This window comes from Serinus canaria, chromosome 2 (assembly GCF_022539315.1).
Source record: "Serinus canaria isolate serCan28SL12 chromosome 2, serCan2020, whole genome shotgun sequence".
Lineage (NCBI taxonomy): Eukaryota > Metazoa > Chordata > Aves > Passeriformes > Fringillidae > Serinus > Serinus canaria.
The window spans coordinates 15,628,859-15,773,037 of NC_066315.1; the positions used below are offsets into that span (position 1 = coordinate 15,628,859).

General features: G+C 43.8%; 2 long non-coding RNA genes across 6 annotated transcripts; both read right to left on the reverse strand.

Moving 5' to 3' along the window:
- Positions 1 to 11,323: 11,323 nt before the first annotated feature.
- Positions 11,324 to 103,292, reverse strand: LOC108961462 (uncharacterized). 5 transcript variants are annotated; one of them, XR_007776732.1, is made up of 6 exons: positions 102,920 to 103,292; positions 80,250 to 80,341; positions 79,620 to 79,717; positions 38,491 to 38,662; positions 15,811 to 15,951; positions 11,324 to 12,450 (listed from the first exon to the last, which is right to left on the reverse strand). It is a non-coding gene; the product is annotated as an uncharacterized LOC108961462 (long non-coding RNA). The 5 variants fall into 5 exon arrangements; XR_007776733.1 differs by lacking the exons at positions 11,324 to 12,450; positions 15,811 to 15,951 and adding exons at positions 26,333 to 27,333; positions 34,038 to 34,274; XR_007776734.1 differs by lacking the exons at positions 11,324 to 12,450; positions 15,811 to 15,951 and adding an exon at positions 16,535 to 16,684.
- On the reverse strand, positions 60,423 to 74,186 carry LOC127059177 (uncharacterized). The gene is made up of 2 exons (XR_007776735.1): positions 66,714 to 74,186; positions 60,423 to 62,413 (listed from the first exon to the last, which is right to left on the reverse strand). It is a non-coding gene; the product is annotated as an uncharacterized LOC127059177 (long non-coding RNA).
- Positions 103,293 to 144,179: the final 40,887 nt, after the last annotated feature.

The window sequence follows — 144,179 nt, forward strand, 5'->3', positions numbered from 1 at the left end:
TATTTCTGCTGCCTGGGGACAGCACTGGAAAGAACACTGACAGAACCACATTTTATCAGCAAATGGAAAGTAATTGGGGAAGTAGGGCAGGGAGACTTGGGAGAATTTGCAAATTTTGTGTTGAGACATACCTGGAATTTCTAGTGAGATCACTCAGGGTGCAGTGCAAGGGACAAAGCCACAAAAGCTGACATAAAAATAAATAAACTGAAGGAAGTGGCCTTTGAAAATAAGGATAGCTACAGAGAGCTAAAGAATTGTAGACAAAGTTCATTCCCAGTGATGGGTTTAATTTATTTATGCTTTAATCTTAGCTGAAACTATAAAAAAAGGACTTTGGGATTATTCTCATCCTGTATCATCACATCAAGATAGTACTTAGGAAATGTGTTCATGGCCAGAAAAAAGCCCAATAGGTGCAGAGGTTTTCCTGTGCATTCCAAGCCAGCAGTGCAGGAAAAATATAAAAAGGCAGCTTCAACCCCCAACCCCAACCCATTTATCACTGAAATGTCTCAAAACACAAATGTTGATTATTGCTGTTTTGGCCCAACGGGATCAAAACCTTGAATGTGGTGTGTTCATTCTGAAAGACACAGGAGAAAACCTACACATTGTATATTATACAGGATCCTTCCTTCAACACTTGGCAAATAACCTCAAGAAATGAGAAAATACCTTTCCCTTGTCAATTCCAGCTCTTTCTGAAGACTTTGTAATCAGAAAAAATAATTTTTCAAGTATTTCTTGAGTATTGATCCAATTCTTGTTGGTAAGACCACTGGGCTGCCCCTGGCTCTTGTCACATGGCAATGAAAAATTATTTAATTATTCCTTCTGCTTGAAGAAAGCCTGAGCTGTCCTGGCATCTCACAGGGTGGCAGCACTTTCTTGTGCTGTGATGTAATGGGTTTTTAGAGCATATGCCCTAGGAGAGGACTGAAAGGATAAAAATCAGCATAAGTTATTCTGACCTCTCTCGCTTGTGGCCCACACAGTCCCTGACCTACACCTGCCCTGTAGCAGGTCCTTGACATTCACTGTGGGCCACCCACTCCACCTGTGGGGGCTGGGAGGGAGGGCAGCACCCAGGGGCACTTTCTGGAGGCCCATCTCAAAACCTTGCTGCAGCCAAGGAGCCCTTCCCAGGTAAAGAGAAAGAGAAAAAATGCTGCATCATTTAGGACTTCTAAGCTTTCAAAGATTTCTCTAGCATTCATTGAGGACAGGATTTTAAAAAGAGCACTTGTTCTCAAGCTCAAAAGTGTGTTAAGAAGGAAAAGTACTGTACTGGGTTTTGAGCAAAGATGAAGACATTCCACTCTTACAGGTTGAATTTGCTGAATGAATTGGTTACCTATAACAAAAGCATGCCAGTAAGGATAAATTAAGTCAACACCTGTGCTTATGTTCATATGGAAAGATGATATTTCCAGAAGGAATCAGAACTTACCCAGGTGCCGTTATCACTATCCAGCCATATAAACACCACCTTGCTTGCACAGCCAGATACAGCCTGCACGACACTGTTAACCTGTTGACATATTAAAGAGGAACTATGGATTTTCCAGAAGTTCATATCACTTCCTTGACAACAATGCAAGGACTTGAACACATGTGCAACATATCCTGCTGCCTCCCTCCTTCCTCTGCAGACAGGACCAGGAAGGCTGAGCAGAGCTGTTTTCTGCAAACAGCTTTGCTTTGTTCTTGGCAAAGGATGCCTGTTCCAGGTGAAGAGAAATCATGCAGCAAGAAGATCAGCTGCCTTCTCTCAAAATTTTTATTAGTTTATAAAAAACTGGCCAGTGAGTTCCTCCCTGCCTGACTATGATACAGTGTCTTTCAGCCTGCAAATTTAAAATTGCCCTTTGGCTGCTCTGCTCTCTGTACACTCCAGTCCTTTTTAAATAACTTTTGACTGCAAAAGGACCTGGAAAATCAAACAGATTTACAACTAGTTGATACAGATCGAGGAAACTACATAAAGATAAATGCTTTCATGTTTCAATAGCAACAAGAAGATATATAAAAATTATCACCAATGTACGATGTCATTTCCTTGAGGTATAAGCCACTGGTCCTGTCTTCTACAAGCCTGGACCATGTATCTTGATGAAACTTGTGCACAAACCACTTATCACTGCCATCTCAGCAAAGCTTCAGCTTGCAGTGGTTTCCACCAAAAAGAGTCCTCAGGCACTTGCAGGTTTCTGATATTTTTTTTTTACCACTATCAATATTTTTTTGTAACTATGTTTTTGCAACTTGGTTTAGGGGTCTCTAAGTCTGTCATTAGCAGCTGATTTTAGAAGCAGTTCTTTAATCCATTAAAGTTTTCACAAACTTCACCTTGATGAATCTTTTTCACTGTATTTCCTGTGATCTGGGGGAAGGTGGTCAGGTTTTATCCATTGTTTGAGCACAAATTGTTATTTCTATTGAAGAGTAAGTGAAAATAATACATTTTTCATTAAGATTTTTGCTTGGGATTAAAGTGGGGAAGAGCTGGCATTGTGGGGGTTTTCATGCTGGATCTTGTGGGAATACCTATTGACATTTTCTGCATAGGCAAGCTCACCAGCCAGGGAATCTGGGTTTGGGAACAGGTTTTGCAAGGATGTTTGTGTGTCTCTTCTATATACAAGATTAAACAGTGATAATGCTTTCATTAAAAAAAATAAAATCTTAAAAAGCTGACAAATCTCTAACATGAAATAATTTATTTGGGGGCTAAAAGAAACCTTAGTATCTGATAATCTAATACATACCTGCAAAATAAAATTTCTGTCTGCTGTGACTCTAAAGTGAAAATCCTCAGACAGGGAAATTAGTTATTGTATTTAAAGACATTTAAACCATCCTCTAAAATATTTTATATAACCTTCCTTCCTCCTTGAATAACAGCACTTCTCTATTTATGTTCTTGCAACACTAAAGCTTGCAAATTATCCCAAATTCTGCAATAGCTTGGGTTTTTACACTTCGTGACTGCTGGAGTCAACAAATACTTATGAAAATTTTGCCTTTATTTAAAAATAGTCTCATCCAGATGGCCGTGAGATGAGACCACCACTGTTCAGTTTGTGTGCCTTAAGGTGTCAAAGGCTGGAAAGCTGCCCCGTGGTGCCCTGCCTGCACTAAGAAAGGTGGTGCTCTCTGGGCTGTGCTGGCACTGCAGGGAGGCTGGCCTGGCTCCTGCTCTGGCAGCACCTCAGCCCTGGCCCGTCCCATTTCTGCATGTCCAGCTCTGCTCTTCCTCTGTGTTTTGTGAGTGCCACCGTGCTGTGCCCACATCCATCAGGGATCATCTCCCCCTTCCCATTCTGCTTGGGGATTTCTGAGCATCTCTGTGTCTCTGTTCTGCCCCAGCACTGCCTCCCTCCCTCTGCCCGGCACTTTGAGGGCTGGGGAGCCTTTCTCTGCTGGCTCCCAGGCAGGACAGACACCAGACAGAAGGGTGCTTAATGTGCTGTCTGAAGCAGACTGAGAGGGGTAAAAGGCTCAAATTCAAATCATATCTGATTGAATGGATGGAGAAAAAGCCCCACAGGGCACCACCCCCGAGTTTTTTAGCTGTGTTTCAGTGTCAGGAGACAGGCAGCACTGGCAAAAATACACACCTGGGGCCCAGGGGATTCTCCTTGATTTCATTTGTGACCTTGGAGGAGATATTTAAACTTTCTGTGCTGGGTCCTTTGTGCACATGAGACTTTTCTGTGGTAACCTCCCATCCCCGAAAGACTGCAGACAATGGGATCACAGAATCATAAAATCACTAATGTTGGAAAAGATCTCCAATATCCTTGAGTCCAACCTTGGATCACCACCTTGCCAAACAGACCACGGCATTGAGTGCCACATCTGGTTGTTTTCGGAACACCTCCAGGGACAGAGGAGCTGGGAGCCCCAGAAGTGATCTCAGCACTTGGGCATCTCACCAGTGCCAAGCACAGAGGGAAAATCACTTCCCCAGTCCTGCTGGCCATGCTGCATTTCTGACACAAGCCAGGATGCCATTTGGCCACCTGGACACACTGGCAGCTCATGTTCAGCCATCTGTCAACCAGCACCCCCGGGTCTTTTTCCACTGGGCCAATTCTCAGCTGCTCTTCCCCCAGCCTGTAGCACTGCAGGGGCTGCTGTGATCCCAATCCCCAAGTGTAGGATCCAGCACTTGGCCTTGTAGAACCTCATACCACTGGCCTCACCCCATAGATCCAGCCTGTCCAGAGCCCTCTGCAGAGCTTTCCTGCCCTCCAGCAGATCAGCACTCCCAGCCAACCGAGGATCGTTCACAAGCTGACTGAGGGTGCCCTTGACCTCCTTGTCCAGATCATTGATTAACAGGACTGGCCCAACACCAAGCCCTGGGGAACACCACTGGGACCAGCTGCCAGCTGGATGTGGCACTATTCACCAACACTCCCAGGGCCTTGCCAGCCTGACAGTTTTTAATCCAGCACAGAGGGCACTGCCCAAGCCATGGGCTGCCAGTTTCTCTAGGAGAATGCTGTAGGAGACAATATCAACTGAAGTCCAGGTAGATGCATCCATGGCCTTTTCCCTGCCCACTAGCCCTTTTTATTACCAGGTCTCTTGGTCATAAAAGGAGATCAGGACAGTCAAGCAGGATCTGCCTTTCCTAAACCCTGGTTGTCCTGTATGTGCCATATGATGGCACTAAAGATGACCTGTTCCATAACCTTGCCTGGCACTGAGGTCAGGGTGACAGTAGTTCTCCAGATCCTCCTTCCAACCCTCCTCGTACATGTTCATCATGCTGGCTGACCTCCAGTTGTTTGGAACCTTCACAGTTAACCAGGACTGATGATAAATGATGGAGAGTGTCTAGACAAGCTCTTCTGCTCTTTGACCAACCCCTTCAGCACCTTTAAGGGAATCCACCCAGCTTCATAGACTTGTGAGGGCCCAAGCAGCTCAGCAGGTCACTGACTGTTTCCTCCTGGGTTGCAGGGGATCTATTCTGCTCCCTGTCTCTGTCCACCAGCTCAGGGGGCTTGTTGCCCTGAGAATAAACAGTCTTTCTGTTAAAGACGAGAGAAAGGCAGCATTAAGTGCCTCAGCTTTTTCCTCCGCCTTGGTAACAGTGTTCCCCAGCACTCCAATAAAGGATGGAGATTTTCCTTGGCCCTCCTTTTGGTGTTAATGTAAACATAAAACCACTTCCATTATCTTTCACAGCAGTAGCCAGTTCTAGCTGAGCTTTTGCCTGTGTTGAGTTGGGATTCCTTGAGGCTATTTTCCACAGGATCTCACTGGGATGGATCCCACAAAGTCAGCTTGACCAGTTCTGCATCACTTGGAGGCAGGCTTCTTCACTTCTTACTTCTCCTGCACTCCTTCCAAGAAAATGGCCATGGAGACAACAGGAAAGTGTTTCCATGCCAAATAAATAGTCGTTTATGGGAAGTACAGGAAGTCCAACAACACACAGTTATGGAATACTTTGAGTCACGTAAGAATTTATTATTTAAAAAAAAAAAAAGGATTTCCCCCTCATTCTAATGATCTGTGCCTTAATATGGAACTTGTTTATCCATATCTAAGCCCTCTTGGAAAGCTGATATATACTGGGCTTCAATGCAATAATAAGGTGTTAAATGCCAGAAATAAGGTGTTACAACACCCCTTTTGTTCATTTCAATAAAATTCTTAAATGTGTAACTTTTCTGTTTTCTTGAGTTACCCAGTTCCAGTGTTGCCCATTGCTCTTTTTTTCTACCTCTGTCATCATTTTCATTTCCGATCTTTCAGCTCTCACTATCTCTGTATCACTTCTTGTGAAAGACTGATGGAGCTGTGCAAATTTTCTTGTCAGGGTAGACTTAAGCCTCGGAACATTTTCAAACACTTTCCTGTAGACTTTGAGTGAACCATGACTATTTGTAGTAGATGATGTTTCTATCTGTGATATCATGACATTTTCATCCATCTTGGGGCAAAATCCCAAACCCCTTGAAGTCAAAGAACATTCTGTCATGCTCTAACTCTTAAAGGACCACAAACCCTGTAAGCATGTCATGATACTGGAGTCACTATCATGCTGTGAAATGAGTACAGCCAGAAACACAGCAAGGGCAGCTTGACAGACATCAAGGGAAGCAAATATGTGACTTCATCCCTCCTTGCCACATACAGTGGAAGTTCAAGCCCTGCTGTCATCGTGCTCAGTGAAGAGTGTTGACACCTGCCTTTAAAGGGCTGGCACGACTTGCAGACACATGGTGACCGCTGCAGATGGTGGCTGGAAGGCTCAGCTATGCATGGGTATGCAGGAGCAGCATCAATCAGCACTGGAAAATTGGCTCAGAAGGTTTGTCTGACCTGGGGGGATCCAGCTCAGCAGTGTACTTGGTCTGGACATGTGCAGGTGTCTAGACTTAGTGCTGTGCCTTTAGGAGTTCTGCTGGATGTAAGAATAATCTGGCATGCTTTTAAGAGGAGAAAATGACCAAGGCAAAGCTGTTCCTTCAGCTGAAGGATATGAGAGGAGACACTTTTATAACCATCAGAGTAATCCTAAACAAATCCTGAAACTTCAATGGGAGTCATATTAGCATATTTCCTGTAGTTTGTAATATTTATTTTGATATATGTTCAGAAAGTTTATGTAATATTTTTCATGCATGAACTACTTTTGGCAAAATATAGAAATCTTCATATGCATAAAATTTCCTATTATGATTGGCCAAGATTTAATAAATGATCTGTAATAGCAAATATTGGCTGTGTGTTTGGAACAGAGCTGTGTCAGGGCCCAGTGCTCCAGCAGGGAAATATCTGCTTTTTACAGATGACCTGACCTCAGCTGGCCTCTGTGTGATTGGTACAGAAATTTATCTGACCTGTGGTGGTGTTTTCTCCTCAGAAACCTTTTCCAGGCTACACAAGATTGCAGCTTTAGGAGCTGGATTCCTCACTCATAGCTTATCTTGTCTGTCATTTTCCTGTGACTGTCAAAAAAACAAACAGGGACAAAAGTTGATCTTACTGTCAATTATATAGTGTCAGGGAAGCTCTCTTTCATTAGAAAAAGTAATTCTGGATTATAGGCTAGATCTGAATCCAGCATGTTATGTCCACTAGCAAGAGTGATAATTTCTGCAAACAATTGAAAACAGTCCAAGGGAAAAAAAAGTTTAAAAAGAAAGCTGGAATTAAGAAAGTAACATTTAGAAATGGGAGCTCTTGAGGTATCTCCTTGTGTACCCATGAGAAAGCAGTGCCCTGGGTTTTAACTACAGGTAAATGAGAATTGTTAAGTGCCTGCCTTCACAATGATCAAACTTTTCAAGTGAAAATGAAACTGAAGTGTTTTTATTAAAATAGGAGAGAGAGCATTGCAGTGCTTGATGTCCTCAACCTGCAGGGTGCCTTCCCCCACGGGTCCTGCTGACATCCGCAGCTTTCTAGCACCATCTCGTGGGCAGCCAAGCCCCAGGCCAGCTCAGCAGAATGCTCTCCCCTCGTTGCAGGTTTAAACAAACAGCGATCAAAGTCTGCATTCGATCTCTGCTCTTTTTTTCCCCATTCATTCCTTACCGGCACCGTTTCGCGAAGTGATGGGCAGATACACGAACCTCCTTGGAGACGCAGTGCTGCTGAATCACCAGAAGATCTCAGCCCTTCACGGGAACTTGACAGACTGAAGGAAAGTGAATATGTTGTAAGGAAAGAAAAAGTTTGACAAAGCTGCTACTGATTTAATTTTGCTGCCTGAAAAATGTGGGAAAGCCAGCTCTAAATAGATAGGAAAAACAAACAACCCCCCCTCCCTCCCCAAACCACCCCACAATCTTCCAAACCCCCAAACACAAACTAAAACAATTAAAAAAACCCCCACATTAATTTTCTATTATTTATAACATGGCTGTCACACTCCAAAAATGCGTCAGAATTTTCTTGGTGGTTGTTTCCCCCTTTGTTTTAAATTGTTTTATATCATAAACAGAGAACAGATGACAGGAACATATGAAAAGATGCTGTGAGCAGCATCTGGGGCTCCAAGTGCTTCTGTAGCTGGAACTGGGTTTATAGGTTGCATTGAAGACAAGTGAACTTTCAACTAAGCTATAACATCATTTTTGCTCAGTATATATGGAAGAACCAGGCCAAACAGCACCTTTCAGCAAAATCTCAGCCCTGATCCTGCTCACACTGCTCCAAGTACTGGCAAAGAACAAACCTGGTTTTTTATCTTCCAAGGGAGGGATTCAAATTCAGACTCTGTCTGAAGGCATACATAGAAAGGCATGTGTAGGAGAAAACTGTCCTTGTCTGCTTAGCAGCACTCCTCATGGCACAGGGCTCTAACCAAAGGTTAGGTTAGGTCACAGGGCCAGGTATTGGAGGACTTGAAGCTGAAGTTGCTTTAGCAGATGTATTAGTTCTGGAGCAGAATTTGACTTGGAGATTGTTGGAGGCATTTCCAGAGAAACAGAAATGGTGGGAGTCTGTGGCAAGTGACTCCTGCTCCAGAGAAGCTCTCTGGGTGCTGTTGGAACCAGCACAGCAAGGGCTTTCCTTACTGAGCTGTTGGCCACTTTAGGCTTGCCTAAACCTGTGCTTGGAAATCCCAGAGGCTCTTGTTATTGTACCTGTCTCAAGCTTCATCAGGCACAGAAGATCCAGTCTCCCAGCCTCAGTTGTGTGGGTTGGTTTGGGGACTTTTTTGTGAGCAGAACAGCACCCAATTTCCACAGCACTGATGCAAACATCAGCCTCAAATTATTAGTGCATATGGCCAGTTAATCATCTTGCTGGCTCCAGGTGGAAACATGCCAAGATATTTCTGTAATAGTGAGTCCATTGCATTTACACTTTATTTGATGTTCAAATATTTCTGTATCCTAGTCACACTTTCCCCCACCAGTTCTTACAAATGTTATACATGTTTTAGATAGAGCTGAGCAGAAAATATTTTTAGTTAATATGTAAATTCACAGCAGTTTTAGAGTAATTGAATCAATTCATGTCAAACTTGATAAGCTTTTTTGATGAAAAGTGGTGGGAATGCCTGGAAAGCATATTGATTTTTTTTTGTTTTGAAAGCAATTTATATTTAAAAATTAAAAAAAAAATAAAACAACTAAAACCGCCCCACATTCTTCTTTCTTGTTAGCAGTTAGAAAAAAAGCTACTTTTCACCCAGTTATGCCAGAGTTTGTCAGAGTTTGGTGACCTAATAAACATGTCTTATTTCTTTTAATATTTCTTAATAAAAAAATATTTTTGTATTATTTGTGTTTGGCCCATTGATGGGCTGCAGCAATATCAAGGGCTGTCACAAAGGGTTTTTCAAACAGGGGTCTTGTAATATGTAAGGTACCGCTGAAGAAATTGTTATGACAATTGTCATATGTTGTTGTCATGTTATGCAGGTGACCATGCCTGCCAGATTACCTTTGAGGGCTGATAAATCACAGCGTCAGGAGGAGAATATCCTCCTGTAAGATGAGAGGCAGAATTCCTTATAGATAACATCTCTGACAGTCTCTGCCCAGGAAATTTCAGTGGCAGTGGTCATAAAATGACTCTGTCTCAGCTCTCACCTGATACCATTCTGGCATCATCAGTACCACAAGGAACACTGTGAAGAAGTTTGTCAGGGTTTGCCCATTTTCACACCATGTGCCTTGCTGATGCATACCCACCAAGTTTCCAACCTGAGCACTGATCATGCTCATAACTTGCTTGTAGCACATGGGAAAGATGAACAAGAAAGTAAAATGTTGACACAGGGGTGTTGCACTCTAGCAGCCATGGACAGTCATTTCCTGCACTTCCATCAGCCTTGCTCATGACCATCTGATAGATGATACACTGCTGTCAGTGCTCTGGCTTGTGCATGCTTGCACAAGAGTGTGAGATGTGTAAATTCCCCCCAATATGCATATGTATTTTTTATATATATAATGCATTATAAATATTTAAATGTGGGAAAAAAACCCTGACTAGTTTAATCTGCCCTCTAGTCATGTCCTTACTTTTTGTTCCTTATTTGTAAGCATTTGCTGAATTACACAGGCAAAATGAGTTTTCTGGGAATCATTCGCTTCAGCTATTCACTATTCATCTTTTGTGCTAGCAGACTGGCTACTTAAGCACACAGTGGTCTTCCCCTAATTCCTAACTGGGTATTTATAAACAGTGAAATAAAGGCAGGCAAACTGTGAATGCTTTTCTTTGATGGTGAAGATGCTTGTTTGCCTGCCTACGTGGGCATGTGTCCCAAGAGCAGCCCTGCCCGGAACTGGGTACATCTGTACAAACACACAGAAACCTGGGCTTGGGGGAAAGCTCTGGGAATGTGATGGAGCACAGCATGGGGAAGATGTGTTTCAGGGCATAGAACCTGCCATATAAATTCTGGATGGGATCTAGCAGCTGTCATGTTTACAGTGCCAAATAACATTGCTTGTTCTAAAATTCAAGGCTTTGTTCTACCTGCTTTCTTTTTGCACACACAGGGATGTCTGTTTGGGTGGATCTTTCCTAGCACCTACATCCCTGGGTAAAGCTGAGATGCCAACATTAAAAGTCATTGAAAAAAGGGAGAGGTAGAGAGATATTTACCACTGGAGTTCATCTGAAACAAGGATAGCAGTCCTGCTCCCCACTGAGCTGAAAGAGGAGGAGGCTGCCTTCCAGGATGCTTGTATTTTGTCAGGCAGGTCAGCATCCATGTTTGGATGGCTGCTGCTCTTGGCCAGGGGCTGAGAATCAGGGAGAGGAGAGAGCTGGGTCAAGAAACCTTGCCACTCAATGTGGACTGGAGCTCTGGTGTGGTCACCCAGGGGCAATTCTGCGAACAAAGGTGTTCATGTACAAACTGTACAGGTAAGAGCTGTTTATGGAGCAGAGACTACCTAGAGTAACATTGCTTTGCAACACCTCTGGGATCAGATCCTGGGGACCTTTTGGCTGCCAATATCGATGGTTTAGGATAGACTCTGGGTATCTGGAGAACTTTAAAGCAAAAATATCCTTATGTATCCACACTGCAAGTGGCTGGGGATTTTGCAGATTGCATTTATGAATGCATTTGAATTCTGCTTATGTGCTGGTTCTCAAGGCCATACCTTTTATCTTCTTGGAGCCTAGATGGTATTCTGGGGCAGAGGATGATGGACTTGCTGCCAGTTAAGACACTCATTTTCTGTAATTTATTTTGACTCGGCTGTATCTTTGTATCTATTTCAAGGCTTATTGCAGAGGCCATCATCGTCATAAATAACTAGATGGAGAAAGCGGAATTGCCATGGTGATGTGCAAAGCAAGTAGTTTTTGATCTAATCAGTTTTTATTTTGAGTTCTTCAGGGTCTGTAATTTAATAATAAAACCATGAGTTAGACAGTTGATCTTGTTGAATATGCATTTTTACTGTCCCAGAGGGAAACCAGCCCCCACCTTGGAACATAAACTCACTTCAGATAGCTCCTTGCTCCTCCCAGAACTGCAGGAAAGTTGACAGTGGTTCTTCCTCCCTTACCTACGATCTTTTTCGTGGGCAGACATCAATATGTTTTATGAAAGTGATAATTCAAAGACAGTGACATGGAGACACAGCGAGGCAAGCTACTCATAAAGCACTCATTGTGCTTCCTTATGCAAAGCCCTGCATCACAAGGCACTGGGGACCAAGAGGGTTTCTTCCTGTGCTTTGGGAGAAGACACTTGAGTGTGACAGTGAGTCAGAGCCAGGATTATAAGGTTACAGCAGAACAAGGTGATGGAGATGTGCTTACACTTCTTTTGTCAAAGTGGCATCAGCACACTGGGGCCATAGAGGAGGAGGGGAAAGGCTGCTGTAGACAAGGAAAGAAACATGAATTAAAATGCAGTGAGTTTTACAAAACATAAGGCTGAGCATGAAACCACTAGGAAGCATCCCTGAACTTGATGAAGAAAGAGAAACATTTACTTTCCAGGCCAAGGACTAAATGAAAAGGGTCTCAAAGTGTGGGGGTGGATCAGCACTGGGGGTGTCACACAAGGTGTCCTTCTCTATCTCTGTGACTCTTGAGTTATTCTGCTTTCAAGTGGTGAAGGGCCAGACCTGTCCCCTGAAGTGGAGATTTTGTGCATACAGAAATCTGTCTCTGCCTCTACCAAGAGAAGCTGGGACACTGAAAAATCCAAGCATTTCTTTAGCCTGTCTGGGATGAATGCCAGGGTTTGGACAAGGTAGGCTGATGGACTGGGCTGCCCAAGAGCTGTAAGAACTGAAGGTGGACTTTTCTGCAGTCTCCATGAGGTGGGTCCAACACCCTGTAATGCTGTGAATGAAGCCTTTGGCAGAGAATGCTCACTGCTCTGCAGATGCATCCATGGGCGAGTGTGCCAGGGAGCTGCGCTGCATCCACTGCCCGCGTGATGAGGTACAAGTTTCCATTTTCCACATCAGATGTCTGTAAACCCATGACCTTGCAAGAGAAGTAAAAAAAAGAAAAAAAGAAAAAGAAAAAAAAGTAAAACAAGGCCTCATTTTGTGTCTCTGTGAGATTCCTTCAATAGTCAGTTTTCAACCACAGTCAACAAAGTACCTTATGTTTATCAAGGCACATTTTCCATTATGTATACAGACCTTTTTGTTTTTCCAAATTTGAAAGGTCATTTTAAGAGCCCACAATACCTCTCTGTTACGTAAGCCCAACAGAATTTCTGGAAATATTTAATTTGTGTACTGTGTTGAAAGCTCTCAAACAAAGTGCACATCATTTAATCTGTTTATAGAACCCCTTGCTTCTCCTAAATATACTGGCATTCTTTCTTTTAGCTAAGAGAATCTTACTTTCTTTTATCATCAGTTTTTAATATTTTATCATGAGCATAAAGGGATAGTCAAAGTTATTCATTCCAAAGAAAAATGTCTGAGGTATTCTGTCTTCTCCCTTTAATTTAATTTTTTAAATGTTACTCTAAAAGACTTTTCTGAGGGCTTGGAATGACACATGGTTTAATAATAAAAAAAAAAAAAAAAAAAAAAGAATGAAAGAATAGATACTCTGAAGTAAAACATACATCCCTTAACATACATCATTTTAGTCTACTTAGGTAGGCTACAAAGAGTGAGGTCCAACTACAGTTTCAGTAGTACCTGAGCAGGCTGCTCAAAAACGCAGATTTTTTTAGGCACCTCTGAGGGCAGCACTGCTTTGTTCTCAGCCATGGACTCCACTCTGCTGTGGTGAGGTCAGGCCATAAAGAGGGGTAAGGAAAGGTGCAGAACTGGGCTCTGGGCTGGGAGTAAGTACTTCCAGAGTTTAATTTGGTCATGGAAATATTCCCAGCACAGCAGTATTCCCCCTTGTTAAAGGAGGGAATATTGCTGTAGCCCATAACCTCTGTAGGGGAGGAATTAACTTTAAACTGAGCACTGCACTTGGATAGGAAATGAGCTTAGTGGGGTCTGCATGCTAAGGGACCTGTGTGCTTTGATGCAAATGCTCTTTTAACTTTCAGTCTATGCACAAAGCAACACTGGTCAAACACAGACCAGGAATTAATTACTGTGAAGTGGTTCCCAGCTAAAGAATATCCTTATTAGTTTATCATTCCTTCTCTGGATGCTTTCTAGTGCAATGTAATTGTGTTGAGTACTAAAAGAATTACTGAGATGAACTGCAGAGCTTATTTTTCCAGATGGAGTAGGAGAGAGGGCCTTTCTAGCTGCTCTGCCTGGCTTGTGAGCAGGTTCATCCCTGCAAAGATGAACTTCAGCCCTGCTGGTCTGCAGGAACCTCCCAGTGTGGGGAATCCTGATCACAGCTGCAGCAAAGGTCTGTGGTCTCCCTGTGCAGGACTGTAGGATTTGGGAAGCCTGGGGAGGACATATATCCAGAAATCTTCAAGGTTTTATTTCATTCTGCCTTTCCTTTGGTTTTATTTTCTTGCTTTGGTAGGAAAATAAAATAAAAACTTAGGATTAATTTGTACTTACGGGTTGGATTTAATCCTAATAGAAGTATAAATAAGAACTTGATATTTTACTCTCTTTTTGATCATTCATTTGTGTGTGGTAATTTTGCAGAATGTATGCTAATGCTCAAATGTCAAACAAATATGCTTCTCCTGAAATTTATTTGAGAAAACTGAAGTAACATTTTCTGATATTTGCTCTGTAATATTGAACCTCTGTGGTGAAGGGATAAATCTGAGTCCTGAAAATATTCTTTCAGCACTCACATAGCTTACTGGAAATGGAAGTACAATTTCTGCCAGTTAATACAGCTGAAGCATAACATTAGGACAGTCTCAGTTGTTTAATATGTTTTGTTTCTAACTGAAATGTGGCTCATCTGCTAAATGAACCAAGACTTAGTTTAATCTTTTCTGGAGTGCTTCTAAGTCCAGATCACTCTTCTTTTTTTTGTGAGATTTCATGAGTCTTTAGAAGTTCCAGATCATCTTCAGATGCTTCATAGCAAAATGTGAGCAGCTTTGATTTGACACATGTATAAAAGATTATTATTTTCAATTTATGACTGAGGCATTTCCAATGACATACTTGGTTTGATTAGAAGAAATCTTTCCTTTTTACTGAAGAATGCAGTCTGGATATATATGTAAAACAGAATGTGCATCACCCTTTTTTTCAGCTGTTTTTGCCTGATTTTTCTTCATTCTCAGGGAGGATTCAGGAAAAAGGAGAAAATATATTTGAAGTTTCAAGGTGATGTCCCTAATCAAGCTCTGTACTTACTCAGTTTCTTTTTACTGTTGAACTTTATTGCCATTTTAGCAGCTTCAGGGTAAATTCAATGCCTTCAAAAGCACCCTTCCTTCAGCTGAAAGACCAAGATTTTTGGTCCATATTCTGATAGAAATCAGAGTACTCCACTGTAGATTCCAGCTCCCTAGATGAGTGTAGAATTCTAATAGAATGAGTGTATTTTCCTTAAATTTAATTGTCATTTTATAGCTAGAACCAGTCTCAGGTTGTTTGGGTTATTTCATCCTTTACAGAAATGCTGTAGCCATTGTGCCAGAGGTTTTTCTTCTGGCACCATCACTGCTGAGGCTGCAGTTTATTGGCAGAGCAATTGCAGACTCCTGGTTTCAGCAGACTTTGGCAGCCCAGAGCCTTGATGTTGACCAAGTCACCTTCTTGGTTACTTTTCCCAAATACTGAATTTTCAGTTTTCCCTCTCATTTGGCTTCTCTGCTTTTGGTGATTCCTGCAGTCATTAGCTTTGCTGTTGTTGATGTATTTACTCCATTTTTTATTGGATGATTCCAAGCATACCAACAACTTAAATAATTATTGATTTTAAACAGAAATAATGAGGTCATCCATCTCACTCCTCCATTATCACAGTCCCAGAGCAGCTTATCTTGTAAGAATATTGTGAATGCTCAGTATGGAAAAATATTGTGTCCTACAATACAATGCAATGAAATTAGACTTCTCCTCATCTCTGTACTGATGTCATTCTGCATGATGGTTGCTGAAGTGGCAACCACTTTCTGGTTCGGTGTAATTTTCACCTCTGGCTTTCCAGAATGGTGTCAAGAATTTTGCAGCATTTTGAACCCTACACTTGGTTTAAATAATTTTCCTCTTTCAGATATGAAACCTGGGCAAACATCCCATAAGGTAGTGTCATAGTCCGTTACAGTAACTGACTTATTTTTGAACATGAATGCAGAATGGTTTGCTTTATTAAAATTCTGCACTGAGGCTTCAGTAATGTTATGCATTTGTTACTGTATTTCATATTTATTGTCCTTATCCTGGATTTTCTTCATATTGAAGAAAATACCTCTGAGGGTTATTTCCTTACCTGTACCTCACAGTCTGACAGATGCTCCTTCTGCTTCTCTTGGTTAACAAGGAGATGCCATTTTTATGTTGTTTTTTGAAAACTCTCTCATGAAAGTCTCCTGATTTTTCTCCTCCACCAAGGTCCAGTTGTTTAAATGTACTGCAGAGAAAATGTAATTTCAGAAAGAGACCAGTCATATGATCCTGGTGAGTGTTCCCAGAAATTAATTAAGATCTTGGGATGGTTTTGCAAAGTCATGGAATCATAGGATCACAGAATCACAGAATGGTCTGGGTTGGAAGAAACCTTGAAGATCACCTTGTTCTAACCCTCCTGCCATGAGCAGGGGCACACCAAGTGTGGAAAACCAATGGAAGGAGCAGTTTAGGGAGGGCTGATCATGGTCTTTACTAATCTGTGTGAGCTGTTGAGGTGGCACAGAGGACCCATTCTCAGCTGCTCTGTACCTGCATGGCTGAGGATGAGGGCACTGCCATGAGCGAAGGTCAGACACTCTGCAGAGCAAGTCCAGGCACTCCTCAGCAAGTTACACACAGTGCTGCACTCAGAGCCTGCTCCTCCATCCCCACCCTGCTATTTCTAATCAGAAGCAGTTTATTAAAAGTGTCTTTATTTTATCTGGACATTTATCTCTGTTCTGATCAGGACAGTAAACAGGACACAATTACAATCAGATTCCACTCCAGTGCTGATAAAAGCAACAGAAACAATCCTCCCATTCCTGTTTTGTCCCTCTTTAATCCTACTTAATTGCTTCTAGTTGCCTCAGGGCTTGGAGTAGTATCTTCCATGTCCTACCTAGTGCTGCTCCAAAGTCAGGCCAGGGTTGCTGGAAGGTGGCTGAGTGGCTGGATCAATCTGATGTGCTTCCCTGCAGGACAGGCAAAGTGCAACAATGAACTGCTGTGGTCACTGACAGGTTGCAGGCATTTGAGAGTCCTGGTCCTCATCCTTGCAGAGACTGCTCATCCAAGCCAAGTTGCTCAGGAAAAGAACATGTGAGTAATGCTCTGAGTGCACTGGTGGCCCAGGACGCAGGGAGCACTGAAGAGCAGCACACAGGAAACATCTCCATCACACTGCCTGTGCAGAGCATGTTGTATTGCCAGAAAGAGAAAGCCCTATTTCTTTCTTCAAAACCATTTTTTACAAATTAATTTCTTGTAGTTAAAAAAGTGATCATTCCTCACCTCACTGAACAGCTACTGTATTCTCACACTCTGACTGGTTGGCAAAGGCAAACTAAATGAAAACCTTGCAGACACAAGTTTGTCTGCAGGAAGATTTATTTGTGCTCCTGTCCACATGATTCATACTTGCTCCAGGGGAAAAGTTGTAGTTGAGAAGGGGTGCTAAGCTACCATGATTTTCCATGCCCTCATAAAAAAGAAAATATCACTTCTAGCCTTTTATTTTTTTTTTCTGTCCCATTCAGTGGTGATGTGGAGTGTAGCTAGAACAATAGTTGGTCTAATTCAGACAGTCATTTCATTGTAAATCACCAGGGTGCAGATTTACAGTCCAGGTATTATTGTTTTGGTTCTGTTTCTTCACTTTTCAGGTTAAAACTGGTTAACACAAGCTTTCAGAAAACTAATAAAAAAATTAAATGGCTCAGAATTGGGACACAGTTTGCCAAATTTCAGCCTGGGGAGATGTTCTGTAACATTGCAGGAAGCTCCTATGTATGTAATCACAAAGGAAAAGCTGAGAGACCTTTAGCAATAACTTTGCAGTAATAAATTATTATTATTAACAGATCTTTTCATCCATGGATCTCAAAGCACTTTAGGAATATTCTTTTACAGGAACATGTGCATGTGTAAGGGATACAATTTAATCTTCTTTATGCAGTATTGCACAAACAGCCTGGTCTGGACACTCTCCTTAGCATGTGCTGTGTGAGGGACTCAGATTTAGGGACATTGCAATGGCAGAAGGGCTGGGAAGAAGCATGAGGACAAAGGACCAGATGAGACATGTATGTGATGGCAAGTTTCTCTAAAGAGGCACCTCAATATTGAACTTTTCACAGACCCTGACAATGTGTCCTAATCAACATCAGGGATTCAAAGTATTCAAGTATTTTCCCTTCTTTTCACAACATGGTCTATGCATTCTTATCTCTTTTATGGCATCAGGCTGCAATGCTGCTCTGTAGTTTGTGAGAATGCTCTTTGCTGTGGAGGCATTCAACCCCATGAAACTGGGGTGGCAGAGCTCCTCATCCACTGGCTTCCTCTCTACAGACACAGTGAAGGTAAGGTGACAGCAGAGGTTTAAAAAAATTAATCTCGTCCTTGCCTGCAAAATGCTGGGCCTTTGTTTTCATCTTCTTTGCCAAAACTTAAAAAAATGAAATGTTTTTATTTACTGACTTAATCCCTGGCCAGCCTCCAAGGAACTGGGGCTGCAAAGTCACAGGGGCAGTCTGTGCTCAGACTGTTTGGGTGAGTTTAAGAGACTGGGCTCTTGGAGCAGGACCTAGGCTAGCACAGGGTGTGCTGGAGTGGCAAAAGCCTCTCTCCCACACCCCCTTCCCTTCCCTTCCCTTCCCTTCCCTTCCCTTCCCTTCCCTTCCCTTCCCTTCCCTTCCCTTCCCTTCCCTTCCCTTCCCTTCCCTTCCCTTCCCTTCCCTTCCCTTCCCTTCCCTTCCCTTCCCTTCCCTTCCCTTCCCTTCCCTTCCCTTCCCTTCCCTTCCCTTCCCTTCCCTTCCCTTCCCTTCCCTTCCCTTCCCTCCCTTCCCTTCCCTTCCCTTCCCTTCCCTTCCCTTCCCTTCCCTTCCCTTCCCTTCCCTTCCCTTCCCTTCCCTTCCCTTCCCTTCCCTTCCCTTCCCTTCCCTTCCCTTCCCCTTCCCTCCCCTCCCCTCCCCTCCCCTCCCCTCCCCCCTCCCCTCCCCTTCCCTTCCCCACAAACTCAGCTCTCACAGCTGCATGTGCTGCTCAAACAGCAGCGGGCAGCCAGCCCCAGGGATGTTTCAGGAAACATTTCCCTTCTCCTCTTTGCTCACCCCTTCACTCAGCAGGTGTATTTATTAGATGACAGACACACTATGCAGCATTTCACCATTTAGTCTAGGGAAGGTTTTATTAATTTCTGACTCGCTCCTGTCTGGATCAGCAGCTATTTGTTTAATGGGTACTTGAAAGGCTGTACCCACAGCTTGCTGGACAATTAAGTTAGTCTTAAGGGATCTGTTTGAAAAATATGGTACATCTGCTAATGACTTTAAGAACACTTTTGTGACACTAAAATAAGCCTTGCAGGGAATACATAAAGCTGACGGATCACCATGAGAAAAGGCATAACAGGGAGTACCCCTGGCACAGCTACCTGGGCCTAGAGGTCCCAGCCACGGTGTGATCCCAGTGCTTCCCCTGGACAAGGCAGGCATGGCTGTGCATGAGCTTTAAGTCTTCCACTTGCATGTCTTAGCTCCCTGAGCTCCTCTACTGTGACAAAATTGTCACCCTGTGTGTGAGCACACACAAACCAAGCCCAGTGCTAATTGGCTCCCATGGGCTGCTTGCCAAGGTGGCTGGCAGACACTGCACTCCTCCCGTGTACCTCAGTGAGCTGGTCACAGCCACACGGGCAATCCTGGTACTTGGCCTGCTGGAGGACTAAAATTGATCAAGACTTCCTTAATCTAAGAATGTAAAACTGATGGCAGGGTCAGGAATCCATATCACACTTCGGAGAAAACCACTTTCTCTGTACAGCACAGATGAGCTGAGAGATCAGGTCATGTCCAGATCATCAGCTCACCTCTGTGAAACCATTCAAAAGTGGGTTTAGACTAGGTCTGAGTACCAACTAAATATCTGTCCCAACAGCAAAGTTCACTGTCCCCAAACTCAGTGTTCCCCTCCCCACAAATGAATCTTATTGTGGGGAAAATGTGCGAGCAAATAATTAATCTTGGAGTCTGTGGGTGGCCCTGAGGTGAAGTGGAGCTCCGAGTTTTACATAAGCACACCCCCACACAAACTCTGTCTTTGCTTCAGATCAGCAGCAGCGAGCCCACGCATATCTCTCCCGAGGCCTTTGTGCAAGACCTTTATCCTTCTACCAATGGGGAAGCCAAAGCCCTGGGGTGAAAGACAAGTTGAAAGCTAAGATCTGAATGATTTGGCAGAAATTGGAGCTATTGCAAGATTTTCCAAGATGAGCCCACTGGGAGACTGGAGAGCTCATGATGATTTAATGGCTTAAAAGAGAATGGGGCTTAATCTAGACCATGTGCTGAGAAGAGCTCTGAGCATGGAGGTAGAGTAAGGCAAACCCACCCTGACTACAGTGACTTCACTCTCCCCATCTGGGTGGCTGAGAAATGGCATCTGTCTTCCTGTGTTCCTTGTTCTTTAAATATTGAAGCACTGATCCAAGCTTTCTTTTTGTGGTCAGACACTCCTACATGCACAGAGTTTTGTACCCCAGGACTTCCCAAGGAGTCCTCTCTGGGGCTGCAGCATTTATGGTACAAGGTGGGGAAAGGCAAACCCTGCACTTCCCCTGAGCCAGGCGGGGCATGCAGGGTCATCCAGCTTCTGTGGATGGTGCTCAGGAAAAGCAACTTGATGCATTGCTGAAATTAATCCTGCCAGACAGGGCTGAAAGCAGGACTTTGGCCCTTGCAGCTGCAGCAAAAGGAGCCTGTGTGGTGGGCTTGTTGAAGGCACACAGTTCCATGGCTCTGAAGGGAAGGGACAAATGTCTGGCTGTTAACTGCAAAGGCTGTGAGAACCCAGGAAGCAGAAAAGAGGAGGAAAAAAGGGAAGAACAGTCACAAGCAGAAAAGTGGGAACAGGCCAGTAGAAGAGGACTTCTAAGGGATGTGGGGCCTGGGCTTCTGCTGCTTCCTGCTCTTGCTGCTATAGCTCCCTGCTCTCCCCATCCCTGCTGCTGCTATGCCCAGCCACAGGAGAAGCAGAAAGATAGCATGGCTCTGACCCAGAAATATTTTTTAACTACCTGAGATGGAACAAGGCTCTTCTGCTTTTTCAGCATAAGCATTGTGAATTTAATCAGTGATGCTTGGCCTGAAAGAACTGCTTGCTCAGCCTTGCTGTGTTTCAAAGTCCTCTTCTGAACCAGAACAAGTGCAAGATGTTAGAGAGAAAACAGATCTCAGAAAGGTCCCAAGCCTAGCCCAGAGGGATTGCTTGCAGGGTAAAACACAGCCTCAGAGAGTCACAATTCCTTTGTTCATGCAGCTGAGAAATAAGACATTCATTCAAGTTAGTCTGGTCAGCACTCAGCCCTGGCTATCACTACTCTCAGTACTGCTGAGGCATGGATTTTGATGGTGGTTTACTGTGCAAGCTGGAAGATCTCACAGCTCATAAACCATCTTCAGCATCCTCCTTAGGACATGACATTCACTTCTAGATAACAACAGGCTCTGGTTTGGTTTAGGTTTTGCAAGCCTCTGTAACAAGAAGCAGATCCATCTCACTGGCCTCAGGGCTAGTCAACAGCTGGGGGAGGGGAGTGAGACAACCCCGTGTCAGCCCCATTCACCACCAGCATGTGAGACAGACACTCACACACAGCCCCTTCCATCAGAGGTGTCTAAACGAGGTGGGTGGACAATCTCTGAAGCAATCTGCTCATCTTCTCTGTAGCAGGACCCATGGCAGCTGCACCTCTGCACCCAGGGCAGGCTGGGATGGTGCCCAAGCCTGCTTGCCTGGCACAGCCTGGTTCCTTTCCATCCACAGCAAGTGCTGCAGTTGGACCAGGGTCACTGCTTACAAATGGTGCCTGCCACAACACACAGCCATATGTGCAAAATACCAAAACATCACTCTGGGGGCCAGGGTAAACCCCGTGGTGAGGATGCTACTTGCCCTGCAGCATCTTCAGGGGGAGCATTAAGAAGGGCAGGGGGTGCAAAACCAAGAGGATAATATTTGCAAGAATCCAAACTTGGAGAGGCAGCACGGCAAGGTGCCAAAAAAAGTCACAGAGCCACTCTCATTGCTGTGAGGGGTGCCTGGGACTGCCGTGTCAGAGTTACTCCTGAGGACAGAGACCATCAGAATGGTGTCTTTTGCTGCCTGGACACATTTAACTTCTGACCTCTATCAGCTGTCAGATTAGAAGGGGTTTAGTCACATCAGCCTGAGTAGGAATTAAAGCCAAGCTCCAGGGGTGAAAGGGCAGAGCCTTAAAGGGATCACCTTAATTGACAGGGCCTCTTAATCCCCCTGTTCTTGTACATTAATCCAAATATCTCCAGTTCTTCTTTTTAACCTGTTTTCATAAAGTAAAGAGAATTATACTTAATGTAACAAAGCTGGGAGTAGGAGTAAAGCATGACCTTAGCCCTCCTGCAGAAGGGGTTTGAGGCTGTTGTGAATGCTGCTCTTTATCCTGGTCACTCCCCAGCCCTTCCCCAGCAGTCTGAGAGCTGGAAATGATCAGGCAGCTCCTCCTTGTCCCAGCCGTGGCAGTGACGCTGTGCAGGACAGGGCTGTTGTTTGATGTTCCATTTGCAGTTTACATTTATAATGGCAGAGCCCTGATAACCTGGGTACTTGAAACAGCCCAAGCAGAGAGGAGCTTGGAGCACACCACATCCATCACCTGACAAGCCTGCTTGGTGGGGCTGTGCTCCTCAGAACATCCCTCTCTACTTCAGAAGCCAGCAGGCAGGACCTGGAGGGCACCCCCACCTTCAGGGGGACATGAAGGGGTGAACACAGTTAGAGGTGTCCTTTGGATTTGGAGAAGTGCTGGAATTGTTTTCTTAATCCGTGATGCACAGAGGATTTCAGGCTCTTTGACTATCACCCCAGGAACTTCTCAGGCTATCAGCTAAAAAACATTGTCTTTCCAAAGTTTGAATGCTCACAAGGAATTATGGGCAGCAGCCATTAGCATGAAATAATTTTTGGAAGAAAAGCTGATGTGCAAAATTACTCTTTTTACAATTTTTTTTTTACAGTGAACTCTTTTGAAGGCTGGTCTTCATCTCAAAAAGTGTAACTGAGGCCTCAAACAATAAATGCACTCTGTGGGCAGTAGGAAAAGTAACTGGTAGCACGGCAAAGTTAATTTTCAGCTGTTAAACTAAGACATAAACAGCTAAACTAAGTTGTTAAACTATCAAGGACATGGGTTGTGCCTTCGTGTGCCTTGGTAGTGCAGCTGTGCACAGTCACCAGGGGGTCTCAGTTCCACTGAGAGATAAACAGGCAGAAAATAAGAGATTCAGCTCCTGAATCATGGGGAAGAGGCAGAAATCCCATGCTTGGTTTACATGAGTGTCACAGTTCTGACACTGACAGAATTTTAGGTGTTGGGGACTGTTCCAGTCGTGCCAGCCTTTGGGACCATTCTGGCTCTGGGTGGTTTCAGTGATCATCACTTCTCACTGCCATGCAAAGCCAGCCTGATGGGAAAAAAATATCCCTGACACTGCCTCCTGCCATCCATGGGCATTGTGCTTTGTAGTTACCCTTTCTGGCAGTGGGAAGCTCACCCTGCAAACCAAGCTCCTTTCAAAATACATGTAAGGCATCTAGTTTTTGCTGGCATGGTGGCGAAAGCCACAGAAAATTGTGTAAAGAATGAAGTTTCCAGAGGCAAATTTGTTTTGTCTAAGGCTCCTGAAACATCTTAGTCGAACTCAAAGCAGACTGAGAATGAGTGCTATCAAAGGGAAGCAGTCTAAGAAACAATTGTGGATAAAAGAAATATGAAAGCTATTCAAAAATAAGGAGGAAAAAAAGCCTTTGAGTGGGCTGAAGGAAAACAGAAATCCCAAGAGGAGGAGGAGAGAAGAAAAACTCCAATGAAACAAAAAAGTAGCTGATGAAAACCTGGTCTTACAGAGGGCAATAATATTTTGCTGCTAACTTCACTGGGCCAGGATTTCATCCACATTTTCTAATCATGGTGATGGGCTTTTCGTTCCAAAGTTTTCTTCCATCTCGTGATTCATCACATCTCCTGTCTGGACATGCAGTAGCACAGAACTCCCATTCAGTTCGGAAAATACTCTTTTAATAGAACTAATCACTCTTGGAAATAAAAACTAGTTTCAAATGACAGGAAAAGGAGAGGAAAGGTTCATGACCTCAATCGAGTTTTTGAACCCCATGAATGCACAAAAATAATTTGAGAAGTTCATAAAACCTCAATTTTCAGCAGATTTGCCCATCCAAGTTCAGTCTTGTCAGGCCAGAAGCCCAGATTCCTCCTCAGATCCAACCCTGTGAACACAGTGACACTGATGCATTTTATGAAAAGCCTGGCCAAAATCAGAGCCCTGGAAGAGGAGCTATTTGGGCAGCTTAAGCAGGAGAAGGGAGAGCCAGTCCCTTTGAAGTTATCAGCCAGGGGAGGCGTTGGATAAGCCCAGGCCATTTGTAATCAGATGTCATGAGAGGACTGTCAGAGAAATCTCCCCACACTTGCCTTGTCACTGATGGTATCTCAGAGCAGATAAAATAAGAGCAGCAGTAAAAGGGAAGCCTGAGCCATTATCTGCCCACACCTGGGCTGCCAGGGTGCCGCCCAGAGACAGCGCCCGCCCCGCGTGTCTGAGGCACGGCACGGGGAGCGAGGGAGGGAGGGAGGGAGGGAGGGAGGGAAGGAGGGAGGATGCTGCTCTGCTGAGCTGCAGGGGACATTGTCCTGCAGCCCCAGGGAGCACAGCCCTGCCATCGGCTCCTCAACACGCACTGCAGTGGGAGCTATGGTGAAAAATTTGTATTGGCAGCCTCAACTTTCATCTCCCTGTGAAAAGTGGGCTGAGAAGGTGTTTTCATCCCAGATTATTGGGGAAACTTCATTACAGCTCTCTTTAGGATAATTTGCAGGCTTTCATAAGGCTGCTCACTACTGCTCTCCCTGGCCTCCGGTGTTCTTTCATGGGAAGTAGCTTCATAAGCCACTGACCCAACCAAAGTCTGGTCTCAGTTTTGGTGTCCTTTCCTTGTGCATTTCCTGGAGCTGAATTGGTTGAGGCTATGTAGCAGCTTTTATTTTGTGGAGGTATTTCTAAGCTCTCTGTATCCCATGCATTTAAATCAGCTGGCAGGAATATGATGCCTTGAAGTGTCTTCTACTGCCAAAACCTAATAGGAACTGGCCATCAGGCTTCAAGAGACAGATGGATCAACAAACACACCAACAAACAGTGCTATGGCACTTACTGTTTTTCTTGGAAAGCAGGGGTAGAAAGCCCAGCAACCTATTCAGAGACCTGGGGTAATACCATGTGTTACATCAGCAACCCTCTTGGCCCTAGTCTGTGAGTTGTGCACGGGCATTGTAGGAGCTCAGAACACTGCAGCAGGCTCAGATGTGCCCAGAGTCACTGCAACAGATGCATGCTTCCAAATTTTGGCTGTATCTCCATGGCTCTTTTGAGACAATGGCATGAAGGGTCCAGTGAGTCTCCAACCAAGGAGTGTCTGCATTATGATATGGTAAATTCTAGTCCTTGAATGTTTTGGTGTGGCTTTTGGTTTCTTCCTCTCAGCAGTGGGGAGGCCCTAATGCTGCTGTCTTGGAAGTCCTCTGCCGACAGAGGAAGGTCTGCTTGAAGCTGGGATTTAAGATCGAGCCAATGCTGTAAAATATAACTTTTAGAGATTTTTTTTCTGTTTGGCCTTTGGGCCTTAGTGATGCTTTTGTGCTGAAGTCCTACCTACAGAGAAACTCTGTGAGCAGATCGCTCTGTGGGAACTTTGCTGATTTTTATTATATCCTAAAATTCTTTGCTTCAAGAAATCCAGCATCATCCAAATTCTAGCCAACACACACAGACCAAGGGGGTCCATAGGATTGCAGTGGTGTGAAAAGAGATCTTGACCCCCTCACTATATTTAACATAAATCAAATGTCACAGTGGGGCTGAAACTCCATATGTATTAACCATCTTCCCATACTTATTAAACTACAGTAACTATCTCCCTGCCCTTCCGCCTCTTTTTAATAGCAGTATAAATAGTCCAAAATCTCTTGTCAACACAGCTCCCAGACTTCTAGCTCTTTGAGGGGCAAATGTACTTTGTTTTATTACTTGTATGGCATTCCTCAAAGAAGGGGACTTTGACCTTCTTAAATTCTTCCTGGAGTTTAAATACCAAAACCAGCAGTCCACAAGGGAATTAATAGACAGCTTCAATACACACAGCAGGACCTTTGGAGGGGGTCAAGTTATTAACACACTGGGAAATGTAGATAGTATCTTCTAATACAGGATATATCTTGCATTCTAAATCAGATAATGACAATGGGACACAGAGAGCTGCATTTCTGAGATGAGTTCTGCAGCTCTCAGCAGATCTTCCAATTCTGGGTATTTTACCAGGGACACAAACTTTGATGACTTTGGAAATTTTCATGTAAAAAGGAATGCATAGCAAACTTCTCTTATTTTAAAAAATTATGCCTTATGGGCCCATGTGGCTTTATTTTGCATTAGACAAGGAATCTTACCTGGGGGCTTAATACTTATTCAACCTCCTACTGCCTCAAAACAGACAACCCTACAAAAATATTTGTTTAATATTTACATATTTAAGGAAATTAATGTCAGGCATTGAAAACCCTTTAAAGGTATTTTTGGAGCAGTTTTAAACAGTTGAAGCTCACAGAAGCAAAATTTAAGCCTGATGAGAGCTGAGTGGTAATGGAAAACTCCTTTCAGCTTTCTTGCCATGCATATTTGCACTGGAAACATGATTGAAAATGTTCACTTAAGGTAGATGAGCCAAGAAATAAGGATAAGTGATAGAATCAATAAAAGGTTTTAGATAAAATCACCATTTCTGTAAAACTTTGATGCTTGAAAATGTGACAGTTCAACAGCCCCCCCTTGTTTTTGAACTGCTGTGAACCAGTCTGAGATTTTTACCTTTGAAATATCAAGAAAGGGATAGCATCTTACAAAATCACCTTGTTTTTTTCCTCACTTCCTTTTGCTTTATGTATTTGAATACTGCTGAACAACACAAGCTTTTGAAACAAAAACCTGAAGTAAGTGAAAATCATGAAAAGAACAAATAGGCTGAAATATACTACTTGTTATGAAATATTCCTTTGGCATGAATTGTAATAAACAAACCAACATCCATTCCAAAACAGCAGTAAACAAATCTTTACTACTCCCTGCTTGCCAAAAAATCTCACACTACTCAAGCTGACGTGGAAAAAAGCATTAATGTTATTGAGGGGTGAATTTCAGGAAGGCTGGGTTTGGTCTGGATAAGCATATCTGACATGTGCAAGCCTTCTGGGAGCCTATAAAAACAAGCTTTCCTGGGATATTTCCTGCACTTCTGGGTAGGTTGGAAATGTCATGACAGCCAGCTTTGCCACAGTCCTTGGGCACTCCAGGTTGTGTTTCTGGCCAGAAATCAGTGAAACAAAGGTGCTTGGAAAAAGAAGAAACCACAGAACAATGCTTGGAGCTTCTAAAACAATTCCAGCCCATGTGCTCAGTGTGCTTTTACATGCACTTGGACGTGGCAGCTGTGTGGAAGATCAGCTCTTCTCCCTCTGTAAAGATAAAATAAAGGAATTAATGCTTGCAAAATGGTTTCTATCTCTTTTCTAGCTGCATTCAGGATGTTCAAAGATGCAGGCCAGAGCTTACTACTCCAGCCTCTGGGCATATGAAAAGTGCAAAGGCAAATGCTGTCACAAATCCCTTGTACGTGCCCCCCATTGCTGCATAACTTAACACCTCTTCTACCTTCTGCTCTCTCCCCATAAATTTGATCTATAAAATCTCAATAACAGTTTTAAAAATGAAATTGTGTCATATGGAAGCCAAATTTTAAATGCAAGTGATGTTAGGTGTTTGAATCCTAACCTTAGTGGACCTTCTAGGAAAGTAAAAATAGACTTTGGCTTTGTCCTGGTGATAGTGTTATGTTATCATGTTATCATTTGTGCATCTCATGCAAACCATGAAGTGCAGTGAAACTGTGAAACCCCTTGCCAAAAGGACTTCTGGGTGCTAAAAATTACATAGGTTCCAAAATGCAAATTAAGAGAACAAAAATGTAGCCATGGCAGTAAAAAAATATGTGTCATGGTCAGAAGCAGCTTTGCTATGGACTGCTGGACGTCAGGGGAGTGTTCAGAGGCTCTGTCCATCCATCCTTGCTGGCTCTGTGCTCACCCTGATCCCTGGACATTCTGTGAGCACCAGGTTCTTCAGGAGAGCAGGGAAGAGATCTCACCACAGGAAATGGGCTGCTGCAAAAGAAATGCCCCTTCTCTGCCCTTTCCCCATGAACATCAGATCTGCTCTTCTTGTTGTGTTTTTATTGATTTTAAGAGAATAAGCAGTGCTGTTAGGCAGAAATCGTTCTCCAATAAAACTTCTAGATATGCTCCAGATAGCTTATTGCTTCTGGATGAGCATCTCGAGCTCGAAACGTGCTTTTTCCTAAACATAATCCAAGTAAGGCCCCTCAGCTGAAGCTTCCCTGGGCTGTAAACCTCACAGGGCAGTGTGCCAGCCATGGATCATCAGCTGGGCTGTCAAAACATCTCCTGGAAATACCTTCTTGGTAGTCTTGAAGAGGACTCACCATCCCTTCAAGTGACTGGAAATGGAGCCAGATTGGCTGCCTTCTGCTGTTTTCACAGACAATCCAGAGAAAAAAAAAAGATTATTTTTCCAAGGTAAACATTCATAGAAGTACAGCTTCCCTAGAATATACAGGGATGATGAAATGCAGTGGGGAAAGGATACTTTTGTATTTCTTAACAGTTCCTCAAGCCAGGATTTGGCCCTGCCCTTCCCACTGGAAGTCTTCTCTGTCATTTTATCCCCCTTTGGATTTCTTTGGCTGAAGGACTGATGGATTTATGCTGTGCCTGCTTTGCAAAGTTATTCTTTGAGCAGGACTTTTGGTGTTGAGCTTCCTCACAACTTTTGTGTCAGGACAACTCGGGTGTACTTGTCCCCTTTCAAGTGACAGGAGGGGTTAACCTGCCATGAGTCTCAGAGGGGACAAGACACACCTTTCTCTCTCTCTGTGACTTGTAGCTGTACCTGTAAAACACAATGAAGCGTTAAAATACATGCCTGGCCTTTGATCCTGGTGCCAAATGTACCTCTGGTGTAACCTCAGTGTCTTTCCTAATGAAAGAAACTTTCATTTCCTCCAGGAGGCCGCTGCAGGATTTGCACACAGAGTGGGCAGTGCCTTTGGCTTCCAGCCGAATTCCTTAATATCCCCTGCTCCCCCATACATATCCTGGGAAAGAAAGGTGCCACCAACCTGGGAGCACAGGGGCAGGAGGGAGGTGGTGAAGCAAGTCTGTCTGCACAAGGCTCAAATGCTGTTGTCCTTCTCATAAAGAGCCAGTTTAGGTTTATGAACAGAAAAGCCTTTGATGTTGTTTCTCAGCAAATGGTGCCTTAAAGATGATGGATGGCTTCATGGGCTGGGTCCTGGGCTGGGGGCTCAGCGCCGAGCGAGCCCTGCTCCTGGCAGAGATCTCCTCAGTGTGTATCAGCTCTCCTGAGGGCAGCCATGAGAGCGCTCCAACCTCTCCCAGCCATCCAGAAAGGGAGAGAGAGCTGCCTCCTCCCAGGGTCTTGCAGAGCTGTGCTGAGCTTTGCGTGGTTCTTTAAGGATAACTTATTTACCAGCTAACATTTGCTAACTTGTTCCATCCCTGAGGGTGGAATTACGTGTGGGCAGCGCAGGCAGCTCCAGCCTGATGTCAAACCTGTGCCAGGAGGAGCTGCCTTCCCCTCGGCCCCTCGGCTCTGCTGCTCCGAGGCTCTCCTCTGGCAGCCACCAGGCTCCGGCCGTCCGTGGGACTCGGCTGTGACCTGATTCCAGCAAGCAGCTCTGACTCTGCCCCTGGCTGCCCGCCAGTGCCCAGCCGCGAACACCGGCTGTGTGTGAGACCTGCTGGGGGCTGCAGCCAGCTCCTTTCGGGGGCACAAAACCTTCCCCGGGGCTCTGCACTCCCGCTGTCCTTCTGCAGCTCACCTCCTTCTGGCAGGGGGGGAATCTCTGACACACACCCCGCCTCCACCCTCCCTGACCGATGTCCAGGGATTTGTGTCCTCTCTTGTTCCCTTCTGGCCCCCAGGAGCCACTGGCTAAGAAAGATAATAATTTTGGAGCTGTGCTTGGTACAGCCAGTGAAGAAATGGCCAATCCCGTGAGGGAGACCAAGGCTTTCTATCAAGGAGAAGGCATAAATCCCTGGCTTTAGGGAGCTTTAATCCTCTTCCTGAGGTGTCACTTCACGCTGCGGCATCTCCAGCGCTCCTGCCCTGTGCAGTGGCTGGGACATTTCCCTCGGGAGGGAAGGGGGGAGCGTGTGAGTGTGTGTGCGTGGCTCGGTGTGTGTGTGGGTGTGTGTGTGTGCTCCGAACCGTGTAACAGGAGATGCGTTCAAAGCGCCTCCTCGGGACATTGTCGCTGCAGACGGACACTTTGTTCATCCGTGCCGTGGAGCCATCGGGCCCTCCAATTCCCGCTCAGCATCCCAACGCGAATCGAGTCCCGTTTCAGTGGCGTTCCCTCTCCCCACCCGGCACATAATGTTTCTATTGTGCCGATGCTGTTTTTCTGGGGAAGCGGCAAGGATTTAAATATCATAAAGGCAGAAGCTGGGCTTTGATATACTGTCACCAAAAGCTGAATACTGTAATTTTCAGCAATTTTCTCCAAACCCCCTTCAACCCCCCCTTTCCCCCGGCTCCCGGCCCCCTCCTCTCCCCGGGCCCCCTCGCGATTCCTTTTTTCCTGACAAGCCGCTCCGCTGCTTCTCCCGCACGATCCTCACTTGGCAAATTAATGTGCTGCTGCTGATGAGAGACAGTGGGTTACTGTGAGCGCAGGCTCTCTCGTCTCCTCTCGCTATTACACCCTGGCAACATCAAAGGTCCAGTCATCCTGTTCCCATCTTCCCGTGGGTCTATTCAAAAGTGACCCAATCGCTCGGTTCAAAAGTGCAGGCTGGCTGGGACAGGGACAGGGACAGGGACAGCCCCCGTCCCACGGCTGCCATCGATGGACAGCTCAGTACAACTTCTTCCCCTTCTTCTCCTGGCATTAATAGCTGAATTGGGAGGGTAATCCACCTTCTCTCACTTCACTCCTTTTAATTTCCATCTGAGGCAAATTTTTGTAGAAAGAGTCTTTTTCCTTCTTTTTTTTTTTTTTTTTCTCCCCACAGATAACTATTTAATTTGTCATGATCTACTCTCCTGGGAGCTGTCAGTTCCCCTGTTTATTTTAGCCAGTAACAAGATACTGCTCTGAAAAGTAATTCTGATGACTCTGTGAATTTAGACCTGAATTCATATATGGTCTTTCTGTGGCAGAGAGAGAGATCTCTGTGATTTCTCCCTCCATAACAATAAATCTTGCCTATGTGTGAAGGAAAGGTAAAGGGGGAAAGAGCTGAAGATCTGCCTGTTATTTGCCTGTCTCCTGTTCTCAAAAATGTGTTGTACTGGTGAGAAATATCTCTTTATTTTAGCCATTTCTGGGCTTTTGTAGTTCTGTGATTAGTGTGTGGTGAGATGAGGGAAGCAGCTGTCACAGCTGTGGCAGTACTACCCCAGCTACAGAGCTCTCTTATGGGACAAGGCTTGGTGGCCTGGGACACACATCCCCATATCCCTACCCAGACTCTGACTCCTCTGTAAGCAAAGTGCCCAGAACTTCTGTCCATGCAAGACTGCAAGGGAAAGGCAGCTCCTTCCAAATCAGAGTGCCTTGTGGCTGCAAGTCACTCCATAAACAGCACTCACCCCCATCCACAGGTCCCCTGCCCAAACAGGAGTCGGGGACAAGCACAGAGGGCCTGTACATTTTCCATGTCATCCCCTGCCTGAATCCTTTGTGACAAGGAGCAGTAAATATTTCTCTTCTGCCCAGCTGCAAGGGAGCCAGGAGGCTGTTGGATGTGGTGGCAAGTCCTTGCTGTCCACACAGGGGCTGGCCACCCTTCAGGACCAGCCACACACACCCGGAGATGCTTCCCTGAGAAAAAGCAGAAGTCCATCCCTGGAGCTGTGAAGACCCCTGCTACCATGGAGGCAGCATCCCAAGCTGTTCCCACCAAAGGGATTATATTGCAGCAAATCTGTTCCTGTTCCCTTGGTGCTGTGTTTTATTGTGCTTAGGCAGTGGCTCCGTTTTTCTCTCTCTCTCTGCTGGAACAACTTGAGAGTGCTGGCCTCAGTCCCGAGGACTACAGTAGCTCTTCCTCCCGGGAGAAAGTGGGACAGGCTAAGGATGCAGAGTAGCTTAGAGCAGGAGAGGATTGTGTTAAACCCCATGGGATATTAACTGGTTTGGGGATTTTATTCACCTGAGCTGCCCCAGCAGCTCCCTTGAGAGACCCAGACACCACATCTTCTGCCTCACATAAAGCCTCTAGAGAACACAGATAAAATCGAAGAAGGAGGACAAATGTTCCAGCAGCCAGGGTGGTTTGCTGAGCGGAACTGGGCTCATCCTTGCACTGTCACTGAGAATGCAGACAGCCTTGGTTCCATCTCACATCCTCGCTCTCCAGTTCTTTCCCCCCAGTGGAGTGGAAGCCAGCACACACTAGGTGAGGTTATACAGTGTCTAAGTGTGCTCAGATTTCTTCCTAGTTGTCCAGGTTTGCAGAATTTACAGTATTGTAGCTTTATCGGGGAAGAACTTCAGCGTGTGCCAAAGTGTGTGTGTGATTCCAAATAAGAACAAACCATTCTATTAACTACCTGTCTGAATATAGTTTCATCTAAGGCAGGCCCTACAAAGTTTAGCAGTCTCCTATGGGGTTTTGGAGCATGTTACTGGAGGATCTGTTAAAATGTAAAAGTTTGCCAAGGCTACAATTGGATTAAAACAGCTCTGAAGTTCCCAACCACGCCCCTCCCATTACCTCAACAGGGTTCAAGCACATTAAAGAAACAAGGAGAATGACAAGCCCATACAGCATAGTACTGTCAGAGTTGCTGGTATTAAGGCACTGAATTTCATCCTAAATGTTTCACTTTGAGTCTGTAGTTGAGACCTTGGGTCCCAGTGACTAAAAATCTTGCTTCAGGCATTCCTGTTGTGCTTTTTTCCCACATAATGACATCATTGCATGTAATGAGATGTTAGCAGCTCATTCACTGCTTTACATCCTCCATCTGTTGTGGAGGAGAAAATTGCAATTTCTTGACTTATGCACTTATTAGCGTAAATGTAAGTTAGTCATGGCAAATTTTGAGAAGTCCAAGCTTCAGAAATTATGGTAAGAATGATGAAGACTCAAAGGTATGTTTGAAGGGAACTACCTACTTTTGGAGAACTTGGCCTCAGACTCAATTAATTTCATGCCAGATGTGCATCTCTCACAACCCTGTGTGGTTGTTTTGTAGGACATGGCATGCTGAACAGGGAACTGATTAAGCCAGTCAGAGCACCATGAGGTTCAAACCCTTACTAAACCCCTCTTCTCTATATCTTGAAGGAAAACACACAGCAGAATCAGAGGTCATTTGGGGGACAAAAATACTAAGCAATACCCAGGAGCAGCTCTTTGCCTGGGGGTAAGGACACTCACTCTTGAATTTGCAATTCTTCTTGCAAATTTGTGCTACTGACAGTATTTTTCCTGTTAGAGTGACTCTAGAATTCAGTGTAGGATTTAGCCACCCACATGGAGGCAGCTAAATGTAGATGTCTGAACATCAGATATTTGAACTCTTATTACAAGCAATGGAGAATCAGCCACTGTGGCCAAGAGAGTTTGGGTTAGTTGCCTAAATGTGACCAGCTAGTGCCATCAGAGATGATGGAAGGTATTGAGGTATCTGACTGCCTGGGTGGCACCATGCAGGAATTTTGGAGACCATGCAAACAGACCTGCAGCTGGACACCACGCTGGGAAGCCACATCAGGAAACTTCCTGGTCTCCACTGTCTCTTGGTGCCTGTGTTTATGCACTAAATTAACTACAAGGAGCTCTGTGCATCCTACAGCTGACAGACAAGAGGTTCCTACTTAAGGCGAGCTGAACCCCACTCTGAATGTTTAGCTCTGCCTAAAAGTACACTGTAATTAACACGAAAAAGTGTAAGACTGACACTGATGACCCAACTGTTTGCCTCCTGCTCCCTGAGCTACCTCTCTTGAGAGGCAGGCACTGTGCCCCTCTACAGCATCTGAGATCTTAGGGCCAAAAAGGTGGTTCTGTGAGCACTTTGAGTTTGGGAGGGATATAACACAAACCATTTCATTTCCTTCTTCTCAAGAAGAAGATTTCTCAGCATGTTGAACCTGTAATGGGATGTTTGCCTTGAGCCTGCTTGATGCTGGGGTGGATGAAGCCACTTCCTGAAGATCTCTTCCCATGCTCGTGCAGCCCCTCCAAGGGGGAGCTCTCTGGGGGCATGTCATGGCTCACATGCTGATGTGCACCCTGGTGAGGAGTCTGGCCCTCAGATGAGAGAAGAGGACATGAGGAACCTGAAGGGTAGATCCAAACAGCAACAGCAACACTACAAGGGGACGAACCAAACACAGGCTTTTGTTTCGACAATATTGCAATAATTTGCATTGGCAATGTCAGAAATATGTACTTGACACAGATATTTACCAGAACTTTCTATTTCTTGAGAAGCTTTGGCTATCCAAACTTCATGCTCTGAAGGAAAGCACACAGTCAATGATTGTTTCTCAGGGTCAGTCTGAGCTACTGCTGCCTGCTGAGCAGCAGCCCGAGCAGTATCTACAAGCAAGGGAACAAGGGAAAGCTTTTGCTCTCATGTTTTTCTCTCTCTTATGTTACACCACTCCTTGTCAGCCCTGCATTGGTGAGTACAAAGTACCTCCTGGCCATGACATCATGCCACAGAAAACAGACTAATGAGGCAAAGGAAGCAAGGTTCACTTTTCTGCAGGCAGGCTGGCTCCAATCACCTGGTTGTAGTTAAAACGGATCACACTGAGCTGTTCTGCTTTGTAAGAGCTGAATTTCATTCTCTCTTACTGGATGTTTATCTGATATCTTGTAAAAACTGTTGTCCATTTCTCCTGCCTTTAGATCTTTTGCTTTTATGAAATGCTAAATCTCCAACTCTGACCCTTCAGCAAAACCAGTTCACTTCATCAAATGAATCCTGTGACTTTGATTATGTAGGAGCTTTCATTAAAAGGGTCCAAAGTAAAGCAGACAAGGAAATGTCTTAGTGATTTGCAGCAATGCATTGAGAATCAAAAGGAAATGGATGGCAGAGATAAGGAAAATAAAATAGCCACCATTTTTTAATAAGGGGAATGGATTTCCCCCGAGGGTCTGGGTTATACTGTTCTTCAGTAAAACACAAGCAAAACTCATAGTAGTGGAACTTAAATACAAAATATTGCCAACATGGAGCAGCACAATGAATTTTCTAATAGTCAGGAAACACTAATATGAAAGCATTACCAGACCATTTTAAGCTCTATACAATAGTGTTTCCAACAAACAATTGGCTGTTATGGATTCAACCATAAAACTGAGAGTGCCACGTCCACTGCTGCTAGGACATGTGCTGCAACAGCACGTGTCCCCTTTGCTTTGTTATTTTAATTGTGGACTTCAATTATGGCACAAACATCCTGATTTTTTCTTCTTTGTCCACATTATATTTTGCTGTTTTAAAGAACAAAATTGTCTGTGAATTGTGTGAATAAGGCTAATTTTGTCTTCCAAGATCAGTATGTTTAAAAAGGGATCTGGTTAGCACGTGGTACCAGCATAGACTGTACAGATGAGAGCAAAAAAAAATCATCCAGGTTTTCTGACAAGCTCAAATTCTTGTCTTTACTCTTGTTCACGTGGGTTTTCTTGTAACCCAACATTAAGTGATTCAGAGAATGAGGTTGATGCTCAGAATTTTGAATATTTTTTTTGTGGTTTGGACATTCTTGTAGCAGTGTGTTTGATTATTATTTCATTTCCAAACTCCTTCATGCAAATGATCCAAACAGCCATCACAGAGCTGCTGTCTGTGTGAAATCCAGTAAAACTATACAGCAATGCTGCTTATGAGTTGAATTTCTTTGTCTTAGAGCAGATTTCTTTTCTTAGGTTAGAGCAGATCCCAGGGCATGGTAGATCTTGTGGTTATTTTTTTAAAATTCCTTCAACTAAGCACAGTACAACTCCCCCACCCCCCACACCCCCCCCAAAAACTGTGTTACTGCTAATTTTTCAACATCATCTATTTTCCTGTGGCATTGCGAAAAGAACTGATTATATTTTAACAATTATAAAAGTCTATTTTACCACTCTCCCATTTGAAGTATGCTGAGGGAATTTTGTTCAAAATTTCCACGGAGATTACTCCTCTAGCTGAGACCAGCATAGATGACATCAGCCCAGAACAGTTTAAAAAAGAGCAGCATGTGGAAAGAAGGAGTTCAGGATAAAAAGTGTCCCCTGGCCTTGAGGGAGAAATGAATTTGGCACAAACCTGAAGTAATTTTATGATATGGTTTGCCGCCACCCCAGTTGCCCTAGCCCAGGGGGGTCTCAGCTGGAGGCAGCCAGGACATGGTCCAGCCAGCAGGAATCAGCCTCTGGGGCAGGAGAGAGGGATGGGCTGCAAGACAGGGGTGAAGATCCCTGCAGGAACCACAGCCCCTGCCCCACTGCTGCTGCAGGAGCTCATGAGCAAACACAGAGTGTCCTGGGAAACTGTGAAAGGATTCATAGACATCAGGCCAAGCAGAGTCCATTAGATCATCTTTTCCTCACTGAAGGCCAAATGTGGCTTTCAAATACCTTTTAAGATCCACATGGTGGCACACCCCTTACAATTAGAAAGTCTTCATTTTCAGCAAGGCCCTGACACCCAGGCAGAGAAGGCCAGGTCCAATGCAGTAAATCCACACCACCCACCATCTAATAACCTTGGAAATCCAATTACAATGCCTGGGATCTAAAACATGAAGGATACTTCCCACTGCCATGCAAGTTAGATAAAAAGCTGAACCATGGGGCTCTTGAGACTTTCCTCATCCCAGCTGTTAGGTGTCCAGGATGGCCTTCCCTTCTGTCTCCCACCCTTGCCTTCCTCTTAGGAGCCCATGGAACCCTGTCAGCATCAGCAGAGCTGACCAGGTCTCCCTTTCCCTGATGGAGAGTGCACACAGGGATCACAGAGTGCAGGGAGAGGCACAGTGACAGGTCTGTGCCCGTGGAGTGGCACCCAGCCCTGCTTCACAGAGACAGCACATGCAGCAGCTACTGGGGGTGGGACAATGAGCTGGAGACCAGAGCTGGTGATGGCAAGCTGTCTCCTCCAGAATGGCATGGTGAATGTTGTAATCCAGGGCAGGGTAAAATCTGATCCTGGTCCAGCTTGAGGGGGAGCAATCTGCCATTGATGATTCCTGACTGCAGGGTTTCACCCATGTCCACTTTGGCAGAGCCTCAGGAGTTGGCTTCCACCACTGCAGACCCAGAAAAGCATCTGGACACTGTTGAAAGATGTCAGGAGCTGGAGAAGCCACCATTTCTTCTGCTTTTTTATTCTGGTTGCTAATCTCCTGACACTGATTAGAAGCTTGTAAAAAATTTCTCATTGAATTTGCCTGGATTTAAGCCTCAGCTTTTGTTTCTTGTTGATGCTTTTCTCCCCTGCAATAAAGAGCTCTGCTGTGCTTAGGATTTCTGCACATGATGATATTTATGTTTTATAATCACACCATTTCTTGATTTTTTTGATCAGACCACCAGGCTGAACTCCCAGTCCCAGAGAGATACCTCAGTCTCACAGATAGCAGAGCTGAGCAGAAATGCTAATTTTGTGCTAGACTGGCTCTACACACAGCTGAGTGCATGGGACCAGGTTTAACATCGCTGTTACAGGAGCACAAGTCATGAATATGGGTGATGGTTGGGAGATCAAACTCTTGGAAAGGAATAAACAGATTCCCCAGCCTCTGTAACAATACTTTTTTTTCAGTGAAGATGGTGAAACTGTGAAACTTTGTTCTCTTTCAGTATTTCTACTCCTTGTGAATCACACAGGTGTTTCTTGCCTCAGCATCTTCTGCTTTATTCACCCTTTTTCATCCTTATGAAAACACACCAATATTTACTGTCTTATCCTGGTTTAGATTAAATTACAATGAAGCTGCCAGTCCCTCCCTTGGGATCTGTGTATAAACAATTGTGTTTCTTTATGTAAGCTCCAGGATCAGTAGCTGTAGCAGCAGGACTCCAGCCTGGAGAGGAGCTGCTCCACAGCTGATGGCAAGTACCTGACCCTGGCCTGCACCCACAGGGGAGCAGTGATGGTGGGTGTGTGTCTGGGTGTGTAAAGGAGGGGTGCAGGGAGCTCAGGAGCAGATGCAGAGAAGAGACAAGCTGGCAGCTGGCATGCCAGACCACACAGAGTGACTTTGACACAAGGAACAATTTGGGAGGGCACCATAAGAAATTTCATTTTGAATTGGGAGCAAATAATAATTGTCCCTGGTAGCATGAGGCATCCTGTGCCCAGTGCACACTCTGTAAGTCTGTAAAGAAAGGGGATTGCACTGAGGAAATAACTATATTAATTTTCAGTTTCTTCTTCTAATAAATATAACCTGCAGATTCCAAAAATCTGGCAACATACTCTGGTTGGAACAAAGTAAAGGCATTTTGCAAGTAGCAAAATAAACTGAGAAACTGAGTTTGCAGTGGTACCTTTGGCAAGGAGGTATTGGTGCTCTGGAGTATCTCCTGCTTTCACTGTGCAGATGGATCTGGCATCCCAGCTTTGTTCACTGGAGTTGGGAGTGTGGGTCTGGAAATCATGGAGCAGAGGACCAGCTCTCCTCTCTCACCTCGTGGGTGTCATGCCAACGCTTTTAAATCCCTGTAGCAGATACACAGATAATTTGGTCTCAAACAGCTTTTCAGAAAATTACAGCTACACTGTAGGGATGCCTGGCTGGACACACAGCTGAGTTTTGGGGTGGTACATAACATGATTCCAGCAGCTCCAGCTACTTTTCTCCCAGCCCTGGCATCAGCTGACAGCTCTGGGCACAAACAGCCCCTGCTCCCAAGCTCTCATGAACCACAAGCCACCCATCAGCCAAGTGACCATTCCTGTTCTAGCAGGAGTTTCCTCACATTGGCTGAAACCCTGGTGTCACTTACCCTCCTTGCAGCTAAAAATAGTAATTGCAGCATTAACTAATTAAATTATTTCAGTGGGGTTTTTACCTGTGAGAATGAATGAATGAATTTTTTAAGGTGGGGTAGTGCGAAGATGATCAATGCTGTTGCATAGCAGCACTAACTTAAAAACATTCCAGAAGAAGCCTTTCTTTCTCTCTCTCTTTTCTTTGTGACTGGAAAAAATGTTAAAAACAAATCTCCTAATTTACATGTAGCTTGAGATTTCTGCCAAGTGTATGTTTATGTCCAGTTTGAAAGATTGGGCGTATAATGGAAGTGTTGAAATTTTCTCAAGAAGTCCAGAGCTGTTTGATGACATACACTACAAGGTCAGTCCTGTTTGCTGTTAAAATCAGTGGTAACACTTCCTTCAAATTCATGGGGAAGCAGGATCAGGCCCTCTATTTAATTTGTATCTATCTTGGTACGAGGTTTCTTGTTCCTCTAAAATGTGCCCATAGATGATCTCATGATCCCTGCTGCCCCTGAGTGCTGGCAAGGTCCTGGAGCACTTACAGCACTCAGACGTGACAATGTGACAGATCACCTGCAGTGTCCTGTAACCAGAGGGGCTGCTAGCTGGGATAGAGTGCTTTTTCATAAGGATTATCACATTTCCTATGCAACACTGCCATAGAAATAAATGGAAAAACTGCTTTCATCAAGAACACAAAGGAAACATACTTTATGCCTTCCTTGGGATTTCAGATGGATGCAGTTGGAAGGAAGTTCCTCACTCTGTTTCCAAATAAAAGTTCAACTGGACACCTAGGTTTTTGCCCTAAGTGAAAGGGAAGAGACAGGCTCTCTGTCACACCTTACACAAGGCAGCTGCGCTCTGCTGTGAGTCAGCTGCACGTTTTGCTGAAGAAGTTACCAGAGCTTTTAGGGGACATGGCTAATCACACCTAGAAGTGAACACATTTTCCCTGTGTTTCCATACCTGCTGCAGGACTCCAGCTACCATTCAACTGTTTGAGATATCCACCATCTCCATAATGCACACAAAATCTGCAATTAAGTTCCAGATCAAAATTTTGGACTTAATTCCAGGTATTGTACAGAAATTGCCCCAGACTTTCATTGGAACAGGAACAAATAAAATCTCCCAAAGATTAAAGTATATTTTCTGTTAGGGACTGGCATTTTAATCTGAATGAAATGGTTTTGGTGAAGATTTAAAATGTCTGTCCTTGGCATACATCTCTGCACCCAGTCTTGGATTTCAAAAGTCGGCGGTGTTAGAAGGTAAGATTTTGATTCAGCCCCCATCTACTGGCAACACATATGTTACTCTGATATTTTTTTCTTTTTTCTCCTTTTAAACTTAAGAACAGCCACCACAGCATAATCAAAAAATACTCCTTTGTAATTTTGTACTTTCCCAAGCATTCAAAGAAAACAACAGACTGAGCTAATGTTCATCTGTGGTGACAGCCACTTCCACCACCCTTTCTCTCTTTAACCCCCTCTGTCCCTGCCTTGAATCCTCCCAGCTGAGAGTTGCAGACATTTACACACCAGACATCTTCCTGTGGCATTTCCATGGAGGAGAAAAATTTTGTGTTTGTGCAGCACCTTAAACTCCCACAGGGACAGCTTACACCACTGAGCAGATATAAATTTTACCTGGCAAGATTCTGGGTTGTGTTTTGTTGTGTTTTTATTATTACAAATACATAAATATGAGCTATTGGAAAACTTGCAGATTTTAATCAGTTTTTGAGGTCTTCCCTTTTTCAGTGTCGTTGAAAATTCCAGATAAATTGTTTGTGTCCAAGGGCATTGCTATCTACCCAGCTCCTGACCCTCACCCACAAGCCCCATTCCAACACACACAAAAGAGACCCTGGGGAAAATCTGTTGAAGCTGAACCCTAAATCACATGTGAAAATGAAAAATCAAGTTCATTAAAAAAACCCAAACTATATTGTTAAAGTTATTTCAGACCTTGTGGAATGCTCTGGGTTTACAAACACGGACTGAGGAGTGCAGTGCAGGGAGGGGGAAGCTCTCCCCCTGCAGCAGAGGCAGCTCCTGGCAGCACAGCAGAGCCAGGACTTTCTCACAGGTCCATCCTTCCCCTGCTCAGACAGGTCTCCCTTGCAGTGCACTGTCCAGCCTTTCCTGAGGACAGGAGAAGCAAAGAGACACTGTTCAGGTATTAGATTGATGTCATTCATACCCATTATGAGCAGGCTGTTTCTATAGGGGCCCACTCCCAGTGAGGGACCTCCTGTCACTAGTCCTGGAGAAGGACTTGCAGACCTCCAACACTTCCTGAACATCAGTGACAGCACTCATGTCCCTTGTCACCCCCTGGGCTGCCTCTAAGCTCTGGCCAGGAGCAATGAATTGAAATGTGAGGTCCTGGCACTGCAGGGGTGCCTGCTCTGCTGGGACAGCAGCACTGAACAGGGTGCTGAGTGTGCAGAGTCTGTGCAGTGCTCACCATGGGGCCCTGAGCCCGCTGGCCATGTGTGCTGACAAATTTCTTACCTCAGCTGGGCACAGCAGCAAGGCTGCTCTTACAGCCAGCTAGGCTCCAGCTGTCCTGCCACAGGACACAAACCTGGTTGTGAGTCCAACTGCAGTGGTGGGGAGGGGGAATCTGAAGGCAGAATCTTGTCCCTCAGCTTGGAACATGTTCAGGTTCCAGTGGATAATGCCACTGTTCTTGCACAAAATGCCTCGGGACTCCAGACAACCACATATTTATATGATCATTGGAATTGTCTTCTCACCCCATTTCCATTTTCTCAGCTTGTTGGTTACTGTGCCTTCACTGTCTTCCTAGGTTACAGCAGCCCAGAGTCCCAGGCATGCTTCAGGTCTGAAACAAACCCGTTCTGTTATGCAGATTCATCAGGGTATTTCATTGGTTAATGGTGTCAGAAGTTCTGGGAAGAATTGCTTCCAAGCAACTTGCTTCTAGCTAAGATAAGAGACTGCAAAAAGTTTGGAAAGGAGCTCTTTGAAAGACTTTGAAAGCCTAAGGCAGACAGAAATCTTCAAGGGCAAGCCTACTAGCTGATGTGCTGTTTGCTGGACATTTCTTTTTCACCTGAGATATCTTTCTGTTAGTTTCTCTCTCTCCCTTCCTCCCTAGTCTCTCCTGTGAGTTGCTTTGCAAAGGCTGAAGCAGTGAAAATCGGTCTGCTCATTCCCCCATGGTTGCAGAGCCCTGCAGTTGTGGCTCCTCCTCTCCAGAGTGCCTGTGCTGCCTTTGTGGGACCGTCCAGCAAAGAGTGGCCGTGTCCTCTCAGGAGCACAGGTGGGCCCTGCCAAAGGAGCCATTCCTGAAGCCTCTCACCAGGCATTGAGTCCTTGTGGGTTTCTCACAACTCTTTTGACACAGGTAGTGTCTTAGCTGTGTTACTCAGCAGCAGATGTGCATGGGGAGATGCACAGCCCACGAGCACAACACCAGCCTAGAGCAGAATTCACTCGAGCAGCCCCAGGATTATTGTGGGGCTGGATACTGCTCTTTCTCCCCACTGCAAGGCTGTCTTCAGCTTCATGGACTTGAATGCTACTAGGCAGGCACCCTCACCTGCTTCTGCATAGCCAACAACAACCATAGATGAATGTTTTCATGTAAATGCTGGTGCCCTTGCCTCTGTAATCACACATGAGAGAGATAGAAGGAGGGTAGAAAATGGGAGACAGACACACTTCTGCTTTTGATATTTTGATCCCTTCCTGCATGTTCTGCTGTGGGGAAAAAAATAAAAAAGAAAGAAAAAAACCAGAAAGGTATAAATAAAAATATTTTCTGTCAATCCAGAAAAGTAGAGTTTGGAACACTAATGGGGGGTCCATTGCCAGCACCCCCCAGACATTCAGTTTTCTCTTATAACAGGATGTCTACTGGTCAGACACAACAAAGCCCTTCCCAAGCCTTCCTGGGAGCTCCACACTGGTGGCAGACCCCAAGCCAAGAGTTGGATGTGCCTGGCAGTGGTACAGCCTTGAGTGATCACTTTCCCAACTACTAATCCCACAACCAGCAGGATGCATTTATCTCATCCAGCCCCATATCACAACTCACCCATATCAGGAGTGCTTATCTTCCATCCACATTCAAAACCCTCAGAAAGCCCTGGTTTCACTAGTGCCCCAGGAGAGGAAAGGACGGATATGGGGCTGGCCTAGAGGTTCAAGGTGAAACTCCAGAGAACCTTTGTGGGCAGTGATGGTGCCACAGGGAAGGAGAAGTTGTCTCTGGCAATGGCCATGATGCCTCACTCCCCAGCCTCAGGACTCAGTGGGGTTACCCTGACCGTGCAGGGACTGAAAGAGGAAGTGGACCCAGCCATACATCAGCCCCACCTTTTTGTGGACACACACACTGAGCTGCCCAGGTTGAACCCTGAATGCCCCCCACAGCCAGGAGGTTAAGTTAGGTAGAGCAGGAGGGTTTGGGTTGCTGCTGGGGCTGGCTCTGGAGGAGCAGGGCTGTGGTACCCCTGGAAGGGGAGGCCAGGTGCTGTGGTAGCCCTGAAGCCATCCTGCAGCAGTTACCTGAAGGGCTGTTCTCATACAGCCACTACAGCACAAGTGGCTGCTGAGCTGGAAGATGCCATACTCGGCACTGCCACAACGCTCTGAGCTCTCTTCCTGACAGTGCTCTCTTAAAAGGCTGGATGGGAGCAGAAGGCACTCAGGCTGTGCCATCCATGGGGACAGCTTTGGCCCATAAGGAGAGGGTGTGGGCAGGCAGGCCCCTGTACCTTCCAGCCTCTCTTCCTGGAGCACCTCAGCAGGCTCACACTGACCGAACTTCCAGCAGCAGCAGGGGACATTCTATTCCTGCAGGGCTCCTGGCCCCCACACTCTGGGATTCCAGGGCAGAAGGTAAAACAAGGCGTAAGAAGGCAGTAAAGCAGAGTCAGACATCCAGGGCCAGCTCCCCAGCAGGGAGTGACAGGGCTGGCTCAGGTGCCCCCGGGATGCTCCTGCTGTCTGTCGGGGCGTGCACAGAGGCACACAGGGGCTGTGCTGGACAGCCCAGACCACAAACAGGTTTGATCAGTGCAGACAGGGAAAGCACAGAGCCTCAGGCACTGCCATTTGGCAGCTTTCTGGTGTCAGCAGTGAGAGGTCAGGGGTTGCATGGGAACAGGAAAGCTGACAAATGTGACCCACTAAGGGAAGGGCTACATGCTTTAGCTGCTCAGACATCTCGGCCTCTTCCCCTGGTGCCAGTCAGCCTTTGAGCAGAAGCTGAGACGTGCACTGATCCCACTGCTGTTGGGAAGCCACACCTACACTCACTAACCTTAGCCCTGGTGTGCAGGCACCCTTTGCCTTTTACACAATCACCTGCACACGCAGTGAGTCACACCCTACATGTCCAGGAGGTTTGTCTGAGAGAGGGCTTCAAATCAGCACCTTAACAAACAGCTAAAATAGGGGTATATTTTATATTTTATGGTCATATTATAGCATATTTACAGAGGCAAGTATTCCTTTCTCACTTAGAATAATATCAGAACAGTTTCCAGTGCCTCCCATGATCAAAACTCAAGTAAATTTGTGTTCAAAATATTTTAATTTCTACAGGGAGTTGCCTGTGAATAAGTGCCAAACCAAGAGCTGTCACACAGACAAGCAGATGAGCAGAGGCAAGAGATTAATTACACATTGGTACTGGGTTAGATGTTGCAAAGACAATTAGCAAGAAGGTCAAGGGGATAAAAAGAAGTAAGAACATGCCCATTTTTCTCAGGTTTGTGGTGAGACTCCAAAGAGGTTTCCTGTACATCCCAGAGTGGTCAGGACTTGCTCCTGATGTGTTACATCTCCAGCTGAGCCAATGAAAGCCACACTTCCCCCAAGGGCTGGTACCACCACACAGCCAAATTAGGGCCTGTCCACACAGCATGGTGGAAGTTAATTTACTCTTGTTTTACCATTCCACTATGCCTTTATTTTCAGCCATGAATGCCAACAAACTTAATGAGAATTAGAAAATCATTTAGAAGAGGAGCAGCTAAAGGAACTCCCCCTTTATGGAACCATTTGCTTTAATGTAAACTATCTTAAGATAATAACATGGCTCCATGATGATATTATTTGCTCATCTTCTTGTTCTCAAAGTACTTTTTAGCAAGTAAAATGAGGTTTCAAACATATTGGTAATATCTCCTGGGGATTAAAAATTAATCATTATATTGAAGTAATAAATACAGAAACCCTGCCTAGTTATTCAGACAGGCAAATCCCTAATTGTGTGGGAAGCTGCTCAGATGGGCTTTAGTTTCAGCAGGAGATAAAATGACACAGAGCCAGTACAGTATCTGTGTCACTACAAGATTTACAGCCTGATTCCCTGCCTGGAAACAAAGGAACAAATAGCTGCATGTCACGCACTGAACTGAAACATTATGGATTATATTATTACTTGAGTTTCTACAGGACTTCTCAGTGGGGGAAAAAAAATTCTATTAACTCTCTTTTATGACTACCAGCAGGGCAACATGAAGGAATAATCTCCTCCATTTATAAGGTCTGGGGGCCTTAAAACCTGAATAGCAGGCCAGCAGCTTTGTCACAAGGTCTGTCTCTTTCCTTTTCTTCATAAAATTCCTACCTCCATTAATCTGTGTTTATTTTCCTTCTGCTTTTTAATTTGCTTAATGGACTTCAGTTGAAGTCACTCCTAGAAGCCAGAGGAAAGTAAACTCTGATAAATCCTTTGGGACTTAATATTCACAGTTAAGCACTTCTTTGGATTATTTTGTCTGACTTTCATCTTTGCTGCTGCAGAAATGTCGGCTGCTTAGTACCGCAGCCCTAACCCCACGACTTAAGAGCCTGGGAACAAACTGACAAAAGATATCCCTCTTCTTTCCTTTCTTTCTTTCTTTCTTTCTTTCTTTCTTTCTTTCTGTTAGTTCTTTCTTTCGTTCTTTCTTTCTTCTATTCTTTCTTCTTTCTTCTTTCTTTCTTTAGTTGGCTTTCGTTCTGTCTTCTTTCGTTCTTTCTTTCTTTCTTTCTTATCTTTCTTCTTTCTTTCTTTCTTGCTTTCTTTCTTTCTTTCTTCGTTCTTTCTTTCTCTTCTTTCTTCTCTTTCTCTCTTCTCTCTTCTCTCTTCTCTCTTTCTCTCTTTCTCTCTTTCTCTCTTTCTCTCTTTCTCTCTTCTCTCTTTCTTTCTCTCTCTCTTTCTCTCTTTCTTTCTCTCTTTCTTTCTCTCTTTCTTTCTCTCTTTCTCTCTTTCTCTCTTTTCTCTCTTTTCCAGGCATGGGAATACTACAAGACTAGATTTAAACTTGTGAAAGGCCACTAGTGTGTCCTCCATGGATTTTCCCCATGCAGAAAGTATGTCAGAGGCTCAATGCTGTCTAAGATTCCAGTGTCTGCCAGTTTCTCCCACTCCCAGACTTTGGTTTCCAGGAGAGGAAGAAGGAGGTTTCAGATGGGCAGGAACTGCTGTGCACTGTACTGGACCCAGGGTGAGCGCTGGGAAGAACAGCCAGGTCTGGGCAGCTCCAACCTCAGCTCCCTGAAGCCAGGTACTGTACTGGAGGTACCAGCTGCTCGTCCTTTCCGCAGCCTGGCACTGTCTCACCTCAGCTCCCCACACAGATGGGGTAAGGAGGGCATTTCAGACCCCAACCTCATGTGGAATCTGAACTCTGGCAGCTCATAATGGGCACCAGAGCCCTCCTGCAGGAGACAAGACCTGTGACATTTCCCTGTTCCCAGTCCTACTGGCATCATCTGCTCAGTAATGTTTCATGTTATTAATCTATTATTTTCTTTTCAATGAGTAGGCTTTGAATGACAGCCAACATTGGTATTAGTCTCTAAATACCTTTTTTGTTAGAAGTCCAGATCCTTTATGTTCTAACTCATATATTACTTTCTCTGCAGCAGATTTATTTTTGCACAGCATTTATTCCTGCAGGATTCGCTTACTCAGAAATCGCTCTGTATAACTGGGTCCCAGCTGCCTCTTTCTAATACTGAACAAAGGTTTGCTTTATTTTTCATTTCAGCAATTTACTTTTTCATTTAAATTCACCCATATATGATAGACATAAGTAATTAGGTCCTATTCCACCATCCTTTCTATTTCATTTGTCTAATGATCAGGCTTTAAAAAAAATACTTCCATGTTTTTGCATGTTCTGGAGCAATTTACACATTTCCATCCATAGTGAAACTGAGGCATGAAGCAAAGACTTAAAACTTAGAGATGAGTTGTCTGACTGACAAAATGGGCAACTAATGGGCCCACTGACTTCTAATTCAGATTTTACCTCTATTTTGGCCCAATCTGACTCTAGATAGAGGGCAATTTGTTTCTAAAGAAAATTTATAAACTCCTGGTTTTGTTTGACCCACTTGGTAAAGTTGTTGCCTGTGAGTGCATTGGCTTGTCTCTCAGACGCATCAGGGAGGCAGCCGTGGAGAAGGTAATTCTGGACATTTTTGTGAAAACACACCATCACATGCTAGAGGGTAAGCATTGGCAGGCCCCATATCACAGTGTTTCCAGCCTTGACTACTTGGCCTTGGATCTGTTTTTCTTTCCTTGGTTTAGAAGGGTTCAGTCCCCTGAACATGCTAACCATAAATCCCAGCAATTCCTTCATTACAGCATGTATTATCTCAGTGTGTTTTCTTCTGGTACTTGGTGGTCATCCGCAGCCTCAGCTTGCTCCTTTGTAGCCCCATCTGTCAGCAATAATGAGAGATTAAGGGCTGGAAGCCAGCATGGTGAGGGCAGGTGGAAGGTACAGCTCTGGGGTCTGAAGGCCTTATTTGAAACAGGGATCCAGACCTTAAGGATAGCAGCAAAGGGACTGTGGTAGCATTACAAGGAAATGTGCTCTTTGGAATGACTGAAGGCTTGGTCCAGCTGTGGTGGCTGCTACCATCACTACACCGAGCAGATAAACACAGGCCAGGGCACAGGAGAACACAAAGCTCAGCTGGATGCTAAACCCTCCCAAGAATCCAGGTGAATATGCCCGTGGTCTGCTCTGAGTGTTTTTTTCTCTGGTTTACTTTGGGTGGTCCTGCTGGTGTTCCTGCTGCTGCTGTCCCAGCTGGCCACGGGCCAGCACAGGGTGTCTGCACTCCTCCACATGCACAGCAGGAATTAGGGGGGCTGAGCAGCCAGTTACACAAGCTGATGGATCTCTTGGTATCAGGAGCCCTGCTTTGGAACTCTAAGAGCTGAAACAAAGGGGAAGGTCCTGTATCTGCTTCTGTGAAACTCACACCAAGCAAGGAAAAGCTGCACAGCTTGGCCCATGATGACAAAGCACCGACTGGACCCTGCTCAGATGAGATGCTTTCCATGGGTGGACAGGAGCCCCTGTAGCTTATTAGTCTGGCTCACTGTTCCATGCTCTGATGTCTGGGATCCTGCTAACAAAATTATCACATCTAGTCAGAGTCAAAGCTCCTTTGTGGGAACCATGAGTTTCCTGTCTTCTTTGCATTTGTGAAGAAAGACTTTGTCATGTTCCCAGGGTAGAAGTCACAATTTGCATTAGGAAAATATAAACAAAATGAAAAGATCGGCCCCATGACAGAGCCAGCACAACAACAGATTCAGGAAAGTACTAACTAAATGCTTCACAGTAGGCAGATTTTGATTTGTATTTATAAGCCTTTTTGGTTTCAAAATACAGTGTTCTCTCTCTTTCATCTCCAAAACCCACTCAATACAGAACAGAAACATAGCTTTTGGCAGTCTTCATTTTTCAGCTAAACTTGTTTGTATTCCCTCTTAGCGCTTGAAGCAGAGCAGTAGCAAATTACATTACTGCTTCTCAGTTTGTAACACAGCTGACCATGTTTTTTCAATAAAAATGACACCACTTAACTTTTCTGGGTCAGTAATGAAGCAGCAAGAAAGATTTCATTTGGCAAGAAAAAGTAGCTGAGAATCCAGAGCTTCTTACAATTAAGGCAAAATAAAGGATTTAGGTTAATTGGACTATTTACGAACTCTAAGCTCTTCCTTTAATTTCTGGTTTACGATGAAATGTATCACTGTGGCCACTTCAGCAGTCTTCCACACGCTATGGGAATATTTTTCCCACTAGGCCCAGCAATGGTGGTGGGCAGATACGGTGGAGCACAGCTTGTCCTTGGGGCACCAATGGGAGCATCTGTCTGTCTAACCAAGTAATGGGTGCGTCCCTTTGACAAGGACTTGTCAGCTGGATAGAAGGGGCAGGGATAAGCTATCCATTGCTTCTAGGGCCATGTCAGCTTGGTGAAAACATCTCACCTATGCAACTTTTCTGAGGACTCAGATTTCAATGTGCCTCACCACCATCCTGTTTCCAGCTGAGGGATGAGTCAGCAGAATCAGTCCTGAGAACACTGGTTAGGTTCTCTGAGGAAAACCTCGAGGGTAATAAGCCAGGTACTGCTTCTAGGAAGACAAAGCTTCTTCTTTCACACAGGCCTGCTTTTCTCTCTCTTTTCCATCACTTCAATCTCCTGACACCAGCAGCTCTAAATGTGTCATCACGCCTGGAAACAGACAGAGCAGATCTCACTTGCATTGAAGCTGGCTGGGTGGCATCCCAGCACACCTGACAGCAGCCTAAGAATAGCTGTCATGTCATGCCATTTCCAGGGGTTCTTTGAAGTCAGCCAGCCTGCAACCTGCATCCGATGAGATGTCCTGAAGCATCTGCTCAGGCTTTGAAGAAGGTTCTAACTGAGGGGCACAGGGGGCCCCATGGATCCTGTGCTTGCAGGAGAGCAGCCCTGCCTGGGCTGGGGGTGTGCATCCCCACAGGAGCCTGTGCCAAGGTGCAGGTGCCATGTGTCCTTTCCGTCAGGGGGGCAATGATGAGTTGGGCTTGTTGGAAGTGCCTTTCCATGCCACCTGGAGCAGAGCACAGGGAGCAGGGGCTGGCATCAGCTGCTGTACACTTTTATTTAAACCAGAGACTCCTGCTTGGCACCACTCTGCACTGGGCCAGCACCAAATCCTGAATGCATTTGCAAGGCACCAATACAGGCAGTGCAAAAGGCTTGCAAAAGGCATAATTGCACCTCTCACCTAAAAGTGAATTTTTATCTGGCCTACAACAACTCTCCTTCATGTACTATAATTATTTGGGGGATGACATTGGCTTCAGCAGCATATAATGGCAATGGCACTGAACCTTGTTACTGGGAAATGATGTATGTTGACAGCCATACTTCGGCTTTGCCTTGAATTTTATTTTCTGCAAATGCCTTGGCATTTCTTTTGCAGTGTCAGTATTTTTTCTAGTCACAAGAGTCTGTTTCATCCATGACCTTATCTCTTAAGAACAGTGCTTTAGTTGTGGAAGGATTGTTGAGGCCTGTCTGAACTCAAGTAATTTTGATGTAGAGGTTAAAGGTAGCACTTTGGTTTATATTTGAAGGGGATTTTCAGATATAACTTCTGAAAGGAAATTCAGGCACAGTTGTTTTTACTGGCAAACTGATTTTTTTCTTCTTTTTCTTCTTCTTCTTCTTCTTCTTCTTCTTCTTCTTTTTCTTCTTCTTCTTCTTCTTCTTCTTCTTCTTCTTCTTCTCCTCCTCCTCCTTCTTCCTATTATTGCTATTATTTAATAATCTTTTTAAATTACTATAATTTAATCACTTTCATCAATTGAAGATATGCCACTAAAATCTCAATATAAAAAGGTAGGAATATTTGCATATACATGTACAGTCATTTGCAGGCATGTATACATACACACACAGTCTTTATTTTCAATTCAAACTGTTTCCTAAACTCATTTTTTCTAGAGAAAAAAATTAGTTATAATATGAATTCTCTTGAATTAATGACACTCACATATTCTCAATTGATTAATGGATAAGGTTTTTCTTGAAAAATCGTGTCGTTTGTTTAACTGCCTTCATGCCTATCTAAGAAAATTACTGAATGTGTTTTACTGTGACTGTTCTTGACACCCACAGTTCACATACAATGTAATACTGAAAATGCTATTAGCTTAGAAGGGTATTTGAATTTATTTATGGATTGGAAACAGAGAAATTAGTGTTTGATATACATTTGCTCCTTCTTATAAAGGAATTCAGTAATTTTGGAGACTGAATGTTTATCTATGTTTACCCATGAATACCACATGAATTAACTGAATCAAATCTCTTAATACTACATGAGAAGTGGCAGGATGTCTTCCTACAATTTTTTTCCTCCAACAGAAAATGAAGATAAATATTTTGGGAGTTTGTCCAATTCTGATTGAAAAAAAAGCCAGAAAGCTAGTTGTAAATAAGGAAAGAGATTTCCAATTTGTTGTTTGTTTGGGTGTTTTTTTTCCATTTCCCCCCTCTACATTGGCAACAAAAAGTGGCTTTGGAAAAGATGAGAAAAGCATTACAACAAGCCACATTTTTGGGTCAGCCACAGCCACAGCATCCCACCCTTCCATTTACACCAGCTCTAACCAGGAAAGCCTTTGCATATACCCTCCTAACAACATCTGTAAACATTAAAAGCTTTCTAGGCTACTCAGGGGTTAAAATTATTCTAGTAAGTGTCCTTAATAAGGAATTCAGACGGTTTCTGTTTGGTTTTAATTATGACAGCCTTTCATATAGGTTGGAGGGGCTCCTGACTCTGTCCTGTTGAGACATTAAAGGTCCCTTTGTTTAAAGTTCAGAGGCAGATCTGAGATCGCCTGTAGTTCACCTCTAGGATAGGAGCAGGGCTGAGCCCGGGCAGGGTTTGATGCTGGCAGCCCCTGCGGTGGGAGCGCGGCACAGGCGCTGTCAGCGCAGCCGCCCCGCTCCGGCCGCGATGCTATCAGCATTCCTTGCTGGAGCCTGTCTGAGTGATGGCTGATTAATGAACTGGGGCTGCAGCTATCTGTGAGAAAGAAGAATTGCTCGTTTCACCCATGCCACAGTCCTAATTGGGAAAGTCTGGTTCGCTCCATGTACCAGATACACAAATGACTTTCCCTAAGATTGCTGCAATTTTCACTGGTCTCTCCCCTGCAACACTCCTCTCCCCAGGAAATACAACAACCAATGCTGGAATTTCTTTCTGAGGTAGAGACAGGAAGGACTAACACGACCCTTCTCCCTAATGACATTTATATGAAACATAAAACACAAACTTGTTTCACAAGCACTTTGACATTACAAGTCTCATGCACTATTTCATCTAGAAAAATAACAATCTTGAGAGAAAATACAACAGAGATCTCTGATCTGATGCCTGAAGACCCTGGAATTTCTGTCCTTATATGAGATGTCAGCTTATTTGCTTTCTCTTTGCTTAGGTGGTACAAGAAAATCACAATAAAAGGCAGAACATCACCAGCCAAGATGATCAGCTGGTGGCTTCATCCTACATTGTCCCACTCCATGTGCACCAATATAAGTGCTGGAGCTTCCACATTTCCACCCCAGCCACTCTTCAGTGTGTTATAGAGCCAGACAGTGAGGAAACAAGTGTCTCAAGAAACTTGCTGGATTTGCTGATGTTACTTCCCAATTTCTCTTGGCAACCAATTATTTTCTCATCCATGTTACACTTGGCAGACAGTTAGGGTTTTCCAGATGGTAGACATGGCCTCTAGTTTGCCTGAGAGAAAATACCACTGAAACATAAGGCAGCAGAAGTTTAAATCTGAAATCTGAACATAGCATTAAATCTGTAGTGACATTAAATATCTCTGGCATATGTGCCTTGCTGCCAGACTGAAACATTTGGGGTATTCCAGTTATGTAGAAGATAAAATTGTTCTTGGTTGCATTCAAGTGAAAAATACACCAGGCATCTTCCTGGACATTTGGTTCTCTAGAAAGTCTCCGAGCTAATAATTCTCACACCAGTGATTTATGAGCTGTAGATGCTTCAAGCTGTGCTTGTTTGAAGGGCAGTATTACATCAGAGTGTCAAAAAGACATTGAAAGCTTTCTAGGAGTCTTCAGTGGCTAAAATGTCAATTGCATTGACTATGATAGCAAGTCTCACAGGAAATGCAAGATTTCTGCTGTGTGGGTGAGTCAGGACAGAGGTATGCTTCCTCATCTTCTAATCCTCTGCCAAATCAATAAGTTCCTCTCAAGAATAGGATTTTCAGCTGCAGTACAGGGAGATACTGTGGGAGGCTTAATGTAAGCTGAGGAGAGCCTTGGCTTTGCAAAACCTCTCTTAGCCCAGAGCCACCTGCAGAACGTGGCAGGGGCCCTGCCATTGGTGCAGGCACTGGGCCAGCCTGACTCCTAGTTCCCAAATTTCCTTCTTCAAAGGAAAATCTGAGTGGGTCATGTGCTTTAAGAAAAATATCTGCTTTACTAGGAAACTGTATTTTGCCAAGATGAGTCTGTTTGATGAGCTCACCTTGGTGTGCTGTGCCATGCCACAGTACCTGAGACTGAATGAAAATCTCAGTCTCTGGGCTGTCTGCTTGTTTTATCCTGTTGTTCCTGAATGTAATGGCTGGCAGTTAAAGGAAACCTTTGTACCTTGAGTCTGTACACTCTCAATACACATGCACTGGGCCAGTTTCTGGGGGTTCTTCATGGATTCCAGAGGTAGGTGAGGGACATGATGTTAGCCTCCTTCCAGGTTCTGGCACTGTGATGGGCTTTGCAAAGTTAAAATAGCAACACTATTATTTCTAGCTACATTGACACACAGCAGAACCCAATGATTAAGGACCTCTGAGCTCAGGGGCAAAGCTTTTTGTTCTGCCACAGCCACACACCTGCAGCTGATCCTTCTCTGCAGGGGATGCTCCAAGGGTCTTGGTGGCACTGGATTTCTGGCTGGCCCACATGCAAGTTTTTGCAGAATCTGCTTTCAGAGGCCTCGTTTCTCTCCCCTGGGGCTGTGACAAACACTCCAAGCTCTTGGAGAGCCAGAAAAGCACTGTTGAAAAGCATCAAACAGAAAGGCAAAAAATATGCAAGTCACCTCAGTCCCTGTGCCCTGTCAGCTGACTTGGCTGCAAAATGCTTTCAAATGCAGAAAGTGCATACAACTTTCTTCTATTAATCAAACCTCCCTCCATAAATCAGTGTACTGCTGCTCAGAAGACATAATTAATTGTCAAAGATGTCTAGGGTATCTCCACAGACTCAGAAGAGGTAGCAGGCCTCAAGACATGATCCAGGAGGTGCAAAGTTGTGATGGTGTGGGAAGAGTGGGATCCTGGTTGCCCTCAGAGCCACAAAAGAAATGCTGCTGCTTGCTCAACTGCAGTGCTGGTGTAGCTCAGGTATTGTTGTTACCTGCAGCACTCATTACCAATCCTGGTTGCTTTTCATTTGAATAAGGTCTGACTGGGGAAAAGAGGATTTAAATACACTCTGTATTTTTAAAAGGAAAGGAAGAACGGGGTGAATTCATGCCTGATTTATACCTTGTGTACCTCTGCACATTGCATGCAGCATTTAACTCAACAAGGATTAGCTTTTCAGAGGCAACCTGCAGAATAAAGTTAAACATCTGTTTAGCAACAAGAGCTTCATACATACAAGGTAAAGTCAGAGCAACTTGGAAACACTTCTGTGCTGAGCCCAGGGCTTGCCTTGCTTAGCTTTGTGTTTGAAGCCTGTGCAGAGTCTGATCCAGCAATCCTCCCACTCCTTCCCAATCCCATTCTTTGGGTGGCAGGCTTGATGCAGCCAAAGTGCACACATTTCATCTGGGGTGGGCAGCCTGGGTTAGAGATTTCAGTGGTTGGACCTTCTCAGGGGGACTTTTAAGGAATTGTATTAACAAAACACATGGAGTCAGATTAGGTAAATCCAGCCTTCCTTTGACTGCATCTCCCAGAACCTCCCTGGCAGTTAGGAAGTTCTCTTCCTAATGGTGCCAGGGGGACAGCTGGAGGAGGCTTCACAGTGTCCACTTTTCAGACTGATCTCAATGAACCTTTGTGGTTCCATCAATGCCAATGTGAGAACATTTCCTCTGAAGTCATTTGTGTAAACAGCCCAGAGACAAGCCCAGAGCATTCAGCTTTGTTCCACAGGACGGGGACAGTAGCCTGACTGTTGATTTATTTAAAAGAAGAAAAACAACAACAAAAAATGTGGCCAGGAAGTTGAATGACTATCAGGAAACTCTCACTAAAGGGACTGTGTTAAGCAGAGTATGCAAAGCCAGCAAACAAATCCATTAGTCTATAAAGTAACACTTTTTATTTGTAATTCTGACAGCACATTTTACTGTTCTGGTGGGGATGTCAACTCAGCTTCAAATCAATTTTTACCTTTTAAAAGCATTCTAAAATAAGGAGTATTTCTTTAGGACACATTGCAGAAAATGGTTTTAATATTTTCATGCTTATATGTTCTCATTTTGTCATTAACATTTTTCCCACTGTATGAAGCCAGAAATGGGTGCCAGGTCTAGAAGTTCAGAAGTTATTTCTGTATCATGTGGAAGCTCTGCTAATCAGCTGCTGTTCTATGATACAGTGGAAAAGTTCAGGGATGTTAAGCTGAAGCACTTTTATACAAACCTGCTGTGTCTTCCCACAATATTTGACCTCCCCCTCAAAACTCTGGCTCCAGAGATTTCCTGCCCTTAAGTCTCTTTCTGCCCTCAAAATGGACAGGTGGGAAAAACATCTAGCAATGCCAGAAGCACGGGCATTGTTCAGAGCAGGATGGAAAATGGAAACCAAAATTCATCAACAGTCTATTCAGCAAAGAATGTGTCCATTTAAGGTCAAGAATTTTATTCTATGGGTCATTCTAGTTTTTTTTAGTTGGGGGAGAGTCCCTCCAATTAGGGTACTTTCTGGGAAGGGAAAATAACCCTTGTAAAAACCACACTTTCAAATGAGAACATAGGAGGAGTGGGACTGTCCAGCCATGCTCAGCCCCTTGGCTCAGAGCAGAAGCCCTTGCTCCCCACGGTGCCCAGTGCTCCTCTCATGAGAGCTCTCCAGCAGATGCAGGAGGAGAGCTGCTGACTCCCACTGCAGAAGGAGACTGGCCATGGGTCTGAGGTGCCAAGCACCCCCTTGTTTCCACTGCCTTGCCACCCAGTTTGTACAGAGCCCCAGTTTGTACAGTTCCCTGGGCTCCAACAGTGGATGAGACCAGGCTTTGTCCTGTCCTCCTCAGCTTAGGGCTGGAGACATCAGGGCCCACTCTGATCCCCTTCCTCCCACCTGTGGAACTGTAGGATCATATGTAATCTGTGCCCCCATAAACCCTATAGAAAAGAAAGGTAGAATTCCCTCTCATCCACTCTCGTTTGTCTCTGTTTTACCTCATTGCTTGAAAAGTTTATTTGGGGTCCAGTTTGGTGAAATACTTTGCTACACATTTTCTGCACTCAAAAAAGCAGGCATAAACTTAACTGGATCCTGAAGCTTTTTTATATCAGGGTCTTTTTGGTGTGCATTTCAGTCCAGTGCCCACCCACCACTAATTGATTTGAAGGCAGGATGCTGAAACCAAGAACTGGAGAGAGCCCATTTCAATGTCTGAGACAAGCCTACATGCCATTGAGCTTCTATAAACACAGGATTCAGTCTAGATTACATCAGCATAAACCAGTTCAAACTCTTCATTTGAGAACAGAATATTTAATTTCATTAAAAACTAGAACTGCAATTTCACAGCTCTAATTCCTGCAAAATAATAAAAGCAGTGAATCGAGAATGGACTTTTTGTTTAAAATGAGATGAATCAGTAGAATAAAAATCTTGTTGGCACAAGTGATAAGAAAGTGTGCATAGTAGTTTAGTACTTGAAACATTCATTAAATTGACATAGTTCAGTATTGTATGGAAGAATATGCCCTGCACTTTTGCCATTAATCCAGATACCTCTTATCTTCTGCTGATGCACCCTTGCCCAAAGCCACACTGCTTGTGGCTTCTTGAAATGTTTTAATTCAGTATAATTTCCAAATGGGTTCTATTATTCATTGTTTTGCAAGTATTCTTCTTTAAACAGTCAGGGTTTTTTTCTGTGTGAGCACCACTCTCTCAGGGAGGAGGGCAATCACATGTAGACAGCACAGCATATCTAATGTACTCCTTCTCTAAAAGACCACCAAAAAAATATTTTTTTTTTTTTTTGCCCTCAGAAAGATTTAGCAGCTCCTTTCCACAGCTCATATTGTCCCAAGCTCTCTGGACAGGCTGACACTAGCTCACCATGAGGCCGAGCTGGGAAAAAAGGGGTCCTCATCCACTTTGCTGGGGATGTGACTGTGGTGGTTGCAGCAGGCTGCAGTGCTTTGGTCAGATCTCTAGGCCTGGCTACCCACAGCTGGCTGGAGGCTCACCAGTGGGAAGATGCACATTGTGTCTCCAGAAGGGATTTATTTAGGAATCTGACTAGATGATCCTTGAAGGTCTTTTCTAACACAAACCATTCTATGATAACTCTTCCAGTGACTATTCTTTTTGTCAGCACAAATGATTTTTTATTTCTTCTCTTTTTTCCCAATATCTCCAAGATGGCAGTCTGAGATCTGAACGTGCTGTCAAAGAACTGCAGGCCCTGAAGTCACAGCCTGTCTGTGGAGCGAGCCACAGAATTTGGGACCAAAAGGATCAACATGGCCATGTTTCTAAGTAAAAGACCTTCTCTCAGCTGTAAAACCACATGGATAAGGTAGTGCTGACAAACCAAGTACTGCAGATAAGAGATTGTTGTGAATACCACCACTGGATTCCAACTTGCTGCTAAAATATTGTGATTTTAAAGCCACAAGGGGATGAATCACCAGTCTAGGTGATACACAAGTTGGTTAAAAATGCAGATCATTGATAATTGCCAGAGATTTCACTTGAGAGCTTACCCTGCCTCTGGGCAGCAGCCATACAGGATTCCTTCCCCACGCTGTGGCACTCATGATCCACTGTTCCCTCTCCAAGATCCACCACGGACAGTGCCTGGTCTGGGGTGCAGTGACTGGGAGGAGAGATTGGAAATCTGATACTCCCCAGGGTGTCACATCAGAAGGAACCCTGTTACAGGGGCTCGTATGGATCCTGCTATAGAAATAAAATAGTTCTGAAAATGCTACAGGTATTTAAATTGCTTATGAACATAAAAATTCACAGGATTCCTGGATTTCACAGGATTAACACTGCAGAGTGCTCCCACTCTACCATCCTAAGCATTCAGTCTGGAGGACCTGAAAGCTCCTGGGGTGATTTTCTGAGTTCCATGGAGTAGCATGATGGAGTAATGATTTAAAAAGCACACTTTCCTTGGACTAACTCTCCTGTTATTTCTCACTTCAGTGACTCTCAGGTTGTATAAAACCAGCCAGCTCTTCTCTGGCACAGCTCCCTCACAGCCCTTGGCAGAGGATGCCCAACCAGCCTGGGAGGAGAGGAGGAAGCCTGCTGGGAGCTGAATCTCCCCAGTGCCTCCCAACACCCGTGCGAGGGCAGCTCCGGGCGCTCCCAGGCTGCATGGCCAGGACCCAGCAGATGGCACTACTGGATGGAGTTTCCTGGGTGGAACACAGGCAGCATCTCCCTCCAGCTGCCTCCTTGCCCCATCCCAGCTGTCCTGCTGGGGAGAGGGCTGCAGGGCAAGGCAGGCTGTGCCCGGGCAGGCGGGCTGAGCTCTGCCCCGCCCTGGCTCATCTCAAAACTCTGCTCAAAATGACGCGGGCGAGAGGCTCGGAGCCGCTGCCAGCGCCTGACACAGAGCACCAGGTTCTGGGGGCTTGTGCTCCTCTGCCAAGGAAAAAGAGCCAGGGCTTGGCCTCTTCTGGAAGTAATTCCTGGCTTCTCCCCAGAGCCTCAGTGGGTCAGACAGACTTTATGTGAGAAGGCAAACCTGCTGGTTGGGCTGCACAGTAAATACAGCATCCCAGAGGTCTGGAGAGGTCAGCATCTCACACATCAGAAAATCCTGGAGTCACAGAACAGCTGGGGTTGGAAGGCACCTCTGGAGATCATCCAATCCAGCCTCCTGCTCACACCACAGTCAGCTGGAGCATGTTGTCTGGGACTGTGTCCAGTTGGGGTTCTCATATCTCCAAGGACGGAGACTCTGCAACTTCCCTGGGCAACCCGCTCCAGTGTTTGACTCCTTCCAGAGTAAAAAAGTATTCTCTTTTGTTTAAGTGGAATTAGTTGTATTTTAATTTGTGCAGATAGTCTCTTGTCCTGTCACTGGGCACTGCTGAGAAAATGCTGTCTCAAATTGCTTTACTAACCCAATCAAGTATTTACACACATGACTAAAACCTCCCCAAGCCTTTGCTAGGGGGCTTTGATATTTTTTCTTTCTTATGAAACTGCACCAAACTTTAGCAAGCCCAGTAAGGGAATCTGCATCGGAAACACAACAGCTCTGAAAAGTCAAATTTATTAGATTGTTTATGAACACAAAAACTGGGTTTTAAAAAGGATTTTGCAGGATTAGCACCATGGAGTGATCCCAGATTTATCATTCTGTAGAAGTAGGCAGGGTGCTACTTAGAGATCATTCCACTGGGAGAAGCATTTCCATGTTACGTTCCTAAGCACAGGGCTGAGATCACAGCAGGGTGCACATCCCAGCACACAGCAGGTGTTTCTTTGTTTTAGGTAAAGACAGACAACCTCAGAAACTGGATCAAACTATTCCCAACTTAAAGAAAGAGATTTCAAGCCTGGATTTTGGACTCCTGAAGTCTGCTGTTGACAGATCCAAAACATTGAAGGTTTTTCTGGGACTGAGGCCCAGATGCAATGCTGTTCAGTGGGGTGAGATGGTTAGTTCAAGCTTTTAGAAATGTTACTTAGTTAGTTTCATCCTTTTTGGACCTTACCACTGTAATAACAAGCTCCTCATAGTAGGATAGGCTGGGAATTTTGTGTGTTTTTACTTGACAAGCATTGGCTCCTCCAGATAGAAATGTTTGCATGCCAAGCCATGATATTCTTCGCAGAATGATTTAATAGTGATTTCTTTATTTATTTCTGTGCTGCATTCTGCTTGTTTGCCAGTGGAAATCTGCCTGGGGGGTTTGTTTCATGTCTCTTGCAATGAGATGTGGAAATCTGCCTTCCCAGCTTTACCAAAGCACTCCCAGCCAACACTAGGAGAGGGTGCCAGAATGTAACAGCTCCTGTGCTACATGGGAAATGCATCCTCTGGCTGAAAACTGTTGGTCTTTGGTGGTTCTCTCCTCCTCCACTTTCTCCTCCTTCTATACTGCCTCCTCCTCCTCCTCCTCCTCCTTGTCTTTTAGAACAGTTGTTAATGGTGTATTTGATTTCCAGAAGAAGCAAAGCTCTATCTTTCAGCCCTGCCAAGGAGCCTTTTCTGCATACTGTGCCTGAAATGTAGATTTCTCTTTAGTCATGAACACACACTTATCATGCTCAGCTTTATTAGTCCCACCCCCTCAAGCTCTTTGTTTAAGAGAAGTCTTTCAACCCACTTTAATCCCTTCTTCCTGCAGAATGGAGATAAAAAGTCTTCCCCTGATGTATTGTTCAAAGCTGAGCATTACACAAGAGATACCACAAGGCTCTTATTGCAGCTTTTATTGTGTCCAAATACAAGACCATGTTCAGACTCTGGAGGCCTTCACATGTTGCATGTTGAGACACAAAAACAGGTAAGGAATGGGTCTGATGCAAACCTCACTAAAGTCAATGGAAGGGTTGCTGTCAGAAGACTGCAACAGGTCTTTAATCACAAATTCAATTTGAGCCACTGGGATTTTGGAGGTGATTTCATGGGTTTCTAGATACTGGCTTTTAACATTTCACCCAAATCAGATTCTGACAAGAAGTGTGAGACTGTCCTCCATATACCCTTGACTTTAGTTTAGGTAAAGTTCTTTATGGGAGCATGAGGTGTATGAGACCATTTTGTTGAGTTTCAGTAATGTTACTCTACACTAGAAAGAAGAAAGGTGCAGCAGTGGGGTTTATAAGTGTTACAGCTGACATCCTCATTATGGCATCATTTGAAAACTTCACCACAGATGTTAACAGAAAAACTACTGAAGATATTAGAGATAGACTCAAAATGACCTGAATATTGCTTTAGATTCATTGAAATAGCACTGGATCTTTTCAATAAAATCTTAGTGGGAAAACACTGAAGGGTTGTCCCAGGAGCATCTTCAGATAACAGGAAGCCTGTAAGAAAATCTGTAAAATTCTAAACAGATCTGTACAGCAGAAAAGTGATGATGTTACAGGAAAGCTCAGCTTGTCATGGGGAAAGTGCCTGTTTGCCAGTCATGTCCCAGACACATCCAGCAGCACATCTGAGCAGAAGAGATGTCTGAATGAAGACATCTTTTTCTGTCTGTATCTGGTCACAAAAATATGCAAATTTCTTTCATGTTTCTTCCTCCTTTCTGTTGGTGAATACATTCTATGAAGGGATGGCAAGCCAGGGGGTCTTTTACCAGGAGGTAAAAGTTTCCTATGTTTGGCAGGAAAAAAAGGATTAGAGATCTGAATGCATGTGCCACTTGATAAAGTCAGCATTTAAGATCCCTGTTCTTGTTCTTAGCACGCTCCAACCCAACCGGACATGCAGATTCCCACCCAGAGCTTTCAACTCTCAGGCTGTCCAGATGGACCAAATTCACATTTGTCAGTGCCAAAGTGTAGCCCTGAGCTCTGCAGGGCAGTGTGGGAGGAGAGCAAAGTACCTCAATTTCTACAGTCTTTTCCCAGGCCTTGTAAATCCAGTTGTGGTCCTGGGTGTAGTTGTGCATCCAGGCTGCAAATTAAAGCTTCAAAGGAAGCCGGTGTGAAATGGTACCTGTCCAGTCAGGCAACTTGGAAAGGCATAGCACAGAAACCTGAGCTGGTATAACAAGTCAGCAGAACACTTGGGTTTACCTGAATCATCATCATACCTCACTAATGAAGTTGGGGGCTCAGCTAGCAGCAGGCAAACTCCTTGAGAAGTCAAATCCCACAGTCCTAAATTGACTTGAGTATTTTTACTACTTCTTCTCAGACCCTGAGATGAGTAAACACACAGGCAAGATCACTGGCATCTTGGGGTGAGAGTAAATGAAAACACACTGAACTGATTTAATGGAAAGTCAGTAAGAAGCCACAACTGGCAAGGAATGCAACGAGAGATCCTCAGGGATGGGGTTGAGGTGCCTGAAACAAGAAGCAAGCAGAATTCAGGTGGTTGAACTCACTGGACTGCTGAACTTTATCTCCAGGTCTCTTGTCTTTTCCTCTCACCACACAAACAGGATCAGGAAGAGGGAAGCAAGAGCCCAGGTACCTCAGTGCTCTGACAGAACCAGGCCTCTTGTTTGTCCTCTTCTGCTCACTGACTCCTGCTTCCTTGGTTGTGCTGTGTCCACCTTCAGCAGTAGGGTGGAAGAGCCCTAAAACATGTTGCTCTGGAGCATGATTATTAGGATTTTCTTGGGAGATATGAGAATTCTTTCCACTACAGCATGTGAGGGACCTTGCTACCCCAACTGTAGTGAGTAGTGGTTCTTCCAATGCAGCCGTGGAGAAGCGCTGAATTCCTACAGAGAAATGCAGAATTTATTCTCTCCCTTTGTTCAGCATCTTTATGATTTATCAAGCTTCCTAGAGAATTTTTTAGATCAATCTGAAAAGGCACCAAGTTTTTCCTGTAGGCTAGGACTTATTGTTCAGGATATTGCCTTTGGCTCTACTGGGCAGAGATCTGCAATGGTACGTGGTGAGTTTGCAGACATCTGTCATCACATGGCATCAGTGGACTCTTCTATATTTTTGGCAGCCTTTGCCAACAGTGCCTGTCTCTGTTTCCCTGAACTGGGATCAGTGGCTTTTTTTTTGTTTTGTTTTTGGGGTTTTTTTAGATAGCACAAGTTTTAAATTAGGGGTGCATAGGGCTGCAAAACACTCAGTGTTAGGTCATCATAGCTTCTGATGGCTGTAACAGTAAATTGAGATTTTTTAGTTCCTTCAGCACAGAGCCTGTACAAAGTCAGATGTGCACACACATACACAGCCTGTCAAGCTTGGAGCTTTAACAACCTGTTTTCAACAATCTGTGTGACCCCTTCCCACAGCTCCTCAAAAGGCCAGTGAAGGCCATACATCAAGGGTCAGGTCTGGCCCATGATGTTAACTAACCACTTTAATGTTATAAGATTAATCCATGTTTCTGACATGAGAATGAGATGTGGAAACAGATTTGCATAAATGGGTCAACCTGAGCATCAGCTGGAAAAAAATAGTTCTTGTCTCAGATAAGTGAGCAGCAAGGCAATCCCATGTATTATGTTTTAAATTAGCAAACTGCCCCACAGCTCCTCAAGCACAAGACATTGTTGAGTGGTTATTTGAGGGTGGACAGACACACAACAACAAAAGGAAAGGTCTGAAGGCAGCCACAGGAGGAGGCATGCACTCATCTTGGTACTGTGAAGTGATGCATATGTATAACCCTCACTGCCTCACTTGGCACCTCAGCAAGGCATGTTTGCTTGGTCTGGACATTGTTAGAGCAGCCACACAGATTCTGACAAGCTTCTTTGTCCCTTCCTGTGCCCCTGCATTTGGTATATGTGTCAAGAAGAGATAGGCAGTGTGTGTTTAGTTTGCTCCCTCCATTCTTCCTTTAACTCTCCATCTTAGTGCTCCATACACAGCACTGTTTCTCATTCACAGTCCAGCCTAACAGAAAAAGCATAAAACAAAAGAGAAGCACCTCTCAGGCCCCACAGTTACAGTGTGGAAGCTGCATCACTTCAGGAGTGATGTGGCCAGGAGTAGCACCAGTAAAAGCTGGTGGATGGGAGATGGTTTCCTGCCTGACCAGTTTGGTATCATTGCTGGCATTTTGCAGGTTCTGGAGATGATGATGCAAAGATACCTGAATGCAAAATCAACTCAAGTCAATCGAGCCAGAGCTGCTGGCATCAGCCCTGAGGGGTGGGAGGGAGGTGGAGGCAGAACCTTGAAGCATCAGTTTGAATATTTCCTACTTGGGGGTGCCAGAAATCCTGCTGCTCTGGCATGGAGCAGCGCCTGCCCGTGGAGGCAGCCTGGGCTTGGCTCCCAGTGAATTCACCCTGCAACAGGAGGGTAGGGTGCACAGGAGTGAAGGGTTTCTGCAGGAGCCAACCTGGACCAAAGCTGAGTCTTTATAAAGTTGCTCAGGTATCTGTACATCACACTGCAGGAGTTTTACAGTACTGGGAATCCCAGCCCTGTATTTCCCCAGCTGATGGGGAGTTGTCTATAAATCAATGCCTATTTAGCATGATTTGTCTTTAAAGCCCTGAGTTAACTTGGCTGACAGCTGCCTGACCAAGGTATTCATTATCCCAAATGGGGAGGCAAAGGCATTTGCTTAACGTCAGGTGAATCAGGGGCAGCCCAAGGATGTGCACTGAGAGGCTCTGGCTCCTCAGAAATATTCACAAGACTTCACTGCCATGCTAATGGCTTCCATGCCCAGAGAGCATTACCAAAAGCTTTTATTAAAGCCCAGAGAGTGTTACCAAAAGCCCTGAGTGTGAGAGAGGTGCCCGTGAGGAATCTTTGAAGAGCCTCCTAAAGACAGGGCATGCAGGAAATGCCTGAGTGATGGCTTAACTGGCTGTGCTGCACGTGAAGTCTGCTGGGCTCCTGTCATGCACATTATGCCACTAATATCTTTTCAAGAGAAGGCGTTTTCCTATCCATTTCTGCTGCTACGTGTCTGAAATGCACTGAAGTCAGGTAAAGCAATTTGCTTGTATTTACCTCTAGATCAAAAGCTGTTCTGATATTCAGGTATATTTGAATTACAATTAAACTCACAGCTGTAACAGCCCTTTCCACGCCTGTGTTATCACTCTGGTTTGAGGCAAGTGAGTGGGAGTTAGAAGGTGCCTGAAAGTATGGGCATTTTTAACAACATGAATGAGTAAGCAGGAAAGGTTTTGGATTGCAGATGTTTCAGTTCAGCTTAGGGGCAGACACTTAGGTAAGCTTTCCTTAAAAGTCAGAACAACTGCAGTTCAGACATGTGCTGCTCCTAGGCGAACACTTCCCTATCTCCTCTCCTTCAAGCCCAGCAGCTGTGCACTTGTGAGAAGAACTGGTGTCAAATTAATAGTCAGTAATGGCTGAGTGCTGATGAATCTCTCAGATGAAAGGCCCCATATAATTACAAACTTTTGTCATTGTTTGTTATTATGAAGCCACCACTTAAAGGGCTGTTACCTCTAGAAATTTTCTTTTTTTATGTGATTACAAGATTTTTTAATGGTTTGAGTTCTTGCATCATGCTAACGTTTTATTCTCAGTCTTTTGGGGATTTTTTTTCCTTTTATTTTTGTTTGGTTCTCCTCTCTAAAAGAGGTTTTTGCCTTTTCTGTTCCACGAAGTTTCTCAACATGCCATGCAAATGGTGTAAACAAGATTTTTGCACACCCACACTGAAAATGCTGCCTGAAAGCTGACTGTATTTCCAGTCATGCCTTAGATGAAAATGCAATATTTTAGCCTAATCTGTTTCTTAACAGTGTTTCTGTAAACTGCAGTGCTTGTTTGTAGTAGACACTTGTGAAAGAAGATGGAAAAGTTCTTAGAAGTAAAAGTTGATCAAGTCCAGCAATAATCTGGCCTGTGCATCTGTGTATGTCTGGGCATGTGTGCGTGCAATGCCAGGCTGCAGCTTGTAAATAAGAACCACAATTACAAGGCAGATATAAAATAAACAGCTCACAAGATCAAAGAGACAAGTACTCAATATATGTGAAACAGAATATCAGACATAGCAGTAAATTCGACCAGTCTGGAAACTTAAACCACTTCTATGTCAAGACCATGGCCAGATTAACTTCACAGAGTTTAGTGGTGAACCAAGGACAAGTTTGGCATGGGATGAATTTTTTGTTCTTGGGTAAATTGTGGCATAATGTTGAAATTATTGTTACTGAAGTATGTTTGACTCAAATTGCTGAGGATCCAAGCAGGAGTTTGGTTGTTGTGAACAGAAACTGTATGCAAAGTTAACAGAGACTAGTTTAGACAGTGATTGCTTCCAGTTGATTAAAGTGAGATAATCATCCTGCTGAAAACTGTAACTGAATTTCCACAACCATTCACTCAGAAGGCTTCAGTTAGACTACTGTGCATGCCTTCCTCTGCCCTGGAAGCCACACTGCTCCTGCTCTTTGAGCACCTTGACACTTACATGGGCTTTCACCTCCCACTCCCATGTGTCCATAGAAGGTGGAAGCACACATCCCCAGCTTTCAGAAAAGGGGATGAACATTTTCAGTTTTGATCCACCCAGCTGTTTCCCTTGGTTTACTACTACAGTTTGGTAAAGGTTCAAACAGAGGAGCTGAAAACTCTGTTCTTGGGTTAAAAAACTCTGGCCTGTTGGTTATCCTCCTGCAGGACCCTGGTTCTGAGCTGCATGTAGATGCACCTCACAGTTTCACTGCTGTGTCTTCAGCACAAGTTCTGTACATTGCTAATGCTTTGCTGGGCAGGGGCTGTGTGGTGAGTGTTGGAACTCTGGGCTTTATGAAATCAGAAATAATCCAAATGGGAAAGCACTGATATTGCTGAGTTCTTAAATGAACAAAGAGCTTCAGACCCCGGGGAGAGTGTAGTGATTCAAAACTGTTTGAGAAATATAACCCTGGAGTATCCCTATTTCTTTGTAAAGCAACAAACAATACCATTGCATCTCTGACTTTTGTGATTCATTCTGCCCCTTTAAATCTCCACCAAAACAGGTTGCAATGATTACAAGCCTTTTTATCTTTTTTTTAAGATGAAAAGGAAAATTTCTCTCAGTCCTAAGAGCTCATGTATGAAAGATGCTCTTACCCCAGCAGGCTTGAGAAAAGACACCAGTGCTGCTCTTCTGCCATAGGAACACAGTGGGAAAAGGTTCTGCAAAGCCTTCAGGATCCCAATGATGCCAGATAGTCCTGGTGTTTGACTGATTTATAGGCTGCCCTAAATAACTCATCTTCCCCTTGCTGATAGCAGAGTCTGCTTTGCTTAATCCCACTGAACAGCAGAAGGATCTGCACTTCTGATGAGCATTACTTGTGAACCCACTGATAACACCTCCTCTGAGGAAACAAACACTGCCAAAATGATAGCTCCTTTGCTGACCCAAGCTATTTAAAACACAAAATAATGAGGTTATGTTACTTATTATTGGCTCTAATAAGAAGCAGCGTGAGATTTAATTTCCACGGTGTATTTCAGTGATCTTGTTCTTTCCCAGCACTGAAGTGCTTGTGTCCCAGCCATCTCCACTAGTTGCAGCTGAATGCAGAGGTGCTATCCTGGTAATGGGTCAGGTCTCAGAGCAGAGGACAGAGATGTGTGCCTGCAGTGCTAATTCTTGGTCACCCAGTGAAAAAGTAGAATGGTGGAAGTAGCTGGTAATGGATGCCAAAGAGAGGTGCAGAGTATAAATGAGAGGGATAACAGAAATTCCTGTTTCCAAGGTTTTCCTGGCAAAGTAAGGCTACAAGGGGCCATATTATAGAGTTTTGTTCTTTTAACTTTGCTGCAAGACATACTGATTACACAAATGGCTCCCAGCTGAAAAAGGGATGGGATTTCAACCTGCTTAAAAATAAGAGTTTTTCTCTTCACTGTGCTTAGTATTAGCCAATACTGCTGCAGAATTGCTGTGTTGTATGATTTATATTTTTCCAGTTGCTTCCATTGCAAACTGTTTTGTTTCTGTACCCATATTGTGCTCAAAGAAAAGTAGTATGGACCTGCATAGCTAGGGGTTTTTGTCAAAAAATTTATCTTTAAGTGTTTGAACATTCAGAGCCTTTTGTTTTTTAGTAAGTCTTAAGTAGGCCACTTTTTCTGCAGTTCAGAAAACTATATTCTGTCATTACCCTTAATCTTATTTGTCCTTATCCTGAACTGTATCTTTTTTTCTTCATCCAGCTGCCATCTTTTTGCTGGGAAAAGTATTTGTGGAAGAAAAGCCATTGATTTTTATCTTCAGTGCCATCTAAAAAAGATATGCATGGGTTTATTCATGTCTGATGTTAAACCAAAACGATAATTTGGAAGCCATATATTCAGAATGTAAATGACTCATCTATAGGTGAAACTGACCCTAATTAGATCTAGATCAGCCATTGCTTGACAGAGAGAAGAAAATTCATTTTCTCTGAAATGTGGTAATGGCTAGGAAACTAGCCCCAGAACCTTAAATTAAAAGCAGGTTTTAACATGCTGGCTCCATTCCTGCCTTCAATATCAGCCTCTGCCTGTTTTAGTTAAATAAATGGTAACAAAAGAAGACAGACTGGGTGACGTTAAATAAAGAGAAATTTAAGAGAGCAATTATAGCATTAAAAGGGGCCAGAGGTGAGGAACTATAAACTTTGTGGAACAAAGTGCAGCATCGCAGTTTCTCCAAAGCTTTGTTGACTGAAACCTTGTTAGTTCTGGTCACGCAAGGCTTTCTGTGAGTGAAGGTGCCTGTCCCCAGCCCAGGGCAGAGCCTGCTCCCAGCATCAGCCTGGCCGTGCTCCCGGTGTGCCACTGCCCCGCACAGGCAAGGGAGGGGTGGGATGGCACGTGGCAAGGCTGGATCCTGGGCTGGTCAGGGGCTCTGCTGCTGTGGCATCTCCCTGAGCAGCCACTCCATCTCACTTTTCATTTCATTTCCACAGCAAGAATGACTTGCTCTTCTTCCCCAAAGAGCCAAAGGGCTTTGGAGAAAGGAGATGCTGGAGAATGGGCTGTCTCTCCCACACACAGGTTTTGAAGGATTTGTGTTAAGGAGGTAACAATGAAGGAACAGTGACAATGTAACAGTAACAATGAACATCACAGTCACTTAGAGTCCTAAAAGAAAAGTTTTGACCACGGTCTTTTGTAATGAAATCAAAGATATCACTGCAAAACCAATTGCTCTAATAACATATGGTAAGCAAAGCTCAGAGGATTAGAGCTTAATTCATATAAGCACCCGAGAAAGATGCATAAAGGAGAACTGAATTTTAAAAAAATCCTCTGGGCCTCACTTGCTTTGAAATGTGATGCCTTTGTTATGAATGAGGCTATTTAGGCATCTGTGTTGTGTGTGCATGTGTAGTGGAACATAAGAAACATGCTCATGACCAGAACAGGTCCATAACCTGATGTTCTTGAGTAGTTCAGAAGGCAAAAATCCACCCAGTTCAATGCCTTCTAAATGCTTAGTTGCAGGAGGAATGAGGAGGGAAGGTAAAAGCTTGTTCATCAGCTGCCTTTTGTGCTGGAACAGAGTCCTGGTGTGCAGTCATCACTCATCATCACCCTGCACCTTGCAGGGCCCAAGCAAACCCAGCTTTCACACATCTTCCCTCTGGAGATTTAACTGAAATGTATCCATACTCTGGAAGAAAAGAATTTTACATCAGCTAGCACACTATAGCTGTGGATTTCCCTGACCTAGCAAGTCCTGCCAAGGGGCAGGGAAGGCATTCCCAAACAAGCATTCAGAAAATGGGATGTGTACCAAAAACTCATGAAATTTTTAAGATTGATAACTTTCATATTGTTTGCTTTTGCCTTCTGCTTTCATACTGTTTCAACAGCAAAGTTTCCAGGTTTTGATAACTTCAAGGGATGGAGAAAATAAATACTCTCAATAATTACATCAATTTGGGATTTGGGTATTTACAAACCAACCATTAAATAGTGAAAATTGCAGTGCCAGCTAAAAGCTGTTGAGATGTTCAAGAATCCAATTCCTAAGTCAGGATTATCCTGTGTAATATTAACTAAACTTTTTGCTGGATACTGAGCATGATAGTAAGAGGACAAGGGGGAAAAGTGTTCACATTATTATTGATCAGATTTTCAAGGTCAGTTCACATGAAAATTAATTAAAACACTCTAAATGTCAGTATTTAATTCAAGATTCAGTTTATGTGCTGGAGTCTGCAGTACAGATACCTGACAAGTAAGACATAATCAGTTTGCTCTGAGATCCTTGTACAAAGAATACTTGCATCAAGGTCTCTTATGGGGTCAGTTTCCTTTGTGGTTTTAAGTTAACTTTTACAAATGCAGAACATGTTGAATTTTATAGAACTCCTGCTGGTTTCTGGGTCCTGACACCTTTAGCTATCTGGAGTATTTGCATCCTAAAATATTCTTAAAATGTAGAAGAGCAAATTTTATGGCCCTAATGGCTTGTTGGTGAATTTCAAAGTGGTGTTATCAGCACTGATGCATAGGTCTGGGGAAATGTCCCTTTTCCGTCACCCAGGAAAAAAGGAAGGGCAATGTGCATTTGATTATTTAGGAGAAATGAAAATTAAAGTGCATGTTTCAAGCTGATAAAGTTTCTTTGAAAGAGAAAAAACTCTACCCTCCCCAATGGCATTACCATGGTGGGAGCACATCATCTCATGCCCTTAAGATTTCCCAGGAAATCCTGTCTTTTTCCAGGCCATGCTGGTACTTGGAGAGCACTCCTGACAGAAGGCAAAAGGGTACATGCTCTGCCTGCCTTGTATAAGGGTTTTGGATTGTTTGGGGCTTGTCCTTGGCGTGGTGTGAGAGGAGGAAAAAGAAGTATTCTTTCAGTTTAAGGGGATTTTGTCAAACTGGTTGCATCATTAAGTCCCATCTCATGCTCCAGGTCCTATCTCAGCTCCTAATGAGTCAGGCTCATTAACCTGGTTCTAGTTCACCCTGCCAACACATTTTGCTGGAATGTGTTGGAATACCTACGCACTTCACTCTGGGCATGCTGCTGAGCACTTTGCCAGGTTAAGACTTTACTGCTCATCTAAGAACTGCTCATCTAAGATTTAATTTAAAATATCCAATTTTTCATATGTGTATTCCAAGAACATAGAGTACAAGTTTTACAGTATTCACTTGCAAACAACAAAGAATACAATTATCTCTAAAATGAAACCGAAATGGTTTGGAAGGCAGGACCTTGTGAGTTGAGACAATGATCTATAATTTTTTACAGCATCTTTCTTATACTTTTTATGCTTTAATCATATGCATCTGCTGCAGAGGGTGGTGTTCTCATGTAGCAAAAGACAGGACATTTATTAGCAGAAATAAAAGGAATTAAGTCTGTTTTTTAGGTATTAAAGAGCTCTCCATGTCCACATCCTGAGAAGGGCAGCCATATCAAGATAATCTCGCCCTTGTTGCTCTGTGTATGTCAGCTCCTCCATGACTAATGTGTCCCATATTCTTATCATCCAAATCTTGACATCAGATGGTTTCTTTTAGAGTGGGATGTGATTAAGCACTGCCAGCACAGAGAGCTCAGAGATCAGCTTGCACGCCTTGCTTTGAGTGAGTCTGTAACCAGCACACTGAGGATAAACACTTCCTGAGGAGGATGAAAATAGCACCCACATGTAATATGAAACACCAGAGCCTTCAGAGATCCACCTGAGCCCAGAAGAAGGACTGGATCCTGCATGTCCCTGTGAATCCCAGCACTTTGCTTGGACTTGCAGAACTAGTGCTGGAGCTGCCATGCTGCCATCTCTTTACCTTTAGGAAGAACATGAGCAGTTCAGGGCAGGGGTGAGTGGTCCGTACACCACATGGAGATGAGGAAACAGCAAAAGTAATTCACTAAGATCCAGAGACCTGCTTCTCTCAGCATGTGTCACTGGATAAAACCTGGCTTAGAAAGAACCCTCTAAAGTGATTTTTGCCCCATACCTTCCCGGTCAAACACAACAAAAACAAAAACCTACAACCAACACAGACTTCTTGCTTATAATCAGCCATCTGCCAGGGACCTGCACAGCAGTGCCACAGCTCTTGAAGATCACAAAGCCAAAAGCTGAGCACCAGCTCCCCCAGCCCGACTGCTGCAGGCAGCACTGCTGCTGTTGTGCCCACGTACATCTGCTCCCTGGCACCAGGAGATTTTGTCTGCAGGTCACCCAGCACGGGGGGATTCACACCTTGGGGGGCCCCCAGGCTGCTGCTGTGTCCATGGATTCCTTTCCTTCTAAGGCTTCTCACAACTTTGCTGTGTTATCTCTTCTTTTATATGTATCTACAGCTTCTCTGGTGTGAGATTTTTGACAGAGACCAAATCCTGTTTGTCAGTGTTCTGAGAAAATTACAGAATGGGTTAACTAGAGTGGAGGTGGGGTTTTTTTACATATAGGACACTTGTTCTAAAGACAGGGCTTAGAAAGATGAATGGTTTGATGAGTTCAGATCAGGTAAATTAATTTAAAAGTACTTTTGTTCTTGGAAAAAGTTTTTTTCTCTGACACTCTGATGTCCTTGAGAAAACAAGATGAAGAACCTTTTGATTTGATGTTTTAAACAGAACTTTGTTTATTCTTTTAATCAGAAATGTTTTTTAACTCAAGAACTTCAAAAAGAAGTGCAAACATTTTCAGGGATTATTCTGAAATGAAGGGTTGTCTTAGATGTTAAATCAAAAGTTTCACATTGAGTCTCCTTGTCTTATGTTTTTTTTTTAATTTTTTTCATTGCAAATCCTAGAAATTCCCTGTGTCTGTTTGACCTAAAATTATTTTTCTTATCAAGCATTGCCAGTTTCTAGCCCAATAAAGGTGTATGTCCATGCACTGATCAGTGCTGTATAAAAGGTAGTAGTGCTGTATTGGTCAGTGTCTGGTGTATTTGTCAGTAATAGCTTTGTTGGCTGGGCTGTTTCCCACAGAGATGATGATGACTTAGGTGTATTCCAATAAAAAAACCCCAGTCATACCCTGTGAAGTGTGGCCCACTCTTACACATCACTATTTTGCTACCATACCTGCTGAAATATTTGTTCTGCATATCTTCTTTTTCCACCAAACTTCACAAAAGGTCATGAGAAATATAATACAAAGTTCATTGAAGAGGTGTGGGGATGTGATTCCTTAGCAGCTTGAACAAATCTGTTGCTGTAGAGACAATTTTGTCTGGGCTGCTTATGTGGATAGTTTTACTGGAATTGACTGTGTTCTTGGTGTACATGAAAAAGCTTTAACATTGGTGTCCCTCTCCTTTGAAGTAGTATAAAATGTCTCTGTCCCTTTTCTAAGGCAAATGAGCTTCCTGGGTTCCTTTCAATGTAATTTTTATGTAGCACTTCAGGTATGATGGTTCTGCTGTCTTTAATTACAGTCCCATAGAATTAACAGTCAGTTATTATCAAATGATGGTATTACCTGTTCTGCCTCTTCCCATTTGTTTTTGATCCCATCCTGAAGTTTGCCTATCCCCACAATGGAGCAGACTCCACCCTAAAGTGAGGCTTTGTATTGCCATGGCTTTTCCTCCAAAGCCAGGGTTTGTCCACTCTGCTGATGAGAAACTGCCACTCCAAAGAGGTGCATTTGCTTCAGTATTTGTCTCCTTCACAGTTATGGTTTTCTCTTAGATTTTTCCAGCTGTGTCAGCATGTGTGGTCCAGTGACTTGGCACTGTCTCACCCATCTCCTTTCTCTTTTGCTTCTCCCTTGCCTGTCCCTAGGTCAGGAGGTCCCACTTCATGCAGAGAGACCTCAGAAGGACTCCAGTCACTTGTGGAGCAGCCAGCCAGCCATGCTGTTAGCTCTGCATCAGCTTCAGAGTCCCCCTCAGGCAGGGAATGTCACTGAGATTTCTGAGCTGGGAATATCTCGGCGAGGTTTGGGGAATGCATTAGGAAAACAATAAGGTTGAAGACTTGCACAAAGTCAGATAGTGCCATGTGGGAGGTATGCATGGCCTGAGCTCAGCCCCTCCACATCCCTGAGACGCCTGACACCCTGTAATTATGGGCTCATAGGCATAACTTGTACTCAAAAGTTTCACTTTGACCATAGATCCACAGAGACAGCATCTCATTTTGGTGTAGCCATCCTTAATTTCTTTGACCTAAGCTTCCCAATCGTGCCTTTTGAATTTGGCATTTAATACAATCCATTCTTTTTCTCCATTTCCCAAATAGTCTGTGGAGCCAGACTAATCGCCGCTCATCAAATGCCCATTGTGTTCCTATTTCCCTGTCCCATGGTAACAGACACTTTTATTGTGATTATTCATCTGCTCTTCTTTCATTAATGAAAGATTTTGATTTTGCTGCCATAAGGCCACTTCAATGGCTTTATATTATGAACACAATTTCAAAGAGAAACCTGTTCTTTGGTACTGCCTAGCAGTGAAACTGGAGGGTATTTCTAGCTTCTTGCTTGGCCAGTGACCACAAGAAATATCCATTACAAGGACTCATGATGTCCACTCCCTCTTGACAGGCTACTTGTCAACCTACTGCAGCCTACATGCCCCTCAGTAAGGAACCATACAGGAAAGGACCATCCATTATTTTCTAGCATGCACTTACTTATTACTTCATTATAAATTAATTCCTTAAGCAAATTAAGTAAGAAAATTAATTACAATTCCGGAAGGGACTGAATTCATTCATAGGAATTAATGGATAAGGAAGGCCTGCCTTAAGTAAGAAAGAAGGAGGGACGGAAGGAAGAAGGAGTCAAGGAAGGAAGGAAGGAAGAAAGGGGGAGGAAGGACTGTACAGTAATTAATGAAGGAAGGAATGAATTTCTTCATCACTTAAGGAGTAAGGAAGTAAGGAAGCAGGGTAAGTCCGTCGTAGGGAAGGAAGTACTGTACATAGAAGGAAGGAAGGCAGGAAGGAAGAAGAAGGAAGGGAAATTAAGAAGTCATGACGGAAGGAAGGAAGTAATTCAGGGAGGCATGGACAGAGAGTGAAGGAAGGAAGGAAGGAAGTTACCTTATTCCCTTCCTTCCTCCCTTCCTTCAATTCCTTATAGACTACCTTACCTTCCTTCCTTCCTTACTTATTCCTTCCTTCCTTCCTTCCGTCCTTCTTCCTTCCTTCATTCCTCACTCATTACTTCCTTACCGTCGAAACTTCCTTCCTTCGCCCACTTTCATGCCGCACTTTCTTCCGCAACATTCCTTCAGCCATTCCTTCCGCCACTTCTTACGCCAATTCTTCCAGGCCATGATCTTCACTTCCTTCCTTCTTCCTTCTTCCATCCTCTTCCTTACTTCCTTCCTTCTCTCCTTCCTTCCGTCATTTTCCTTCTTACTTCCTTCCTAACGAAACCCCCTAACCTTAATCGAAAATTCCATTTCCTTCCGACATTCCTTCTTCCGGCCACTTCCTTCCTTCACGACACTTCTACGCACATTCCTTCCGACACTTCTCCGCCACTTCCTTCAGAAATTCATCCATTCGCCAAGTACTTAAGCAAAACTCCTTCACTTCCTTCCTTCCTTCCTTACTCTCTCCTTCCTTCCTTCCTTCCTTCTTCCTCCTTCATTCTCATGCGGCTTTTGGAAAGGTTTCCCACACCTTTGAAGTCTAGCTGGATCCCCCTGCGTGTGTGCATTTGCTCAAGCCTGTGCCAGATCAGGAGTAAATTGCCCCAGCTGCCATTGGGTAAGCCAAGGATGTTGCATGAGGAGCATGTTTGTTAAGGGAATGCCCATTCTCCTGCATGGAGTCTGGGCTGCCATCACTGCCAGGTTCCTGCTGTATCCCCAGGTGAACTGAAAGTCTTACTCTGCCTGGAAGGCTGCATGCAGATCAATTCTCTGTATTCCTCATCCCAGCCTACTTTCCCCTTTAATTAAAAGCAATCCTGTTATCTAGAACCTGGGGAAAATTAAGATACATTTAGCCTTGAATTGAATGAGTGTGTTTATGATCATTCTTGGTAACATAAAATTGTTTTCCAGGAAGACTGTCTCCTGGACTGCTTGCTCTCAAGGTTGTCTGCCTTTATAGGTCTGGTTTGGGGTGTGAGTGTGTGATCTTTCCAGGCACAGAGAGCACCATTTAGACTGAGTTATGGACTATGCCCTTTGCCTTAGTTTATTTGAGGTCTTTAGTGGTAAAAGAAGAGGAAGAAAGTCTGTCCTTGTGCTGCACTCATTTTTATAGATCACAGTCTTAAAAAAAAATCTGTTTGTAGTATGGTGATGATGGCATAGTTTTAATAGGGGGGAAAGCTGTCCTTCTCCTAACCCTTGGAGGTTAAGTTGTCCTTCTTTAACCCTGAGTCAGTCCTCCACTAAGTTCCTCTCTATCTCTTTCCCTCCTTCCATTCTGTTCCTTCTTCCCCTCTTCTTTAACCCCTTAGATATGCACTTTTTACAGTGCAGATTAAAAAGCAAGTCAGACCCTCCTCAGGAAAAAGGCTCTATGTTCCCACTTGTCCCTCTACTTACAGGCATGGAAAGTGATGTTGGAGTTGTCTCGCAGCTCTGTGGCTCACAGACCATGCACCTGTAGCACTGAGACTCAGACAGTCTCTTTGCTGTCTGCCTTCTCTTCCTCAGGTTTGAGGTTTTTCCCACACATCTTTTTGCCATTTCCTTTTAGTTTCATTTTTTATTATTGCCTGTATCTCTTTGATTGAGCCTATTTTTCATGGAAGCCCACTCCACCCCTGTGCCCTGTGTGCCAACCTCCTCAGCTGGGAGCACTTGGTTCCAGCTTGGCCAGGTCCCTTTGGAGCCCAGGACTTCTCGGGAAGTCAAGGATGGCTGTTTTCTGCCTGTAGTACAGCAGCACTTCCAAGACCCCACCAGAGAGCATGTTCCTCCAGACAACTGTCTTCACAAGATGGTGCCTGCCCAAAACTGCTTCTAATCGGAGTGTGAAGCAAAAGACCATGAGAGAGACAACAGGTTCACAGCACACAAGAAAAGAGTGAGGTAATATTCAGGGAGTAAACTTATATAGTGAGATAATGAGGCTGCAGTAACCTGTAATGAGATTATTCCCCAGAGGCTTGTTTTATAAAAATTCTAATGCTCAGTCCAGATTTTCATCCCACTGCTGCCAGTCCTCTGCATTGCTGCTGCTGTCCTCCAGCTATGAAGGCCTGAAACAGCCCTGCTGCTTTTGAGCTTTTAGAGGAGCAGAAAGCATCAATGTGCCCAGCTTCGGACAGGGGATTGCATTCAGTGTTTGCAGAGGATGGTGAGAAAGGCTCCTGGGGCAGATATGAGGAGAGCAGATTCAGCCTGCCTGGCTCAGGTGGTGGAGATGCCTTTCAGAAATCGATCTTTCAGCACAATTCTCATGTTCTAGCGAGTTGTCAGCCTGCTCTTTGAAGAGGCATCCATGTAACTCTGTGAACACAGTCCTTTCAGATCCCTCCACTGCTGTGCACGGCTCTGTGAACTCAATACACCGACTGGGGAGTTCACACAGATCAATCTCTTTTATACTTTGCATCTGGTGCACCATTCTCATTTGATAGCAAAGTCACTTGAATTTGACCTGAGCTGTCACAGCAAGGGAGATTCTGCAAGTTTTGAGGATAATAGATTGGTTTGAGAAAACAAATGTACACTTTTCCCTAAGCCTTGAATTAACTTGATTTGCCCCCCAGTAACTGCACTCTTGTGACAGCAGTGTGACCTGTAAAGAAAGCATTCAATATTTTCTAAAATCCTTCAGTCCTTGACTTTTCTCTAAGCTACTCCCTACACATACAGACATTCATAGCCAGACTGACTGCTCCTTGGTGCCCTTCTTGCTAGAGAACTCAGTCTGGAGACAACTGGAGCATTTCTGAGATAACAGATGTAGCTCCAGTTCTGAGCTGTGAATAATATGTGGGGGCTGAACCGTCCCAGATCAAGAAAGAAAATTAAAAAAAAAAAAAAGGGTAAAAAAGCAACATGAGGAAATTCTTGGTAAATTACGAGCATTGGATAGACTGGCATAGATACTGTGACAGTCTTTAAAAAGAGAACTCTTCGATAACGGAAGTTCTTTATTTTGTTAATTGCAAAAAGGTTACTTCAATCTAATCAGTTTTTCATAATAACAGATCAAACATATCATCACATCCCTTATCTACATAAGAATATGCACTAGTTCAATTCAAACTGGTGCCATGTGTTGCATGAATATTCTTATTTCATTTAAGAATGTATTTCAATTTATTATCAAACTGCCTTGAGCCCATATACAGTAAACCAGAAAAAGACCTGTCTCAGGAGATTGCTGAGTTAACCACCCTTTCAGAGCAACTTGTCTCACAGGGTGTGGTTCCTCTGGCAGGCTTGTAGACATCTTTATCTGAAGTGGTCACCACAATCTGAGTATCTGGAGTCAGTGAATCTAGGGCACAATTCATTCCATCCTAAAGCAGATGCATAAATGAGATTAGTGTCATGCTACCATATGGACATCTCTCCCTCCCCATTGTTCTCAGTGGAGTCAAAGGGGATGAGCTCAGCTGAAGGGCTCTTGTCTCTGATGCTCTGCACTTGGATCACATAACTTGTCCTGTCCTGCTCCAGAGAGGCAACCTGAGCCAGACTGGACACAGAACCCAGCCCCATGGTGAGGTCTGGCAGGGCAGAATCTGACTCTGTGTGGGGCTGCAGAACATAAGACCTGAAGTATTTGATTATTGCCACTAAAGGCAGGGACAGCAGTACCCCCAGAAATTACAGAGAGAGAGAGAAAAAGAGCCCAATGCCAAGGTGCAGTGAGGTTATGGGGTGCTCAGGGTGCTCACCTGCCTGCAGAAAACATCTCTGTGGGCCTCTCACATGTGCTAGGAAAGAGGGGGGGTACAGAGAGCAGTGCATTTGCAGGAGAAGAGGACAAAGACATGCATGGTCTACATTGCAGAAGAGTGGAGATAGCTGAACTCACAAGCCATTGGACTCTGAAATCCCTAGAGGGAAAAATGATGTGGGGTATCAATAATTTTAAAAATGCAACCCCAGCTCCAAGGCTCAGGAAAACCCAGAGGGCAGCAGGCAGCCACCTTGAGGGACAGCTGCCCTTTCCCTTCTGTCTCAAGACAATGGGAGTGATGGAGGCTGGAGGTGTAGTTCATGCTTGAAATTGCTGATGAGGAACCTCAGGTACCCTCTGCTGTACAGGGCACAGGATGCCTGAAAGCCATCACTCTGCTGACCTTCCTGTTAACTCTTCCTTGCAGTCAAAACTGTGACTTGTCAGGAGCAGCAGATCTGCTCCTCTGGCATCCTCTCCCTGGCCTCCTCCAGGGCACACACAGGTGGGATAAGGACTTGTAGGACAGAAGGAAGAGGGAGCTGCCTACTTGATAGGTCAGCAGGTCAATTTGTGGCCACAGCTCGCTCCTCCCCTATGGCTCCTCCATGAATGATCCTGCAGGCACACTGAGCTTTCCTGGATCTCGTAGGTTTTGGAAATAAATCTATGACTACAGGTGCTCAGAAGGCAGAAATTCATTTTGTGAAATATTTTCATTTAATGATCCAATTGTCTCCTAATAGAAGAACCCCTCTACACTTTTTGAAATCTCCTATTTGTAAAAATGTAGAAAAGATGATTCCATGTGGAGCTGTCTGATGCTCAATTCACTACTGACTATTAAAATTTGTGGTATATTATCCTTGCTTTTCTTCCCTTTAAGAAAGAGAAATGGTAACTCAAGGAAAAGGGTTTATTGAAGTGTTTTGATGAGAGTGAATAAGCATCATGTGTCACAAAATGGTGGCTGTTGTCTTGGTTGTTTTCTGATCTATTTCTCCCCAGAAAGAGCTAGGGATTAACTTGGGAGTAAAATCTCATGGGATATTAACTGTCTTTATGGAACATACTAAACTGCTCAGCTCCTAAATGTTTGTCATTGTGATTGAGGAGGTAGGAAAGCTTCAGGTCACAGAGTCCAGGCCTGGGGTTTGACAGTCATGGCCTGTAGCTAAGCCTGTCCTTGCTGATCCAGTTTGCTACAGTCCTGGAGAAGAACATACCTTCCTTGAGACTTTTAGCAAAAGATAAGATGCTGGACTTTTTGGTCTTGCCTGGTGGAGGGGATCCCACAGGACAGTATGAACTCCAGTATGGAGCACTGCAGGTGAAAGAAAAAAAATTTAAAAAATGAGAGCCTACAGTGCAATAATTTTCCAGATTCAATGACTAGGTCTAATTAACTTCTGGGAGAGCTTTACAAATTCCAAAGGCTTCTGGGTGTTTAAATCTTTCTGACATCCTTCTATTATCTGAGATATTAAGGTAGTTAAAGCCTGAGAAAAATGTAAGCTATGTCTGCATATTTTGTGTGGTGCTATCAGTTAATCCAAAGGCTTTCTCAAGGAATCTAGTTCTTAGCCTGGGATTTAGAAAAATTACATTAATGTTCTTTTCCCTCCATCCCCACAGCCATTAGATTTAAGTTACAGTCTCTCCCAGCTTGATTTTTACAAGTTCCTGCTCTTGTGTCTCCTGGCACTCATACCTCTCTTCTGAGTCTGCAAAACACTGCTGCTCACCTTTCCCCCTCTCTTGCACTCACTTCCCAGCACCATCCCAAGCCATCCCATGACTTTCCTCTCATATAACTCAGTCCTGGGTCCTCCACAACCCAGTCAGGTTTTACTCACCCACACTTTTGGTCTGGATTCCCAGTTCAGACCCTCCTCTTCCTTGATCTCCTGCACATCCCTGTTTTCTCACGAGATTTTGAAGATTAACTCTGAAAAAAAAAAAGATCCTTTGGCACCTGGCCCAGACAATGAGGAAAATCTAAGGTCAGAGGTGGAGGTTGGGGTGCTTCTTATGTCACAGGAGGAAATTGCTTCTGCCCCTTTTGCAGAACCCACCAGTGATCCAACCAGCTGTGGATCAAAACTGCAGGCTAACTGAGACCTGGGATCCATACATTTCTTAGGAACATATCTAGGAAGGATTAGGCACTGCAAAAACTAAGGCAGCAAACTGGCCTCCAGCTGGAAATCCAGCAGAGCAGGTGCTGCAGATCTAAACCCTGGACATTGGTGCCTTGGCTCCCAGGGAATGTGAGGGAGCTGCCAGGATGAAGTCTTGTCTCCCCAGAGTTCCTTTCCCTGCCCAGCAATGCAGCTTTGGGTGAAATGGTTTGGGGACTGGGAATATGGGCTCCTTCCACTATTGCCTCCTGGGTGCTTAGCTCTGGGATCCATCAGGTCTCTGGGACACAGAGACTAGCCAAACTCAGCCCAGTGCATTTTCCTGGGTGGGAGGGGCAGGAGGAAAGGCTTTTAGTACTGATTTACTGAAATGTGCTCAAGGAAGGATCTTCCCCACCCAGTCCTGCAGCTTCAGCCCTCTCATCTGAAGGGTGAAGTGCTAGCCTGTGCATAAACTCTGCAGCAGGTTTGTACTGCAGAGCATTGCTGAGCTCTGGCTGCCAGAGGGACCCACTGGGGCTTGCCAGGCTCCCACCTGACCTGGGTACTCTGCACTTTTCTGCATAAAACCCAGCCCATGGAAGCTGAAGGTTAAAGTGCACTCTGATGGGTCCCAGTGAGCTAGAGGGCAAACCGAGGTTCCCCCTAAGAGACACTGGCAGTAAATGGCAAAGGAGAGCATGGAGAAACAACAGGTGCAGAAGGGAAAATAAAAAATACAAGAAAGACCAGCCAGGATGAGTGTCAGTAACTGCCAGAAAAGATACTCTGAACTCCTGAATTCTTAGAAGTGTTACTGAGAAAAAGGAAAGAGAAATTTTTTTTAAAAAAACAGTGTTTAGGGTTTTTTGCACTATCAAAGAGGTACTAAAGGGGTCAGACTACAGAGAAGGATTAAGGGCCAAAATCAATAGCCTATTTTAAACTTAGCATGACAGCAGCTGGCAAGGGACTCCACGAAAGGAGAAGAATTGTTTAATTCCAGAAGTAGCTGGGAGTTAGGAGCTGAAGGTGAACATCAGCTTGCTCATGGCTGATTCAGATTCTCTTGAGTCACTGCTTCTATTGAAGAATCCAAGCCTCTGAGGCTGAAGGACTGCGTCAAGAAAAAAGGACATCCTCTTCTGGGAAAGGCTGACAACAGACAATGATGATGAGTGCCTTAGGCAAGGACTTGAGCCAACCTGCCCAGCAGATGATCACGTCCTGCCAAACTCTGCTAAAGGTAAAAAACCTGCACCAGGCTCTCTTCCTCTAAAGAGCCCCCACAGGGAAAGGGGACAGGCTGTGTTTGCAGCAGGAAACCTCTGTCTGGTTTTCATGGCAGTATACCATGCTGGTCTCTAACAATTTTCTGAAGCAATATATGAAAAAAAAACTTAATAGGATTAGCTGGTTAGTTACATTGATGAGGCCTAAATGTGATTAGTAATTCAAACTCATTCTATTTCTGTATGAAGCTCTTAGACTGGAGGTCACTTTTCACAGAAGAGAGTGATGCTAATCATTCTAGGAGCTGGTAACTCTTCATGTCTAGTTTGATGTGGGCTAGCAATATCTCCTGAAATTAGAGGGTTTTCTGTTGTGGTCTCAAAGGCTGCATTTACTGCTGGTATCTTCTTCATTGCAAACAAAGTTGCTTGACATAATTACATGGAAAGATCAGATTGTCTAGTGTTTTATTATCACTTATAAGGAGATTTTTTTTCATCACAGGCTAGAAAACAACTTGATTTAGTGATCCAAAATGAATAAATATGAGCCCTTTAAGCCTAATTTAACAAAGGTTTCAGTTGCACATGCAGAGTATTTCTGACTGTTTGAGGGAGAATAAAAATCTAAAATGAAAAACAGTCTTTAAGTGTTGTTTCATGTGCTAAATATATCTGTTAAGGGGTCTACTTTGGCCAGGCAGATTTGATGAATGCAATATGTGCAATGTTTCTTGGTATTTCCCTATTTCAAGATATATCATATAATCGTTGTTGTCATGTAGCCTATGACATCAAAGATGCAATCCAAATGTGTTCCTTCAGCAGTAGCTTAACATAAGTGCTTCTGAGAGAGGCCAAGGGAAAAATATGCTGAAGGTTCTCCAATCTTTCACAAGAGAATGCCAAAATATTGATGAGGTATGTGATCCTAGAGAAGCTGCAGCAGCCGTAGCAGTGTGAGAAGAGGTGTCACTGCAAATGGGTATAAAACCACAAGCCCAGTGTTTGGGATTCAAAGATGTGTTTTGCACTCATATTACTTGTACACAGCAGTACATTTTGTTCCCTGATTTCAGCACCAAAATGGGCTGCCAGGAGGTTTGGAGCCCTTAGGGACATCTGAGTTGGGCCCTATTGGCAATGCTTGCTGTGCCAGGGACAGGTTCAGCACCATGACAGGCTGATTCTGAAGTACCAAACCAGAGTGCGCGGGTTCAAAAACTGTACCAGGACTTAGGAAACAGGATGGTGCTGTGCTTGTTGGGCAAAGGCTGAACAGAAAGGTACCAGTAGGTGCAGAAGCCAAAGAGCACCCAGGGTGCCTCCTGCTGAGGGATCACTGATAGATTTTTCTCTGCCATCATAACTGCTTCATTCTTCCTACATCCCTTTCAAGTGTCTTCATAGTCAACCACGCTGTTTGTTTATCCACAGACTCTTGCTGCTCTGAAAACTCTTCTTTCCCCCTCCCAAGAGAGGATAGAAGAGACAAAGTGGGTACCAGCAATCAGACAACACACAGGATCTGGGGGAGCACAGCATTCCAGCCAGTCAGGATCTTTTGGGACCTGCTGCAGGAGCCAGAGCCACATGGAAACCTGTCCTGGGAGTAAGATCTCAGAGCCTGCCTCAGAAGCAGCAGGGGCAGCTTGGCCAGGTGAGCCTCACTGAAATGAAGAATGAAGCTGTGCTGCTGGAGCTGGAGAGGGTGCCCAATCACTGCAATCAGTGGCAGCACATGGAACAGCACCTTGGCACATCCCTCAGCCTGTACTCCACATCTTGATCTCCACCCTGGGTCATTCTGCCACCAGCTGTGTGGCATTTGTGCCCAGGACCAGCATGTGTCTTCTACCAACCTGCAACCCAGGGGACCCCGGGGATCCCAGCACACCTTTTACTACTGTGTTAACAGCAACAAAATTCCCTTGAATTTTGGCCCTGGAGTACAGATTGCTAGAAACAACGAAGGAATATTTTCTTCAGTTCTCTGAACAATAATGAACAGATTTATGTGTTTGTTTAACAATCAGTCATGCATGAGATGTAACAATTTCCAGTTCCTGTTTCTTGTCTATATTCCTGTTTTTGAAAAGTATTCAATAAAAAGAAAGTATTGCTCAAAGGAAGGTTTTAATTGTAACTATCTTTTCATTGCCTCAGCTAGAGAGCATAAAACTGCATTTTATGCTCTGATGTTGATTAAATTTTTGGGTACTAGTCCAGATACTTTGATAGTATTCCAAAGAAAGTGGGTGAGTATTAAAGAAATTAGTCTTGGTCTATAGTTTTATAGATCAGAGCAGGATTATTTCAATTTAAATAATTGCATAGCTGATATGGTTGCAAAAAGGACATGCTCAAAAAAACCCACAGCTTTGTTCAAATAAGCATTTTATTTGGCCCAATACTAGACATTTCATTTACTTTTCATGAGATAAGACCTTTTAGCTGGCTTTCAAAATGAGCTTTTGAAAGAAAAAATGCTGTTTCATTTTAATAGCAACAGAACAAAAAGATTTGACTTTTCTGATCTCTCTTTAATCTCAATTTCTGTTCAAAATTATTAATTTAATTTTATCCCAATTCACAACTGGATTTAAAAACAGAAATATGCCATCTGGCCAAATCTATGACAGATGTCTTTTTTACTTCAGTGTCCCATTATTGTTGTGACAGGCCTTGCACCATGCTATCAGGGAGAAGGAGAGAAGAAGGAAGTCTGCAAGAAATAGAGGATAATTTAATATCAGGTATTTTTCACAGTATTAAAACAATACCACTAAAGGCACACTAAGTATAAAATCCCTACCAACTAGATCATAACAAATTCAGTGTTGTGGCTTGCTGGTGTCTCCACACCAGAAATCTCTGTAGAAGCTTAATTATTTTACCAAAAATGGCAGAACAGGACTGTGCAATTTTTAACAGAAATGGAAGGCACTGCTGCCATAAAGAAAGTATTCATCCCCTAGATTTAAACCCTGCTATATCCAGGGAAATAGAGCCATATTAAAGGTGAAGTGTTTGCAATTTGCAGCAGGAAGATTTCTACTGCTGCAGAGGACCTTCCTTTATTGAATTGCATGGGCCAACAGTTCATTCTGTGAGAATGCAAATCCCACCATTCAATAATTATTTAAAAGCAGCGTTGGATTTTAAATCTGAGATCTGGGTGTCCAAAGGAAAAGAAAACAAACAACTAAATAGGGAACTATAGGATAGATTGACAACAAAATGAACACATTTCCAAAATACTGGAAAGGTGCTGTGATCCTAACTGCAAAATGCACTTTGCTGCTTTAAATTCAGGCTCATCACTGTGAGACACAGATAGAAGTAACACCTCAACTTCAAACTTGTGTCGCTTGACAGCCATGACCTTGTTTTACATTGTAAAGTTGCAACTTTATGCAGATGTTGCTGAGAGACATTTGGTCAGAGGAGGGGAATAGCCAAACATTTTTACATTGTTGAAGATTTGAAGGCTTTTTGGGCCGGGTGATGGCCTTAGGAGCTGGATATTGCAGCTAAGTGTTTCATAACAGACCGGTTTATAAGTAGATATACGCTCTCCATTGGTGTGATTGGATGCACATCTTACATTATTTAACACTGGGAGCAATGCTGGGAGATGTTCACAGCTGGAGCCAGTGGCAGGAATGTGCACAGCAGTGTGCTGAGATGGAGCCTTGCCTGGTGGAGAAAGGGACCAGAGCTACAGACCTAAATCTACAGCTACAGACCTTTAATCCAGGAGATTTCTGCACAGGGCACAGAGAGCTGACTTCCCCCTTCCCTAGGTTCTCTTCCACCCTCATGGATGTTGTTGGTCCATCAGCAGGTAGGGCTTTTAAACACAGCACCCATGCTACCTCCTGCAGTCAGGAATACATTTTTTGAAGCTGTGGCTTATTTATGGTGGTGTTGGTGCTTCTATAATGCCTATATCCTTCACCTCCTGCAGCCACCACACACAGCTGTTCCTTCTCTTTCCCTCAGACCACAAGCACATGAGAAGGCCATGTTCTGAACTCACAAGTTTTGTCTTCTGTTTTCTCTCCTCACCATGTTGTCTTCCAAACTCGCTGGATTGCCCCATAAAAATTTTCCCACAAAACCCATTCTCCTGATGCCCCACTAGTGCTATGTGTCCCTCTACCTTTAATGCTACCCTTTCCCAGCAGCTTTCCCATGCTGCTCAGCTGCTGAGCCTGGTGCTACACCCCAGATTGCCCCTTTAGCCCACATGGGACTGTGGCTTGGGCCATTCCCATGGGACACGGCGAGGTCTCTACTGATAGCACACATGACTTGCACAAGGCACTTGGCTGTATCTACAGACCAGCAGACTTCTTTCACGCCTTGTGCTGGGCTTGCCTCTGCTGTGTCACACAACCAAACTTTGCCACATGCTGGTTGGCATCTTTCATCCTTCCCCTCAGGAGAAAAAGCAGTTGTGTTTGTGTTCATGCTTCTTTTGACTACCTGTGGGTCAATATGCATGTTTAGGTCAAAGAAGTGCACCTTCACAAAAGTCAGGAAAGAGATGATGGGCTATGAGAGGCTTTGTGAGTTTGTCCTGCCAGAGCTTGCTGCTGAGAAAGTTCTGTTTCACACAGACACACATTGAAAGTTAACTGTGCAAATGAAAAGGCATTTACCTGAGTCCTCAGCTAGAGCTTGGGGTCCCTGCCCCCAGGACCATACATCTGGCTTGATAGCCAGCACAGGGGGAAATTAATGTTTGTGCTTGGGTTTACAGTAGCTCATGCTACTTGATGTTAGCCAAAATTTCCAAGCAGCTGAAAACTTCATGCCACATATGCTGTGCTGCCACAGTGCAAATAGGAGACTTCACAGGTTCAGCCACCACTGGGTTAAGATTTGCCAGGTTGATGATTCCTGCAGACAACAGGATAACCATCTTATGGCTGAACAGATAAAGAGGAAAGCGTGGATATTTCCACATGAAAACTGTGTGTAAAATGATCTAAATACCCCAAATGAAACTAAATGAACCCACAACCAGCGCACAATGTGTGGACTCCAAGTGAAGACTGAAGACTCTTATCTGCCAACCTGTACATTCACATTCAGCTCTAGAAAGCCCTTTTCCTTGCCTGCTCTGATTTTGATCCAGATTGGGATCATCCTGCTGGTTATGATCCATATATGGCACTGGGTTGGAAGGACTTTCTGTAATCTACATGTTGTTGACGTTTGATTCATGCCTGCTAGGGCATTTCCCCAAGAGGAAGTCTTTTGGTTAATTTCTATTGCAATGTCTTGAGGGGATTTTCCTTTCTGTGAGCTCATTAAACCTCACAGCACAACAGAGCCAAATATGTTTGGCATTTGGCTCAGACAAAGTGTGAAAACCGGTGAGCGAGAAGGGGCTGAAGCTCTGCCAGTGAATCAGCAGCGGTGCTCTGTGCTGGGCCCATCCCTGAGTGAGCACACAGAGGATCATGGAATAGTTTAGTTTGGAAAACATCCTTCAGATTGAGTCCAGCTGTTAACCCAGCACTGCCCAATGACTACTGAACCGTGTCCCTAAGTGCCATGAATACACATCTTTTAAATACCTCCAAGGATGGTGACTCCACCATTTCCCGGGGCACCCTGTGCCAATACTTGATAGTGCTTTCAGTGAAGAAATTTTTCCTAATATCTAATCTCAACCTCCCTGGCACAGATAAATGTGCATGAGCCCTTAAATTTATGCAAATGTGGAGGACACAGAAACATAGAATCGTGGAATTGTTAAGGCTAGAAAAGACCTAAATTATTTTTTTGCCTCTATAGAACCCTCTACTTACTGCCTTGCAGTACTGCTGGAGATGCTGCTGGGTGCTGCTGGAGCTGTTAGGAACAGCAAGGGTATACGGAAAATTGGGTGATATTTGAAAATGGTCTGGTTTCCCAGGTGATGTGGTCTTAACCTCAGCCATTATAGATTTTTGTCAGGTCCTAGAATATTTGTTTGAAATATAATAAAAACACTGCTGACAGATTGTGCATAATCAGACTGGGATTCTTTGGCATGTGTTGCCCGAGTGCACTGTTCCCTTGTCTGGTCTTTGAACCAGGTTTGGAATATGGCACTGGCAGAAGTCATTAGAAGCTCTCAGTCTTGTCTCCACAAAGAGCCATACAGACTAAGGAGTTAACAGATCATGGAGCTTTTCTGTAACTCAGAAAAGCAGAAACCAAGGTTATTTACTGTTCCCACACTCAGAGCAGTTTGAAATTGCTAGGTTAACTAGCCATTCCTGAAAGAAATTTTCTGTGCACCAATGTATTCTTTGTGGTTGAAGCAAAAATTACTTACAGACAGAGCAATGCTTCTTGCAAAGAAAAACTTTAGCCAATGGAATATTTTAAAATTCAGCTGTGAGGTCTGTTTGCTTCTTTCTGGCTGGGGCTTAATTTGATCTATGCATTTCCTGCAGACAGATAAAAGAAACATCTCATTTGCTAAGTGGCATTGTCACGGATATATGACGTAAAGTAGAACATATTCCAAAATTGACTTTAGTTCTATTGCAGTTACTGCTAATGGCACTGAGGTGGAGTGTAAGCACACAGCAAGCCAACTTCTGATGTCAATTACATCAGTGTAAACAAGATTAGAAATCGGCCCAAGCCAATTTAACATGACTGTCTTGAACTCCATTTTCAGGACAGATAATGTTTTCAAGGAAAACAATGCACGTGTTAATTTTAGCAGATATTTCTCAGTGCTTTTTGGCAACTGTTCTAATGTATTCCTAGCACTTGGCTTTGTTTTACTGTTCATTATATTGCCTGAGCAGCAGCACAAATCAGCCTGTCAGATGAGATGCTTCAATGACAAAAATACAGAGTTGAAGGCTGAGGACCAATAAGGAGAGAAATGCAAACAACTGTCGTTAGGCATGGATTTCATATTTTGTGAATGACATATTTTCCTCTCTGGTAGGTCTGTACCAGGTCTGCCTCTATCTCATCTGCTATTCAAAACTTAAGCTGCTTATTATTAGTTGCAGAAATCCATAACACATTTCAAACAGATCAATTAAGCAGAAAACTTGCCATCATGCAGGAGCAGAACAGTCCAACAAGATAAGGATGAATTGTTTTTTTCTGTCCACTGTAATCTTTTTGGATACTCTAAGAAAAACCTTTCTTTGACCTCCTGAGTAACTTACATAACTAGAGAAAAAAAATACCATTTCTCCTACATATGAAATATCATAATACAAACCGGAATATGTCCCAAGGAAAAATAATTAGGACAGCAAAAGTCTCAGACAACCTTTTAGCAACATTATTGCCTTCCTTCTGAGACTTGGTGAGAGGCTTTAGTGATGGCCTTTAGTAAAGGCATTGTTGCTGCTATGAATGTTGCTGAGCTAACCCAAGATTCAGGCCAAAAATGGGACCAAAAATGGGACCAAAAATGTTCTTTCCAGACAAGATGAGAATTCATGAAGTGCAATTTTCAAACAAAAAAGAGCAACCAATTTGTCATCACAGAAGGTAAAGGATCTTAAAAACTGACCAGCAAGTGTTCCAGTCCAACCCAAGTCAACAAAGGGCCAGGAACTAGCTAAGGAACACAGGCATGCAGGTCAACATGTGAAAGATCTAGTCACTAATGAGAAACATTTACTCCCTCACTGTCTGGATTGTGTGCTGATCCTCCATTCACTTTTTTTAAAGAAAAAAGCATTTTCTGTGCTATAATTTACAACAGCTGGAACCAGTTTGTGTGTGTGTATATGTGCTGGACAGAAGAATGTTGCCAATATGAAAAGGAATAGGATGGGCACTGTTTTTAGAATTTGGCTCCAAAGGGGATATCTAATGATATGAGAAAGATCAAGTAAGTGGAGGAAGCTGGGGGATCTTCTATACCCAAGACTTCTGCAGCATGGGTGGGCCCAGCAGGCTCTCAGCACATCCTGTGTTACCAGTGATACAGTGACCCTGGTTCAGAGATTTCACAGCACTGTGGGGCAGGAGGGTGGGTACATCCATTGCAAAGGTTTTTTAACCAGAATCATTCTGGGCTGAAGCCTGGCCAGTGACTAACTGGGCACAATAATTTTAATTTCTTTTACATAAACATAATGAGGTGTTGTTTATCATTTTCCTGAAAGTTTTGGGGTTGAGATACTGGGGAAAACAAACAAAGAGACACTTTGTGAGCTCTCTGAGAAGTAAATGGCTCCCTTTGGCATGCTCTGACAGGCCATTTCATTTTAGCTTTGCTGAATCAGCTTAATGGGGAAAACTCAAAACTCATTGCCAAACTCTTACAGCAATTTCACTTTACCACAGTGGTCACAAACAGATGTTGTTATCCTCTGTACTGGGAACCAAATATTCCTTGGGGCAGTTTTGTGTAGGATGCACTACACAGAGTAATGCAGATTACTCTAAAATTAGGGAAAGGCTGAGAGTTAGGCATGCACTCAGTGAACGTGAGCATTTGAGCTTGTCCCATGGAGCACACAGATCCTTTTAAAAGCTTAGGTGTGTGACATCAGCCAGTGTGACACCAAAACACATCACTGTCTATGCTACATCAGATGCAACTCTGGAGGGGCAATGCAATGGTGATGGCTGTTACTCATATTTTTAACCTCATAAAATGCCCTAAATGAAAGCAGGATATACAAACTAACCATCTTCCTTCTACAAAGCTGCTGCAGCAGATCTACACAACCAGGCCATTTGTGTAAATTATAAACTGGCTTCCATGGGGGGAGGTGCACCAAGCAGTTCAAAGCCTAGCAGAATTGACCTGATTCCCATTCCCAGCCCCAGAGGAAGGCAGAGGTTCTATTCAAGGTCTTAGCACTGACATTTTGCTGCTGGATGTGATACTGATGCCCACAAATGTTCCTTGGGACAGGTTCAACTTTTATTATGGCAGTTTGCATGGGAGAAACACACACATTTCTTAGCATGTTATTTTGAATTGCATACAGATAACCCCTATTCAGTATTCAGAAGAGTATGTAATTATGCAATTTTACATATTATAAGTCTTTTAACACAGTCAAACCCTGTGCTTGCATTGCATGACAAAGTTGCTCATGGATCACTATAAACCTCAGGAATTGCAGCAACCACCAGAAAACACGTGAAAAATTGTTTTTAGAGGGACAATCTTCTCATGATTATACATTAGAACTGTTGGGGGTAAATTCCCCATGAAACAAATATGTCCAAACTTTTGACTGAGAAGAACCTTGGAACAAACTTTTGGATCTCTCCCTGACTGCCAAGCTTTTGAAAAGAAACACCATCAGAACTGTCTGGGCCACTTATATCCTTCCTGCAACTCTCATAGGTGTGAACTGGAGTAAAGCTTATTCCACCTGTACATTTCCCACTCTTACTGCAGCAGGCTGCCCCTTGCACAAAATCCCAGCAGCCCTGAACTCTCCTGTCCTTGTCTAGAGAGCAGGTAGCAAACTTCTACCCTTTGAAAGAAATGCACGCTGGAGACATGTCCAAGGCACAGTCCCTGGGGGATAAACCTCTTACAGTTTTATCTGCAACACATCCAGCTGGAGTAACAAGGAAACCTCCCTCTCCAACAATTCTGGCAGCCACACTCACACCACCTAAGGTGGGATTGAGGACCCCTCATAGTGACACACACCACACTTTCACAGTGACACCACATTTCCCTACTGGCTCGACCTCAGGTTTCCCATATCAGAGCCTCAGAAGGCCCAATCTTTAGAATAATAATTAAATCTTGGTGCAATAACTAAATAACAAAATGACAGCTTGAGCTGGGTGCCTTCAGACAGGAAAGTTTCCTTAGCAAGGACATCCATAATGTGGGGCATATTCCTACTTGGTTCTTTGCAATCAAGGGCCTAGAGCGAGTCTCAGCACAGAGATAGCCCAGTACTGAAGGACAAATCTCTAGGTTTCAGGTTCTGGGCTGGCCAAACAAGGCTGAACCTTGGTTGACTTTGCCCTGTGAGGTAGCTGGTTTGTCTGAGCAGAGGAAGACAGAAGGCAAAGCACACCCTGATCTCGGGCCACCTCAGCTCTGCTGTGCAGACAGGCTACATCAAGGCATGAACTGGATCCTCCAAAATCTCCAACATGTCCTCTTGTTCTTCCTGACCAGTAACTCCCCTCACCTCCAGTCAGACCCTGTTTGTCACTCATTTTGTCAGCTTTGTATCAATTGCACCCATGTCCTAAAGAGCTGTTTCCAGCAGAAAGCCCATGATGTGGATCATGGGTTTTAATATCTGTACATACTTTGTGCCTGAATGCATGCCCTAATTTATGAGTAACAAGGATGTATTCTCCAAAGAAAGTAATACTTGACTAAATTGTTCTCTTGACGTAAACCTGTAATTTAAAAATTATATATATTTAGAGTGCAAGTCAAAACAGGAAGTTTTGCATTCCCAAAGTGGATAAAGATATTTCTGAACCTAAATATCTAGTGATACAAAATTACCATGCAATGTCTCTCCCTTGCTTGCCTAACAAAACCACTCTTTACCAAATAAGACTGCTATTTATGGGAGCACTTTGCTGTGCAGGCAAGTTTGCTCTCACGGTCTCTATAAATGGAGAGGCTGGGGATTTTCACAGTCACCATGTGTCCAAAGAGGATTTTGCCACTGGAAAGCGCAGGCATATCCACTGAAAGCAAAGCAAAACTGGCACTGGAAAACCATTTCGGAAAGTTCAGATAAGAAAGAAGGTATCAGGGAAAACCAATTCAGAACAGAGAGCTAAGCACCCAGTGGGAGACACACCAAGTGCAGAATTTAACATCTTAGCTAACACTGAGATCTATCAAACTCCATTCATCCACCATGGGGGCTAGTCACAATGGAACCAGTCTCTCCATTAGCTCTAAGCCATCTGGCACAACTGGTTTGGTTGCTGACAGACACGGAGCAAGGATCAGGGCTGGGTGCTGTGATGCTACCGGAGGAGTGAATCTGAACATCAGGTGAGAAACATTAACAGCCAAATAAAGCACGTCATAAACAGTGGGGAGGAAAAGAGATTGAATTATGGCAGGGGTCAGTTGATAGGGACACAGCTGGTAAGCTGACTCCCTACTTCCACTTGGGGAGCCTCTGTGCAATCAACCCTTTCAGCAGGCAGGAATTGTGCCTGCACAGATTACAACACAGAGCTGCAGGAATCACTCCTCTCTTTCATCATAGAGGTGTCTGCCTGCAGCATTTGCCACCAAAGCAAAGTAGTCTGACTGTAAAAGCATTTAGGAATTCACAAAGCAGCAAAATCTACATGGATGCATGTAGGTCTATGCACGCAAGCACATACGTATATATTACATGTTTTATTTATAAGTCAAGATTTTGCATAGGAACTGGTTGAACAGATGTTAAACCAAGACCTCACAAAACGTGTTCCAACAAAAAAGAGTGAGTCTGGCAGGAGAGCATCTAGAGACACTGGAACACCAGTTTTGTTAAATACCTAAATCCCAATGTAATTTCAGATTCACAATATTCAGATATGTAATTGCTGAAGTAGTGACTCAGAAGAGACAGATCTGTTGCCTCAGAGCTCTTTTCACTATTTTATGAGGCACAAATTAGCACAGAACTTTAACCCATAATTAATTCCATGGCAAATTCATATTATTATTGTACTGTTCTGTGGAATTGCAAACCAGTAGATTTCTTTACCATTGTATTTCTACATTTACTTCAGCCAATGTCTCATGACTACAAGGGTTTTTTTGGGTAGGTATCCAGCAGGGATCACCTTGTTGAGCTGCCCTTATTTCCCAGCAGCCCTGAACACATTTCTCCTTACAAAGACAAAGTAAGGGAGATGACCTGATCCATGACCTGCCTTGGAAGTTATTTCCCATAACTTCAATCATCATACCTGGCTCTAGGCTAAAGGGATAGCATGGCAATAAAAAGACAAAGAAATCCTGTAACAATAGTACCACTGCTGGTAAGTGCAGGTGAAATATCCATAGGTAGGCTGTGCAATCCTAGAGCAGTATGCTTTTTATGTAATTTAATTTTATGTGTAACCCTGCACCTATCAGGAGGGCCTCTGAAACCTTAGATATTAGAGAATAATTTGTAAACAATCATCTGGCTATCAGAGTATACACATGTCCATTTGCTCTCCCAAACACGGCTGTAAAAAGTACCAAACATCCTCATCTGTCCAGAGCTGCAGAGAAGATCTCAAGAATGCCAAATGCCAAAATCTTCTCAGCAGTTTGATCGGGCTTTGGTGGAACAGGTTTAGCCAAGTGGCTGTACTTCTGTGGCCTTGGATACACCTTGAATAAAGGTGCCTTGGACCAACCTAATGCAATCTCCTCTTTCCTAGGCACAGTTTCATTAGTTCAATAAATGTTTAACCAAGACCATGCTAGTGCCGTCGCACTGCCAAAGGAAAACACCACCAGCCCTCTCAGTCAACTTCTCCATGAAACACACAGCTTGGTGCTCACTATTTCCTCTCAATGTAGGTTGTTAGAACACTTTGTATTTAAAGCTTCCTGCCTTCCTAACAAATGTGACTCATTCAATTTTACATAATAATTTTCTTTATTTCGTGCAAGTCAACAGTACTTTGCTAACAGAAGTTACAGCATGTCTTCAGCATGTACTAGAAAGTAACCAGAGGGACGCCAGAAAAATAACATTAATTACTTCAGGCACTTTATTCAGTTTTCACTTAAAAAAAAAAAACCTTACACCCTTTTCTGATGCTTTTACAGTCCATTGCACAATAACCTGTTATTATGTGATTTTTTTTTATCACGCTCACCTAAGGCAATATGAGCTGTTATAATAGAAGCCAAATATTGAAACAGAATTTTCTACTAACTACACCATTATGAGTGATACTGATCTACAGCATCCTGCTCCTACTTTATTTATAGGAGACAGTAATAAAATATTCCTACTAACTTGATTGCTTTATATCATGTAACAGAAATGCCAAAATCAAGGTCAAGAGTATGTCAGTGGTTTAATTTCCCTAGTGCTAACCCACAGTAAAATTTCTCAGGATACAGTCTACTGGTCTCCTGCAAGTCATTATGTATTTAATTTTTTCCCTGTAAAGTGCTTTTCTTGAATGCAAAGCCTGTGTATTCCAGAGGTAAATACATTAAGATAAAAGGTTCAAAGAATCTTTTTCTAAAGACATCTTATAATGTCTCGTAAGCTTCCTTATGAAATTCCAGTGCAAACCCCAACCATGCTGTCTTCAAAAGAATTCCCAGTGCATTTTCTTTGTTTACACAAAGGAAGGAAGGAAAATTAAAGGAGAGGGGGAGGGGGAAACTGCAGTCAATATTGTGGCCCTGCAGATTGCCAGAGTCAGACACCCTGGATCCTCAGAGTGAACAAGATCTATCAGTCAGGGCACTGCACGGGAAGTTGCTTGTATCTACTTGCCTTGGCTTCCAAGGCCTTCAGAGCATCTCATCTCTCAGCTACCACTGCTGCCAACTCCTCGAACACACTGCAAAGCCCAGGCACATTTTCTGCCAGCAAGTTCTTGTTGTCTCCTGGGTAGTGAGGAGCCCCCATTAGATACAGCCCAAAGCTAAAACCTCTCTCAAATCACGCCTCTACCAGCACAACTCCCCTAAAATTACACTGCTGAGCTGCCATTACTGGCTGACATGCCTCCCAAACCTGTCCCACTGGTTTCTCCTACTGCCTCCCAATCTCCTTGTTTTATCTGCCCATTATTCAGTTTTACATCATGGGCTGCTTGGGGCAGGGACTGCCTTCACAGTGCTTGCACACCTCCTAAAGCCCTGGGATGGGGGGATGCAAACTGCCAGTGCCCAAGATGTTCTAATAAATAATAAAACAATCAGTCACAGGAGGAAGTCTCACTTCTCTACATTACAGAAAGCTGTAGGAAATTTGATGGACATCAAGCATTCTGCAGCAACCATCTCAACATGCAGTTTGGCTTCATTTTGTCTCTCTTCCAACTCCACCACAGAATTTTTGTCAGACTGCAGGCAGCTCTGCCGCACAAAACACACACACAGCCCCACTCCAGCAGGCTTGATGGCTCTGCAGAGCCCAGTACAGGGGTAAAAAAATCCTTGCTACACTTGTGGTCACTCTCAGTTTGGTAATCATGCTCCTAGTGGCTGACTCCCATTTCAGGAAGGTTGTGCTTCCCCCTCCAGCACCACTGGGTCCAGAGCTTCTGCTGAGAGCTGTCCCCTGCCCAGGATCCAAACATTCCTCTCTGAAGCCCTGCCCAAGCATGCACCCAGGGGCTCAGATGGGCCCCAGTGTTGATGGTGCTGTTGTTCCTGCTGTGACTGGGCACTAGGGAACATGGCTGATCTGCATTCAGATTGCATCTCAAGAAAATAATTTTTACAAATTCACAGTCTGCCTCTGTGCTTGACAAAGTCTCCAGTGCAAAGGAAGAGCTCAGAAAATCACAGCAAAGATTTTTGGGAAGTCATAGGAAAACTCCTGAAAGGAGACATTTTGCTTGCTAGCATTGGTGCTGTTTGCTTGGCTGTGTCACAATGGCTCAAACCTGCTCAAAATGCACCCAAAAAGTTTGTTCTCTAAAAGAGAGGCAAGGCATGCTGGGGGTAAAAAGGGTGGTAATTCTTCTGTAAAGAACTGGGTAACTTGAGTGCTACAGCTCTGCCTTTCTAGTGCCCCAGCAAGGGAAGGAACCTGCCATTACCTAGGCCAAGTGTGACTGGGTGACTTGTGCCTTTTTTCATGGGTACTTAAATGCATTTTCATTGTGCAAGCACAGATACAGTAGCTGGGAGAGAAAATTATATGAGACTGCATCATACCATAGAATTATGGGATGGTTTGGGTTGGGACCATTATAAACAATTGTTTTAAAGGGACCTTTAAAGGCCATCAGTTATAATTCCCTGGCAATATAAGCAGAGACATCTGACCTAAAGAGAACCATAAGAAGTTTTGACCTATGTCAGAAGGGACTGAAATAAACTGGGCATTAGCTACAGAGGACATTCACAAGGATGAACAGATGAAGCTGTGGATTCTTTGAGGGAATGTAAATGGGAACAAGCAGTGTAAAATCAGCCTGTACATACACAGAAGTCCACAATGGAGACCAAGTCCTCCTCTGAATACACACAATCATTACCCCAATACACAGTGCATTACCCCTGAGTAGCTCTGGTGGGGACAAGTCAGGCAAGGAGGGCAACACCCTTCCCAGCAGTACAGGAACTTCCTCCCCACAGTGGGTCACAGTGGACCCTGCAGTTTAAAACAGGCTGGGTTACCTTCTCACTGCCTTTTGAGCTACTAGAAGGATTTGGTTTTATGCTTGTTTCTCCTGCATTTGACAGCTGGTTGCTAAGTTATCTCAGCCATTAACTCACTGGCACTCAGGGCTTGTGCTGGTGATGTTCTACAGGCCACCAGCAGCCCATGGAGGAGATCCAGGTGCACCTCCAACAGGTACAACTGTATTTACTGGGCTACCAGTCTCCCCTTGCTACTGAAAAACATCTAAGACTTGAACATTTATGTGCTCCAGACTGTGAGAAAACTACTCCAAAGTGACCTTTGTTTTACCTGCATGTATACTGCCCTGTGCTGTGATCTTGTCAGATCTTGTTAAGTCATCAGCACCAAGGATGATAAAAGCCAGAGAAGACCTCACTGCTGAGGGAGGCTGTGCCTGTAAAGTCGTGGAAATGGCAACAATGAAGCACCAATGTCCTTTTTTAACTCCTTATACAAATAACTTTACAGGAGTCATTAACAGCATATTATGGAGGGCTTGTGAAGAATTCCAGTTCTAAAATCCTACAAGAAAGAAATAGCAATGACTTAGGGCTGGACTGAGCCAATCCTTTTCATAAAACCTGATGTGTAGCCTGGCATTTTGGCTTTTTGTTTGTTTGTTGTTTTTGTTTTGTTTTTTCTTTTCTCACTCTTTACTATTCTAACTTTAAAAGAAAATAATGTTCATGGCACTATACAGTCAGCAGTTGTTTTCTGAAACAGATTTTAGGATGCCTTCCTTAACATAGATGTACACCTGGATGACTCTTGGTTTTGCAATGGTTTTCCAATGCTGTGCAGCCACCTCTGGAGCTGTGACACCTCCAGACCTCCTCCAAGGAAACCCAGGGAGCAGAAATCAGGAAGGAGGTGTACTAGGCTGAATTTTTATTTCAAAGTTAGAGGATATGCTGCTGGCAGCAGCAATGAAAAGGTAAGGCACAGAAACACTCTCTAGGAGTGAAGATGTCTCTGTCACCAGCCAGCAAACTCATGTCAGTCCCAGAAATCTTGGTGGGAATTGAGATGGGAATGTGTGTCCTGCTCGGTGCATCTTAAAATGCATTGACTAGCTCAGGTGCCAGGGCCTGAAAGGAAATGAAAACAATTCTTGCTAAGAAACATGATCTTATAGTGCCCCATTACAGTGGTGCCACAACAAAAAATGCTGTATGACTCCAGGGTTTTCAAGGTTTGGAAATACAGCAAAAAAGCCTTGGTTTTGGTTTTACCCATTCTGAGTCCTGGTGGCAATAGAACTGAGGGACAATGTAACCCTCTGCAGCCACCAGAGCTCAGTGAATGTGTCCCAGTGGGAAGTGGCAGAGAACCCAAGGAGAAGGTGGCAGATTTGACAGCATAAGAAAATCTTAGCTCTGGGACCTTACTCTGAGCCCTGACAGGGTGAGCTGGCTACACAGGTGCTAAGGAATATATTTAAAATAAGCTAATGTGTGAAGAGAAGACAGTCACCTCCACAGAAAAATGGTTTACCACCTTTGTGGAAATGCAGATATACCTCTAGATGTCATGGCTGGCTGCAGCAAAGAAAGTATCATCTCCCAAACCTCTTCCAAGGTGAAGTTAAATCAAGTCAACATGGATCTATAAAGAAATAGCCTCTGTGTGTGATGACCAGTCATGTCCACTCACAGAAAGCAGACCTGACAGCACCCAACAGTCCTTGTTAAAACAAGAAGGAGGAAATCCAAGTCACCCCACTCAGCTCAGCTGATCTTCACTGCTTGAGAGAATAAAAGCCAAAGCCCTGAGCACTGAGGTGCTCGAGATTCCAGATGCTTTAAATGTCCAGGGTGGTTATAAAACTACCATGATCCTTTCATGATGAATCCTAACAGGTATCTTCTCAAGCTTGAATGTTTGGAATTCAGTAAGTTAGGGTTAATTACAGAATAACAGGCAAAGAAAAAATTGTGATAATGGAAAAGACACAGAAGGGGATGTAATCCTGAAACATCAAGTCCTGGGTCTACTTCTGGAAAATCTTATTAAAAAAACCTGATGCCCTGGATATCCAGGGGAAACCACCCCCAAGGTGAGCATAGATAGCCTTCTCTATTTCCAGCCTGTGCTCTGTGAACACAAAAGAACTCTGAAGGGGTGGAGACCTGTGCAAGAAGTGAGGAATAAAAAAGCCTAAGGAAGGGAATATGTAAATGGAGCACAGACCTTGCTCTCAAAAAGAAAGACAAAAAAATGGTGTTTATGCTTTACTGAGGAGAGGGCAATGGAGGTGAGCTAGTGGGTGGTGGCCAGAGAAAGAGAGCACAGGTCAGACTTGTAGGATGATGTTTTGCATATGTTGTCCAAAGATGGAGGACTTTTTGCAGATAGCGTCTAAAGAAAGCATCTTATTCACTTTTGTTGTGGATCGAAGGAGAAATGGGAGAAACAGTACCCATGGCATTATCCTTAGAAACTGGGCAGAAGTTTCCCAAAATGCTGGGAGTGTGAATGTCTATAAGATATCCATGTAAGATTTCACTCAAAACCTGTTCCAACTCAGCAAGTTTTGGAAAACAAAATAATTAGTTTTGTTCATGCCTTATTAAGTTAACTGTCATTAAAATTAGTGGTTGGTGCTAAGTTAGTGGTTGGTGCAGCAAGTTAGTTCCCAATTTTTTTTTCTGAGCATAAAACCTGAGTGATGGATCAGATGCTGATGTAGGCTGCAGAAACACAACAGCAGGGTGGCATCTGTTACAGAAGGTTTTTCTGCAATGCTCCTAAAGCTCAGAAGAACTTCAGGAGCATTGCAGAAAAAATTAAAATACTAAAAAGGTTAAAATATATTGAGCTCACCAATAGAAAAATATTGAATGTTGCTGACTCTTCTCCAGCATTCCATGGTGTTTCTCCCATATCCCTGCTGCACCATGCAGGGCTGGCAGTTCATTTCCTCCCTGCTGGAGGGGAGCCACAGAGCCCCTTCAAGTGAAGCAAGCTTCACATATACTCAGTTTGCACAAGTAATTACAGCAGGTTTGTTGCTCAAGAGTACAAACAGCCCACATCTTTAATGATTGTGCAAGAAACTTCCCTCAGAATAAAGCCTGAGCTTCAGAAGGCTGGGGATTTTTTAAGTGTAAGCTGAAATAAAAGTTTCCATAGCTATTTTTGATTTCTAAACCAGACTTTTTGTTTGTAAACACCCAGACAGCAGAGAGGTTGTCCTCCCTCCCTTCTCCCACGCAGAACCATCTTGCTGCTTTACCTCACCCTCTCCAAGCTGCCTGCTGGCTCTGGAAGATGCTTGGGAATGAGACAACAAAGGCTGTGGGGACAGCAGCTAAAAATGCCTGGAAAAGCAGTCCTTGGTGGGCAGATGAGGAGACACTGTCTGTTTTCCCTGTCTGTGACCACTGCATGCCTGCACAGAGGGAGCCCTTGTGTTCAGAAGAGAAAGACAAGCTACAAGACACCATGCTAACTGTTTCCAGGGTTTCAGTCCCATTTTCCAATTAAGACCACAGATTTTCCATGTTACTGAGTGCTAAATCTTTGGAGTTTGTGGTTGCTCAGAGAGCTGGGTATCAGCTAATCAATCAACCCAGACATCTTTAAGCATGGCTACAGGTAGATGAATTTTAGGTGTTGAGATTTCACCTTTGAACTTTCTTTTACTAAAGTTATGACAACTGGGCCATACAGGAGCACTGCTGGTGCTGGCTTTGGGCACAGAGTGTGTAGTTGCACCCTACAGGCTGGGCAGTGCTGCTGTCTGCATGACTCCACTCCAACCCTCTCTAGCTGGCTTTGCAGCTGGGCTGTGCTGTGCACAGGTGCCTCATGCCAGCCTGGGAGAGCAGCATGGCTCAACCTGCTTTTGTCAGGAGAGGCCACCTCCTTGAGACAAGCTGGAAGTCCTCTCTTTTCCTCCTAAAATTTTCTTTCCTTTTTTACCCCTGCATTTTGCTCCCATGGCTTGCACATAAAATGAGAGGACCTTGTCACTGATTACACAGAGGTGACTCCATAAGCTGAGGGGAGCCCAGTTCTGCTCCTTGTTCTCTCCCATTTGCCCTGGACCAAACTGGTGTCAAACTGGGGAGCCATGCCCAGGCTCCAGCAGCCTTCAGGCTCTGTTGCTCGTTAGTGGAAACTGCACAGAAGGACAGAGGGATGCTGGGGGGTTGTGAGCGTCTCCTCTCCAGAACCACTGGACACCACCAGCAGGAAGGTCCCCTTTCAGAACATTCCCTTTCCCCCTGAGGTGGTTGGTGATTGGTAGTGAAGGTTATGGTGGGTCACTGCCACATCTCAGCTCCAGACATCCTTTCTTTTGTATCCTTCATCTTTCCTGGTCAGCAACTTCTGAGTTAAATGAGAGAGTTTTTTTGTCATTGGACCTATAGTGTTCAGTTATGACTTTAAAAAAGTTTATTATTAATAACTTCTTCCTTTCCACTTTTCCCAAGTCACAGAAAGTTATTCCTTTCAACTTTTCCCAAAGCATAAAAAGTAGGACATAGATATTCAAAGATGAAACTGGAGCACACAGGCTTATGGAAAATCCAAATGAAGGAAGCACCTAAAGCTTTAATTTAGATGTCTGATTTTTTAGCATTTCTTTTTGTGGATGTTGTAGGGAAATTAGGTTTTACAGGGACCCACAAGTGTGAACAGGTTTTAGTTTGGTAGATCAGGATGGGAGTACCAGTCCATTAAAACTGGCAATATAGAGGAAGAGGAGAGGGAAGGGGGCAACAAGAGCAATAGCCTCCACCTCTAGGATAAGAGCAAGAAAAGAGGAGTAGTTGAATCCCACATGCAGACATAAAGGCATGGAATTTTCATCTGGAAAAGAGAATTTCAGAGACCTTCAAAGACTAAGCATTCAAATGAGGTGATTTTTTTTTTTTCCTGAAACAGCATGGCATCAGAATTTTTCCTTAAGTACCTGGCATCAAAACTCAAGCACAGAGTGACAGCTGAGGCTTGGAGGCAATCCTGAGCATCCCCAGGTGAACTTAGTCTGTAGTACTGGCTCTATGTATTTGGACAGAAGTGCAGCAGCAAGGAGTGCTGCAGCAGGCTCCTATGGGCTGAAAAGTCAATATGAGAACCCAGAGTGTGGAAGTGCTGACAGGATAAAGGCGTCCTCACAGTGTTTGAACCCAATCCAAAGCTAACATAAGTGAAAACCTCTGGAGAAGCTGTTCTTGTTGAACTGCAAGTTGCTTTTTCCCCCCTATTTAAATAAGCCAAAGTAGTTAAATTGAGATGATAAGAATCTGAACTTTATCAGTGAATTCTACCTTTCAAAAATAGTTATTCAAATTCTTACTTCATCAAGCTTTAGGAGGTAACACATTTAAAGAAATAAAATGTGGAAAAAATCCATTTGAAGGTGCTGGCTTCATCTGCATGGCAATGAAATGTTCTCAAGAAAGGCGTTTACTTTTAATTAGTAATAAAGCAAATGCAAACCACCATAGGCCACATTTGAGAAAATGCTGCAGTTCAAAGTGAGAAAAGACTTTTAATAAATGAAATTATAAGTGAATACCATTAAATACGTGTCAACACAACCATTAGAGCAATCTATCAACCAGCATAAAGAAAGAATAAGATCACACAGGTGAGTTATGGGCATAATAGAAGTGTGATTGTATTTTTGTACTTTGTCTTCAGGAGAAATAGGTCTGTCCACAACAAAAGACCACCAGCTCAGAAGCAAACCCAAGCCCCAACCAGGAGGGGCTGGCTCCAACCTAGGCTGTTTTTACAATACCCACTGCATGAATTTATCACCCTGCTCCTCACCAGTGGTATGATTTCATTCTCTGACATGACAGGCTGTACTGTGCCTGTAGCCCATGCCTCCATGAATACTTACTCCAGTTGATGCTGCCTCTTGTCGCTCCAGCTTAGATGAGCCAGACCTCACATGACCCAGGGCTCTGCAGCAATGCTGTGTGTCCCACTCTTGGAAAGGCAAAGGGCCACAGCCAGGGAGGATGCAGGCTTTGAGGCCAGAGGATGGGCAGCTCCTGTTTCACACCCCCTGCACCTGACCAGCTGGTGTTGGGGTGGGACAGCCTACAGGTCAGGTCACTCCTGCATCAATGTGCCACCTGCTGAGAACAGCACACAGTTTTTTTAATTGCTGCTATTCACTTATTTATCTCTTGGGTTCACTTCTCCTTGAGCTTGGAGTTGCTCCTCTGGGCTGGGTCTGCCCCTTCTTACAGAGTAAGAAAACCCTAAGTATACCATGGGTGGTGTTAGCAGCAGATATATATCAAGTCATCACAAAAAAATCTTCTGGGCTAATTTCCAACTCCACCTCTTCACAGCTAGCACTATAAAGAAAGATTTACCAAGAAAAAAACCCTAAAACCAACCAAACAACAAAACAAACAAACAAACAACAACAAAACCATGCAAATAAACAAGAAAAGAACATAAGGGAGGGAGCTCATCTCTACTTCCAGCCTCCACAGTGCTCAGCCTAAACTAGCACACCTCCAGGGACACTCCCCCAAGGAAGCCGGTGCTGACTTTTGTAGAGATGGGCCTTTCTATTTTATCTCATTTTGCTCAGAAGAAGAAAGAAGGGCAGAGTAATGCTGACTCTGTTTAGCTGCATCAAGAAAAAGGGAATGTTGCTTAGGCTATTTTTTTGCTCAGATGTGGTCTCCCTTCCATTTGTAAACATGTTTAGATGGTGGGACCCACTATCCTGGAGGAGCAGGGGGAAGTGATGCTGCAGGAGGAAATGCTAAGTATAAGAGTGGCTAAATGTAAGTTTGGTGATGTCAGCTCTGTGTGAGACAGAAAAAACAAGGACTATGTTCAGCTCCTCCAGGCTCAACAGCAAGGGTATAAAATGCTTCTGAGAGGGCTAAACAGCTCCAGACCCAGAAAAGACAGTTGAGTTGCTGAGATTATACTTAATTGGTGTTGTGGGAAGGCAGCTTCTCTGCAAGGCAGCCTACGCTGTCCCCTCGTACAAAGCCTTTTCATGAGCTGCAGGGGACGTACTGCCAAACATCTTGCCAAATACCAGCCTTATAAAGTCATCTCAGGAAACAGAGGAGCCTGAAGCCACCAGGACAATCTCACTGCCCTCATTGTCTGTCCCTGCCATCCCTGCTCTTTTTGTCCCTCTTGTCCAGGCCCCAGCCCTCCTAGGCTGGATGGCAGCCTCATCCCACCTCCTGTAGCCACGTGAGCAGCAGCTTGGAAAAGTTTTCATGTAGGGAAGGACCCATATCACCAGGTCTTGTTTAATCATCTGTCCAGGATTCATCTGCAGCTGGTTTACAGTCACACAACTCCCAAAGAGCAAGAAAGTGCAAATACTTTGTCCAAGCTGGCTTTCCTTGGAGCGACAACACACACACACACAACTCCTCATCACGCCAAGAGGCCAAATTTTCCATTTTGTTTGTGTCTGCATCTGTCTGTGCCAGGCTGGTCTGACAGCAGGATTTAGTCCTAAATATGCTACTGCCTCCCTAGCAGTGCTCAACCTGCTTGGAGCTCATCTAGCTAGAAGTTATGTTTAAAATAGGATTCCTGATATATGCTGGTGAGGGTCTGGTAGAGAGACTGACCCACAAGAGTTCCAGGGAATTAGGTGACACATCTGTTTCCCGGTGCTTTCTCTGCTGCTAATGGGAAATTTCCCACAGAAAAATGGTATTTTTGGTAACTTTATTGTTGGTAGTTTCAACCTCTTGATGAATGCCACCATGAACCACCAGAATCCTGTGTCATCTACACTTGGATGAGTCATGAACTCGCTTAGGACTTCATGTTACACAGAAGGGGCTATAACTTCCCTCTCAACTTTTCACTTCCCTGATTAACTTTTGCATAGGATATTAGGAGTAAGGGTTTGGCTGGATCTCATTCATGTGTTCATTTCTGTATGTTTGAGGTGTGTCTGTGCACAGATACATGCACCATCTATGTTCATAGCCAAATGCCTGACTTAAACACACAAAGCAAGTACAAATGTTCCAGGAAAAATGAGAATGATTTTGCAGGGGCAGAGGTGTGGAGGGCTTTGTTTTTTCTTTTTTTCAATTGGGCTTTTATGTGTTGAAGGTGTAGTCCAGTGGATTTAGCTTTTTTTTTTTTTCTCCAAAGGAAACATTTTACTATTCTGAATATATTTTCCCAACTTTGGAACCTGAACTTAAGCCTTTTTCTCCTAAACATGCCTTGAAAATTAAAGCACTTAGAGCCAGATGCTGAACTGATATATTCATAGGAATGCATCATTTTGTTTCCTAAAGGGGGCTTTTTCAGGGACCCTGTTCTGAGGCCAGGCAGAGCAGAGCAAGTTTGACCAGGCTGCTTCCAGGGGTCATTCCAGCTGAAATTGTGGTTACATGAGCCCAGCCTAGTGGCTCCTAACTGGTGAGACAGTGGCTCCCAAGGGAACTAACCCTACCAACACTGTTTGCTGGAGCTGGGAACAGTGGGGAGGTGCCCAAGTGGCCCTGGGCAAAGACAGCCTGCTCCAGCCATGCTCCTGGCCCCAGAGTTGGGTGGGCTGAGACATGGAGTTCTGCCAGGGTCCCACAGTGAAGAGGGCTGGGAGAAGAACGACCTTTGGGGGTTGTAACTGCCACATACACGTTGTGAAATGCCTCTCTAAAAGAAACAAAGGGGCTGCTGCAAATGCAGCAAAGTCCCCAGTGAGGAGTGCTGCAGATGGTATGAGAAAAGGTCTGCAGAGCAGGGCAGAAGAGCCCTTTGCCTCACTGTGCTGCTTTCTGCATTCCCACAACACTCTGCCTTTTGAGCTCAGCCTTGCAAGCTCCAAGGCAAATCAACAAGTTGAAGCAGGAACCTAATTCAAGCTCTGAATAAAACCCATACCTGACAACTTTAATTATTAGGCTGATGCGTCATATTTACATTAATTTGAGCACTACTTAGATTCAATTACAATAATTCTTCCATATATTCATTCCAAGACATTTCAATAGCTTAGCAGATAGCATATATAATCAAAGATTAGCTGAAGAAACAGGTTTGCCCTCTACAGGCATACTGTTCCTCTACCTGGGTGCTGACTACAGCACCCTGTGCGTGGGTCTGCATGGATGTGCCTAACAGGGCACAGCATCTGGAACAGTGTCAAAGGACAGGTTCTGGAAAGCCCATGAGCCTTGGCCATGGTCCCAGATCAAATTACAGCCCCTGTGGTGGGGGTCCATATTCACCTTATCAACTGCTTTTGCAGACTGGAAGCACTCCTGGATTCCTCTTTTGCTGTTCATGGATCATCCCTCAGCGATGACCAGGACAAATATTTTTCATCAGCCAGCTGGCCAGAAAGTTTATTCCAGATGATCTTGAGCTCTCTTGCAACCTGGTAGTCTATGATTCTATGATTCCAGATGCTATTTGGCTCATTCTCCCTCCCCTTCCCCTGCATGTTTTTCAGGAACACAACTTAATATCTGTTTGATGCAGAGCACGACAAAGCACTCAAGCCAGAGTGCCACGCCATGGCACCATGTCACAATCTGTTCTAAGTCCTACATATAGTTTGTGCTGCTTGTGACTGAAAAGGTGTTAAATGATCTGCATTCCCAAAGCAGAGAAACTCTTTCCTTCTTCCTACTACCAGTACCCCAGGATCATACTGTCATACTCATGAGCTACAGGGTGAAGAGTGAAAGCTACTGCCCAGGTGTTTTCCACTCTCGTATTTGGGTTTCTTTCACTCACGTGGTGTAATATGAAGAGTTGAGATGTATGGCTAAGAACTGATCTTCCCCCAGGCATTACAGATAATGGCATATGCAAACAAGTTTTACAGTCCGAGTACTCTTTGGAGCCCTACATCCCCACAAAACTTTACAGTCTGTTTGGGAGGGGGGACAACAGTGAGCAGAAAAGCCCTCTCTGGACATGAATTTCACTCTCAAGGTACGAGAGACCAAGTAAACACGGGCTACTTTAAAATCTAGCAAAAGTTCTGTGTTTCTCTGACTGACTGTTCTGCACTTTTCAGGGATGGGGAATAGTTTCCTGAGCAGTTTGTCTGCCCTGAGGAAGGTCCCGATTTCAAGGGAAGCCAGAGCAGGCTCTGAAAGCGGCAGTTGCCCACCAGTTCAGTAAGTGATGCTGTTGGTTCCCCGCAGCGCGGTTCTGTGTGTCCGAGCCGCCCGGGGCTGCAGCGGGGGCTGGCTCCGCTCGAGGGAGCTCCTGCTGCTGCGGAGCCCCAACCAAACCCTGGCGGAGCCTGCCGGCAAAATCCCGCGGGGGCCAAACCCCTGTGCCGGGGGAGGCTGCACGCCGGGACTCCTTTCCTCGGGATGGCTGAGGAGAAGCTTGTGCAGGAGCCTGAGATGCTCCTGGCTGAGGAAAGGCGTTTCCAAGGCTGTTGTGTTTCAGCCCGGGGTGCCCGGGGCTCTGCCCACCCGTGCCAGCAGCTGGGCTGGCCACGGCACCATCGCACTCCCAGCTGTCCTTGTCACCACAGCTGCTGCAGCTGGGCACTGCTGAGTGAGGGGTGCAGCATGTGGGAAGGGGCAGGTCCCCAGGAGGAGCTGATTGACGTGGCTTGAGGGTCACTGAACTATTCAAAAAAGCAGACTTGAGAAACAAAGCCTACTTTGGTTATTTCTTAATCAGGAAAAATTGACCTTATTGTGCCCTGCACAGTGACTTATCACTGCAGAAAACTGCATTTTCACAAGGAATACCTCTCCCAGGAAGCTAACTGTATATAAGGATAATGGCTGAGGAGATAATTTCAGTCCTTTAAAAAAAAAAAAAAAAAAAAAAAAACTCTTATGTTACAGATCCACACCTCAAAGTATCAAGACAAAAACAGAGTCTAATCAAATGCTTAGAAAGCATCTGCACCTTTGGCAGGACAGCGTTGAGGGAGCTGCACTTCACATCCCCGGTCAGCCAGGAATCCCAGCAGTGCAGATGCTTTTGGAGAAGGCCAGAGGGCAAAATCCATCCCTGGCTTCATTAGAGACCGTTAAACCTGATTCATCCTGTCTCCAGCCACTCCCTGGCTTGTCTTTGGAAAGGCAGCGCACACCGAGGCGAGGCGTTCCCCAGCCAGGGTCAGGTGTCAGAGGCAGCTTCTCCAGCAAGCCGGTGTGAGTCAGAGTGTTTGGGAACTGCTCCAAGCTATTGGAAAAAAACAACTCCCAAATTAGCTGGGGTGGCTCCCAAGCGAATCCACCTCCGCGGGGAAGGAGGTGATCTAATGAAAGCGTGCGGTCAGAAATCAAAAGAGCCTGGAAAGCATTCCAAGCTGCATAATAAGATTTCACATTTCATATCTTCAAAGCATTAAGTGAACATTATCTAATTAATCCTCACAACACTCCTCAGAGATATTATCCCTATTTCACAGACAGAGAAACCAAGGCACAAAGTTAAGTCACTTGCCTGGGGCCAGAGAAGGGAGTGTCGAAGCTGGGATTAGAGTCCAGGAGTTCCTGGCGCCCAACTTTTTCCTCAGACTACTGGGTCATGTGTCTTCCCTGCAGGGAAGATAATAATGAGCCCATAATTACCCATACAAATTCCCAGTGACCAGGCTAACCCGTCTGTATAAAGCTATTTGTAATTCCAATAAACACGCCCACAATTTAGCTGCCGCCATGAACTACCAGCACTCTCTCAGCCATAGGAATCCAGACCTTCAAATAGGGGCTGTTCTTTGCAGAGCAAATCCCAGCTCTGACCCACTCCAAGGGCCACTGGAGAACTTCTTGTCACTTGTAAATCCCTGGTGACCACCCATGTATGGCATGAGTACTGTGGGAACTGTGGTGGCAGGACAAGGTTTGTGGAGAGAGGGAAGAGAGCTGTAAAAAATAGGACAAGCCCTTTGGGCACCCATGCCCTTTTCCAAACCTGATGCAGAAACTGAAACTTTTTGCAAAGTACAGATTCACCATCAAAGGAGAGGTTGTGTGGTCAAATACATTGCCCAGCACAGTCTGTCAGTCTCATAAAATAAATGACCCCTTCCATATGTAGACACAGTTCCCTAAAATGGCCTTGAGCAGACTCACTGCAATGTCACTGGAAAATTCAGGGCACCCAAAGTGCCCCATCCCTTCATCTTGTTCCTTATCCAGCCCAGGAGAATAGGGGAGCAATCTGCTTGAGCTCTTGTGTACATCTTAAGGAGATGTGCCCGGGGTTCACCCTGGTTTTCCATTACAATAAGGCCTCTGTGGGGGTGTGAGGGTGTGCACGTGTGGCTGTGTGCCTGTACTTCTGTGGTGCTCTGTGCTCTCTTTGCATCCAGTGAGCTGGTTTTTTCAATGTGAGCCTCAGGCATTTTGTGCTTGGTACCCTTCATCATTCAATGTTTTTTCTGCTGTCTTCTCAGCAGGAGCACCTTTCCACAGAGCCTCTATCATCCCTACTCAAACCCAATTTATTATTACTCCAGAAAAGAGATCACCGTGGAATTCCCATGGAGGATGCGGTACACTGCTGTTTCACACTTTATTTTAGCTGAAACTTGACTATCTGCCTGGCTCTTCTCCCATGATGTGGTGTCTACTCTTGCTTGCAATGTACTCTGCCTATGGCTCTCATCACAGACCAGCACAGCACCCCAGCAATCCCAGCAGACACTGTGAAACACAGAAACAGCCTCTCTGTGTCCCACTCAGCCTCTGTACTTGGGTCAGACAGCTCACAGTGATGAGGGGATATTGCAAGAACTAACAGCAAACTAAATTTTTGATGGTCAAGAGGCCTGTGGTGCTGCCTGGATGTAGGACAGCACGTGTGATGGTCAGGGACAGCACTTGTGATGGGCAGGGACACAGCAAGCAGCTCTGTCCCCTCCACCAGGGCCGGGACTCGGGCTCGCTCCCCTAGAGCAATATCATCACAGTGACAGAGAAGGGCTTCTCTGGGTGCTTTTGCTCTAGGCACAGGGACACCATTTCCCAACCAGGCCATGCCATGGGTAACTGCCCACAGCTCCTGGAGGTTTGTTTCTTCCCAGGCACCAGTGTCAGAGATCCTCCCACACTGCTGGAATGCCACCTAGTATTTCCTCAGATTCACAGTGATGTGCAGAACCCCATCTGCTATTTTTCAGTACCTTAGGCAATATTTCAAAACCAGGCCAGGCCAACAGTAATGCTGAGCTCCAGATCATTTGAGCTGGCTGAAAGCTGTCCTGAACTGGCCCCATTGCATCCTTAGACTACTGGCCTCTTTGGGACATCTGGGGTTTAGAAGAGGCAGGGAGGATGGGACAGCCTTGGGGAGACCCAGGAGGCCACAGCAGTGTCCAAAAGGAGGTAAAAATAAAAAGTTGAGGAAGGGGTGTCAGCAATGATTTTTCATCCAAAAAAGAGCTGAGCACTCACAGACTGTGCTCTGTAGGGTGTGGTGGTACCTTGTCACTGAGGAGAGAACAAAAGGGCATTTCAAAGGCTTGAAGTAGCCATGTCTGTCAAGCCCCAGGGTGCCACACCACATCCCCAGTGGGCTGCAGGGCAGACCAGCAGCAGGATTATAATGGAGCATTTGGGAACATGCACAACTCTTCCTCAAACAAGAGTCCCACAACAGAGATAATCACTCAATACTTAGGGACATATTTCTCAAACTTGTTCAAAGCCTGCTCTGGTCCCAGGCTTTTAATGCACCCAGTTGAGGAGTTTCATTGTGATGGTTGTGCTTTGAAACTACAGAGCAGTGGCTTCTGCTGGGGCCAAGTGCTTTGTGCAGAAAATTTCTTTGGAGCTGCACTGAAATCAGAGATGCTGCTCTTTGGAATATATGGCTTTTCCTTTCTTTTTTTAATTATTTCTTATAACTGTCTTTATTTACAGATCCAGAAGTATCATTAAAAATATTAAAGGCACATTTTGTTTACTAAACCACTTTCATGTAATTTTAAAAATATATGGTAAATACACAGACACATCCATCTATATTTAGGAGCAGATTTATTCATGTGAGGAACCAAACTGCCTTTTTCCTCACTTTTTTGATCCAAGGACCAAGAACTCCTGTGCAAGAACATGTATAATTAGTTTATCAAGTCATAGATATGTTTTTGCTGCAGTAACTGCCAGAAGAGCTTCTGGCTGGCTCATGTCCTGCTGAGCTGTAACAAAAAAAAATCTATATGCTTGTGTATGTTTCTTCCCCAAGATGCAAATCTTTATATAAAAATGATTGACAGTAAGTGCTGACAGACAGGAACTAGATTATTTCAGAAATGCTGCAAACCATACAAATATAACATTTTTTTTCTGTAAGTGGTGTGGTTTAATGACATGAACCGATAGTATGAAATGGCATGTTAGAGGCTCATTAGACACTGACAGCTGTAAGCATTTCAGGGTGCTGTATTAAAAACATCTGCTCAAAGGAAAAAATAGCACTAAAAAAAGAAAGGAATGAAAAGTTGAGAACAGCCTCACATCCAATTTGTTGTCTGGTAGCTACCAATTCTAGGAATGACTAAGACCTCACAATTTCAATAAGTTAAATCTAGCAAGAGCCATATTCTTGGGATCTGGGCACACTGTGCCTCAGGTTGCACATTTGGCCTTATGCTCCCTGGCTTGTGGAGCATGTGTTTTATGAATTGTCTTCATACAGCTATGCCATGGGAGGAGGTTCCAATTAGCAGTGTAACCACTGCACTGCCAATATCTTCTTACCAGTTCTGATTTAGCAGATTTTTCATTCAACGTGGTCAAGACAAGTTTCAGACATGAAGAGATCCTGGGATGCAAAGGAAGAATAAAATTATTTCTTAGGGTATTATGTAGTAATAGGAAAATGTGGAGTTGATCACTCAAAATCCAGATGCAGCTGCTGTTTGGCATCTGCTTCCCCTGTTTCAAGTTTTGTTTTTCCTGAAGCTGAGTTGCCATACCTTTGGTGTCCTCAGCTACCAGGTGCTGGCATTTAGACAAGGAACCCAGGAAGAGATGACCTCATTGTGCCTCTAGCCAAATAACACAAAATGGTTTAAAAGACCCAAACAAACTCCACCCCTCTCCCCGTTTGCTTAAGCTGGAGCCATGAGCTGTTCTTATCTCCAGACAGGGGCACTTCAGAGGTCACCTTGCACGTCTCAAAAGGCTCCCGAGCCTCTTGGCCATTGCAAAGCAGAGAGATGAATCTCAGTCCTGGGGATGGGTAGGAGGAATCCTCCCAGAGAATCAAAATACAAAGAGACTTGGGTGAAGTGTTGCTATTTCAGTTGCAGCCATGGATAGAACGTATTCCTTCTATTTTGTTGAAGAAAAACATACTACTGCAAAGTGAAACTGGAATTGTAATACTTTGTGAAATGCTGCTCTGTTTCCTAAATAGAACTGTTAGTGTTTGAAGGTGGGAAATGTCAACAGGAGGATACTTGTGTGCAACTTTTCCTTTATGTAAAATTTTTAATTCAACAGGTTTTAGTGCCATTTCATAAAAAAACTTTCAGGATTTCCAGGTGGCTCTGGAAGCATGAGCATCTGATGCCTGGAAATTAGACTGACAATGAGCATCAAAGCAGAGGTTCTCCAAAGGATCTCAAGTTGCTTATTCCTCACTAGACAGAAAACTGAAAGGGGAAAATACCTCTAATGGAAACCCAATGAAATGTGGGATAGCTGAGCAAGCAAGTCATGCCATTGAAACAGGAGACTCAGTCCCTCTTGAGAATGGAATGTGCCTGAAAGTTTAAAAGCACAGCAACAAGGTCAGATTCCTGACACTTTGATTGCTGACCATCAGCTGAGCTGTATGTGCTCTCAAATGCCAAGTAATGCCACTGCATATAGCCCACATGACAGAAGGTTTGATTGTTTTGCATTTTCCCCCGCCAAACCAGCACATATCCATGGACAGTCTCTGCCCCAGCTGACAAGTAACTGGGGCAGGTGTGGTAAGGACTGATCTGGGGACACAGTGGCTGATTATGCATCTTGTCCAAAGCCTGCAAGGAGATTGTAGTAGCTCTCCTTTCACTCCAGTGGATTTTGGCCCAAACCAAAAGGGAAAGGATACAAGAGCCCCTACAGCTACTGGTCTGTAGCATCTACACACTTCTGAAACAGAGATACATTCCCCCTGGCAGTTAGTGTGTCACTGGAAGTCTTAACACATGAACACAACCTTTTTGATATTTCTCATTTTTAGAGTCTCTCAATCTGTTAGGAAAGAAAACAAAATCTCACAAAACATTTCACTGAAGTGCTGCTCTGAAGCATTAATTTTACTTCCAGAAGCCCATTTACCCAAAGCCATCCTTCGACAGATATGAAGTAACTCTTCCTCTTGCCAACCCAAAGGGAATTTCATGGGCAATTACTTCCTGCTTCCATCTAGAACCAAGGTCTCACAGAGAGATTTATTTCTTAGCAAACATGTGAAAGCTTCTCCAATTGTGTCTAAATATTTATGTTCATGTCTACATAGTAAAGATTGCATCTCATATTAGAGAAAGAGGTACAGACAAATAAAGGAAGTCTCAGTGACAAAGGGCAGTGGTGAAAACTGTCAACCAGTCTGAAGGTTAGACAAATGGCTTCTGAGGCCCCAGTCACAGCACTGTAACTTCATTGTTGCTAAATGCAATTTTGCACAGTCTTAGGAGAGGTATTCTGTACAGCACATCTTTCATAATTAAGAAGAAAATTATTGTTTCTTTTCCAAGTCAAATAAACCATGTGAATCTGGAGGGGGTGGGGGGGTGGGAAGAGTGTTGAGCTGGTCCAAGAGACAATTTTGAAACTTTAGATTGAGAGGAGTCAGAAAGTCTGAGCTGGGGACAAAGAACTCATCTGCAGCATCACATAAAAGGCCCTGGCACAGAACCCTGCCAGGATCCTGGCTGTGAATGCTCAGGGCATGTTGAAAGCCCAGGGACAGCAGACCTGACCCAGCACCGTGGAGCCAGAGGGCAAACCTGCAGCATGTGCAGCACCAAATCCCAGCAGACACGTGCAGAAGGGATCAAGGGCACTGTGAGCTTTCCCCACCTGCTGCCCTGCCTGCACATCACTGCCCACACAGGCTTTGCATTGACCACAGTGGGGTCTCTGGTCACAGTTATCATGGTGCTGCCTAACAGCAGCCAGAAAACACAGATGCTCTCAGTGCAGCGTGGGATGGGGTTTGCAGATGTAGGAGTTTGTATTTTGAGTCTCATCTGCTGGCCACTGACAGATGATCTGTGTAAATGCCATCAATCCCATGGGAGGGCAGGCTAAGAAATGAGCAAGGTTAGATTTAGCTTCATCAATTTGCTTTGAAGGTCTCCCTGTGCCTTCACTATATTGCCACATACTGCCAATATTCAGGCTGACCATGAGCTAGGAGAAAAAGGCTTCAAGCAAACATTTTTGTTCTTCAGTAATCTTTCAATTGTAAAGATTCATCTTAAATGTGGTGCTTCAAGTGATGTGCTTGATGTTCCTTCTTTTGAAGTCCAGTCTGCTGGACTTCATCAATAAACTCAGTAATTGTGGCAATTCTCACGGTGAGCGTGGCAGGTTCACTGTGCCAACTGAGATGTATCATTTGCCATGAATGGCAAGGTTGATGGCTGGGTTTAGGCTCAGTCTGTGGCAAATTCCAGTTCTGAGTCCACTGGCAAGTCTTCAGAGAAAGCCTCTGGGACTCTTTTGGATTCAGGCAATTGCTGGTTTGGCCTCTGTCTCATGTCTTCTTGGACATAGCTCCCCTTTGTCTCCCTCTCCATGACATGAACTCCCTTTGAAACAATTAGAACCTTCTCAAGCTCTTTGTTTCTAATTCTGGGCAGTTTAGCACAAAGTATATTTATGCTAATTGCATACTGAAAGTGCACTCTGCTTGGCTTGGCTTTCCCTTGCTAGGACTTTTAAGGATATATTTGTCATTGCTGGGAGCAACATTGGATTTGGGAGAGCCACAAACTTAAAGGGTCTGGGCTCACCTATTTTATTCTGTTCTGGAATTGAGTAGCACTGGGTATTGATGTCTTGAAAGTTTCCTGCTCTTGTTCCACTTTAAAATGTCAGCTCTACTTTAAAACTTGATGCTTCCCATCCAAATAAACAAATCTGTTCTGAACCTGGCTGATGCCAGGCTCAGATCTAAGTAGATCTTCTCTACAAAGGAGCAGAGATGGGAGTGGACAAAAAAACTAGTGTCCCACCTTTGGAGAGTGTATCCCAAGCCTAGGCTTATGGTGCATGAAATGAGTCCTTGAATTGAAAATTCAAGCAGGTATTTCTACACAGCATGGAGCACATTTAGGTTTAGCACAGAAGTGGTCTCCAGGGAACAGAGCACTATCTGATGCCGTCGATCTCCTCTGGCCAAAAGAGAGGACACTCTGTTCCTTTGACAAATCCAAACAGAAAAAGGTATAAAAATATATTTTTAGGAACTTTCCTAAGGGTTTCTAAAAAGAATATGCTGTTAAGTAATACTTAAATGTCTACAAACAACATTTGTCCCCATGCTTTTCTTTCCTCCCTCCCCTCTCAATCCTTCTTTTTTAGGTCCTTTCCCACAGTAATCTGTCTCCAGTATTTCTGCTTCTCATTCCTCAGTTCACAGGCTGTTTCCAACAGCAGAAGTTAATGTTGTGATGCCAGCAATTATGGTGTAACTGGAACTAAAATGTTGGGAAGCAGGGAGATGACTGATAGCTATTGTTCTTTTCACATATTAAGGAGAGATGGAAACAGGAGCACCTCAAGAATTTTTTTTTCTAGCCTATCTGTGGTTCTTTGGTCAAAATTCTGTTGTTGCTGGTATGAATGTTTTAAAAGAACATTCTCATTTTCAGATGATGAAAGGAAAGGGTTCCTGGGGAAAAATGCACCCAACCAGGCCAGTCTGCAGCGTGCTTTGCAGAGCTTGGTGACACACACGGGTCAGCCAGGCACAAACTGGAGGCTGTTGACCACCTAGACACTGCTGAGGTGCAAGGCAGAGTTAGCTCATCCTGTTGAGATACTGACATATCTCCACCAGGTCCTGGTTACCTTCAGGACTGTGTATGCAGGACTGTGTTGGCCTAACTGTTGTAGCTGATTCTCCTTTTTTCTTGCTAGCTTCAAAATCCTGGTCATCTGCCCTCCCCCTTGGGTGGGACCATCTTGCACATGATACTGATGTGTCTGTTAGGCATGTGGGTCACCCTAACTTCAAAATCAAACAACCTTCCCAGCACGATCCTCTAAGAATTGTGTCACTGGCCCTTCAGGAAGGCTCATATGTGGATCCAGCTAGGAGAACTCCATCCAGACAGGCAGCCACCTCTCACAGTGCTTGGGAGTACACAAGTAGATTTCATGAATAAAATTGTCTCTGAATACTGGTGTTACATTTCACAACCATTTTGAGTTTGCTACGTGGCAATGACAGAAGGCAGAAGGTTAAGCATGATCTGTAAATTCCAGCCCAGAAACAGTGCCAATGGCCTCTGTGAGCTCCCAGATGATGCTGCTGCAGTGGTGGGGAGAGATGGCATACCTGAGCCTTCAGGCTCTGGCACACTTTATTAGCACAACCCTGTCCTAAGTGCAGCTGTGGGACAGGAGTTAGAAAGGCTTCATAGTCATCTCCCATCTTCAGAACATCTTGAGGTGGAAGCAAACACACCTCCTGTACTTGAACATCTGCTGTCCAAGGGACTGGTGGCCTGGAGTGGGGTGGGCTGGAGGGGACATGCTGTCTCTAAGATAATTCCAAGCAGCATGTGCAGGCTCTGACTCCTCAGGCTGGCATGGTTCCTGCACCACCATGAGTCCCAGAAGAGAGCAGAAAATGCCTGGCACCAGGATTGCCCTTCACACCCTGGATTTGTCCTCAGTGGGCAAGTCTGCACCTCAAATGGCTCCCTGGTTGCTTTACCAATATAAAAAGACACAGGCAACATCCAGCCCAAATACCCCAAGGATATTACTTCAATTTATCTTTCAGTTTGGGCTGTTTCAATTTCTCAAACTGTATTCAGCCCCATGAGGAGAAGGACACCTTACGGGCCGAAAGGACTCTTCTGTTAAAAAAAACAAAACAATGGCAGTGGGTTCGTGCTGCTGGATTTATGGCTGAGAAAGTAACACACAGCCAGAGCCCTTTGATAGCTTAGCACTTCTGTGATGTGTGAATGAAGTCCAGCAGGCCCAGGACCACGTTAATCTCCGAGGTTTGATCTCTGTCTGTAATGAGATGCCAGCAGCCCGTACTTCAAAGCCTGCATTGATACAGATAATCTTCTGAAAGGCTCTCTGCATTTTGAGGCAGCTTCTATTGGGGATTACAGTGACAACAGGAGAAGATGATGGAAGAGGAGGTGATTTTTTGATGCTCATTCCTTCCGTTCCTGTCCAATATTCTGTTTGGGTTGATTTCCAAAGGGTGGTGCAGTCCTGTCCCCAACACCCCCAGCTCAGCAGGACTCAGCCTTGTCAGAGGAACCCTGTGTACTCTAGGACAGACAGGCTGGCTGAGAAGCTCTTCTGCCCAAGAAGTCTGGGAAAATGCATCTGTTTGTGTTGAAGTGATGGATGCAGCATCATCTTGGCTGAAATATGGGCAGATGTTGCATTAGAAATGGCACAGGCAGTTAAATGTTGCACTTCCAAATTTCTGAGGTTATTTCTTTTTCAAAACTGTTGTGAGAGAGTAGGAGAGAGAGTAAAGATGACAGGAGACCACAGGCTATGAGAAACATATTATAAAACAAAATGAACAGTAGTTTCATGTACGCAATTATGCTTTATGTTGAAAGTATGTAATTTTTAAGGCATGTCTGACCAGGAAACAGAACTGAAATATCCTTATGTTGATGAACCCCACTGATCTAAGAGAAAAATGGTGATAAATGGTCATCTTTATTGATCTTTCAGCAAGAAGAGTTATGGAAATAGATCAGAAAGTAGACTACAAATTTAATTAAAATAGATAGAGGTTAAAATCTGGGATGCCAGTACTGGCTACATTATTCTCAGAAACCTTTTTGAAAACCACTTGTATATTTAAGCACAGCTAAACCTGTGTTTTCCAGGCATAAAATGAAATTATTTCTCATGGGGTCTGCCTGTCTTGCAGGGACAGCAGCACTGACAGCAGAAGGCTGAGAGAAAATAGAGGGATAGCATGAGCAGAAAAGTGACTGCACCAGGTGGATTCTGTCACTGTTGTGTGCACTGCTATTTGCCACACAGGGACATAAAGCACAGGTCAGGTTTTGGGATCCTACCACCAACACCCAACCCCGTCCTCAGGACAGAGAGATGTACTGGGCTGGTCCAAGACCTCAATAAGGAAACTCCCCTTTGTCTTTTCACTATCACACTCTAAGATCCATCATCCCTTCCTAAGCAAAAGAGACCCAGAACTCTTTCACAGACACAATAAAATGCAGAGAGGGAAGCTGTATAAATGGGGAAACTGATCGCAGAAGGTAAGGCAGCTAAATCTTTCTTGTAATATGGCAAGAGCTGGATGGCAGATACCACACTTGAGGTGGAGTAACATACACAGGCATCCAGCAGGAGAGGCTTGAGAAAGGGCAGGTGTTTATTTCACTGAATCACCAGGTGAAAGAGATTGGTTGATTTCCAAAAGCGTCTATCCAATGGTCATGATAAATTCAATGGGCTGAATGTAAAAATATACTTAGGCCATAATATATTTTAAGGAGCAATGCCATAAAAAGAATCAAAGCTGATTCTAAGCACTACTTCAGTGCACCAGGATCAAGTTTGGCAGAGGTCTGACTCTGGGGCCAGCTAAGGCTGAAATTTAAAAGTCACTCAGGAAGGGTAAGATCACTGCAGAGAAGAAAGGTGAATTCTGGGTGTCCATGGTTCTTGTAGCAAAAACATTTCCATACTGGAACTGCCTTGGGAGAGGACTTGGACAGTGTCTCAGATTCAGTGGGATTGCATGGAAGAAAAACATGGCAAAAATAGATGGGATGGAGACTGCCAGGAGCAAACAAGCAAGAGGTTCAAGGCAACCTAAGAATGTCTGGAGGCAATTACTGAGATAGTGCCCACCCCTGGGATGTCAGGAAGCAAAAGTGACACCAAGGTTAAAAGAGGTGTTGGGGTTCTAGAGGCATGGAAGCCTGAGGTCTGTACCAGCCAAAGTAATAAAAGTCTTAGTAAAAGATCAAACTAGTGGACACCTTCAAACAGTGTGATCTGGATAGATATGATCCACTTGGTGAGAGCCAATGTGGCGTCTGGAAATCCTGCCTTTCCAAGATCTCAAAGTTGTTGAAACAAGTAGCAAATGTATTGATGAAGGTTATCCCTGAAGGTCTATCCCCACAGACTTCTAGGGAAACCAAGAAACTTGGGGAAGAGGGAAGTCCTGGCATAGAGAAATGGCAGAAAGGCAGGAAACAGAGAACAGGCAAAATGACCATTTCACTCAACAGAAGGAAGTTGCCAGTGGAAATTTTAGAGATCTGCACGGAGGTCAGTTCTGTTCAAAATACCCATAAATAACATGGAAAAGGGCATGAGCAGTGAGAGACAAAGGTCACACATGATACAAAATTGTTTAAAATAATAAGGGCAGGTTGTGACAGATTGCAGACACATCTCACAAGACTGTACGAAATGTCAGTTGAGGTTTGGTGTAGCTAAGGATAAAGAAAGAAAACACTATGAAAACCAGTCCTGATTTCATACACCAGATTTTGATTGTTGAGTTGACCATTTTCTGTTGAGGAGCAGGCTTTGGGATTAGGTGACTCCATAATACAGCTGCACTACTGCAGGGCTGTGGAACTCCTCGAAGGAGTACACAAAGGACAGAAGTAGTTTTAACCAGTTCAAGGGAAGACTGGACAAGTACTTGAAAGGAAATCCATTACAATGCACTTGAAAAATTCTCATAAGTTCACAAAAAACCCAGTGCCTCTGCCTTGCTCGTCTTCTGCTCCCAGACCAGGCTGCCTTTGAGCCCCGGGGTCCTTATGGGGAAAAGTGAAGCCACAGATGGTGGTTAATTAATACCTGAGAGCCTACGAGGCTCTGAGAAGGCCAAGGGGAGACTGAGACGAGGTGGAAAGGAGGTGACAGTGACTGCATGGAGAAATCAGCCTACAGAGCTCATGCAGAGCAGCTGGGCTCTTACACTGCATACTTGTGGCAAAGCTGGTGTTTAAAACATGGCATGTCTGGAGCTGTACCTCACAAACTGACTAGGGATTTAAAAACAATGGGATGAGATAATTACTGCTCACAAAGTCAAATGTGAGGACAGGGAACAAAGACTAGATGAATCCAGTAATTAAGAGAGACAGAAGGGCATACATGTTCCCAGTGAAACCGAAGGTCTGCACTGAGAACCAGCAAAAGGGTTCAGAAGCTTTAGCTAGGAAACAGGCAGAGGCTGACTGGTTGGGAACTAAATTGACTGGATTAAATGTTGAGAATGCATTCTCATCTGAGCAGGGTTAAAAGGGGCAAAATCCAGGGAAAAAGGACACTTGCAGGTGACCTATGTCACAGGATGAGTCAAACACAGTGACAGGGGGCAGAGATCTTTGAGGGAAAAGATTTTGAAGCAGTTAATTTTAAGATAGTTAATTTTATATTTACTTTATTAAATATTATGATGGGATTAGCCACATGAGAAAAAGTGAAGGGGAGGGAGAGTGAGATAAAGTAAGAGAGAGAGAGGGGAAAGATGGAAAGAGAATGGAAGAGTTTTAAGGACTGAACAGCTCGGAAAAAATAACAGAACACTAAGAAAGTCCAGAGAGAACACAGGACCAGCCTAAAAAAAAATAAAATGAAATTAAGTACCAGGCACAAGGAAACGAAAAGATTAGTTTCAGTCCATGAAGTAGAACACTACCATGGAGGCAAAAGTGAGAGATGCACAGTGAGGCCTGTGTTTGATTTCAGTGACATGTTAGGGACACATCTGCTGTGTCTCACACCCACCTGCACGTCACCTCTGTCTGCACACGAGATGCATCTTATGTGAAAGCTTCTGGTAGGTCACAGAACTGTGACTTTCATTTTTTCACAAGCCTTACTGTGTTAGCCCTCCATGAAAAGAGTGCTGAAGGCACCCCTGCCCCAGCTGGTTCCCCTTGGATCCATGAGCACAAACATTGCCTCCCAAATTTCAGAGCACCTCCATTCTCAAGGAGGACTACAGATCCCAGTTCAGAAATCTTGGTGCACTCAGCCAGTGTGTACATCCTCAGATCTTACAAGGCCCCAGAGTCCCAGGAGCCTCACAGAGAGCCTCTCTAAAGGCACAGTTGGTGAAAAGGCAAGGAATATGGAGAAATGTGTTTTTCCAAGTTGGACTGCCTCAGAAGCAGCACACCACAACTGCACTATCAATTAGAAATTGAAAAAGTACCAAAGAATTGCTGAGGTTCCTAGTCTGTGATTAGGCAGAGACCTTAATTATGCTTGCCTATATCAAGAGGATGTCTGCTAGTCAGGGCTAAGCTTTTTCACAGGGACTAAAAGAGAAGCAGATTTCATCAAAGCAATGTACTGATTTGCACTGTTAAAACCAGCAGCTGCTATAGGCAGAGTTTCCTGCAGGACCACTAGTGAAACAGCATCCTCTTTCAGGCAGTCTTGATGTAAAGGGGAGATAAATCCTCACTTTTTGTGTCTTACTGTCTCAGCTTCCTTTGAACCAACCATGCTGTGTTGAGTGCATGAGGCTCCTGTACCCAGAGAGAGGATGGGGCACGAAGAGGAGGGACACAGCATGAGGAAGCTGGAGGGGAAACTCTCCCCTTGTTTCCCACTCCTCAAAAACTCAGCACTTCCACATGCTGAGCACCTGCAATCTGATTTCTGAGGTGAGGGTCCCCCCACAGATGCAGCATTTCCCTTCTTCATCTCTGCAGGAGCACAGGGGGGATTAATGGTGTATAAATAAAAATTTAAAACACTCCCCAGCTTCAGTGATGCATCAGCTGCATGTGTTCTGCATTCACAGTAGCTAATTGCCCTTCTCCAAAAGACAGAATCCAAAGTAAAACAGCAACAAGAGATGTTTAACTATTTTTTTAAACCAAATTATTTATTTATTCTGTAACTCAGGAAAAAAGGTCATCAAAACTAATGACCTCCTCTTGGACTTAAAAGAATCCCAAATCCTATTTCATTAATGACAGAAGCAATGACTCCCCTGGGAGGCAGTTGGATGCCTCTCTCTTTAGCAGAACAAGAAAGACAGAGAGTTAAATTAGATCTCTTGCTTCAGAAAGCATCAAAGAACAATTTTTATAGCAATGTTAAAGAGAGGATTTTTTTGTGTGGTGTAACACATTATTATATTTTATTAAATGTACTTTCCAAATATATATCCTCCTCCTGTCCCTGTGACTTCCATGAGATGGCTATTTACACTAAATTATACACCTCTAGAATAATAAAATCCTACTATTCTTACTTCAAAGACTTTTCTTGAGCATGAGCTGGAGACTTTCATCAAACATTTCACATCACCTAAATGTAATTGCTTTTAAGTGTTTTCAGAACACTAAAGAAATCTCTCTCTCTAAGCTTTTATTTGGTTGAAGCAAGATATAGGCAGAATTCTTTTCCTAGGCCAGAGGCTTATCATGGCTTCAACCAGAGGGAATCTGTGTTTTATCTCACCTGATGCAACACCTCCTCTTAGTCTTAATTCACATTTCACTTTAGGTAACTCCAGGGCACCTTTAATGACTACTGGAAATCTTCTCTAGCAGGCTGTACATTTTAGGAAGAAATTCTTTGCCTGGAATCAATAGCTTCTGGCTTCTGGAAAGGTTTTGTTTCCAGCTACTACATCCTTGGAAATGCTCCTGAGTGCTTCTGACTCTACAGTGGCTGTAAACATGCAGCTCCACTGCAGGGGTACAGTCATAAAGCCAAGACAAAATCTCAGCATTTCTCATTCTCTGATGTCTTATTTGCCTTTGCTGTCACCCCCTACTACTGTGCTCCTGAGACATGTACTCACACAGTGAGTAAAAGCCGTGCCTGGTGTAAGACACCTGAGAATGTCTCACAGCCAGCAAACAGGGCTCCTGACTAGATGACTGTGAGGGGTCACAAACTGCCTGTGCTGCAGAGTGACAGATGTTGTCACTCTCCCAGGAGGCACAAGACAGAACATCTTCCCAGGTTTCCATCAGGGACAAGAGCCCCCCTCTTTGCAGCATTAGAAAACCCTGTCTGACCAGTCTTGAATTTCATTCCCCTGTGGAAGAAGAAGATGTACTTCTCAAATAATAACACCACCATTGCAGCACTATAGCTTGAACATTTCCCAACTCTGGGGCCTCTGGGGCTCTGCCTTGATTGTGCAGGTGAAGGAACACTGAAGCAAAAACCTGTCTGTTCTGGGTCAGAGCAGAGCAATGCCAGTTGTGGAGTCAGCTGCTCTGACTCCCTGCTCCAAGACCATGCTCTTTTAGACCAAAAGGCCACTTTTAAGTGAGAAAGAAGGAGAGCCAGAGCTGTGTTACTGCCAGTTGGCTTTTGTGGTCTTCCCAGAGCAGAGCACAAGCTGTTCCATGGCTTTGGGGTCAGGAAAGCTGCAGTGCCCATAGCACAGCAGTACCTGCCCAGTCCATCCAGCAGGGTGCAATTTATCCATCTTTACTGCTCTGCAAGATGTTTTCTCAATGTGCTTCTCACCTTTACAACTAGAGCCAGTTCTGAAATTGAATCTTAATATTAAAATAATAAAAAAACATAAAGCAACAACAAATCCCTTTTGGCAAATGTGAGACAGATGCATGTGCTTGAATACTCACAGTAGGGTTCTACCTCATTTCCATAAGATGCAATTTTAGGAATCTGCTTTTTCACAGGACAGTTTGGCTTTCATTGAGCTCCATCAGTCCATGACACAAACTTGGTGTTTGAATCATCCCTCTGGAGACAGCTTGAACTTGCCATAGCACGTGAACACAAGGCATTATGTAACTACTTTCTCTCTCTTTTATTGTTTTAATTTATTTATGCATCATTTTCTCCTGAATTTTTAATAGCAATGTAATTTTTGTTGTTGCCTAATCAAAATCTCCTTCTCTTTTTTCTTATGTAATTATGCAATGAATATAAGAGTCATTGGATCAGACTAGTAGATTTAGACCGTGCCAGTCTAGCCCAGACAGAAATAAGATGAATATTTTCTGATATGAAGGGCACATTGTAAGCCTGAGAATTATATGGGAAGCAACATTTCTAAAGTTACAGCACCAAAAGCCCCAAAATTACACTGACAGGAAATTTTTAGAGCAGATAGCTAAGGATGTTGGTATTTCCATTCTCTAGATTTTTTTTCTCTTTTGAAACTTTCTACTTACTACACAGTATTCAGTGGTGTTAAAGAAGCATTTACCCCTCTCCATGGAACTGAGTCAGTGGTGGTGACTTCTGGGTCACCCCACTTCAAACTGTGCAGAGGTTACTGAGTAGCTGGTGGTCTGATTGCAGTCTGAAGTGCTGCTGCAGGCCTGCCTTTGGAACTCAGAAGTCTGGCATATGCTTTCTAGGTGATATTAATACCAGTGCTACCAGAAACCACAAGAAATTATTGTGGTTTGCAGCTTCATTCCATGGTCTCAACTCAATCCAGACATTTGTTTCAGGTCTGAACATTTTTTCAGGAAACCTGGACAAAATTCTCCAAAAATTGAGTTACCCTACTGTTTGTAATAAATAATAAAAATAATAAAAATTAAAAACAGAAACACAAACCCCAAACAAATGCCAAAAAATGGAATTTATAAAAGGTGAAAAAACCCTTGGTGTCTTCAAACAAATTTCTGTTTGCAATTTCTGTGTTTGATACACATCCTCACACAACATAAACTTAAAGAGCTAGAAGCAAGTAAGGTGATGTTTGTGGGGAGAAATCATATGTTTTATTTGAGCAGTTGGTCAAGTAGGAAAAGGCTGGGGGCATTCAAACTCTTCACCAGGTCTGAAATGGAGACTGCAGACTTCAAATCTTCAAAGCTCCTGTCGGACCTGTGAAGTGGCTTGACTCTGTCTGAGCTGCAACATGAATCCTAAGCCCACACAAAGGTCCTCCAAGGCCACACCATCAGCATCCTGCATGCTACAGCCATTCCTCCCTGGAGGCAGCATGTTCATCCCATGACTGACCTGCTGGAAACCACACAGGGGAAAGGGAATAACCACCCTGCACTGGGGTGAACTCACATGGACGATGGATAGACCTCAGGAGCAATGTTCTTCTTAGGCAACAGCTGGTGTAGCCTTTCAATCCTGGGTCTCAACAAAAAGCTATAAACTATTTTAAATTGGGTGGAACCCCTCAGTATGCTACAAAGCATGGATTTAGCTGGTTATTTTGTCCAATCTGGTTACCCCTTCTAAGTCCCCCCTGCTTCTACTGTCTCCTTCACCTTTGAGATAACCATAACATCACCTCTCTAACTCCAGTATCTCTACTCCAGTATCCCTTCACTCCACAGAACCAGTGGGGCTCCCACACAGGTGGGTCAAGCACCCACCCTGTCTAGAGCAGCATGTTGTCCCCACTTTGCTCTCAGCATTAACATTTACTGCCTCTGTTTCAAATCTGATGTTCAGAGGATATCGAGGCAAGGAATGCCCTCTCTGTCTCGGAAGTTTGTTCTACAACATGACCAACTTCCCAGATCAAAATTTCTCTCTCCTGTTTCAATGCCTTTCTTTGCTTCAGAAGAGCCCTTGAATATCCTGTGAAGGTAATTCAACAAATGGCAATGCCATCCCTGGCTTTCTTCTGAGTAACCAGCCAGAATCTGCTCCTCTCATACTCAGGTCATGCTAGGTGCCTTGCTCTACAGCCCTTCTATACTCAGTGATTTTCAGCCACAATAACCCTGAATAATTTTCATAGGTACTGCTTTTAGGACACAGCCTTTCCTTTTGTTCCATATTTTTGCTCCTATCCAGAAAGTTCAAATTTTATCCTGGAAAAAATAATTATGGACTCTGGATAATGTTCTGTAATTGTAACCTGGACAGCATCAGGTTTTCCATGTTATGGAATTCAGATTAACAGCTCTTCAAATCACTGAAATATCATTTAAAATATCATCAATTTAACTTTCTTTGGCACTTTTGAAATTAACATGGTATTTCAAGATTTATAGTAAATAAACATCAGCAAATGAGATTTAATCTGCACCTAATCAAAATATTTATTTCTAATAGCTGTTGTCCAACAGCCCACTTAGTCTTTAACAGATTGCAGTCATTTATCATCCCCGTGTGGTAGTAGCCCATTATCTTGCTCTTTCCTAAATGGAAAATAGTGGGGTTTATTGAATATTTTGTTTTATGTCATTATTATCTCTCTTTCAAATAATGTTGCTGTATCATTGCTTCCATTTCTCTTGTTCCTGATACAGGTAAAAAGCTTTTATTTTCAATGTCCTTTGCTTTGTGTTGCTGCCAGCTTGTAGCACCAGTGATGTTTTCATCTTCCCTTGAGTGTTTTCTACTACAGAACCTGCAATTTTTGTTCATTGGCATTTGGGGGGAGAGGGGGATGTGGGTACTTGTTATTTATTTTATTTTCAGCTTGCTCCTCATTCACCATTGCACCAGAATGAGCTCTAACACAAATTTCTCTTGTCTCCTGTCTGACTTCCCTAGCCACATTTATTTTGTCCATCTAAGCAGCTTCTTTAAAAGATCTCCCAGGATCCAATTGCACTTTTTGTCTCTACACTCTTGCTCACAGGATTCTCCCTGGTAATGCTCCTCAGCTGGACCCCACCAGCTGGATGAAGCATGGGATAACTCCCAGGTGGATCCACCTGGCTAACAGCTGGCCCCAGCTGCCAGCATCTGCATCTCAGAGCAGCAGAAAGCTTCATTCCAGATGGATGAACCTTTGCTGTGCCCTTTCTAGCACCATGTGACACATTTCAGTGTATGGAGTTTGTCTTTCAGACACTGGATGCCACTGCAGTGGAAGCAAAGTCATTTGTAACCTTCTCCCATTTTGCATGTTTCCTAAAGATGCTGATGTTAAGCCAGAGGAATTCCCCTTGTGCTCCAGGTCTCCCTGGTGTGGGACAGCAGAAGGACATAACTTCAATTTGTTGACAGACAACCCTCTGCAGAGATGCAAAGCATATCCATTACAGCTCCCTAGAGGTGTAGGATTTAGGAATTCTGGAATTCCAAGGAGAATTAAATTATTTTCACTCTCAGTGAGAGACTTATTTTTAATTCTTAGCTGTGAATTCTCCTCTTGCTGCAGAGTCAGACGCAAAAATAGTTTGTTTTCTCAGAAATTCAATTTTCCATTAGTTCATTGGGAGATTGTGGAAAATGCTAAGTCCACACCACAGGCACAGTGTGTTTCACTTCAATGCCCACTAACTGAAAGAATTAAAGATGCAATGCAGGACTCTGCAGAGTCCTACTAAAAAGCTGTGATCCCCCAACTCTGCCATGGCTCCTCAGTGACAGATGGAGAGGAAAGGAGCTAAACAAGCAGGATTTCCTTTCAAGAAAGGTGCAGCAGTGCCTGCAGTGAGTTAGGAGCTGTACCTTTTTGTGTGTAGGCAAGACAAAGATCAGGCAATTTAGTTCCTATCCAGGATGGACTAAGAGCCAGTGACAGTGACATTTGGGATTATTCTGCACAGGGATTTCAGCACAATTTTACACAGCTCTGGAGCTCCTGGCAGGAGGAAACAAACAGGTTCATCTGGACATTACAAACTGGCAGGCCTGGGTAGTTCAAATGACCAGATTGGAATAATTCTGTCTAGCATTTTTATGTGATCCCAGAGCACATACTCAAACTGCAAAATTTACTTTGTGATATAGTAAAAACCAAACACTTCAAACATTTTTAGTTTCCTGAGGCTCGTCAAAGCCCTGTCCCATTATATTGAGTAGCGTGTTTAATTTTGAGTCTATCAGATGAATTCTAAAGTAAACAATATCTGAACAAGATGAAGAACATAAAGTTGCAAAATAAAAAGCTTTTTTAAAAGCACCCTATTGCTCTGTTCAAATACCCCAGCATTAGAGTGCTTGGAAACCTCTTAGAGCTAAGTGTGCATTTTTAAATAACATAAGTTGTTCAGGCTGCAGTTACCGAATTCCAGCTTGACACTGAGCACTTAAAGAGTTTAGAGAATCCAGACTCTTTTATCAGCTTGCAGACAAGGGCACTAAATGTCATGTGGGCTTCCTTTTGGCTTGCAGCCACAAGTCGTACATAGTATTTAATGTAGTCTCTGGTTCTTAAAGTATTAGGAAAACCTGAAAGCAAAGTATCTGCCATTAGCGAAATTGGTGCTGCCTCTGACAATCTACAGTATGCATTTCAGGTTTGGTATGCCTCAAAACTTTCCTGAAAACAGACTGGGGGAGTTGCCTGGAAGTTCTTCACAAGGTACAGAGAAAATTCTCAGGGTCCTGAAAGCCTGTGCTCACCTTTCCCATCCAATTCTTTGGTACATTGATTAAATAACCCACTTCGATATAGTTTTTGGTCACACACTTTACTAGAAAATAAGATATGGATCACGAGCATTACACTAATGATTGTGGGATTTCTTTTGTGTGTAGTGAAATATTTAAATTATGGAGCTAAATTCACCATAAAAATAAAATAGTAAGGAAAAATTATAAAATCATTGAGTACATTAACATGCTCTTCTTTAATAATTAAATTTTTTTCCTCATGAGATGCATAATATTATAGAAAGGAAAGCATTGCTCTGGAAAGCTATCAAACATCAGTAAGTATTTATAGAAAGATTGATGTAACAAGATACAAACAGGTGTTAAAAGGTTAGGTCAACACAGGTCTGTGTTAAAAGAAGCCAGTTTAATCTCAGTAGTAGCAATAGAATGCAGCAATAGGGAAGACAGTCTGAGATTTCCCTTAAATTATAAATTCCAAGAGGAAACAAAGCATTTTATTCTTAATAGGATTTTAACCAAGAACACTCCTCACAAATACTGGCATTTTCAAACATTTTGCAAAGGTTTGCAAAACAATATTGCAATATTCTGGTTTGCTTCCAAGAACCTGGGGTATTTCTGTCCCATTTTGAGGACAGTGTTACCATATCTAATCCATAATTTCTGCTCTGTGTTTACCTCTCAGCAGTGTCTCTTCCACCCAGGCTGCTTCACAGCATGCAGACACATTCAAACACAGGATGACTCCTGCTCTCTAACAATCTAGGTAAACTCTCATTTCTAGTCATCCTTATCTCCATGCCTCCTGTTTGGTCTCCTTTCAGCAATATGTGACCTTTGCCTTTATGAAGGCATTTCCTCACTTCTAATCAGAGAGAGCACAGATGAGGAAAAATATCTGGACTTTCACAAGAAATTATAAAAAGAGTGTCTAAATTGCTGGGGAGGTGGTGGGTGTGCTTTTGGGGTAGTTTCCCATACCCCAGCTCACAAGGCCTCTGCTGTGTTGGGGGTGACCACAAGGAAAAGGTGACATTCCCAGACAATCTTCCCATGCATGGCTCTAATACTCACCTCAGGTGACCAGCATGTTGTGGAGGGCGATCCTTGGGGAATTGGAGAACATCCCTTAGGTCCCTTCTCAGGCTAGAATTTGTATCCTGAATACTGAGATGAGAGCATCCACTGTGCACAAAATATCATGAAACATTCAGCTTTCTGTATTTTTTATGGTACCAGCCATAACACACCCAAAGCTAAAAGGCTGCCTCAAGGACCCAAGTGGCAGCAGCATGGACCCTACATGTCTCTGGGTCCCTGGTCCAACATCAGTGGCATCACTGACATCTCTAAGCCTTGGTTCAGCTGTGCCAAAGCCTCCTGCCATGTTTAGCCTCACTTTTATGCATCCTAAGGCATCTCAGCATCTCAAGGTTTGGGGAGATTCCTTGAGAATCTGGAAGACACAGAGCAAGTTCCCTGAGCTTTACACCCAATATTCTCCCCAGTCTGGCTGTGAACTTGTTCCTGCACTCAGGCACCATGTGTCTTGGCAGTCCCCAGCCCCGGTGGCCCTGTGCCACCTTCCATTGTGGCATACCCTGCAGATGGCACTCTTCCCAGCCAACTGAAGGCACCTAAACTGGGATAGCTACAGAAAGTGGAATAAAACAGCATTAAATAGAGTGAAGTTCTTTGAGAAGACAGATCCAGGGGTAACTCATTGCATCCTAAAAGAAGGTTCTTCCAAGATTTTGGGCACTAAACCCCAGGTGCAGGAGTACAGACTGAGCATTGTGCTTTAGCTCAATCCAAGGGTGAGCATCAAGCCGTCAGCTGGGTCTTATGCAAGAAAGTGAGTAATTGTCTACATTCACAAAACAGGGAATTTTGTAGGAAAATTGCATGTTCTGAAACTGATTTTGTTGAAAATCTGTATTTCCTTTCCACATATGGGTTTCTTACTTTCTTTTATGCATTTTGACATTATGTACACAAAAGCGCTTTAATTCAATTACTTCTCTCAGTATTAAATTATTCTGACATTGTTTATTCCATTACTTCTCCTACAAATTTGAGGAGGGCTGAACACTGGTTTTAATTCTGTCTGTCAGTTCCTGATTCATTGCCATTGCAATGTACATCATTTGAAGTGGGAAATATTAGCAAAAGCTGGAAATTGCTCAAGGACATACTACTGGATGTGCCCAGACTGACTATCCAGAAAGGGAAGGAGAAAAAAGAGTTATTCTAGCCACAAAAACATCCTGGTTAGGAGATCTGACCAGCACAACAGAAGTGAAGCAATGGTGTTTGAATATAAAAGGGAAGTTAATAGCAACACATAAGGTACAAATTGAAATTGGACCCAAGTGATAAAACAGTTGAAAGGTAAAGAAATTAATGAAAATTCAGTCATCACTGGCATTAATAATGGGGGCTATAAATGTGTTAGGAAGAAAAGCGACTCAAACAAAAGGACTGCAAATATTTAATAGATGTTTTTGCCTACAGAACAGAGTGGGAGAACTGAATCAACTCATAGTACATAGATGCACTGAAAAGCTAATCATCTTTCATGAAGGAGGATTCAAGCCAGAATCTACTAAAATTAAATTTTCTTAACTCAAAAGGACCAAAGAACTTAGCCGAGAGGGTCCTAAAGGCTGGGGAATTGCTGAAATTAATACTTTAGGAGTAAACACATTGACATTTTCTCTGGCTTTGATACATTCTTATTTTTCCAAGACTGAAAAAGATGAAGAGGATCTACCCAGGAACTGTTACATTGCTTCTCTACCCAAGCAAAATAATGGAACATATTGTCTCAAAAAAAAAAAAAAATATTATGAGAGTAACACAGAACCAGTACAGGCGTGTTGGGTTTCAAGGAGCACAGATCTTGTCAAACAAACCATTTCTGTTTTGGAGAAGATGACATTTCTTGTTGATAAAGGCAACCATGTTGACTGATGCAGTTTATTTTAATTTCTCCAAAGTGTTTGGATTGGTACTAAATTTTAACTCAAATATTTATACAGAGTTAAATGGACACTCCCAAGATTAAAAATGTGGCTCTCCTACATCTGTATCAGTACTTTTAGCAATGCAATGCTGTGCAATGCTGTGGGCAGGCGGACAGACACCAGAGTGATGCAGGCGGTGACAAGGCAGTGACAAAGGAGACTCGCAGGGGGTTGGCTGGACACATGGGGAATGAAGCAGCTTGGCAGGGCAAAGAAACCATTTCTCCATGGTGGGGAGACCATTTCCTGCTGCTCACAGACAGCATTGGAAAGCTGAGGACTTCTTTGCTTTTGTCCCTGTTTGAAAAGCAGTAACTGCCAATAAGGAAAAGGCCAGACTGGATCAGGCTGGATGGGGCTTTGAGGAACCTGGTCTAGTGGAAAGCACCCCTGCCCCTGGCAGGGGAGTTGGGACTTGATGTGATTTCATGTAAGCTTGGAAAATTGTTACTCAAAGTCAACATAACATACATATTCCATACGGGCTAAAAAAATCACTTCTTTTTTTAATTGACATTTTTACTCACTTTAATGCTGTGAATGTAATAATCTAATCTTGTGAGCTACCACAGACCTAAGAAAGATAGGTTGACACTTTACGAGATATGTTTGTACCTCTGCAGGAATAACAAAATATTTGTCACTTTCATGTTTAATTATTTATTAGCACAGCTTAGTCTTATATACTCAATACTGCATTTTTGCATCTGTTTCTATCTTTTTATATCAATTAGTTACAATGCCAGTAAAGCAGGTGCTAAAACCTTATAACTAAATTTGGACAAGCCATGGAAACATCATGCACACATTTTCACAGTTCACTTACTGTTACTCTTAAAAAATTAGAACAAAAAGACGTGACCAGAGCTGAATCAAATAAGAACACATGAAACAGAAAGCAATATGTGGTGTAATTTCCATGGTTCTGGATTTTAAAGAACAGTTGTTCTACGCACCAGGCCTTGCACTTGTAAACCCAGTGGGATAAGTTTCTGTTTCCAGGTACTGCTGAGGTTTTTCATTCCTACAGAAACCCGTAGTATGTTCAAGGACAGACTAAGTCTGAACTTCTAATGCAAAGAGAACATTTTTATATGTCACAGGAGAGCAAAAAATAAGTTGCTACTTTTCTATTTGTCAGTGATCTCTAATAGTTAAAAAAGAAGTGGAGTGCAAGAAAGTTAAGCCGATGTGGATTTCAGCTTTTGGCAGTGAGATGCAGCCAGATAAAACAAGTAGTACATGTCCTTACTGTCCAAATCAAAAATATTTTTTGCTAGAAAGTTCACTAATATACAAATTAAGTAAATTTTGGAATTTGAAGAATGTGGGAATAAAAGGGTGCCTTTAGCCACAGAGAAAGCTGGGAAAACTTTCTGGAAAATAATTTCGTGGCTTTTCAGTGTGTGTTATCCAAGCACAATTTTTAATATAGTTCATTCATACTGGCAAAAGAAGCCCATTCCACTGGGCCACTGTTCAAATGTTTCTAAGACAAAATGTTTAACCATGTAACCTTCAGGAAAATAAAATAAAACAGTGCTAGAACAAAACAGCCAAAGTTCATGTGTCACTGCCATGCACTCAAATAGCAACACACTGCTGTCACACCCCAGTCCTGGGAATCTGCAGAGCTATAGATTTAGCAGCAACCTGGAAAACAGGCAGGCCAACACACCCGTCTGATCAACAAAGTAAAAGAAAAATTTTTGCTTAATTAGACAGTTCAGATCCTCTAAGATTTTCTGTTTGTTTCATAAACTCCTGCTTTCTTGTTTTAGATTTGACAGACACCTGCAGTGGAGCAGGACCCCTGAAATGAAGCTGTGACCAAGCCTCTGCAGTGGCTCTGTGTGGATGACCAAAGACACCACAAATGGTGAAGGCAATTGGCAGCTGTCAGCTGGGAGTGGTCCAGGGCCAAGATTTGCACACATCACAAATATTCTGAGTTGGAAGGGACAAAGATCACCAAGTCCAACTCTTAAGCTAATGGGTCACACAGGGTTCAAAAACATGACCCTGGTGTTACTGGCACTACAGTCTGACTAACAGAGGTGATCTCAGAGTCTTTTTAAGTTGAACATGCAGACAGTATTTCTCCTTCTTTATTTATCTTCAACAACATTTAGTAGAGGTTTATCCTGGCTATGCAAGCCAAAGCAGATTTTTTTTTTTTTTTGTTTCTAAAACTTAATAAAAAGCTATTGAATACTAAATCAAGTATTGAAACCTTATTTGCCAGCCACATTTCACAGATGTATAGCATCTAATAACTTAAGAACTCTATTTCCTCTTACTGAATTTCTGTTTAATTGTGGGACTTAATTAACAATAGCACAATGAAAGTGAAATGGTAACCATTACTTAAGCAGCATTAGCAAACCAGTCACCCTGAGGTGGCATTTAAAGAACATTTCTTTCTTCCTGTGAAGCAAGAAACAATTGTTAACTGAGCAGCTGCAACTTCATGGATTTTTTTTACCAAATGTTTTGGTATCACTTGATTATTTTCAGATTAGCTGAAGATATTTTGGAAGGATAACCTTAAGAAGCTGAGAAATCACATATTTCTGACTTTACAATCATTCTGTCTGTGTGCAGGGCTGGGCAGTATAAATTTAGATCAGTCTGAAAGATAACTTCCTTTAGGCTCAATTTCACATTATTTTTCCAATAGCTTATTTAATTACTCTTTTTTGTTATGTTCTGCCATGGTGAATGACCTTAGCTAATAATCAGTCAATTTTTAATAAATTTACTATCCTGTTTAATTAACTTTTGTAATACCTTACCTGAAATTATTAAATGGATTGGCCTGCCCCAGTGAACAAGTTTCCTGAAAAAAAGAAGGTAAAGGAATATGGAGCAAATCTCATTGCCATGCTGGGGCAAAAAGTTAAAGAGCAATTTACCTGTCAAATCAAAGTTTAAAGCTCAATCTGTCAGTGCAGCCATAGTGTTTAGAGAACTAGTGTGAGCCAGTCCTAAGAGGAACAAACAGCAAGCTCCATTGATGTTCACTTTGTTTGATGTAAGTTTTAATCTAAATGGGAAAGTTTTGCCTTCCTCTGTGATGTATGGTTGGTGCAACCTCATCCCTGGAGGGGCAGAGTGAGTAATTGCCATGCAGTGCCCAGAAAATGTTTATTTTGCAATAAAAATAAAGCAAGTTTGATAGAAGAAACCCATTCCCTCACCACCACTGCCAAACTGGCTGGGAGGATCCTCCACAATTATTTTCTGCTCTCCCAAACCAGGCAGTGTGGCTTTTTCTCTCCTAATTCAGTTCAGTGCTCAGCTTTGATTTTGGAAATCCTATCATCATCGTGGCTTGCACAGAGAGCACAAAAGTGAGCAAAGCCTGCTTTGAATTAGAGAATTACAGAGAAATGCTGCTAGTTAAGAACAATACAAGCTTGTGATCTTTCTATCTGAGGCAGCTACATCCCCAGCAACAGCCAAAATATGTCCAGAGAGTGGGAACAAAGGTGGTTAAACCCTTTGGAGCCATTATCCTACCACGGAGATGAATCCAGCCTGCTGGCCAGGTCTGGCAGCCAAAGCTCACTGCAGCTCAGCTGAGTTGTGGAAGAGCTCCCTGTTCAGCATGGAAAAAAATCTCCACTGGGTCAATCTGCTGGATTTCCAGGTGGTTTGTACCTCCAAGGTAGCACAACTTCTGGAGGTAAAGTCTGAGAATCTGTCTGGCTGCTTGGACTTGTGACAGAATGTCAAATGACCAAAATCCAGCACCCAGCTCCATCCTGCCACCCCAGGAATGACCTCATGGTGAGAGCCACACTGGGCTGTGTGGCCATAGCCCCCAGGGGCCAATGGATGGGGAAGCAAAGACAGCAGAGCCTAATTTGAAGAGTAGGTGAATATGCAGAGGCAAGCACCATGTGTATATGCCCTTCTCTTCCACCCTTTTGTCCCCACCTCCTGTGCATAGCTGCTGTGGGACTCCAAAGGCAGATGCTACTTTCAATGAACTTCTCAAACAGAAGAGATTATTAGAGTTCTGTGTGTGATATATTCCTCACAAAGCTGGAACATTGGCTCATCCCTGCTTGCCTTGCAGTCCCAAAACGTACAGAACTGACCACTGTGAACATGTGGCAAGAGGTAAGATATGGTCATAGGGCTTGGAAAATCACTTCATTCTTGGACAGTTTCACATCAGAAATAACACCCCATAGCACCTCCCATCATGTCAGTTCAGCATCAAAGAATGAATATACTTGGACAAGTGTCCAAAATGTCAATACAATCAAAATGAACATGCACTTGCTTTCATGAAGATATTGGCAGCAAGAACACCTGACCTCACATCCAGCCAATTTTTTTAATCTTCTCACATTTATAAAAGGGGTAAAGTATTAAAAAAATTTCTAAAGTATGAGTTTTCTATCTCAACAAAGAAAATCAGAAAATTATTTTCAAAGAGATTTTTATTGTAGGACTAAAATTATGTATTAGAAATTGTATTTAGTAATCCTCTTAGGATACCTGTTGTAATTTACCACAGAAATCCTGTGGGCCCATGTGGATTTGTAAATAGCAAATCACTAGACTAACCCAATTATCTATTTTGTTTTTAGGATTAATATAGAAGAGAGACAGGGCACAAAACTGCAGATGAATCTCTAGAAATGTATTGAAAATGTCACATGATACATTAGGGACCCACTTCTCTAAATAGGACTTTGAGGGAATGAAACAGTAATGAAATCTTATGTTGAAGTCAGATTTATGGGAAAAAAAAAAAAAGAAAAAGAAAAAGAAAAGGAAGATTATGTTTCCATGAAAAGAAAATCTAGACATCACAACACTTGGTATCTCTTTCCTTGTGGAGCTGGTCCTTATGAAGTGGTCCTGGTCCCTTTTCATCTACTGCTGTGGAATCCCACTTCCACAAACCCAATTATTTACCCAATCATTTTGACTTTGTTCCTCATCTAAATGAATGCTTATATACCAAATTGAATTGTGCTGCCTATTGTGCCCCCCCCAAAAAAATAAAATTAGTTTTCCACCTGTTACAAGACTGTGTTCCATTCAGAATGCAATGTTAATCGCTAAATCTGAAGAGAATAAACTAAAAGACTACTAAAGAAACAAAACTGGCTCTAGAAACTTCTGTTAAGTCTGTAATCAAATTAAGCCCTAACAAATTCTTCAGAGACACTTGAAATCTTGCATGCATCTGACTTTTTTCCAAGCTAGACCAAGAAAAGGAATTTGACTGTGTAGATAAAACATTTGCAGAATACTGTTTTTTAAAGCTCATTCAACCCAGCCTTTTTCTATGCAAAGAAATACTAAAACCCATCATTATTCAATTGTAGTGGCACTCTCCCTAACTGATGACTGCTCTTGTTGCTGAAACTAACAATAACCATTTGGTCATCAAAGGCTTCTCAGCCCATGTGCTTCCAGACATTATTCCCAGTTAAGATGTCCTCCTCGGAAAATAAGAAATTCACATGTGTAAAGTACAAAGATAAATGTGTGTACATATGTGGGCCATGCTCTATACAAGGATATGTGTGTAAAGCAATAAATATGTATTTACTGACATGGTATCTGGCTTCAGCCCAAGCAAGACCCAGACAGCACAGATGTTGGTTAGCATCTGGGCCAGAAGCAGAATCGCTTCCAGAGCCGGCTCTGCGCTCCATGGAAACTCAGGCTAATTCAATTTCTATAGAGCTAATTAGGAATGGAAATGGCCTCACTCCGTTTTTGAAGGCTGGCAAGAAACTTAGGCAATCATCCCAAGACACTGCGCTGCATTCACCAGACTTACAGTCATGGACCAACATTTTCTTCACCTCTGGAAGATCTGTCATAACTGCAGATCCACACAACAGATCCACAAAGGATCTGTCCTGTCTGCACTGAAAGAGGACTTTTCTTTGCCACAGGCCAACAGGAAAAATAAGTCAAGCTGTTCAATTTCACTACCCAGTTCACACTCTGCCCTCCTCGAAAGGCTCCGAAATGAACATGAACTTGGGTTCAAAAAATCAGGGCGTGAGACAGATTGCTTCTTGCACACAGACTTGCATTTAAGCTGCAGTACCGATACTCCCAGGCACATCTCCAGACCCAGCTGTGTCTGCAGGTAATGGGAAGAGGAAGAGCAGATGGAGACAAGCAGAGCATCAGTGCCAGTCATGGGTGGAGTCCCACCTCTGACCACAGACCTGCTTTCATAGATCACACTGACCTCGTGCTCAGCTGGACAAATTAATGTTTTATGCAGACTTAGCTGAACTTTGGATCAAATAATATTTATGTCTGATAAGTGCTTGAAATCCTTAAGTAGTTGCTTTTAATACCTCAATGGACAAGCCAGCTCAGAAAACTAAGGGATATGACATGACAGTTCCCACTGCCAGGAGGTTGTATCTATTGCACAGCAAGCCTGCAGCCCCCAATGATCTCAATTCATGTATCATAGACCCAGTCTTTGTAGCCCTTTGGGACTTGGCTCAGTTAGTCCTGAGCACAGGTCTTTGGAGAACTGATTCTTATGGGAGAGAAATTTCCACCCAAAGGTCCATCTCACCCCTCAATTTAGTTTCCAGCAGTTTTTCCATATACAAGTGCAACTCTTGTCTTTCAGAGCTGGCTAAATTAACTCAAGACACCACACAGTTTTTACCAGCCTACAGGATGTACTTGAACTGTTCCTTTGCAAAAGATGACATTTTTACTTCATGGTACCAATAACTATTGGATATTATGGAAAGTTTTGCCATGCATTGACTTATGTATTCATCATGCACTGTTTAATACATTTCTACTAGACCAGCTCAAAATGAAAATATTGGATTTTTTATAGGTGCAACAGTCTTTGGGAGAAAAAAAAGTGAAGGGAAGAAGCAATACAAATCAATGAAACAATCTCTCTATCATAGAATCATAGAATTGTAGAATGGTTTAGTTTGGAAGGGACCTTAAAGATCATCATGACCTTAAAGGTTATGGTTCCAGGCCCCCTGCCATGGGCAGGGACACCTTCCACTAGACCAGGTCTCTCAGAGCCCCATCCAATGTGGCTTTGAACACTTTCAGGGATTTGGCAGCCACAACTTCTCTGGGCAACCTGTTCCAGTGTCTGACCAACCTCACAGTAAATTTCTTCCTCATATCTAATCTAAACCTACTCTCTTTCACTTTGAAGCCATTCCCCATTGTCCTGTCATTACATGCTCTTCTAAAAAGTCTTTCTCCATCTTCCTTGTAGGCTCCCTTCAGGTCCTGGAAGGCCACAATTTGATCACACTGAAGTCTTTTTCTCTCCAGTCTGAACAATCCCAGTTGTCTTAGCCTTTCCTCATAGGAAACAACAGAGAAGTGGTACTTGCCATTCCTTCATTGGAATTATGTACATCATGCTTGGTCTCAATTTGACAAGAACCAGAACACTTCAAACCCCAGAGTAAAGCTCTGGACTAGGTAGAGGCCAGGGGAAATATTAAAGAAATGCTGGGAAATGCTGGTTTATAAAAATCCAGGGATTGTTATGAATTTCTTTTTAAGTCAGGGCAGTATTAGTGAGACCATTTTTAAACACAGAGGAAGAGAAGGTGGCTTTTTCAAAGCTCATAAAGACACACAGCTGTAGAAGAACTTGGTCTTTTATCTGCCTTGCTGCTTGACTCCATCGTCCTGAGGCACTGCTAAGTCACTCTCTAGCTTTTTTGGCACCCCTGTTTGGCCATTTGACTTTCTGAAGCCAAATGTCTGAGAGCTAAGAAGAGACTACTCCAGCTGAAGCACATTAGTCAGATTTTCTTAACATCCATTTAATCAAAGACAGTTTGTTCCCAGTTTTCAGGTCTAGAAGCAAGGGCACATATTTGAAATGTGAAGGCAGCACCTCATGCCCCTCTGTAAAGGACATCAGCATAAGGTGCCTATTGCACCCTCTAGGCTGTGAGAGGGAGCCATCCTTTAAATCCTCCCTGTCCCAAAAGGTGAGATAGGATATGGGGCATATGGGAGTTGATCTGGTCTTCTAAAAGGATGCCTTCAGATGGGCAAGGGTCCAGGCCTGGAGTGCTGTTGGAGCCCTGCTATGTAGACCTACATCCTCACATACTGTTTCCACTCTTTAGCTGGTTTACACTTTGGTTTCATGTTTCTTTAAGTCACTGGTGCTGAAAAGTTTGGCTTTGTCACAAAATACTGATCTCAGTATGACAGACATTGTGTGCAAAATATCCACACTGAACAGCTCCTATGACTAACATAAGTTAAATATCAATCTACCCATCTCCTTAAATGCTGAATAAAGTTTAGAAAATTCCTACTTCAGCAACAGCAGTGGAATTACAGTCACAGATGTCTATAGATTACCTCTCCAGCCATGTCCATGGTAACACAAGCCAAAAGTAGCTGGACATTTGCACTTGAATACTCCAGATAAAGAATGTAGACTTAATCGAACCCAGATGATACCAATAAGGAGAAATCCTGCCTGCTGCAGTAGAGACCTCTGAGAGCTGCACCCTCCAGCAGAGACAACCTGCAGGAGATAAGGAATTCCCTTTGACTGAACTTGGTCCATTTGCTTCCCTACTGTGATGAAATCCATGGCAAACCAATAGAGATGCAAGGAAATTCCCCTACAGTACAAGAGGACCTGGCCATCAAAAAAGTAACACAGTTAGTTTGATTCCTGGGGGTGCCAGGAATACCAAAGCAGTGATGTCTCTATCATTTTGTCAGTGCTGAGTTAGAGAGGAGAGGCACGTGCAGGGCACAGAGAAGGGGATACGTTGAGCCCCTACAGCTCTTCTCTCTGAGTTTTGCCCCCAAATACATTCTGCCCAACAGAACTTCCCAACTTCATTTTCTGGTATGAGTCATCAGTAGAATGAAATACCAGAAAACATCTGCTGGATTGTGGAAGTGGCACAGCTCCATGGCAGGTCATAGAGATTCAGAAAATGTCAAAACAGGTGTTGGGGTTTGTTCCAGAATTAAGGAAGCATGGTAACATTTGGATTAGGCTTCTAGAACCTAAAAATACTGACATCATTCTTATGACACCCTGAAGAGTCTAGAAAAGTGCTTTGAAGACTCACCTCAATGTTGTAAGTCTTTATATTGAGATTTAAAGTCTGGCCCCGTAAGTGCACCCAGTGCTTGAGATTAGGACTGAGACCCCTGACGACATGACTAGGCATTTCCTGCTTCCTAGTACAGAAGCCAGAAAGGAATAGTAGGGTGTGATGAGACTAGATAGTGTGAGAGAGCCTCTGGATGCTTCCAGGTATTTAAATTGAGAGTTCTGAACCAGTTAAGTACAGGTCAAGACCACTACTGGTGGTGCTGAAGATACCACGCAGATACTGCGACACCTTTGACAATAAAGATCAGCATTTGTAAAATTTTTAACTTACAATTAGGATCAGTGTTTAGGAATGTAAAACTCTATACATTAATTATTGCTGCATTCTGCAGAGTCTAGAAAGCAACTAATATGCCAAGCACTATAAGTACTTCTCAGCCTTGTTTCAGTTTCTGTAACAGCAAGTCCCTGGAAACACTACAAGTTTGCATTAGGAATGAAAAACAAAAAGCATCTTGAAGAAAAATCTATATTTGTTAATCTTTGAGGAAGGTGGGATGGGAGAAAAACTGAAGCATAGGGTTTATAGGCCTCATATACTGCTCTTTGTTGCATGAGCTACTTCCTTTCTTTATGACTTAGAGCTAGGATCAGGTTTCATCTCGCAGAAAACACACCCAGACAAGCCACATTTGCTGCATCTTTCAGAGCCCTGATCATTGTGGAGAAGAGGGGTGCTACCCACTGCTGTACAACAAGGGGTTTCTGACCCAGAAGCCTTGTCAAATTGCTTGATGATAAACTCAGTTTCAGCATTTGTAAAGCCAGGGGATGTACACATGCTGCTCTAACAGTATCACACCTGCCCAGAATGACAAAGATTGCTGTGAGAGTTTTCTGTGCTGCCAGGTTGGTCTTGCTGCACCCTGTAGGGCTCAGCAACAGAACAGGACTGGTGTTAGTGCAGTTTTACTGCAACTCCAGGGGTAGAGAGGGCTGGGTGATGATTAGAAAACCTACCACAAACAGTTTATTTTTGCAGCACCATGAAAAGTCTGAAAGTTAGGGAGAGGACTGGTGTTAGGGGGTTTCCAGAGTTTGCCTCATTAATTAGAGGAAATAATGATCTGGCTGCAAATCATGTTGTGGGTTCCAGCTGCTACCACTTGGTGTGCTTGGAGACTCTGTGTTGTCCTCCAAGGCCTTCAATACTGCAAATCTACAAGGTGAAGGCCTTAAACCAAGGCAGGAGGGTGGAGGTAAGGGGGGTGTGTGTGTTTCAGGGTTGCATTTTAAGAAACTACAGCAGGAAGAATGTTTGGTCTTGCTGTGCCTTGTTCATTCTAGCAAGATGGGGAGAAGACCTAGGTAACTAAAAAGCTGTGTATCTCATACAACAAATGAGGCCAAGAGCTCTTATTCTCATCAAAATTTTCTGTGTTGTGTAGTACTGAAGAATAATGAACTTTCTGGCTGCATCTTGTTCTGTGAAACCACTCTGCTCCCTCCAGCTTTACCCCATATCCCCACCCAAAACAAGCATGAAATTCATTTTAGCAGGAGCTGAAACTAAGCTTTTCAACCATTCTATCAGCTGCTTCCACCCCTACTGCCTGGAGCATGCAATACAGCCCATCAAGACCTGGACCCCAAAATCAGGTAGATGGGGAGCAGCACCTTCCCTGAAATCATCACAGAAGGGCTCGGGGTTGCCAAATTCTTCTCACCTCTTCTTTCTGAGCTCTTGCACAGCAAGAAAATTGTGTTTGACTCTTTCCAGCTCTTCACCCTACTCCCAACCACAAATCCCAAATGGATGTACATGGAATCTCCATTCATAGAGAGACATGAGGGACAGACTGCCTTCAGTTCACCACCAGGTTTTCAACCCCTGCCTGCCCACTACACCATCCCACAGGAAAGGTGTTTGGGTCTCACAGCCAATCCCCTTGCATAAGCTCAAAAATTTCCAAAAGGCCATACCTACCTGAAGTCATGATAAAAGCATCTTGCCCATCAAATATAACTCCTCTCCATAAAACCCTCCTAACTCTGCAAAAAGCATCAAGAACAGATTCTTCCACTTGTCCAACTCAAACCTTAAATCTGGCACTAACTTAGCCTGTCCACTTAGTCCTGAGGGAACCCTTTCTTGGAATGTGACACTGAGTTGTGCACCATGAAGTAACAACTTCAACTCTCCAAAGCAGAGCTCTTCTTATTCAAAATCTTGTTGCTGCAAAGTAACTTCAGAAAAATATCTCTAAATGCATTGGGAGCTGCACCCAGCATTCAAGGCAGTTATGTAGACAGGACCTGCCTTCCCTGAGTACCTCCAACTTCTGTTCTTTCCTGTCTTTTTAGGAGCTGCATGATGCAGCATGGACAGGCTCTCTAGCTGCTTTAGGTACTCTCTCGTCACCCTGACATTAGTAATTATACTCCAAGATAGCTTCAGCCATAAGCCCATAAATAGATGTCTCTTACTCTCTGTGCCCTCCATAAAAACACTGTCTAGATGCTTTAAATCCCCATATCCCTAATTGTAATCTAATCCCTAACATCATAACTTCCCAGGGGACCATAAACTACATTTGAAGACCCAATTCCCTTTAGTATGAATCCTCCCTCTCTCTCTCTCTGGTCTGTGCAGGATACAGGTAGTATAACTTGTTTGGCTGCTTCATTTTTCTCTACCTCTAACCTGAACTGTGTTGTGAAATGGAATTACATAGCAGGACACAAGAGCCTTCAGCCCCCATGGTTTATTGCCCAGGCTTTACAGCATGTCTCAGTAAAAATGTCATTAAGTTCATAAATGTCTGTCATGAGAAATTTACCCCTAAAGTAATCTGTAGCCCATGGGGCCATCCCAGTCCTGAAATCAGTTAGGCCAGAGAAACGAAAGCAGCCAGACTGGTTATTCTTGTCCCAGCCTGCAGAGCCCAGAGAGGCAGACAGAGAGCTGCTTTTGGTGGGGCACTTGCACAATTTGCAAAAGTGGTTGGTCCCCTGAGTACATTTGAGGTTGAAGCTGTTTAGGAGTCCAGAGCTGAAGGAATTTTAGGACATCATTACTGCTTCATCCAGCAATGGGAAATCAGGGAGATGGGAATTAAGAGGAATATAGCCCACTGAGCAGAGGAACTCTTCCTGTTTGAACTGCTACCCAGGTACATTTCAGGTTGAGGTTAGGCTTAGGTCTAGGGTTCCAAAATCTAAAGCAGACAGACAGGATTTTCATGTTGTATCAGGCACAGAAAGTTCAGTAAGCAGACACTTGTTGGTAGGCTAGGCTCCTGTCTAACACTCTCAGATATTAGCCTAGTGATCCAGAAAACACTGCATTTCAGGTCATATTTATTGTAATACTTCCTAGAGCCTATTAATTAAAATAATTCTGCTGCTTGGGGAATTCTGTGCCTTTTTCAGTCCCTGACAAAGTGAATGGTTTGGGTTGAAAGTGACATTAAAGATCACCTATCTCCAAACCCCCTGCCAAGGCCAGGGAACTTTCCACTTGCTCAGGTTACTCACAGTCCCATCCAGCCTGGTCTTGAACTATTCTGGGAATGGGGAATTCACAACCTCTCT